This window comes from Anabrus simplex, chromosome 6 (assembly GCF_040414725.1).
Source record: "Anabrus simplex isolate iqAnaSimp1 chromosome 6, ASM4041472v1, whole genome shotgun sequence".
In the NCBI taxonomy this organism is placed as follows: Eukaryota; Metazoa; Arthropoda; class Insecta; order Orthoptera; family Tettigoniidae; genus Anabrus; species Anabrus simplex.
Genome location: NC_090270.1, coordinates 304,847,262 through 304,960,392, shown reverse-complemented (window position 1 = coordinate 304,960,392; position 113,131 = coordinate 304,847,262). Strand labels below are relative to the sequence as shown.

The window sequence follows — 113,131 nt, the reverse complement described above, 5'->3', positions numbered from 1 at the left end:
CCGGAATTTAGTCCCGCAGGAGTTCTTTTACGTGCCAGTAAATCTACCGACACGGGGCTGTCGTATTTGAGCACCTTCAAATACCACCGGACTGAGCCAGGATCGAACCTGCCAAGTTGGGGTTAGAAGGCCAGCGCCTTAACCGTCTGAGCCACTCAGCCCGGCAAAACCTACATTTGGCGAGCAGAACTTGACCTCCGACACTTCCGGCACTAAAAGCCATACGCCATTTTATTTCATTTCATTTCATTACTTGCAATCATTATCGATTTACGAATTTTACCAACACTCTAAAAAAACACTCAGTAACCTGCTTCCTGGACGAATACAACAGTTCCTGGTAAGTAACTGAGTATTCTAACGGTGCTTTTTACTTTATAGTATCAATCAATGAATATTTTTTTAATATGCCGCTTTCGCTGCAACATCGAGTGGTCTCTAACCAGCAATTAGAAAAAGTACTTATTTTTCTTGAAAAGATAATCTATAATATCTGGGGAGTTGTTCAGAAAATCAAACTACCACCTCCTCATCCACCATATTATTATTATTATTATTATTATTATTATTATTATTTGAAGCACCTGCTGTTAGTTGAATTAGCCATCCTGAAACCACTCTAAGACGGTTTCAAGGACGGCTTGTTTCTTGGCAGCAGGTGTAGGGACAGCAATTATACGAGACAGGGTCTTCTTGATTAGAATAAAGTTTTATTATGAATCCACCTGTTCAATACATTATAATGTTGTTACATTTAAAATAACTTCATTAGTTAAAAAGTTATATATGGGACATGTTTCGCTCCCTTACAGAGCATCAGCCAAATCTGAATCTCAAATAATTGTTATTTACGTAAATAAAGACTTAAGAACTATTAGAACATTTTTGACAAACTTAAAACTTATTCTATTAGAAAAATCATAAAATATAAAATCTTTGTATACATGGCTTAATTACATGTGCTTAATAGGAAGATACATTAAAATTATGGAAGAGAGAGTACTAAAATATAAAATAAATAATATATATATCATGTCCAAAATCCTAGAAAGACGTGAAAATCAATCTTAGGAGCTAAATTTGAGGATTTTCTTGGCAATGAGATCTGGTAAAAAAGTTATTTATCCCTTGTGGATAAGAGTCTATAAAGATTCAAATTTATCGTCAATTTGATGATTGAACTTATAACAGGATAAATGTTGGTCTTCAAGAAATTTAAATGCTTGTTGTCATGTGACCTCGGCGAATGCTGTTGAAAAGATATGTTCTTTAGATGTCGAGGACCGTTCGTTGAACTAATGGATTTGATAAGGATGATTGAAAGGGACGTAAATCAACGTTTGTATTGAAATCTGCTGCTTGGTTTATCTTGTTGAATGTCTGTAACAAGAAAAGGAATCTTGTAAGTAATCGGAATTTGTGTTGCTCTCTTAAACTCTTAAAGACGCTTAATCTAGAAAAAGTAATTTTGCCAAAGTTTTCATTCCCAAAACAACTAATAATCATCCAACATTAAAGAACCCAACCCCTCCCTGCGCTCCTACTAGACATTCCCCTTCCAAAACCACACCCACAAACATTTCTCCTCCTACCCCTACTCCTTCCCCTCAACCCCCACCACCTCACTCTTACAACACAAGGAGTAGACACAGAACAGACAGTCACCACATAGCCTCGGACAACACCAAACCGACAAACAGCAATTGGAGGGGTAAGTGAAGTTTCTAGAAGCACACTCTTAACTAGCAACACAAATTCCGATTACTTACAAGATTCCTTTTCTTGTTACAGACATTCAACAAGATAAACCAAGCAGCAGCTTTCAATACAAACGTTGATTTACGTCCCTTTCAATCATCCTTATCAAATCCATTAGTTCAACGAACGGTCCTCGACATCTATAAGAACATATCTTTTCAACAGCATTCGTCGAGGTCACATGACAACAAACATTTAAATTTCTTGAAGACCAACATTTATCCTGTTATAAGTTCAATCATCAAATTGACGATAAATTTGAATCTTTATAGACTCTTATCCACAAGGGATAAATAACTTTTTTACCAGATCTCATTGCCAAGAAAATCCTCAAATTTAGCTCCTAAGATTGATTTTCACGTCTTTCTAGGATTTTGGACATGATATATATATTATTTATTTTATATTTTAGTACTCTCTCTTCCATAATTTTAATGTATCTTCCTATTAAGCACATGTAATTAAGCCATGTATACAAAGATTTTATATGTTATGATTTTTCTAATAGAATAAGTTTTAAGTTTGTCAAAAATGTTCTAATAGTTCTTAAGTCTTTATTTACGTAAATAACAATTATTTGAGATTCAGATTTGGCTGATGATGCTCTGTAAGGGAGCGAAACATGTCCCATATATAACTTTTTAACTAATGAAGTTATTTTAAATGTAACAACATTATAATGTATTGAACAGGTGGATTCATAATAAAACTTTATTATTGTATATCAACAGATTTCAATACGGATTAAAACATGAGATTAGTCACTTGCAATGAAATAGCCAACCAGGCTAATACAAACAAAACGAATAGATATCTGAATCTCAAAATCAAAATTAGTAAGATATCCAAACATATTTGGTTCTTGAAAGAATGTTTGAAATGTAAATTAGTACCTAGGTTTTTAAAATCTATACAAAGAAAAAACGTATCTAATTCAAAGGTAGCAGATACTCAAAACAAAATAAATGAGATCTGGCTGAAAAGTGTAATTAAAGCTCTATATAGGAAGAAATCATTTTTGAACTTGCAATTATATCGTACACACTTGGAAATTGCACAAGAATTATCTCCTTTAGAATGGAACTCTATCCAAAATCATATAACAGAGAAACTTGCAGACGTTTTAGACAAGAAACAAAAAGCCCTAGATAACAAACTTACACTCTTAAAAGAAAACAAACCAAATCATAACAAATCTAACAATAGAGCAAATAATCCTAATTCTAACCTTAAAAACATTCCCACCACTATCAATCTCTCAAACACAAACTTCACTGATAATGAAATGAACCTATTAGATAAAGGTTCAAAATTTGATTGGCCTACCTCTCAAAAAGTAGAAGACGTAATCAATGTAGTAGCAGAAGTTGAATCAAATTTGAATAAATTAACACCAGATATACAAAACGACATCAGATTTGAAGTTAAAAAGAAGCTCACGGCTTTCGTAAGGGAAATAAACAAAAGTGCTAATCCCACTCTCATAACAGAAATAATGACACTAAAAACAAAACTAAACAAAAATAATGTAGTTGTTACCAAAGCAGACAAAGGTGAAACCACAGTCCTCTTAAATAAAAATGACTATATTGAAAAAACAGAAGAATTCTTTTCAGACAAAACCTACACTGTCGTAAACCAGGATCCCATAAATAAGATTCAACGGAATCTAAAAATTATCATCAAGAATTCTACTTTTTTATTTAATGAACAAGAACACCAAAAAATGATAAATATGAATCCAAAGTTACCAACAGCTAGGGCATTGCCCAAATTACATAAACCCAACATACCCATACGTCATATAATAAACAGGTCCCACGTATAAAACATCCAAATTTATACACTATTTCCTCAAAAGACATTACAAATTTAACAACGAATCGACAATCAAAAATTCAATAGAATTTTGTAATAAACTAGGAAAATTCAATTTACAACCACAACATAAAATGGTTTCATTCGACGTAACCAGCATGTATCCAAATATACCGGTTAAAGAAACCATCAATATCATCAAACACAATCTCCTTACATACAGTAAATTAAGTAGATGTGAAATAGATGAATTCGTAAACTTACTGAAATTTGTATTAAACAATAATTACTTCACATTTAATAAAAAGATTTACCATCAAACATGCCTAGCAATGGGAGACCCCACGTCGGGCATACTGGCAGACATATATATGGATCATTTGGAGCAAAACAAAATAAACACAAAAATAAATGGACTTTGCCTTTGGATCAGGTATGTAGACGACACCTTTGTCATAATAGATAGCCAAAAAAATGATAGTGAAAAAATCCTAAGTTTCTTAAATAATATCGACCCAAATATAAAATTCACGAAAGAAAATGAGACTAACAACTCAATAAACTTCCTGGATATTAATGTAACACGAATAAGAGATATATTTGAATTTCAAATATTTAGAAAACCATCATACGCTCCTCTAACGATAAAAATTATTCTCTTCACCCAAAATCACATAAACAGGCGGCTTTTTACAGTTTAGTTTATAGAGCTTTCTAAATCCCCCTTTCAGAGAGTAACTTAAAAAAGGAACTCAATTTTATAAAAGATCTGGTCTCAATTAATGGATATAAAATAAATATAGTCAATCGGATCATCAATAAAGTAAAACAAAAGTTAGTAACTAATCTTACTCCCGAAAAAACTAAGCAGTCCAAATCTGCAACATTTACATTCACCAATCCAGCCATTTTTCAAATAACTAATCCTATCAAAAAACGAGATGTGAATGTAGCACTCAAAACACAAAATACTAACAGAAACATTTTTTTCAACCACAATAGTATAAATTTCAACAAGAACCCTTATCTAAGTTCTGGCATCTATAGATTAACATGTGTAGAATGTAAATGTTCATATGTTGGCCAAACTGGCCGTAACTTTCTCACAAGATACTTAGAACACGTTAATGCTACAAAGCACAACAAACATTCTGCGATGAGTGCTCACATGAGAGAGCCAGGCCACCAATTTACAACCATAGAGAAAGACCTAAAAATTATAAAGAAGATAGAAAAAGGTAACTAATGACAGAATTAGAAAATATTTATATCCACTTGGACCAGTATTTCAATAAGGGAAAAAATTTAAATGACGAAATTGAAATAAGAAATCCATTACACGAACAATTACCGAAACTCTTAAAGACGCTTAATCTAGAAAAAAGTACTTTTGCCAAAGTTTTCATTCCCAAAACAACTAATAATCATCCAACATTAAAGAACCCAACCCCTCCCTGCGCTCCTACTAGACATTCCCCTTCCAAAACCACACCCACAAACATTTCTCCTCCTACCCCTACTCCCTCCCCTCAACCCCCACCACCTCACTCTTACAACACAAGGAGTAGACACAGAACAGACAGTCACCACATAACCTCGGACAACACCAAACCGACAAACAGCAATTGGAGGGGTAAGTGTAGTTTCTAGAAGCACACTCTTAACTAGCAACACAAATTCCGATTACTTACAAGATTCCTTTTCTTGTTACAGACATTCAACAAGATAAACCAAGCAGCAGCTTTCAATACAAACGTTGATTTACGTCCCTTTCAATCATCCTTATCAAATCCATTAGTTCAACGAACGGTCCTCGACATCTATAAGAACATATCTTTTCAACAGCATTCGCCGAGGTCACATGACAACAAGCATTTAAATTTCTTGAAGACCAACATTTATCCTGTTATAAGTTCAATCATCAAATTGACGATAAATTTGAATCTTTATAGACTCTTATCCACAAGGGATAAATAACTTTTTTACCAGATCTCATTGCCAAGAAAATCCTCAAATTTAGCTCCTAAGATTGATTTTCACGTCTTTCTAGGATTTTGGACATGATATATATATTATTTATTTTATATTTTAGTACTCTCTCTTCCATAATTTTAATGTATCTTCCTATTAAGCACATGTAATTAAGCCATGTATACAAAGATTTTATATTTTATGATTTTTCTAATAGAATAAGTTTTAAGTTTGTCAAAAATGTTCTAATAGTTCTTAAGTCTTTATTTACGTAAATAACAATTATTTGAGATTCAGATTTGGCTGATGATGCTCTGTAAGGGAGCGAAACATGTCCCATATATAACTTTTTAACTAATGAAGTTATTTTAAATGTAACAACATTATAATGTATTGAACAGGTGGATTCATAATAAAACTTTATTATTGTATATCAAAAGATTTCAATACAGATTAAAACATGAGATTAGTCACTTGCAACTTCTTGATTAGGTTTATGATGAACATACAGGCAGAAGAGCAGATGGAAGAACGAAGCCACAAGGAATGTCAAAATTCCGGCACTCAAACACCTACCCGGAGGGAACGAGAGGAAGAAAATCCGAAACCCAGAGGAGATACGAACTGGCGACCTCGAAGATGGAGCACATGGCAGGAGGAACCGGACCGATGGAAAGGGCAAGAACACCGAAGAAATTCATTCGAACAACGGCGGAATGACCGGCCGTACTGGAGACGAGACGGTGAACGTTACAACTCTAGAAGCAACCGCCAGCGATGGAATGGGAACCGAGCGAGATACGACAGGCCGAGGGAGAGTTCACTGCGCCCGAGAAATGGTGAGAGACAGGACGGCGCCTACCACTCAAGAGGGAGAGAGTCGAGGGAGATGTCAACACGCGACACATGGCAAGAAGCGATCCGAAATCACAGTGCTGCTAACTCTCCTGGAGCTGCGAGCTTGGCATACCAAGAATTTCATAATGGCGCCAGGCCGAAGGATCTCAACCCAAATGCACCTAGCTTTGCCGAGATCGAGAGAGAGGATAAAAAAACGAGAAATTTAGTGCCAGGAGATAGAATATTTCGCGAGGATGCCGGTTGGATGACTATAGCTGTTCATAATTGGGTTATCACTCCTGATGATCTATTAGAGGATCCTAATAAAAGTAATTTGCCCCGACCGAAAGAATTACCTGTAATTTATACCAGAATTCACGGTTTAAACGTACGCTGTCTGGCTGACACTGGAGCCACGGTCAGTGTAGTATCACAGGCCTTAGTTTCGGACATTCTAAGTAGAGTTCGTATCCCGTCTATACCAATTTCAAAGGTCAAAATTAAAGGGATTATACCTGACAAAGTAACGTCCTGTAAGGAGCAGGTATTACTTGGCATCCAGATTGGAGATTTACTGGTGTCCCATCCATGTATTGTGCTGCCTAAAATGGAATACAATCTTATCTTAGGAGCCGATTTCTTAAGAGAATACGAAGCTGTAATTGACATGGGGACGAACTCTATCCTGTTAAAATTAAATGGTAACCAGGAACGAGTAGAATTAAACCAGAACCAGGATTACCAACCCGGGGACCGTATTTGGACAATGGACATGCAGACGGAAGAACTTGATTCAGAAAGGTGGCTACAGGATCACGAGGAAATTATTCCTGAGTTCGAAATTATGGTATCCGAATTGGAAGAACAGCGAGAGAAAGAAAAATTTCTAGAACTATTGCCGAGTAAAATCGAAGAAGCAAAGATTAGTCCGGAAGACAAGGGACGGCTGCAGGAGTTATTGATGAGGCATGAGACGGTCTTTGGTTCGAAGCCTGGAAAGATCCCGAATTACCAATACAAATTATGTGTAAATAACTGGGAGCCTTTCAAACAGCGACCATATCCGATTCCAGAGAAGATGTTACCCCAGGTCCGGGAGGTAATCGAAGACATGGAGAGGAACGGAATAATCGCCAAGTCCCCGAGTCCGTTTTTAAATCCGTTATGTGCAGTGCCCAAGGCGAATGGAACGGTGCGCGTGTGCCTTGACGCACGATCTTTGAACCAACGCCTAGTCCCCGAGTATGAGAGACCTCCAAACCTTAAGGATATTCTCAAGAAGTTCGGAGATATGGAATTTTTCAGTACGGTAGACATGACTTCAAGCTTTCACCATATCGTCTTGGATCCAAGTACAAATATGCTAACTGGATTTTTATTTGATAACCAGACGTATATTTTCCTACGTCTTCCATTTGGCCTAGTCTCAAGTTGTGCTGCTTTGATACGGGCACTGGAATCGAACCTCAGTCCCGAGGTAAAAGAGTTTACGATTCGGTATATCGACGATATTTTAATCTGCACGAAAACCCTAGAAGAACACATGGAAAAATTGAATTTACTATTTCAGGACCTCGAGAGATGCAATTTCAAGGTTAATTTTGAAAAGTCACACTTCTGTCAGCGCAGGGTATTGTTCCTGGGGCATGTAGTCGATGGTCAAGGCGTTCGGCCCAACCCAGCTAAAATTGCGGCGATACAAAATTTTCCTAGGCCGATCAAGATTAAACATGTTAGGCAGTTCTTGGGCCTAACGAACTTTTTCTCCAATCATTGTCCCGGTTACACGGATACAGTGGCGCCTCTTCAAGATATGTTGAAGACCAATAATAGATGGAAATGGGGAGAAGAGCAAGAAAAAGCTTTTGTAAACACTAAGGTACTTTTAGAAAATTCTGTAAAATTGGGGTACCCTAGCTTCGATAGGAAGTTCATCATACAGACGGACGCTTCTGCAGTGGGAGTCGGAGCAGTGCTGTACCAGGAAACACCCGAGAGGGAGCATAAAATATCATATTTGGCTTTCATGAGTAGAAAATTACGAGGACACGAGTTAAAATACACGACCACTGAGTTGGAGATGTTAGCCATAGTTACGGCCTTAGCTCACTGGAGAAAGTATGTGTACGGATTTCCAGTAGTGATTAGAACAGATCACAAGGCACTTACCTTCATTCTGAAGACGGACATGGCTAATGCACGGGTCAGTAGATGGGCACTTTACGTCCAGCAGTTCGACCTCACGGTAGAACATTGCCCAGGGAAAATGAACATACTAGCTGACGCGTTGAGCAGAAATCCTAATCCGGAGGAACTTACAATACACTTAACTCTGTTAGACCAAGAGGATCAAAATATACTGGAGAGACTGCGGAATATTCATGAGGAACAGGAAAATTACCCAGAGACCGGACGGCTAATCCAGTACTTTCGGAAAGAACTCCAACCCGGGACTCCACAGTACGCTGAAGCGGAGCGCAAAGCGGTAAATTACCACTATTTTAACAACATTTTGCATAAATTTGTGGATGAGAATCATACGAAATTTAGAATTGTGGTACCTCCGCGATTACAGATTGACTTGATATGGATAGCTCATCACTCTACAGGACATTCAGGAATTGATAAAGTGGTAGCAACACTGCAGGAAACTTTCGTGTGGCCTAAAATGAGGTCGATGGTACAGAAAATCCTGCGTACCTGTGACATTTGTCAGAGGGTGAAACCAAATCCGTACCTTCTGAAGCAACCGCCACGACCACTGATACCTACGGGACCACGTAAATTATTCGCAATAGACTTCTTCGGTCCCTTACCCTCTGCTACTAGGGGCTTAAGGTACATCCTTGTCTGTATGGACGTCTTCAGTAAATTTGTTACATTATGCCCTATTCAAAAGGCGAATACTCGGTCAACGCTATCGCAGATCAAAAGAAAGATAATACCCATTATGGGTAAGCCTGAGAGCATCTTAAGTGATCATGGGAGCCAATTCACTGCTGCAGGGTTTAAGCGTGAACTAGAAAGACTAGGGATCAAGCATGTCTTATCCAGCATCAGACATCCGCAAGCTAACCCGAGTGAACGTATCATGAGGGAGATATCCAAGTATTGCAGGATATACTGCCCTAGAGAACATTATAAGTGGAACACTGTAGTGCCCATTATTACAGAGTGTATTAACACAACTAGACACGAATCGACCGGTATGATTCCAGCATGGATTCACAATAATGAGCTGCCTAAACGTCCTTGGGAAAATGTAATTCCGTGCCCTAGGGATCCGCAACTAGCTCAAGAGATATGTGTTAATAACGTTGCAGAACACTTAAAAGCACAGGCTGAGAAGCGGCTGCGAAGATCTAGGAATAAAAGATTTCATAGACCTCTACAAGTGGGCGAGTTAGTGTTAGTCAAGACACCCACTGTCTCTAACCCTACGGAGAGATACTACCATAAGTTCGCTGAGCTATACACTGGACCGTATAGAATAATTCATAGTTACGAAAATAACTCATACAAGGTACAAAGCTTGGACGCTACAGTGACTAAGGTCTTTAACTCATCAAACCTTAAGCCCTTTTTCCAACCCGGCCAATATCAATTAGACAATCAGGAAGAAGAAGAAGAAGAAGGAGGCGAAGAAGAGGAAGAAGAACCTGAGGACGAAGAGACCGAAAATATTGCCAGAGAGGAGGTTATCATTCCGGAAGAAGATGAAAATGACAGCGAAGAAGAACAACCAGAGGTACCCAATGGTGAAGAAGAAGATGAAGAAGAAGCAGAAGAAGAAGTGAATATGATTTCTCCAGGCGACCAGCAGCAGCTATCTGAGCAGCGCAACGAAACGGAGTGTCAAGACTGCGAGAGTAACCACCGGAGATTTCTAGCTCTGCTGGATGCCTATTACCAAGTTAGGAAGGATAGGGAGGCTATCATGTCTGTAGCTGAAGATAGTCCCATGCCCTGAAGTTTTGAATATTGACAGCAGATATAATTGCAATGAGAAAATGATCTTGGAATTTGGGAAAATAAAATTCTTGACAAAATTTTATTTTGTCGTTCACGGGGGGCTATGAACCATTCTGTTCATTAGAGCAATTGTATTAATTTGAGGATTGGATATTGGAATAATACTAGGCCACCCACGAAGCCGATGTCTTACAGTATATGTCATAAAGGGGTCCAGAAGAAGCGTTCTTATGTGAAGTGAGCGCGAGCGTCATTATGAGAAATCTCCAGAACTCATTAAAAGGAGTTATGTCCCAAGCGAAGCCTCTTGATGAAGCTTGGGGACGCTTTCCAGTTCCCGGCTAAACTTATTCTAGGAGGGAAGAATGAAATAAATTAATATCTTTGGTTACAGAAGAGTTGCATTGGATTTGAGACAAGAATTGCAACCTGTATTATATCTGCTTTATTTTGATAGGCATTAGGGCTGCATTCATTAATGCATTCGCTAATTTGAGCTCATGATATAATTAATGCGGGAAATTTTCCCGGGCACGCTAAGATTGCACGCAGCCAAGTGGCTTGATGACGCTACCCGGAATTATAAATTAAGGCCGCCAGGGCAGATCAGAGTCATTCGTGGAACGAGAGGCTGCGGGAACGAATCGTCATACTGCGTGTTGGTCCTGAGAACAACGCTTTGTCTTCAAGCGACACCGACTACCTGTACTGCTATTTCTGCAAAGATGTAAGTAATAAACTTGAATATTCAGATGAATTGAAGATTTTACCTGTGAGATTATGCGATGGGGAGATGAGGTACTGCTTATAAGAGACTAATGAACTAATAGCTTCATATTTCTGTGAGGTCAAGGTATGACGGGCGAAATGCTAGAATTAATATTGGCTCAGGTTAGGAATTCTAAAACTATATGTTGTCCGTGTGATAGGGTGATCGAACAGTGACTGAGAGTAGTGAAGAAACTCTTGTGTACCAGGTTAAAACTCTGAACGAGACTTGGTCAGTGTAACGTGTGAGACACGCTAGTAGTGGGAACAGGCATCGAGTTTGGACAGTCTGTAATATATGAATTTATTTTCAGTTACCCCAGCATCAAGTCAGAACGAGTGTTTGACAGCATCATTCCAAAGAAGCCACAACCAGGAGCTGAAGCCAACACAACAACGGGCATCGATCCAGGAACGTTGGGAGCACCTGACCAGCACAACATCGAAGAGGACACCTTCCGACTACAGAGGGAGCTGTACGAAGACGCCACACCAGCAAGAATGTCTCCAAGTGGTCAACAGTATCTGATGCAAGCTCTGCAGTCTATCAGAATGTGGTAGATCCAGTGGTCCACAGGGATGGCCGCTCCGCTATGTCCTCTTCAGAACGCTAAATTAAGGTCAGAGCTTTCCAATTCTGTTTCAAGCATGTCATTTAAATTTAGATAGGAATATGGGGGCCGTCAGTCAGCAGAGTGGTGGTAATAGGAGAATTTCCCTTGTAATATAGAGCTAGGCCTCAAACTCGAACCCCGTACTTTAAGGTAGAGGTTATTTGTAGAGTCCTTGTTAGCGAAGTTATAGTTCATTTTGATTGCGTTATTTTAACGTACGTGTTTTTGTAAGGGTCTGATTGAACTCATTTGGTCATATGAGGTTAGTTTACAGATAGGTACTTTTTGTAGATCGCATTTAGGCATTTGTTTCTGCAGACGTAGAAGTGTATAGTTATGACCAAGTCGTGACCAAGCCGTGATCAGTAATTCACCCAGATTCACTGATAGAGCGAACGAGTCCAAATATTTAAGAGTTTTGAGCCCATGAGAGGCAGAAATAAGATTTGCAGTTGGCATGAGAGAGCCCAACCATTGAGAGTTTATTGAATATATTTTGGAAATGCCTAGTATGGCAATGTGATGATCGCTTAATGATTAGTGTTTTGTAGCACCAGGATTTAGCCCATGAGAGGCAGTAGTAAGATGAGCGAGATTGCGGAAGGTATTGAGACGAGGGCAGATAGCCCAGGTATATTTAAATGAGGGCTTTAGCAGCTGACTACGTGAAGTGTTCTTTTGAAAGGCAAGACTTTTGCCTGTCTTCCCGTTTGAGCTCGTAAATTAGGGGCTGCCGCAAGTGGAGGGGTGAGAATGGAGGTCATTGAGCTTGACGTCACAGGCTGGTGTGTTGGTCGTCTGCAGTATTTCAAGTATGCTATGAGGGGAAGAAACGACCTTCTTGTTTGAACGCAGTGAGAGATTTGTTTTATGTCCTATTTGTTTTACGTAAGATTTTAACTCTGGCCCGTTTTTATACTGATACCCATGTATGTGTAGATTGGATCCTTTTATATTGTTTGCATAAGTATCTTGGACACCTTAACTGTCATAGGACTAGGGTTCGTGACCGAGTCCGGTCATTGTAAATTTTGTGGTGATTTTGTTTGCACCGGGGTTCGACGGCGCGAGGCATTGTAAATGTTTATGGGAATCATTGTTTTTGTGTCATTAAGCAGATATCCATCTTTCTAAACTTCGTTACTTACACCATTGTTACATGCTTGTTGCAGCTCACGAGTTTCGTGAAGGCAGTGAACTGATAGTCATCGGCTCAGCGTCATTTTCCCATCTCATATTGAAATGATCTTTTATTTGTAAATAATTCAATTTTATGTAATAAATCCCTATTTGTTAAACTTTGAATGCAGCGGTGTTTTCTGTTAGATATTTTATTTTATTTTTTAGTTTCGTCGAATTCTTACCTGAGTAGGCACGTGTCCTAGTGTTTTATCTTTATGTTGCCCCATTATACCCATGTTATCCCTGAGAAGAGCGCTCTCCCGGCTGATTGAAGAGGACAGTGTTCAGGTAAGACTATGTGCACCAGCTCACGTCTGTGAGAGTTCGTTCACTACTGTACTCTGGGTTCGAGACCGGCCTTTGCCTGGACGGAACTTTATAGTGCAGTAGGGCACATAGTTTAATTGGCGCCCAATACTCGTGGAGCTCGATAACTTAGTAAAAAGGGGCTCATTAGGCCATAGCGCCATAGTTTAATTGACGACGAGTAACGAATGGCCCGATATTTCAGTAAAAGAGACCAGAGCGCCTTTGTCTACATTGTGAACTTGGTGTGGCTAACTGAGGACCCGATATTGCAGTAAGGAGGGTCATACAGCTTATTTGATTATGCCGTCAGGTGATGCTTGATATTTGTGTAAACGAGCTCACACAACCAAGTGGTATTTTGTTGATTTTCCCCATAAAATAGGGCTATAGGTCATAATGTGTGTCTATAAAGGCAGGACCTGATATTTTGGTAGATAAAGGTCGTGCAAGGCTTGATTTCAGGCATATGTTATGACAGCTGCATTCTATTACGTGTTGTGCAGGTATACCAAGTTTGGTCTGTGATCTGTACTGTTAGCTTGGTGATATATTTGGAGTATGTTGTTAAACTTGTGAGGTTGAATGACTGCCAGTTCAGAGAGATATTTTGTGATGTTCTGTCTTTGATCTTACCATTAGTTTATGGATATTGCTGTTGGTGGTGTTTAACGAGGATGTGCTGATTTTGTGGTTTCCTTGAAGTGATGGATGATATTCGTGCGGGGATTTTACCTGCAAGGTGTTGTGTTTTACAGGTGTATAATCGGATAGCTTGGAGTTGTGCATGTGGTAGTTTTTGCTGGTTTATGACATTTTGTGGGAGAATTTTTTTTGTTTGTGTTGTGTATATATTTTTATATCATAGTGTTGTACTGACGGTTACCCTATGTTTGAATGACATGATATTAGATTGAGGTAGCCAATTTAGGATTTGAAAGTTCGAGAGTTTAGCAGTAGGAACATTTTGATAAATTAGAAAGTGTAGGAAAGTTATAGTATTTGAAATTTAATCGAGGACATACGGAGCGGCTTTTCCCGCCGGACTTTATTACAAGTGAGTAGAATGTCGGTAGACATAGGAGAGATGCTGAGGCACCTGAGCGAACAGTTTGTGGCGCTTAGAGAGGATGTAGGAATTATTAAAGGACAACAGACTACGCTTAGAGAGGATGTAGGAGCTATTAAAGGACAAACGGATAGGAATAGTGAGCTGTTCACGGAACAGTGTGCCAAAAGCGAGGTACAGTTTGTGGCGCTGGGTGAACGTTTGAACGACCAAGTCAGTGCTCAATTTAAAGAACAAGAAATTAGGAACTTAAAGTACACGTAACCGAGCAACTTACGGAGAAAATCGCGGAGTGCGAAGAAAGGGTGACCGAACAAGTAGTACGCACCGAAACACGGGTAGCTAACCAAATAACCGAGCTACGGGAACACACTAGCATTCGTTTGGAGCAATTGGCCTCTGAAAATGAAGCAACTAGGGAAACCATAGTAGAATTAGATACCAAAATAGAGAATGTACGGCTGTGCTGCGTTACCACAACCGAGAAGTTGAGTCAACAGATGGAAGAATCACACAGAACGGTAGAGAAGCAAATTCAGGAAGTAAAGAATAGTATCGAGGGAATAGAACAGCGTATGGAAGAAAAAGATAAGGAGACTCAGTCCGAATTAGGAACATTTAGAGAAAACCTGGTGGCCGTAGTAGTCCGCATGGATCATACTCAAGAAGAACTAGTCAGAATAGAAGAAAAACTAGAGGCTAGGACTCAAGAAGTGGTAGACAAATATGAAAGAACGACTGAGAAAAATAAGGCTAAAATTGTTGGACTAGAATTGGATTTACAACGAACTAGGAAGGAAATCAGCGCGGAGGTCCAGGGTTTGAAGAAGTGCCGTGAGCAGGAACAACGGTCAACTGAGAAACGTATACTAGGGTTAGAAAATGAAATGGAGAATATACGGGATAAGTTGGACCAATTAAAAATTGAGGAAGACAACGGAGTAAAGAAGCGAAAACTGAGTAGGACTCACAGCCCGATGGAACGCCAGTATGGAGAGGACAGCTTGAATGAAAGTCAGGAAGAGGGACATGAGATACTAGGAGAATCATTTAGGGCTAAACCAAGAATAGGAAATTCAACCCTATTCAGTCAAGACAGTGTATTCCCAGGTTACTATTGGATTAGGGCACCCGAGGAGAAACCGAAGAAATTTGAGGGGAATGGAGAGGTCACACCCCGTTCATTCTTGAAAGAGTTAGAGACCTACATGGACGAAGGACAGATACCACCGGAGCGCAGACTACGCACGGCAGAAAAGTATCTTGGAGGGATTGCTGGAGCTTGGTTTAAAGCGTTTGGGCAATCGTTTAGGAATTATGATGAGTTTAAACGGGCATTCCTGAATAAATTCTGGAATCAGGGACATCAGCTGGCGCTCAGAATGGAGCTCTACGCACGAAGATATGCGAATAGTACACCCACTAGACTAAGCGAGTTCTTCATTTCCCAATATTTACGTTTGCAAGAGCTGGATCATCAGTCCGAAAGGTGGAAATCGTCACAACCATTATCAGACAGCTGCCTGTAGAGGTACAGAGGGCTCTTATCGCGGCTAATGTTACGAAGGCGGTGGCCGCGGAAGAAATGCTTAGGCTCTGGGACCAAACGTCTGCACTACATCAGCCACGTATACGGGCCATACAGACTGTCCATAATGTGAACATACAGGCAGAAGAGCAGATGGAAGAACGAAGCCACAAGGAATGTCAAAATTCCGGCACTCAAACACCTACCCGGAGGGAACGAGAGGAAGAAAATCCGAAACCCAGAGGAGATACGAACTGGCGACCTCGAAGATGGAGCACATGGCAGGAGGAACCGGACCGATGGAAAGGGCAAGAACACCGAAGAAATTCATTCGAACAACGGCGGAATGACCGGCCGTACTGGAGACGAGACGGTGAACGTTACAACTCTAGAAGCAACCGCCAGCGATGGAATGGGAACCGAGCGAGATACGACAGGCCGAGGGAGAGTTCACTGCGCCCGAGAAATGGTGAGAGACAGGACGGCGCCTACCACTCAAGAGGGAGAGAGTCGAGGGAGATGTCAACACGCGACACATGGCAAGAAGCGATCCGAAATCACAGTGCTGCTAACTCTCCTGGAGCTGCGAGCTTGGCATACCAAGAATTTCATAATGGCGCCAGGCCGAAGGATCTCAACCCAAATGCACCTAGCTTTGCCGAGATCGAGAGAGAGGATAAAAAAACGAGAAATTTAGTGCCAGGAGATAGAATATTTCGCGAGGATGCCGGTTGGATGACTATAGCTATTCATAATTGGGTTATCACTCCTGATGATCTATTAGAGGATCCTAATAAAAGTAATTTGCCCCGACCGAAAGAATTACCTGTAATTTATACCAGAATTCACGGTTTAAACGTACGCTGTCTGGCTGACACTGGAGCCACGGTCAGTGTAGTATCACAGGCCTTAGTTTCGGACATTCTAAGTAGAGTTCGTATCCCGTCTATACCAATTTCAAAGGTCAAAATTAAAGGGATTATACCTGACAAAGTAACGTCCTGTAAGGAGCAGGTATTACTTGACATCCAGATTGGAGATTTACTGGTGTCCCATCCGTGTATTGTGCTGCCTAAAATGGAATACAATCTTATCTTAGGAGCCGATTTCTTAAGAGAATACGAAGCTGTAATTGACATGGGGACGAACTCTATCCTGTTAAAATTAAATGGTAACCAGGAACGAGTAGAATTAAACCAGAACCAGGATTACCAACCCGGGGACCGTATTTGGACAATGGACATGCAGACGGAAGAACTTGATTCAGAAAGGTGGCTACAGGATCACGAGGAAATTATTCCTGAGTTCGAAATTATGGTATCCGAATTGGAAGAACAGCGAGAGAAAGAAAAATTTCTAGAACTATTGCCGAGTAAAATCGAAGAAGCAAAGATTAGTCCGGAAGACAAGGGACGGCTGCAGGAGTTATTGATGAGGCATGAGACGGTCTTTGGTTCGAAGCCTGGAAAGATCCCGAATTACCAATACAAATTATGTGTAAATAACTGGGAGCCTTTCAAACAGCGACCATATCCGATTCCAGAGAAGATGTTACCCCAGGTCCGGGAGGTAATCGAAGACATGGAGAGAAACGGAATAATCGCCAAGTCCCCGAGTCCGTTTTTAAATCCGTTATGTGCAGTGCCCAAGGCGAATGGAACGGTGCGCGTGTGCCTTGACGCACGATCTTTGAACCAACGCCTAGTCCCCGAGTATGAGAGACCTCCAAACCTTAAGGATATTCTCAAGAAGTTCGGAGATATGGAATTTTTCAGTACGGTAGACATGACTTCAAGCTTTCACCATATCGTCTTGGATCCAAGTACAAATATGCTAACTGGATTTTTATTTGATAACCAGACGTATATTTTCCTACGTCTTCCATTTGGCCTAGTCTCAAGTTGTGCTGCTTTGATACGGGCACTGGAATCGAACCTCAGTCCCGAGGTAAAAGAGTTTACGATTCGGTATATCGACGATATTTTAATCTGCACGAAAACCCTAGAAGAACACATGGAAAAATTGAATTTACTATTTCAGGACCTCGAGAGATGCAATTTCAAGGTTAATTTTGAAAAGTCACACTTCTGTCAGCGCAGGGTATTGTTCCTGGGGCATGTAGTCGATGGTCAAGGCGTTCGGCCCAACCCAGCTAAAATTGCGGCGATACAAAATTTTCCTAGGCCGATCAAGATTAAACATGTTAGGCAGTTCTTGGGCCTAACGAACTTTTTCTCCAATCATTGTCCCGGTTACACGGATACAGTGGCGCCTCTTCAAGATATGTTGAAGACCAATAATAGATGGAAATGGGGAGAAGAGCAAGAAAAAGCTTTTGTAAACACTAAGGTACTTTTAGAAAATTCTGTAAAATTGGGGTACCCTAGCTTCGATAGGAAGTTCATCATACAGACGGACGCTTCTGCAGTGGGAGTCGGAGCAGTGCTGTACCAGGAAACACCCGAGAGGGAGCATAAAATATCATATTTGGCTTTCATGAGTAGAAAATTACGAGGACACGAGTTAAAATACACGACCACTGAGTTGGAGATGTTAGCCATAGTTACGGCCTTAGCTCACTGGAGAAAGTATGTGTACGGATTTCCAGTAGTGATTAGAACAGATCACAAGGCACTTACCTTCATTCTGAAGACGGACATGGCTAATGCACGGGTCAGTAGATGGGCACTTTACGTCCAGCAGTTCGACCTCACGGTAGAACATTGCCCAGGGAAAATGAACATACTAGCTGACGCGTTGAGCAGAAATCCTAATCCGGAGGAACTTACAATACACTTAACTCTGTTAGACCAAGAGGATCAAAATATACTGGAGAGACTGCGGAATATTCATGAGGAACAGGAAAATTACCCAGAGACCGGACGGCTAATCCAGTACTTTCGGAAAGAACTCCAACCCGGGACTCCACAGCACGCTGAAGCGGAGCGCAAAGCGGTAAATTACCACTATTTTAACAACATTTTGCATAAATTTGTGGATGAGAATCATACGAAATTTAGAATTGTGGTACCTCCGCGATTACAGATTGACTTGATATGGATAGCTCATCACTCTACAGGACATTCAGGAATTGATAAAGTGGTAGCAACACTGCAGGAAACTTTCGTGTGGCCTAAAATGAGGTCGATGGTACAGAAAATCCTGCGTACCTGTGACATTTGTCAGAGGGTGAAACCAAATCCGTACCTTCTGAAGCAACCGCCACGACCACTGATACCTACGGGACCACGTAAATTATTCGCAATAGACTTCTTCGGTCCCTTACCCTCTGCTACTAGGGGCTTAAGGTACATCCTTGTCTGTATGGACGTCTTCAGTAAATTTGTTACATTATGCCCTATTCAAAAGGCGAATACTCGGTCAACGCTATCGCAGATCAAAAGAAAGATAATACCCATTATGGGTAAGCCTGAGAGCATCTTAAGTGATCATGGGAGCCAATTCACTGCTGCAGGGTTTAAGCGTGAACTAGAAAGACTAGGGATCAAGCATGTCTTATCCAGCATCAGACATCCGCAAGCTAACCCGAGTGAACGTATCATGAGGGAGATATCCAAGTATTGCAGGATATACTGCCCTAGAGAACATTATAAGTGGAACACTGTAGTGCCCATTATTACAGAGTGTATTAACACAACTAGACACGAATCGACCGGTATGATTCCAGCATGGATTCACAATAATGAGCTGCCTAAACGTCCTTGGGAAAATGTAATTCCGTGCCCTAGGGATCCGCAACTAGCTCAAGAGATATGTGTTAATAACGTTGCAGAACACTTAAAAGCACAGGCTGAGAAGCGGCTGCGAAGATCTAGGAATAAAAGATTTCATAGACCTCTACAAGTGGGCGAGTTAGTGTTAGTCAAGACACCCACTGTCTCTAACCCTACGGAGAGATACTACCATAAGTTCGCTGAGCTATACACTGGACCGTATAGAATAATTCATAGTTACGAAAATAACTCATACAAGGTACAAAGCTTGGACGCTACAGTGACTAAGGTCTTTAACTCATCAAACCTTAAGCCCTTTTTCCAACCCGGCCAATATCAATTAGACAATCAGGAAGAAGAAGAAGAAGAAGGAGGCGAAGAAGAGGAAGAAGAACCTGAGGACGAAGAGACCGAAAATATTGCCAGAGAGGAGGTTATCATTCCGGAAGAAGATGAAAATGACAGCGAAGAAGAACAACCAGAGGTACCCAATGGTGAAGAAGAAGATGAAGAAGAAGCAGAAGAAGAAGTGAATATGATTTCTCCAGGCGACCAGCAGCAGCTATCTGAGCAGCGCAACGAAACGGAGTGTCAAGACTGCGAGAGTAACCACCGGAGATTTCTAGCTCTGCTGGATGCCTATTACCAAGTTAGGAAGGATAGGGAGGCTATCATGTCTGTAGCTGAAGATAGTCCCATGCCCTGAAGTTTTGAATATTGACAGCAGATATAATTGCAATGAGAAAATGATCTTGGAATTTGGGAAAATAAAATTCTTGACAAAATTTTATTTTGTCGTTCACGGGGGGCTATGAACCATTCTGTTCATTAGAGCAATTGTATTAATTTGAGGATTGGATATTGGAATAATACTAGGCCACCCACGAAGCCGATGTCTTACAGTATATGTCATAAAGGGGTCCAGAAGAAGCGTTCTTATGTGAAGTGAGCGCGAGCGTCATTATGAGAAATCTCCAGAACTCATTAAAAGGAGTTATGTCCCAAGCGAAGCCTCTTGATGAAGCTTGGGGACGCTTTCCAGTTCCCGGCTAAACTTATTCTAGGAGGGAAGAATGAAATAAATTAATATCTTTGGTTACAGAAGAGTTGCATTGGATTTGAGACAAGAATTGCAACCTGTATTATATCTGCTTTATTTTGATAGGCATTAGGGCTGCATTCATTAATGCATTCGCTAATTTGAGCTCATGATATAATTAATGCGGGAAATTTTCCCGGGCACGCTAAGATTGCACGCAGCCAAGTGGCTTGATGACGCTACCCGGAATTATAAATTAAGGCCGCCAGGGCAGATCAGAGTCATTCGTGGAACGAGAGGCTGCGGGAACGAATCGTCATACTGCGTGTTGGTCCTGAGAACAACGCTTTGTCTTCAAGCGACACCGACTACCTGTACTGCTATTTCTGCAAAGATGTAAGTAATAAACTTGAATATTCAGATGAATTGAAGATTTTACCTGTGAGATTATGCGATGGGGAGATGAGGTACTGCTTATAAGAGACTAATGAACTAATAGCTTCATATTTCTGTGAGGTCAAGGTATGACGGGCGAAATGCTAGAATTAATATTGGCTCAGGTTAGGAATTCTAAAACTATATGTTGTCCGTGTGATAGGGTGATCGAACAGTGACTGAGAGTAGTGAAGAAACTCTTGTGTACCAGGTTAAAACTCTGAACGAGACTTGGTCAGTGTAACGTGTGAGACACGCTAGTAGTGGGAACAGGCATCGAGTTTGGACAGTCTGTAATATATGAATTTATTTTCAGTTACCCCAGCATCAAGTCAGAACGAGTGTTTGACAGCATCATTCCAAAGAAGCCACAACCAGGAGCTGAAGCCAACACAACAACGGGCATCGATCCAGGAACGTTGGGAGCACCTGACCAGCACAACATCGAAGAGGACACCTTCCGACTACAGAGGGAGCTGTACGAAGACGCCACACCAGCAAGAATGTCTCCAAGTGGTCAACAGTATCTGATGCAAGCTCTGCAGTCTATCAGAATGTGGTAGATCCAGTGGTCCACAGGGATGGCCGCTCCGCTATGTCCTCTTCAGAACGCTAAATTAAGGTCAGAGCTTTCCAATTCTGTTTCAAGCATGTCATTTAAATTTAGATAGGAATATGGGGGCCGTCAGTCAGCAGAGTGGTGGTAATAGGAGAATTTCCCTTGTAATATAGAGCTAGGCCTCAAACTCGAACCCCGTACTTTAAGGTAGAGGTTATTTGTAGAGTCCTTGTTAGCGAAGTTATAGTTCATTTTGATTGCGTTATTTTAACGTACGTGTTTTTGTAAGGGTCTGATTGAACTCATTTGGTCATATGAGGTTAGTTTACAGATAGGTACTTTTTGTAGATCGCATTTAGGCATTTGTTTCTGCAGACGTAGAAGTGTATAGTTATGACCAAGTCGTGACCAAGCCGTGATCAGTAATTCACCCAGATTCACTGATAGAGCGAACGAGTCCAAATATTTAAGAGTTTTGAGCCCATGAGAGGCAGAAATAAGATTTGCAGTTGGCATGAGAGAGCCCAACCATTGAGAGTTTATTGAATATATTTTGGAAATGCCTAGTATGGCAATGTGATGATCGCTTAATGATTAGTGTTTTGTAGCACCAGGATTTAGCCCATGAGAGGCAGTAGTAAGATGAGCGAGATTGCGGAAGGTATTGAGACGAGGGCAGATAGCCCAGGTATATTTAAATGAGGGCTTTAGCAGCTGACTACGTGAAGTGTTCTTTTGAAAGGCAAGACTTTTGCCTGTCTTCCCGTTTGAGCTCGTAAATTAGGGGCTGCCGCAAGTGGAGGGGTGAGAATGGAGGTCATTGAGCTTGACGTCACAGGCTGGTGTGTTGGTCGTCTGCAGTATTTCAAGTATGCTATGAGGGGAAGAAACGACCTTCTTGTTTGAACGCAGTGAGAGATTTGTTTTATGTCCTATTTGTTTTACGTAAGATTTTAACTCTGGCCCGTTTTTATACTGATACCCATGTATGTGTAGATTGGATCCTTTTATATTGTTTGCATAAGTATCTTGGACACCTTAACTGTCATAGGACTAGGGTTCGTGACCGAGTCCGGTCATTGTAAATTTTGTGGTGATTTTGTTTGCACCGGGGTTCGACGGCGCGAGGCATTGTAAATGTTTATGGGAATCATTGTTTTTGTGTCATTAAGCAGATATCCATCTTTCTAAACTTCGTTACTTACACCATTGTTACATGCTTGTTGCAGCTCACGAGTTTCGTGAAGGCAGTGAACTGATAGTCATCGGCTCAGCGTCATTTTCCCATCTCATATTGAAATGATCTTTTATTTGTAAATAATTCAATTTTATGTAATAAATCCCTATTTGTTAAACTTTGAATGCAGCGGTGTTTTCTGTTAGATATTTTATTTTATTTTTTAGTTTCGTCGAATTCTTACCTGAGTAGGCACGTGTCCTAGTGTTTTATCTTTATGTTGCCCCATTATACCCATGTTATCCCTGAGAAGAGCGCTCTCCCGGCTGATTGAAGAGGACAGTGTTCAGGTAAGACTATGTGCACCAGCTCACGTCTGTGAGAGTTCGTTCACTACTGTACTCTGGGTTCGAGACCGGCCTTTGCCTGGACGGAACTTTATAGTGCAGTAGGGCACAATAGGTGAAGACAGAGTCGTGTAGAGAGGTGCGCAGACAATTTGCAATTAAATATCCGTGTGCTCCAATTCCGGGTAGAGAAACGGTTAGACGACTTGTTAACAAATGAAGGACAAAAGGATCGCTAAATGCTTCGATTCCTAAGCCAAAACGAAAAGTATTGGCGGAGGACAAAATTGGATTAAACGCTGTCAGAACTGTGTGGCAACAGACTTCCAATATGACCTATAGACCAATTAATTACTTAATGTGTCTTGGTAGCACTGTAATATAAACAGTGGAAACGTGCAGATAGCTGATTCCCGCCCGACAGCGTAGCTGTGGCTCATTCCACGTTAAGAAAACAGTATTGCCACAGTCTAATATATACAGTCCCGAAGCTCTGATGATATTTTTCATCCGATGCGACTACAGCGCTCCAAGCGGCGAGGTAGAGGCAACTTGCTAGCAGACAACAGGGAACGAATTACCACTACAGTCTAAAATGGTCATAACTTCTGAACCATTCCTGCAAATAATGTCCTGACAAAGTTATTGTAATCCTTATGAAATAGTGGAGGAGGTCAACAAGTTATTTCGATGAGGAGTTCGAGGATAATATCGAAATATTTATTTAATCTTAAAGAGTTATTTTTCTTTACCGCGGACTATAACATAAAATCAGCCATAGATGCCCAAGAGAGGTTCAGTTTGCCATCGAGTAAGCAGCCAGATAGTGTCAAATTAAAATGCTTGCATACGGCACCTGAGGCCATATTATTATTATTATTATTATTATTATTATTATTATTATTATTATTATTGCTGCTGTTGTAACATAAAGCCACCACTGGTATTCACTAGTAAAAGTTTCTCATATTCAGAATAATTCCTGTGCGAAATGACCATCACCACTGTCAATTTGTTTATCGCTGTACGGAAATTCATGTTCTACCTTTCCTTTCAAAAGTTTTATTACAGGAATGGATTTCACGTATACGTCGTACGAGCTTGTGCACTGCATTACACCAGTAACCAAATATGTGTGCCATCACGAAATGCCACTTTGAATACACCACAGAACGCAAAGCACATACTACGACCGGGTTCTATAGGGCTTCTAAAATATTTGGCTCCTCCGAGACAGATTTCGCGAAATCACTCTCTTTACGCCTGCTCAGTTCAATACCTCTTTGCTTGTGATTCAATAGACTCATCTCGCCTTAAACATTCTTCTACAACTGCATTTCGTGGGCCTTTATTCTCTTTCTTTCTGCAGGAATCATTATCCGTGCTTCACTCCCAAATAGTGCCACATATTTTCAACTTTTCAAGTTCAAATTGTACAGTGAACATGAATATCACCATTTAAAGCCGGGTAATTGAAAATTAAATTAACTTCGTGCTGGATATCCAGACAGTTGACAAGAAGCAGGACATGTCCGATAAATGCTGGATGGACGTCAACTCACATCTGTCGATTTCCTAAATCAACACAGTAAAATACAAGAGGAATCTCATTATAAAACAGTATTATCAATCAATAACTACTGATCTGCATTTAGGGCAGTCGCCCAGGTGGCAGATTCATTATCTGTTGTTTTCCTAGCCTTTTCTTAAATGATTGCAAAGAAATTGGAAACTCATTGAACATCTCCCTTGGTAAGTTATTCCAATCCCTCACTCCCCTTCGCATAAACAAATATTTGCCCCAATTTGTCCTCTTGAATTCCAACTTTATCTTCATATTGTGATCCTTCCTACCTAAAGACACCACTCAAACTTATTTGACTACTGATGTCCTCCCACGCCATCTCTCCACTGATAGCTCGGAACATACCACTTAGTCGAGCAGCTCGTCCCCTTTCTCCTAAGTCTTCCCAGCCCAAACTTTGCAACATTTTTGTAACGCTACTCCTTTGTAGGAAATCGCCCAAAACAAATCAAGCTGCTTTTCTTTGCATTTTTTCCAGTTCTTGAATCAAGTAATCCTGGTGAGGGTTCCATACACTGGAACCATACTCTAGATGGGGTCTTACCAGAGACTTATATACCCTCTCCTTTACATCCTTACTACAACCACTAAATACCCTCATAACAATGCGCAGAGATCTGCATCCTTTATTTACAATCATATTTATGTGATTACCCCAATGAAGGAAGATGTGGCGGTGGTGATTATTGTTTTAAGAGGAAATACAATTGGGCAACCATGCTCTATATAACATTAATCAGAATCCGACACTTCGAAAAATGAAGGTATCGGCCAAAGAAAGACAAGGGCCACGAAGGGCGTGAAAATGAAAGACTCCCTAAGCCTCAAATGCTCTAATACCGTCGGAGTAGGAAAAGAAGACCAAGGGAGGTCGGATAAGTTAGATGAAACTGAGGAGCCTGGAACAAGTAAGAGGACGCAATGGCAGGACTCAGCTAAGGGCCCCGTGGTCGCCAACCCATGCTCCATTTCAGAGCCCCTGTGGCTCTTTTTAGTCACCTCTTACGACAGGCAGGGGATACCGTGGGTGTTATTCTACCGCCATCACCCACGAGGGGAATACAAGAGGAAGCACAAGGAATCCTTGTATTTTAATTCTCAGAAGTTAAAACCGCCCTGAGAGAGCGCGCCTAGCCTGCACATAGCAAGAAATAATACGTTGGTTTTAAATTTCCCGCATGATACGTATCAGCCGTACACAGCACAAGAGGGCATGGCATGTACTGACTTTGCTGACGCATACCTAAGAGAAGGTGTCCGTAACAGGGGAGCATTTCTGCAGCGTTCTGCAGTGAGTGTGCTTGTGTGTTGGTACGAGACGCGCTACCATGGCTACAGTGAAACACAAGGACTCTTCTCCGTACACCAAGCCTCTACCGCCGCCTCCTGAAGACGACTTTCTGTATACCAGGTGAATGCAATTAACAATAATACTGAAATAAGTTTTCAGTTTCTTTTTTTTAAATCAGTGGTTGATGAAGCATTCAAGTACGAGGAGTGTGTTAAGGCCCGTAACAAGAAATACACTATAGGTGATCAAGAAAGGCGCGAGTGAATTATATCTTATATCCCTTCTAATAAACCTACCACGCCTTAATCGTCTCTGTTCCGCAGTTTTCAGCGATTGAACGGTCTAAATGTAACAAATAAATAAAAATTGAATGTCTTTTTTTTTTTTTTTTTTTTTTTTTTCAAACATTGTCTGAAAGGACGACATACAGTATTAGTAACAATGATATGAGATGAGTAAAATGGGCAAGAACAGATTTACAAAATTATCCAAACTATCTTTCCGAAATCAACCGAAAGAAACACCGTAGTGGACTAACATTACGGCAGTTAATTAACAAACTACCAAGCTACCAGTCGTATGAGTTATCAGATCATACGAGGCTATGATGGATTTACAAAGCGATCTTTGTTTATCAGGTGACTGGCTGGACAGCATGGTTGCCTCTATGGTAAATATTGTCCCCTGCCGAGTGAGTTAGCTATGGGGTTCGGATCACGTAGTTGTAAACTTGCATTCCAACCCAATTGTCTGCAGCCCTAAACATGGTTTTCCGTGATTTCCCCTTTTCACACCAGATGCTGGTACCTTAATTAAGACCACGGTCGCTTCCTTCCTAGTCCCAGTCCTAGCTCTGGTCCGATCCCATCGTCGCCATAAGACCAGTCTGTGTCGGTGCAACGAAAAGAGATAAGAGTTAAATCCCGCTTCAGTCTGTTGGTTTGCAACTTACGACAGACTATGTCAGTAGATTTACTGGCGCGTTATACACTCCTCTTTTTAGGGCCAATTCCTGCATTTTGCTGTTAAGTAGTAGTAGTAGTAGTAGTAGTAGCAGCAGCAGCCTGTCAGCATTGCATACAAACTATTACGTGTCTGCTTTGTAGTAATGTGCCAAATTGTAATTTATTGGAATCATGATTAGAATAGGTGCCACAGGACTTACAATAACCGACCGGAGGAGCCGTGAAAAATGAACCTCAAATTTCCGATTGATGGAACCCTCCTCTGGCATAACGCCTAACTCTAACGTTCTCGGTTAGAGAGATAAAGGTTTCTTCTTATTATTCTTATTCTTCTTCTTCTTCTTCTTCTTCTTCTTATTATTATTATTATTATTATTATTATTATTATTATTATTATTATTATTATTATTATTTATCTGTTTACCCTCCAGGGTCAGTTTTTCCCTCGGACTCAGCGAGGGATCCCACCTCTACCGCCTCAAGGGCAGAGTCCTGGAGCTTCAGACTCTGGGTCGGGGGATACAACTGGGGAGGATGATCAGGACCTCGCCCAGGCGGCCTCACCTGCTATGCTGAACAGGGGCCTTGCGGGGGATGGGAAGATTGGAAGGGAGAGAGAAGGAAGCCGTCATGGCCTTAAGTTAGGTACCATCCCGGCATTTGCCTGGAGGAGAAGTGGGAAACCACGGAAAACCACTTCCAGGAATCGAACCCACCTCTACTCAGTTGACCTCCCGAGGCTGAGTGGACCCCGTTCCAGCCCTCGTACCACTTTTCAAATTTCGTGGCAGAGCCGGGAATCGAACCCGGGCCTCCGGGGGTGGCAGCTAATCACACTAACCACTACACCACAGAGACGGACGAGATAAAGGCTACAGTTGGAATTCTTGAAAAATGATTCCATGATAATCTATTCTGTGCACAATCGAAGGGGATGGTTATGTATACTTGAATATTCATGACAACGAAGTTTCAGAACGTAAGACATATTTCTGACCTCGTTTTTATTCAAGTATTGAATGACAGTGTCGGCCCCGTGGTGTAGGGGTAGCGTGCCTGCCTCTTACCCGGAGGCCCCGGGTTCGATTCCCGGCCAGGTCAGGAATTTTTCTCTTGACCTGAGGGGTGGTTCGAGGTCTACTCAGCCTACGTGATTAGAATTGAGGAGCTATCCGACGGTGAGATGGCGGCCCCGGTCTCGAAAGCCCAGATAACGGCCGAGAGGATGTGTCGTGCTGACCACTCGAACCCTCGTAATCTGCAGGCCTTCGGGCTGAATAGCGGTCGCTGGGCAGGCTAAGCCCCTTTCAAGGGCGTTAAGTGCCGTGGGGTTTGGTTTTGGGGTTATTCCTTTGAATTTATATTTCAACAGAAATGTTTTTTTTTTTTTTTACATTTGTTTTACGTCGCACCAACACATATGTCTTATGGCGACGATGGGACAGGAAAGGCCTAGGAATGGGAAGGAAGAGGCCGTGGTCTTAATAATTGCCTGGTGTGAAAATGGGAAACCACGGAAAACCATCTTCAGGGCTGCCGACAGTGGGGTTCGAACCCCCTGTCTCCCGGATGCGAGCTCACAGCTGCGCGCTCCTAACCGCACAGCCAACTCGCCCTGTACAAATGTTTCTTGCATATGAATAAGATAATGGAATAGTAGTGTTTCTCTCTCTCTCTCTCTCTCTCCTACAGTTTACGACATTGGGGTATCTCCCGTAACAATCGAATGAGCCCGTTGCAAAATATCTCATTGCTTCATTGGAGACAGCGGTGAACTTCGTCCTGCAGAGGGTATTCGACCCTCTCTTCTATCTCTTGGAGTATTTTCCTCACGACAGATTTAGATAACCCTTATACCGCTTCATAAACTGCATTTCTCCGTGAAACTTCCTGTCTCTCAGTATTTTTAAGGTAAATTAAATAGAGCAGCTGAGCACCAAACACAAAATCTCTACCAGCCATTTTTATTTTAACACGGCGTTAAGCAGTGCTATGTTAAACGAACGGAGAGTTTAACGGTGCGTTAGCCTTAACGAAGGTCGATGAAACAGCCATTCTGTTAACAATTTCGTTAAAGCACCTTTTTCTCTTTCACTATCTGTTTTACGTCGCACCGACACAGATAGGTCCTATGCCGACGATGGGATAGGAAAGGGCTAGCAGTGCGAAGGAAGCGACCGTGCCCTTAAAGGTACAACCCCTAGCATTTGCCTGGTGTGAAAGCTGAAAATGCCATCAGTGGGTTCAAAACCACTATCTCTTGACAGTCTTTTCTTAAATGATTTCAAAGAATTTGGAAATTTATTGAATATCTGCCTTGGTAAGTTATTCCAATTCCTAACCCCTCTTCCTATAAACGAATATTTGCTCCAATTTGTCCTCTTGAATTCCGACTTTATCTTCATATTGTGATCTTTCCTACTCTTAAAGATGCCACTCAAACTTATCCATCTACTAATGTCATTCCACGCCATCTCCGCTGACAGCTCGGAACATTCCACTTAGTCGACCAGCTCGTCTTCTTTCTACCAATTCTTCCCAGCCCAAGACAAGACAAGGAACTGGAGGTGCATGAAACAATGTAGCTTCTATTGAAGTCTCGTTCTTATTTATGACTGTGAGAGTACAGAAGTTTCTGAGGTATGGGTGGTGCTGAGTTATGACATTCAGAGCACGATTAGCGTTTCTAGATGTTATAAAAGGTGCTACTCGTAGGGTCAGTATTCGTTTATAGAAAGGGGAGTTAGGGATTGGAATAACTTACCAAGGCAGGTGTTCAATAAATTTCCAAATTCTTTGAAATCATTTAAGAAAAGGCTAGGAAAACAACTGGTAGGGTATCTGCCACCTGGGCGACTGCCCTAAATGCAGATCATGATTGATTGATTGATTGATTGATTGATTGATTGATTGATTGAACAGACAACCAAGTAAGGTACCTCCGTGGTTACTACGACGACCTGAATTAATCCTGGATCTGCACACCGGCTCAAAAGCTAACACGGGCCTTTCCACTTACCGGAGTCTCTTCCTGTCCGTTGTTGGCCAGTATCCAGATTCAGTAGTTATTTACACGGATGGTTCGAGGGCAGAAGCGAAAGTAGGCTGAGCGTTCGTTGTCAATAACAGGTTTCTTTTTCCTCCACCGGAAACCTGTAGTAGAGCTCTGTGCTATGTTTGAAGCTGTGCGGTATGCGCTGACCGATGAATGCCGGCACTTACCGCTGTGTACCGACTCCTTGAGCTCGTTACAATCTATTGAGGCATGTTTCCCTCGGCACCCTCTGGTACAGCGGATCCAATACCTGCTGGCCGGGTGTTGAGAATGCTAGCACCAGAATCACGTTCTTGTGGCTCCCAAGCCACACGAGTCTAGCGGGAAACGACTAAACGAGTTAGCTGATAGAGCTGCCTAGGAGGCGGTCACAAGGTCCCCGTAGCCTTACAAGGTTCCAGCCAGCGATATTCGTTCTCAACTGAGACATTTGATTGTGTCCCATTGGGAGATGGAGTGGCAGGCCACGTCTCTTCCAAATAAGCTGAGAACGATAAAAGGAAATACGAAGGTATGGAAGAACTTCTCTTCGGGTTTCACGAAGAGAAACGATGGTATTATCATCTGCGGATCGACCACGGTATAGCAACGCACTTCCAAGTGAGAAGTAATTATGGCGATCATCTTGCCGTTGTCCGACTCGTTGGTTGAATGGTCATCGTACTGGTCTTCGGTTCAGAGGGTCCCGGATTCGATTCCCGGCCGGGTGCGGGATTTTAACCTTAATTGGTTAATCCCAATGGCTCGGGGGCTAGGTAGGGCCCCCATCTTCAGAGACATGCAGGTCGCCTAATAGGCCGTCTACGAGAAAAAGACCCGCACCAGGTCTTTCCGGAGACCATACGCCATTATCATCATCTTACCCTTGTACTCCTTACGGAGTGCGTGGAACTGGCCGTAGTCTGAAACTTCCGAGTACGATCTCCCTCATCCTATGAGATGACGAGCAGTCAGCAAACCCGTCGTTCAGTTTATGAGGGATAGTGGCCTGTAAAAGTGTGTTTTCTATCTGTTTTTAATTGTTATTTTATTGTTGTACGTATTACTCTATTGTTTTTATTTTATTTTTATACTTTTAATTGGAATGATATGTAGCCTATGACTTCACTTCAAGGGAATGTCTTATTCTGTTTTCACCTATTTTTTCTGTCATTTTATAAGAAAATAAGGCATTGCGAATTAGATCTACTGATTATTTTAAATTCATAATCATTGTTTTCATCGTCAGGTATTTTACATTCTAGTCAGTGGAAACATTTTAAAATGTTAATAATTATTATTACATTTCGTTTTGCCTCGTAACATTAGTGACCGATGACGATGATAGGCCACTTTAAACAACAAGCATCATCATCGTCATAGAAGCTACATTTTACTCTAGCCTGTACCAGAAGAAAAATGAAAAAATACTGCATTCATCAAGAAATAACAAGAAGCAGATATTATTACCGTATTCTTTATTCTTCTACCGCTTTTCTCCCATATGTGGGGTCGCGGGTGCGAACTGTGTCGCACATGTGGATTTGTCCCTGTTTTACGGCCGGATGCCCTTATGTGGTGGTTGTTAGTGCGATGTGGTGTCTGAATATGAAGAGGAAAGTGTTGGGACAAACACAAATACCCAGTCCCCGAGCCAGAATAATTATTCAGACGCGATTAAAATACCGGTCGGGAATCAAACCCGGGACCCTCTGAACTGAAGGCCTCAGCGCTGACCATTCAGCCAATGAGTCGGACTACCGTATTCTTTATTGTTTGCCGGGCTGAATGACTCAGACGGTTGAGGCGCTGGCCTTCTGACCCCAGCTTGGTGGTAGGTTTGATCCTTGCTCAGTCCGGTGGTATTTGAAGGTGCTGAAATATATCAATCGCGTGTCGGTAGATTTACTAACACCTAAAAGAACTCCTGCGGGATTAACTTCCGGCACCTCGGCGTCTCCAAAATCCGTAACAATGTACAGTAGTTAGTGGGACGTAAAGCCAATAACATTATTATTTTTTGACCCTAAAATTCACCCTAACTGATGTAGGAATACCGTACATCGTATGAGTGTGTAGATCATTCGTTAACAGCCTTGAGGGACCTTGGCCTATCAGGCGACCGCTGCTCAACCTGAGGACCTGCAAATTACGAGCTGACGTGACGTATCTTTTCGGCCGTTATTCTTGGCCACTCTCTCATCATCAGATAGCTCCTCAATTGTTCTCATGTAGGTTGAGTGGAGCTCGAATCAGTTCTCAGAGGAATCGAACCTGAGGCCTCCAGATTTGAAACAGGCTCGCTACCCCTAGACCACGGGCCCAACCATGGGAATTAATGGTAGGAGTTCAATAAACTTTAACGTAGAACTGTGAAGTTGATATGGCCTCATCACTAATAAATCTGCCCAGATAGTAATGGGCGTTTGTTATGAAAGTGTCAAATACACCTGCAAGAAAGCTAAGTGATTAACATAGAGAGAGCTTTGTTCGCTTTGTTCATGTTCTATTTCCTCTTTATTTTGATAAAAACTAAAGTGATACATTCTGTAGACGTGAAAAAGTACGTCAGTGTATTCAATAGAATGGAGGTCTGAGGTATTCGCCAAAGAAACCTAAATAATTTAGAGAGAAAACCTCTTCATTGTTGACATCCTAGTGACGATGATGATAATCAACAAAAAATTAGGCCTACCGTCTTTACTACCGGTATTACAATTTCTGATCCATCGAAGAATTTTCATTTTAATTAGAACGAGAAGTTCTGCTGTATCGAACTTTTGGATTCCTGAGACTAATACTAGAACACGTTCGGCCCCGTTCTCTAGGGGGCAACGCGTCCGCCTGTCACCCGGCGGCCCCGGGTTCGATTCCCGGCCGGGTCAGGGTTTTTAAATTGTAAATGATTAATATCCCTGACCTGGGGACTGGGTGTTTGTGTCGTCCTTAACGTTCCTTTCCTCACATTCAACACTTTACACTTCCACCATTTACAAAATACACGCAGGTTCCTCACATATGGCGCAAGTAGGGGCAAAATATTTTTCTAGTTCGACGCACCGAACAAATAGCATTTAAAAAAAAATAGAACACACTCATTCCAAATGCCAAATGTCCATTTTCAATCTTATGCCTGTTTGTCATTGAAGAACTTCAGCTTCTTGTTGAAGAAATAGAACGTCATGTCGGTGCACATATAAATTAATATAAATATTGTCAAAATATATTATTATTATTATTATTATTATTATAAGAAATCGTCGTCATAAGATCTATCTGTGTCGATGCGACGTAAAGCAAGTAGGAAAATATTATAAGAAATAAAAATCTGCACATTAACGCACATGAATTAATGGCACCAATATCGGACGTGTTATTAAGTTAAAATGTTGAGCAGTTGGCTTAATGAAGAGTGGGACTCTACTAAATAAATTAAATATAGAATTTAAATGGCTAGAAATTCTTTCTGCAAATATAAAAAACGGTTTTAAATTCCCATGAATGGTTTGAAATTAAAGAATTACAGTATGTGCGATGCCATGTTTAGCCTGTGTGAGTGTATGGCATGGAGATCTAGACGCGGAAATCTTCAATAATAATCAAATAATTAACTTAGAAGCATTTGAGATATGGACATATCGTCGCCTATTAAAAATTCCCTGGACTGATAGAGTTCAGGATGATAGCATTTTGAAACGAATGGGGAAACTGAGAATTAAGCCAGACAATTAAACAATTTAAGGCCAAAAATATTGAAGTTTTTAACTAATTCTTCAAGACAAGGTAATTGGTAAAAACATACCTACAAGATTGGAAAGCTGGAGAACTCCTCCGTGCGGCTGATGATGATGATGCTTGTTGTTTAAAGGGGCCTAACATCAAGGCCATCAGTCCCTCGTTTACATTTAAAAGTTTGATTAAGATTTTCGGACTCAGCCAGCGGTTTGATGTCGAATCAAATATGTTAGGTAAATTTATTGGAACCCAAGCACTGCACTGATTTTAAATGAACCCTCTGGCATTTCACATACTGTACACTGCTTCAACTGAAATTGTGCAACTACAAAAAGCTATGATACAGTATTTGGCAAATTAAGAATATGTTAGGGATTTTCTCATTAGCGACATCGTTTGTCTCTGCTTCTGCGGAAAGAATGTCTGCTCTTCTGAAACCAGTTTGTTAAAAAAGACCAAATATAAAGTATTTTGTCCTACTCATTAGGTAGAAATACATGATAGCCAATTAAAAAAGACCTATCTGTGTCGGTGCGACGTGAAGCAAGTTCTTAAAAAATTAAGGTAAGCCCCAGCATTTACCTGGTGTGAAAATGGGAAAACACGGAAAACCATCTTCAGGGCTGCCGACCCACTATCTCCCAGGTGCAATGTTACGTATTAACCGCGGAGGCTGTGATGTGAAGTATACATGGATGGCCATGTCTTTTTAGAGACATATAGAAAGCTCTTTTATAAAACAATCCTATTCTCATCTTACTCTAGAGAACTGATCACTTCATTGGGTGGTAGTTTCATAGGACCTGAGTCGGCTTTCCCCTTTCGATGCACTGAATCCTGCACTTGTCGACTCCATATTCCATTCATAAGTGTCTCGAAAACTATTCATTAGTTGCAAATAAATTAATCGTTACCTATTTGAATTTCATTAGTGAAAGACATATTTATGATAATTTGAATTTCTCTTCCTTTCTTAATCTGTTTTCCCTCCAGGGTTGGCTTTTCCCTCGGACTCAGCGAGGGATCCCACCTCTACCGCACCAAGGGCAGTGTCCTGGAGCTTCAGACTCTGGGTCGGGGGATACAACTTGGGAGGATGACCAGTGCTTCGCCCAGGCGGCCTCACCTGCTATGCTGAACAGGGGCCTTGCGGGGGGGGGGGGGAGGGAGGAAGACTGGAAGGGATAGACAAGGAAGAGGGAAGGAAGCGACCGTGGCATTAAGTTAGGTACCATCCCGGCATTTGTCTGGAGGAGAAGTGGGAAACCAGGGAAAACCACTTCCAGGATGGCCGAGGTGGGAATCGAACCCACCTCTACTCAGTTGACCCCCCGAGGCTGATTGGACCCCGTTCCAGCCCTCGTACCACTTTTCAAATTTCGTGGCAGAGCCGGGAATCGAACCCGGGCCTCCGGGGGTGGCAGCTAATCACACTAACCACTACACCACAGAGGCGGACATCATTTGAATTTACAAAGGGAAATTTGACACTTCTTCTTTTACTACCGCTTTTTCCCACTCTTGTGGGGTCGCGGGTGCGAACTGTGTCACACATGTGGACTTAGTCCTGTTTTACGGCCGGTGCCCTTCCCGGCGCCAACCCTATATGGAGGGATGTAATCACTACTGCGTGTTTCTGTGGTGGTTGGTAGTGTAGTGTGTTGTCTGAATATGAAGAGGAAAGTGTTGGTACAAACACAAACACCCAGTCCCTGGGCCAGAAGAATTAATCAGAGGCGATTAAAATTCCCGACCCGGCCGGGAATCGAACCAGAGATCCTCTGAACCGAACGCCTCAACGCTGACCATTCAGCCAATGAGTCGGGCAAAGGGAAATTCGACAGTATTTTTCCTTAATGTGTGTCTGTCTGGAAACTCAGAATGTTGGCGAATTAAGTAACTAAACTCGTCATATCCACGACAAATATTGTTTAATTACATAAGTACCTTTGGAGGGAGAATTATAAAAAATTACATTTATGTCATTCTTAACTCGAAGCAGACAGTATACTGAACTCTAGAAGACATTGCTGTCAGCCACATTTCCCCTGTGAGTGGGGACAGTAGAACAACACCTACGGTATCCTCTGCCTGTCGTAAAATGTGACTAGAAGGGACCCCAGGGGCTCTGAACTTGGGAACGTGGTTTGACGACCACAGGGACCTTAGCTGAGTCCTGGCATTGCTTCCACTTAACTTGTGCCAGCCTCCGCACTTTCATCCATCCTATCCGACCTCCCTTGGTCAGCTCTTGTTCTTTTCCGACCCCGACACTATTAGGTTTCCGAGACTTAGAGAGTCTTTCATTTCCACACCCTTCGTTGCCCTTGTCTTTCTTTGGCCGATACCTTCATTTTTCGAAGTATCGGATCCCTTCCATTTTTCTCTCCGATTAGTGTTATATAGAGGATAGTTGCCCAGTTGTACTTCATCTTTAAACAGTAATCACCACCACCTCCCAGATGCTCTCAGTGGGTTGATGACCACGGGGCTCTTAGTTGAGTCCTGGCATTGCTTCCACTTACTTATGCTAGGCTCCTCACTTTCATATCTCCTATCCGAGTTCACTTGGTCAACTCTTGTTCTTTTCGACCCCGACGGTATTAGGTTTGCGAATCCTAGGAGTCTTTCATTTTCACGCCCTCCATGGCCCTTGTCATCCTTTGGCCGATATATTCATTTTTCGAAGTTTCGGATCTCTTCCATTTTTTCTCTCTCTCTCCGATTAATGTTAAAATAGGATGGTTGCCTAGTTGTACTTCCTCTTAAAACAATAATCACCACCACCACCACCACCACCACCACCACCATGATAGCTTCATTGTATTTCAGGAACTAATGTTGTAATTTTTTTTTTTTTTTTGCTTTACGTCGCACCGACACAGATAGTTCTTATGGTGACGATGGGATAGGAAAGGCCTACGAGTGGGAAGGAAGCGGCCGTGGCCTTAATTAAGGTACAGCCCCAGCATTTGCCTGGTGTGAAAATGGGAAACCACGGAAAACCATCTTCAGGGCTGCCGACAGTGAGGTTCGAACGCACTATCTCCCGGATACAAGCTCACAGCTGCGCGACTCTAACCGCACGGCCAACTCGCCTACTAATGTTGTAAGGATACTTGATCAAATAGAAGAAGATCCAGATAGTGAGACATTAAGTAAAACTGTTGCCTTGGGTGCGCTTTTGAGGAGACTTGAATTTATCATTGGTTTGGAATCTGGGGAATCTGCCACCTGGGCGACTGCCCTAAATACAGATCAGTAGTGATTGATTGATTGATTGATTGATTGATTGATTGATTGATTGATTGAAACAGCTGTTCACTCTTTGGCCCATACCGTGAAACTAAAAAGTTCTTGCAATATTTATCATCTGCATTGTCTTACATTGGCACTGTAATAGGAAGTTTGAATATAATGGGAAAATACCCAATGAAAAGCGTAAAGGTATTTTTATTGCAGCAAATAACATGGCTGTTTCAGTGGGTGAATAAATCCGTCTCCCACGTATTTGTGGCATGCAAACTCGAAGAACGAATGTGTCAACTAAGGATCCTGAGGAATACTTCAAGAAGGTGTAGGCTATTCTTGCCTTTTGTCGAACTCTTAAGTAAGACTTTGTAATAACGTTCACAAAGTGGCCCCTTTAGAAGGGGTTATTCCCCGTATTTTTTTTTAAGTTATCAGTAAAAGAAATTATTAAAGCAGCAGAGATGTATGAAGAAGATTGCAGGGCAAAAAGTGCTGAATTAAGAGCAGAAATATCACCATGGAGAGATAAATGGACAACGTCTCATCTAGAAGGAAGTACAAAAATGAGCATGATTAGCTCTAATGAATACTTCTTTCCCGATATTAGACTATTGCTACAAATATTTGCCACCCTGTCAGTCACGGCAGCCTCCACAGAGAGAAGTGTAGGCCTATCGGCCCTTCGTAAGCTAAAACACTACAAGTAAAATCGAAAAGAAACATCTTAATTCCATTAGCAAACATCCATTAAAAAAAAAGTGCAATAAATGGTGAAGATCTCTTTTAGCTGGTCAAACATATTGATTGATGTGAACTGCTAATACGAAACTGTATGTAGTAAAGTTGATGAACCTTAAGCATTATTTAATGGAATTTTGTGGTGAAATAAATATCAATAAATTATCTTAACTATTTACTATATTGTAACAATTTCCTTAAAATAAACCCGAGAAATTTCATCACTAGGGAAGTAAAGTGTCCAAATTACTCGTTTTTGCTTTGTGAAATGAAATTTTGTAAAGTTAGCCCCTCCCTTTATGGATTCCTGGATCCGCCTATGCTCAGTTGTCTACACTATTCTTCTCTGTGCAGATAAAGCAAATAAAAGGCCTTATCTGGAGATAAATGTTCCTCTGTACCTCGCATGACTCATGAGGGAGCTATTTCTTTCAATTGTTCTTATGAGTCAGAAGTTATCTTCATTCAGATGCTAGGAATATCACCAGTGGCGTAACGTTAGGGCCTGCAATATAGGCGGGCCCGCAGACTTCCACAGAAAACTAAATACATGAATGAATAAATTTCCCCGGATGCCACTGCGCGAGAAAGGTGACATCGGGATATGTTTGTTTTGAAAAAATGAAATGCAATGGCGTATGGCTTTTAGTGCCGGGATGTGTCCGAGGACTTCGGCTCACCAGGTGCAGGTCTTTTGGTTTGACTCCCGTAGGCGACCTGCGCGTCGTGATGAGGATGAAATGATGATGAAGACGACACACACCCAGTCCCCGTGCCAGGGGAATCAACCAGTTATGGAGCCGGACAAGTTTGTTTTTACAGCGCTTATGTAGAGTAAATGTCGGAAGTTTGCAAATTAAGTCTAAGACAGCTGTCCCTCATAACACGAGCGCAACGCTCTTTCACAAATATCTGCGCCAAGTTATCAATAAAGAAATAATGAGAACTGGTACCAAATTATCAAATTTTACACCTAATTAATTACTCTCGTTATAAACCATCGTTTTCGAAACTAAAATTAATAAAGTACTACCTATGAAATGGTATTACCCAAGACAGGCTGTAAATCCATCCTCCTCAGCATCGAATGTGTCATCCATGGCTATTAATCAATCAATACAATCAATCAATACTGATCTGCATTTAGGGCAGTCGCCCAGGTGGCAGATTCCCTATCTGTTGCTTTCCTAGCCTTTTCCGAAATGATTTCAAAGAAATTGGAAATTTATTGAACATCTCCCTTGGTAAGTTATTCCAATCCCTAACTCCCCTTCCTATAAATGAATATTTGCCCCAGTTTGTCTTCTTGAATTCCAACTTTATCTTCATATTGTGATCTTTCCTACTTTTATAGACGCCATTCAAACCTATTCGTCTACTAATGTCATTCCACGCCATCTCTCCGCTGACAGCTCGGAACATACCACTTAGTCGAGCAGCTCTTCTTCTTTCTCTCAATTCTTCCCAACCCAAACATTGCAACATTTTTGTAACGCTACTCTTTTGTCGGAAATCACCCAGAACAAATCGAGCTGCTTTTCTTTGGATTTTTTCCAGTTCTTGAATCAGGTAATCCTGGTGAGGGTCCCATACACTGGAACCATACTCTAGTTGGGGTCTTACCAGAGACTTATATGCACTCTCCTTTACATCCTTACTACAACCCCTAAACACCCTCATAACCATGTGCAGAGATCGGTACCCTTTATTTACAATCCCATTTATGTGATTACCCCAGTGAAGATCTTTCCTTATATTAACACCTAGATACTTACAATGATCCCCAAAAGGAACTTTCACCCCATCAACGCAGTAATTAAAACTGAGAGGAGTTTTCCTATTTGTAAAACTCACAACCTGACTTTTAGCCCCGTTTATCAACATACCATTGCCTGCTGTCCATCTCACAATATTTTCGAGGTCACGTTGCAGTTGCTCACAATCTTGTAACTTATTTATCACTCTATAGAGAATAACATCATCCGAAAAAAGCCTTACCTCCGATTCCACTCCTTTACTCATATCATTTATATATATAAGAAAACATAAAGGTCCGATAACACTGCCCTGAGGAACTCCCCTCTCAACTATTACAGGGTCAGACAAAGCTTCACCTACTCTAATTCTCTGAGATCTATTTTCTAGAAATATAACAACCCATTCAGTCACTCTTTTGTCTAGTCCAATTACACTCATTTTTTCCAGTAGTCTCCAATGATCCACCCTATCAAATGCTTTAGACATGTCAATCGCGATACAGTCCATTTGACCTCCAGAATCCAAGATATCTGCTATATCTTGCTGGAATCCTACAAGTTGAGCTTCAGTGGAATAACCTTTCCTAAAACCGAATTGCCTTCTATCGAACCAGTTATTAATTTCACAAACATGTCTAATATAATCAGAAAGAATGCCTTCCCAAAGCTTACATACAATGCATGTCAAACTTACTGGCCTGTAATTTTCAGCTTTATGTCTATCACCCTTTCCTTTATACACAGGGGCTACTATAGCAACTCTCCATTCATCTGGTATAGCTCCTTCGGCCAAACAATAATCAAATAAGTACTTCAGATATGGTACTACATTCCAACCCATTGTCTTTAGTATATCCCCAGAAATCTGATCAATTCCAGCCACTTTTCTAGTTTTCAACTTTTGTATCTTATTGTAAATGTCATTGTTATCATACGAAAATTTTATTACTTCTTTGGCCTTAGTCTCTTCCTCTATCTCGATATTATCCTTGTAACCAACAATCTTTACATACTGCTGACTGAATACTTCTGCCTTTTGAAGATCCTCACATACACACTCCCCTTGTTCATTAATTATTCCTGGAATGTCCTTCTTGGAACCTAATTCTGCCTTAAAATACCTGTACATACCCTTCCATTTTTCACTAAAATTTGTATGACTGCCAATTATGCTTGCCATCATGTTATCCTTAGCTGCCTTCTTTGCTAGATTCAATTTTCTAGTAAGTTCCTTCAATTTCTCCTTACTTCCACAGCCATTTCTAACTCTATTTCTTTCCAGTCTGCACCTCCTTCTTAGTCTCTTTATTTCTCTATTATAATAAGGTGGGTCTTTACCATTCCTTACCACCCTTACAGGTACAAACCTGTTTTCGCATTCCTCAACAATTTCTTTAAACCCATCCCAGAGTCTGTTTACATTTTTATTTACCGTTTTCCACCGATCATAGTTACTTTTTAGAAACTGCCTCATACCTGCTTTATCAGCCATATGGTACTGCCTAACAGTCCTACTTTTAAGACCTTCCTTTCTATCACATTTATTTTTAACTACCACAAAAACAGCTTCATGATCACTAATACCATCTATTACTTCAGTTTCCCTATAGAGCTCATCTGGTTTTATCAGCACCACATCCAAAATATTTTTCCCTCTGGTTGGTTCCATCACTTTCTGAATCAGCTGTCCTTCTCATATTAACTTATTTGCCATTTGTTGGTCATGCTTCCTGTCGTTCGCATTTCCTTCCCAATTGACATCTGGCAAATTCAGATCTCCCGCTACAATCACATTTCTTTCCATGTCGTTTCCCACATAGCTGACTATCCTATCAAATAATTCAGAATCCGCATCAGTGCTACCCTTTCCCGATCTGTACACTCCAAATATATCAAGTTGCCTATTATCTTTAGAAATGAGCCTTACACCTAGAATTTCATGTGTCTCATCTTTAACTTTTTCGTAGCTTACAAATTCTTCTTTCACCAGAATGAAAACTCCCCCTCCCACCTTTCCTATCCTATCTCTACGATACACACTCCAGTGCCGTGAGAAAATTTCTGCATCCATTATATCATTTCTCAGCCATGATTCAACTCCTATTACAATATCTGGTAAATATATATCTATTAAATTACTTAATTCTATTCCTTTCTTTACAATACTTCTACAGTTCAACACTAACAATTTTATGTCATCCCTACTTGATTTCCAGTTCCCTGTTCCCTTATCACCGCTCCCTAGGCCATCCCGTTTCCCTGAATGTACCTCCCTATTACCCTTCCAAACAAATTTCCTAACTTATACGTACCACTGCGGTTTAAATGAAGGCCATCCGAGCGCAGATCCCTTTCTCCTACCCACCCATTAGGATCTAGAAATTTCACTCCCAGTTTCCCACATACCCACTCCATAGTCTCATTTAAATCCCCAATCACCCTCCAGTCAGTATCCCTCCTACACAGTATTCCACTAATAACAATCTCCGCTTTCTTAAACTTCACCCATGCTGCATTTACCAGATCCCACACATCTCCAACTATGTTGGTACTTATATCAGCTTGCCTTACGTTGTTGGTACCAACGTGAAACACTACCACCTTCTCCTTCCCCTCCTCCCTCTCTTCTACTTTCCTCAACATCTGCCTCAACCTAATTCCTGGATAACATTCTACCCTGGTTCCCTTTCCTCCACACACTTTCCCCACGTGTCTAACGATGGAATCCCCCATGACCAGAGCCTCAACCCTACCCACCTCATTTGATCCCCTCCCCTCCTGGTCAGCCCTATCTTTCCTGATAGCTGCAGAAGCTACTTCCTCCTCCCTTTTCTCCTTCCCATGACCCCGTTCCACCTGTCTTTTCCTATCCTCTACTCTACATTTCCCTTTCCTACCTTTTCCCTTCCTCCTACTTCCACGCATCTCAGCAACAGTTCCCTGTCCCTCATCTTCCCTCTGTTGTTCTACCTGGAGTGACTCGTACCGATTTCGCACAGACACCTGTCCTGAATTCTGATCCTGAATAGAGCCCTTGGCCTGCAATCTCCTTCCCCTTAGAACATTAGACCACCTGTCTTCTACAACTCCTCCCTTTCCTTCCCCTCCGTCTTGTACACCTACTGTAACCTGTACATTGTTTGAGGGAGTCCTATCTTCCTTCCCGTCTTCTGTGAGAATCCTAATTATCTCCCTCAAACTTTCCAACTCCTCCCTCATACCCCTCAATGCCTCACCACACCGACAATAAGTACACTCGCGCTCCTTAGCCATTCTTTACGGGGGGAAAATTTTAAATTAGAAAAAAATAATAACTTATTTGCAAAAAAAATAAATGAACGGAGGGATATATTGTCTGGGATAGTACACAACAATAAGGTAATTAATATACGACTACACTACAATACTACTTAGTCGTGCTCTATTATTATTATTTTTAATTTTTTTTATCCTACAACCCCTAACAGGATAAAAGCTGCTGTTAATTACTGAATATCGAAAGTAATACACAAGAACTACACAATTCCAAACTGCAATTAAGCCTATCCTAATTTCAACAATATTTTAGTAAGAGTTTCTACGGATACCTCTACCACACCAGTACTACACAAATATTTTATAATAATAAAATAAGCACACTAAATTCTAATAGGATATTACTCGTATACTACTGTACAGTACACTACAGTAATTTTTAAACTACTTTCAGACGTATCCTAATTACGATACCGGTACCGTACCGTATGTCACTACTAAGCACAACAGAAATGAAATTTGCAAGAACTACTGTACTCAAAGATTACCAACGAAGCTAAATGCTTAGACAAATTATTATTAGTATTACGGTCTAATAGATATACACGAAAGATAACACACGAATATAGCACGCAAGATACGGCACTATCTAAATGTACTGAATCTATACTACAATGTATCTACACTACACTACACTGCGTTTGGTTAAATGCTTAAGTATCAAAAGGATTGCCGTACACGAAGAAAAACACGAATATAACTGGCAAGATACTATCTAATACCTTATCTTCACTACAATTCTACTGAAATGTGGTTATGTGATTATTACAGCTGGTGGATTACTATTATTTTCCCTACTCCACGGGACGGAGAAAAAAAAGTGTCCTTAATTAGGCCTACTGAAAAATACGAGGTTGTCTACAATAATTTCTCAAATATTTCTATCAAAACTACTACTACTACTACTCCAGGGACTTGAACTGCAATTACTGGGATATATGAACTTTATTATTATTAGCTAACCGCTCATAAATACTGAAAGATCGAGGGAGCGAAATATAAATTACGGATACTAACTACCTACTCAGAAGTACAAATGAATGGAATACAAGGTCAGCTGATTTTTATTTATATTTACTTGACTACACTACACCCTTTGTTCACGACTGTAGCCAACAATGCAATATTTGAATATGAGGAGCGACAATAATCAATAACAATACGACTGTTAACTATTACCGTGTAATCTCTTTAACTTCTTTTTAAATGGAAGTTTACAGGCGTATCGTGTTTTTTAATGTAGTAAATTATTACCTTCGCGATAGTTTGAACGTATATCTATACGAAATACCGGAGAAGTTGCTGCAGAAGTTACGGTACTATTCCTTATGATAATCTGCCTTTGTAAGTACAACCAACGAATCTACAGATATTTACAAATATTTTTAAAGTTAATATTGTTACCTAAAGTATTACCTAAACATAAATTCGAAACAAGGTGCACCTAGCTAGCCTACTTAACCTAGAAAACGTAATTTACTGAAGACCAACTGAATTACTTGTTACAAAATTTAAATAATTATTACTACTCCCAATTTCTACCAACAAGCACTAAACACCACTATATAAACAGCACTAAATGAATCAGATATACATTTTTTTTTGCTATGGGCTTTACGTCGCACCGACACAGGTAGGTCTTGAATCAGATATACACAAAATTAAGCTATTTCAATAGGTTTTCACTACTTTTATCACTACAATAATGCAAGAGCTCTCTCAACAGCCAACCGTTCTCAAGCGCATCCAACAATACTTCTATTATTGAAATCGTCCATACCTTTGTACCCCAAAAAATATGCTGCATGATCTTATGCGAAAACAGTAAAGTTTTAAAAATCTAAATAAAAAATATAGAAACGTATATTTATTTACGTTGCATTTCAATCCCCACAAAATATTTAACTTCCATAAGAAAATCTATTAATAAATTAATTCTCTTGTACTCTTATAGTAAGGATCTTTAAATGGCTATAGATTGCACTAAAGTATCTGCAGTAGTTAAATTTACGGTGGTGATGGGGATTATTGTTTTAAGAGGAAGTACAACTAGGCAACCATTCTCTATACAACACTAATCAGAGAGAAAAAAAAGAAAGGGATCAGACACTTCGAAAAATGAAGGTATCAGGCAAAGAAAGACAAGGACCACGAAGGGCGTGAAAATGGAAGACTCCCTAGGCCTCGAGTGCTCTAGTCGGAAAGTAACAACAGCTGACCAAGAGAGGTCCGATAGGACAGATGAAAGTGAGGAGCCAGACACAAGTAATAAGTGGAAGCAATGCCAGGACTCAGCTACGGGTCTCGTGGTCTCCAACCCACGCTTCCAAGTTGAAAGCCCCTTTTAGTCGCCTCCTACGACAGGCAGGGGATACCGTGTGTGTTAATTCTACCACCCCCACCCACAGGGGAAGTTACATTTTTAGGTTTTATGCAATTTCTTTGAGGGGGTCCAATTTTTTTCCTGCAGGGGGGTCCGTATCATATAATAATAATAATAATAATAATAATAATAATAATAATAATAATAATAATAATAATAATAATAATAATAATAATAATAACAATAATAATAATAACAATAATTGTACCGGGCGGTACACCTCCACGCCGCTAGTTCAAATATTGCGCCAGTTGAAACTCCTCTACAGGAGAAAGCCTGAACTTTAAAAAACTGTATTAACTCAACAGTTTCTCCGAAGATGGCTCTGTGTGAATTTTGATGTGTTTTTGTTTGTAATGGATCAAGAAGTGTGGACATTCTCTACCAGATGTCTCTACTAAAAACTATGATTACGCACTCTGGTGCGAAGGAATGAACTTTCTTGAAGAAATTTAGTATTCATAAGTTTTGTTTTTACTATATTTTGTTCTGTTATCTTTGGGTTGGCAACATTAATCCTTTCTAGCCGCCTGTTTTGAATTTAGCCAATCCCAAATTTCTTTAATTTATTTCCAACCAATCATGTATGTCTTCTTCGACATAGATATGTTGCTCTAAGCTATCCAATAAAAGCGAAAGGGTGTGTCTACTCATTCCTGAAAGGTCTCGAATTTTCCACGAGGGTATAAAAACTGCTGATTTTCTTGTCTCGCTGCCACTAGTATAACATCTAATTCAGTGTGTGAATATGTAGCAGGGGGCGGGACGCGCCTCTTTCTTCAAGCAGCAGCTCTTCTACAAGGTAATGGCCTTTTAACATCTTTATTTCTTGCTAGCTCAGCAGTCTAACTCTCGGGGAGGGTTCGAATCCTTAATATGTAACCCATCTCTTAAAATGTAAATTCCTTTTCTGTCTATGTAAATCTACAAATATCTTTTACTGTAAAGCGGGGATAGAGAGTGCTTCACCCTCTCGAGCTCCCCTTCATTTTGAAATTAAGCTGACCCCGTTTTCGTAACCGTTTCTTCTCTTCTATAATGTATTAAAGTTGCCTCATACGGGTCACCTCCATAGATTGGGATTAGCCCCTGTATTATCGGCCTAGAGCCACTTAGGTTAAAGTGTAGATTTAGGAGCGCAAATTCACGCCTCCATCCTTTTGTTTTGGGCCAGTTAAATTAACCTTGTTTTTGCACACTAAGGCCCGGTAGATTGGGTACGAGATACCCCTGTTTCTTGATTATGCCTTGATGGCAGTTTGGGTAAAAGTCCATTATTGCCTTTATAGGCTTGAAAGATAGAGAGCGGGACAGCTCTTTATAGTGTTGTGGTAAAAGTGCCTTAGAGAGGCTTGAGATGTAAGGTTGGGAGCTAATGCTCCATGTAATTAAGGGTGTTCTGTCCTTTGGTATTTTTGTTGTTGCGAGCTGAGAGCTCAGAAATTATACTTGGGGCTTGAAGCCCAGATCTTGTAATAACCCCCAAAATCTTGTGATTCCTTTGTACCTGATTTTGGCTTTTGTTGACTTGTTCAAATTCTGTCACCACTATTAAGTTTTGAAAATATAACCTTTGTTGAAATTTTAATTCATTTTTCGAACTTGTAGTTAGACCCATTCCAGCCCGCACCTTCTTTCACCTCTGCTGATCCACCAAAATGCGGTAATAATAATAATAATAATAATAATAATAATAATAATAATAATAATAATGTTATTGGCTTTACATCCCAATAACGGTTTTCGGAGACGCCGAGGTGCCGGACTTTAGTCCCGCAGAAGTTCTTTTACGTGCCAGTAAATCTACCGCACGAGGGGTTTTTTGCTTTATGTCGCACCGACACAGATAGGTCTTATGGAGACGATGGGGTAGGAAAGGCCTAAGAAGTGGAAGGAAGCGGCCATGGCCTTAATTAAGGTACAGCCCCGGCACATGCCTGGTGTGAAAATGGGAAACCACGGAAAACCATCTTCAGGGCTGCCAACAGTGGGGCTCGAACCCACTATCTCCTGATTACTGGATACTGGCTGCACTTAAGCGACTGCAGCTATCGAGCTTGGTACCGCACGAGGCTGGTGCATTTGAGCACGTTCAAATACCAACGGACTGAGCCAGGAGTTGGGGGCAGAAGGCCAGCGCCTTAACTGTGTATCATATTCATTAAGCCTCTGTAAATCACGATCTTCGGACCATGGGCTTAACGTGAGGAAACGGGTGTGATCACGTGTGCTGTTGGTGCGGAGGTCGTAAATTAAGCTTATCTGGAATATAGACGGGAATTTGTGCCATTCTTGTTAGTGGACACAGAAGCACTGCAACAACATACTGTACGTACCCTACTCCGCTTCACTCAATGATGCAGCAGACGCGGGCCATTTAAACGCGCCGTGGGGTTTTGCATGTAGCAGGGAAACAGTACATTTCTGGACATGGTTTCCTATTCAGAATATTATCTTCTCGGCCCCTCAGTCTTCACAGTGTGTAATAGGAATTTAGATACACTCAGCAGATTATTATTATTACTATTATTTTAGGGCCCGGATGTTTCTGGCATGTCATATTTTATTTCTTTACATTATTTCCGTGAAAAATACAAGTAAAGCACGATTTTATCTACGGTCACTAAAATTATGCAATTTCCTCGGGTCATATAAAGTCATATTTTGGCTCTTTTAACGTTTTTCATAATTTTCTGGTAATTTTTCATATTATGGTCATATTTCTCCGTGAATTTTCGTGTTTTTGTCATATTTTTATCTTTTCATTCCATTTTGCATACCTGCTTTCCATTGTCTCAAAGATGAATTTTTAACATCTCCCAATTGTTGTTTGTAATTTCTTACAATTATCTTTCTTAGAAAAACATATTTATGTGAATTAGGAGGGTAAGCTGTATAGACAGAGACAGACTTTACAAAGGAAATTTAATTTGTCCTCCTATTCAGTACATACATATCTCCATCGTTAGATGGAGTAATAATAATCGTACATGTTTCAACTCATTTGAGCCACCTTCAGTGAGAAAAAAAAGTTTTTTTTTTTTTACATAATTGATGCTAAAAGAATATGTTAAAACACACTGAAGAAGAGAGTGAAAACAAATGAGACATGATGGAATGAAAACAATAAGTGATTATGGCGAGGTGGTGGACCTCTTTGTCTAGACATGCAGTGTGTTACAATTTAAAAATGAGGAAGAATTCACTGTGCTAAAATTTAAAATGACAACCTGTCTTCAACTGAGTCACAATCAATAGTCAAGAAGGCAGTGAAAAATTGAGAAACTATATGTGAGAAGAAAACAAATGCCAGCTAAAACGTATGTGACTCATAGTGGAAACTGCCAATGAAGTTCAAATCTGTAATGGAAAAAAATCAGTGTGTATGAGAAACTTGGGCAACTTTTCTTCTCTCTCAAAATCATATCTCATTTGTTTTCACTCTTCTTCACTGTGTTTTAACATATTCTTTTAGCATCAATTATGTAAAAAAATTAACCGTTTTGCTCACTGAAGATAGCTCAAACAAGCTGAAACATGTATGATTATTATTGGAGATATATATGTATTGAACAGCAGGACAAATTAAATTTCTTTTTCAAAGTGAAAACCATCAATATGGAATGATTTTAATATCTTGTAATGAAAGAGACAGATGCGTATAAAGCGACAGAATAGTGAGCCTCAACTGAACTCTAATGATGTGACGTATTTCAATCAGGGTTTCCAGCGACCAGGAGAGTCAAGGGAAGTCAGGGATTGTCAGGGAATTATAAAATGGTCAGGGAAATCTTTTAAAAATTAGCATGTCAGGGAAAGTCAGGGAAGTTGACTCAAATTTGTGTCAGGTAATTCATAATGATGACAAACTGCAACCTGTGAATCCTTTGAAGCAAGGAAAAGTGATCAATTAATGAGGTAAGTTGAATTTTATTTTAAATAATTAAAATTGTAGATGTTTGGGCTATGGCAGCATTAAAACAAGATGAGTTTGTTGAAATGCTGACTAGTGTGTGGCAGCTCTGGCCCTACAAAGCTGTACAAGTATATTTTTATCCCAACAAAGTGTCTTTACATTGTTGAGATAAATGTATTTGAGCTTTGATATAGTTTTTGTGTACAATTAACATGCTTTTCTTTTGTTTCAGATTAGGCCTATGCATTAGACAAGATCAGTGGCTGGATTCAACCCTTAATCCAGAGTTTGTAGATTGGCTCAGTGATGTACAGGACAATAAATTTGAAGCCTACTGTAATGTGTGCAGAAATAATTTAAACTCAGCAACAGCACCAGGCAATTCATTTACATAGAACTGGACCAAAACACACTCAGCTTCAGAATATTAAATCAAGACAACCATCATTGTCATAATTTTTTGTCAAACCTAGCGCTAGTTTAACAGAATTAAGAAGTGTAGCTATTAGTTCAACAGAAACAAGAAGTGTTGACATTGGACATGGATCTCTTGATAATGCTGCTGTCAAACTGTGTGTTACTTCAACAGAAACAGTAAACACTGAGGCAGGGATAGAAAGTGGAAAGTCAGTACACTGTGCTACTTCCTATTTTAATAAAGTTGAAGTAGCCAAAGCAGAAATTTTATGGGCATTAAAAGTTGTTGCTAGTAAATACAAGAGGAGTTCATGTGCAGATATGTGATACATTTAAACTTATGTTCCCAGATAGTGCAATTGCATTGAAATTCACCTTTGCTCAAAGTAAGTGTTTTTACATGACCATATTTCAGTGAGTTATTAATAAACAATTTGAAAACTTGTGAGGACTATGCAGTTTCTTTTGATGAGTCACTCAATAAAGTAACACAACAAGGACAAATGGATCTCATTGTTAGATTTTTTGATATCATCACTCATAAAGTGGTTTCTAGATATTGGAATAGTGTTTTTCTGGGTCATGCTACTGCCCAAGATCTGCTGCAGAAATTTAATCATTTACTGCAACCTCTTCAAGGCAAAAACTTGTTGCAGGTCTCAATGGATGGGCCTAATGTAAACTTGAGCTTTCTCAGGAAGCTTGAAGTGGAAATGGAGACAGAAAATCCTGATGGGAAAAAGTTATGGAACCTGAGAGTGTGTGGTTTACATGTCATCAATGGAGCTGTTAAAACAGGTTTAATGATTGTAAATTGGGAGCTTAACTCATTCCTGTGTAACATGTATTATTTATTCAGACTCACCAGCTAACCGGGCCCAGTTCACTGCAGTGACTGGTAGTACAGTGTTCCCACTGAAGTATTGTACAGTACGATGGCTTGAAAATGTTCATTGTCTGGAAAGAGCCTTAGAAGTATTTCACCATATCAAGGCATATGTTGCCAGAAAGTAGGTGCTGTAAAAATATTAAAGAACAAATCCAGACCCTTTAATAAAATGCAAACTAACATTTTCCAAAACCATTTCTTTGGAATGTGAGCCTTTTCTCAGGCGATTTAAAAGTAACAAACCACTTGCTCCATTTTTATACTCCCATCTGAATGAATACGGACTAGAAACGCTGGTAACTAATAAGAGACAAGATAGTAAGATCCAAGCAGTAGAAATGAAATTTTTAAGAACATCGGTTAAAAAGACAAGAAGAGATAGAATTCAAAATATTAAAATCAGAGAAGAGCTAAATATAGAACCGTTAGTACAGAAGATACAGAAGGCAAGACAGATGGTTCGGACATGTAAAAAAAAAAATGGGAAAGGAACGGGTAGCAAGAAGGGAATTGGAAAGAGAAATCACAGGAAAGAGACCAGGTGGAACACCAAGAAGAAGGTGGATGGATCAGATTTGGAAGGACATTAGAGAAGCTGGATTGGATGTGGTGGAAGTAATGGAGCAGGAAAAGTGGAAGGACAGAAAGGAGTGGAGGAGGCTTGTTAACGACACCCGGGCGACTGGAGTGGGATGATGATGATGATGATGATGATGGTGATGATGATGATGATGATGATGATGATCTGAATGAATTATTAAGAAGTTTGATGAATCACTTTCTCAAGCATGGTAAAATGGCGAATGTCATTGATATTAGGAGTGTGATTTTGCTTGATCTACAGGACCCAACAAACTTAATTGAGGTAGGTAAAGTTGATGTTGGATTTAGTACGAAAAAGGTACCGTACTTAAAGAACTAAAATTGTCAGACACAGAAATTCTTGGTTTTAAACAGGAATGTCAGAAAATATTAGTGGCAGTTATGACAAAACTGTTGGGTAAGAATCCTTTAAAGCATAGATTAGTGGAAGGTCTTATGAGTTTGAACCCACATATAATATATCAGCAACCAAGTCTTGGTCAGACCCGAATGGAATATGTCTTGGAAGTGTTGCATGAAGCTAACAGAATAACTGAAAATGTGGTCAATAGGGCTAAAGCACAATACATTTCTCTGTGTTGTGAATCAAAGGAAGCATTGGAAACTAAATTCAAAAAATATATCTCAATATCTGATGATAGTATGAGTTTGGAATTTTTTTTCTTTTTTTTTTTCCTGATATTTTAGCAGAAAAAAAAAACAGTATAGTGAACTTTGGCAAGTAATAAAGGCTTTTCTTATACTGACTCATGGAAATGCTGCAGTGGAGAGTGGCTTTTCTATAAGTAAATCAATGTTGGTAGAGAACATACACGAGAAGTCAATTATTGCACAAAGACAAGTGTATGATTTCATTTTGTACTATGGAGGTGTCAGATGCATACCAATGAATCATAGAATGTTGTTATCAGTGAGATGTGCTCATAAGAAATATCAGGATTACTTGGAGAAGACACACCTGAAGGTCAAAGAAGAGGGCAGAAAAAAGCTGAGAAATGAAGAATAAGTGATGAAATAAGAAAATTGGAAGATGACAAAAAAAAAAGGTTAAAAGAATACAGTCGCAAGAATGCGGAGCTAGAATTGAAGATAAAATACGCCTATTTGAAACCAGAAAAAATTGTGTGTAATTTTTGTTGCGCTGCATTTTTTTTTACATTATTACCAACATTGTGTATTCATTAGTAATTTTAATAGTAATACGTTCATTCTTGATGTATAAATAAAATGTATTAACATTTATTATTATCTGGCAGATCATTATTAAATTGCATGTACTGGTACTTTACTTTTCAAAATGTTGTATTTCCTATTTGAGTAATAAATATTGTGTACAGGTGTGTGTTGAACAGGTAATGGGGGTGGAGGAGGCTGTTAAAAATTGTGCAAATGCCAAATTTTTGTCAGAGAAATACAACATTTTGGTCAGGGAAATTAGTTTGACTTTCTGGCTGGGAACCCTGTTCAAATATGGCCCAATAACATCCTGAGATATTCAACGGTCTTTTTCCCATTACAAGTCAATGTTGCGTGATAACAGAAGATCGTTCCTATTTGAAAAACTTTAAAATATGTGTAATTTGCTATAGTAATTCTTCCTAATCGACCATCAAATGTGACATCTATTTCATTCTGTTCAGAGTCGAGAGTTACCTCCGGATTGAATAATTAAAGAAATTCAAAATACACTCACTCGCTCACTCACTCACGCATTCACTCACTCACTCACTCACTCACTCACTCACTCACTCCGTAGGCTTCTGAGGGACGTGAAGTTCCCATGCCGATCTCACAATCCTCTTTCATCCTTTTCGATCTTGAGCCTGCTCTTCCCAGTGATCAATTTGGAGGGTCTGGCATACCTTGTTGATCTCCTTCTTCCAGGTGCTTCAAGGTCTTCCTGAAGTTCTTTTCCCATTAAGTGATCCCTTGTATAGATCTACTGGTCCTCTGTTATCCTGCATCCTCAGCACATGTCCAACCCAGCACAGTCTGTTGGATTCTATCACACCCATTATAGTGTGTTGTTGAGAGAGGGTGTAAATCACATAATTAGATCTTTTCTGCTAGCTTTGTGAGATGGGATCGAACCATAGGCCAAATATTTTTCTATAAACTTTATTCTCAAGGACTTGCAACTGCTGCTGCTCTTTCTTGGTTATACTCCATGTCTCAGAACCATACAGAAGTACTGGTCGAATGATTGTATTGTAGATAATCATTTTTGCATTCCTTGTTAAAAACTTGGAGCATAATATAGGGCTCACCGAGTAAATGCCTTATTTGCATTCTTAATTCTAGCTTGGTATTCCTGTTGCCTTCAGTTTCGCTCATCAATAAGGAATTGAAACTCCTCTACTCTTTTAAATATATATTTTCCAATCTTCAAATGCAATCTGTCAACCTCCTTATGATTCGGTCTCTGTACAACCATGTAATGTGTCTTTTAATCATTTACCCGTAAGCCAATTTTTGCTGCCATTTCCTCTAGTTCCACAAATAACTGCCCAATTTCTAATTCATTGCGGCCAATAAGAACAATATCATCCATTATGCAAATCTAACTTACTTAAGGAAGACCGTTATCTTATCATAACGCATTCGACTTTCACTCCTTCAGCCAGTTAAATAGACTATAGGCAGCTGAACAGCCACTTAAGAGGGCTGTTGTCTTATCACAACATACAAAATTGGCATATGTAACAGTCATCAGCTTTGCTTTTCATATCCTCTAACAGGAGTATTCAAGGAGGCACATTTCTGTTTCATTATAAAGACTGAGCTGTTTATTGCTCTACCCCCAACAAGTTTTTCAACGTTCCGGAAAGTATAATCATGTGAACTTTTGACATGCAGCTTGATACTGCAATTTAAGTCAAGGACATTCTAATAATTTGTATGTTTGGACAGACACCTACAATGATATCCTCTTTTTATGACTTGTAAGAGCAATCAGGATCCTGATTTTTCACCATACAGGTTTGAATTTGAGGCTGATGATGCCCTTAATATGGGCGAAACATGTCCCTTAACATTTTGTAATAATATTTAATTTCTAAAAAGATCTCTTTGTATTCAATAGGTGGTTATAAAAAATAACACTTGTAACATACTTTGTATTTACATACCACTTAGTCGAGCAGCTCATCTTCTTTCTCTCAGTTCTTCCCAACTCAAACTTTGCAACATTTTTGTAATGCTACTCTTTTGTCGGAAATCACCCAGAACAAATCAAGCTGATTTTCTTTGGATTTTTTCCAGTTCTTGAATCAAGTAATCCTGGTGAGGATCCCATACTCTAGTTGGGGTCTTACCAGAGACTTATATACCCTCTCCTTTACATCCTTACTACAACCCTTAAACTCCCTCATAACCCTGTGCAGAGATCTGTACCCTTTATTTACAATCCCATTTATGTGATTATCCCAATGAAGATCTTTCCTTATATTAACACCTAGATACTTACAATGATCCCCAAAAGGAACTTTCACCCCATCAACGCACTAATTAAAACTGAGAGGACTTTTCCTATTTGTGAAACTCACAACCTGACTTTTAACCCCGTTTATCAACATACCATTGACTGCTGTTCATCTCACAACATTGAGGTCACGTTGCAGTTGCTCACAATCTTGTAACTTATTTATTACTCTATACAGAATAACATCATTTGCAAAAAGCGTTACCTCTGATTCCACTTCTTTACTCATATCATTTATATATATAAGTAAACATAAAGGTCTAATAATACTGCCTTGAGGAATTCCCCTCTTAATTATTACTGGGTCAGATAAAGCTTCGCCTACTCTAATTCTCTGAGATCTATTTTCTAGAAATATAGCAACCCATTCAGTCACTTTTTTGTCTCGTCCAATTGCATTCATTTTTGCCAGTAGTCTCCCATGATCCACCCTATCAAATGCTTTAGACAGGTAAATCGCGATACAGTCCATTTGACCTCCTGAATCAAAAATATCTGCTATATCTTGCTGGAATCCTACAAGTTGAGCATCAGTGGAATAACCTTTCCTAAAACCGAATTGCCTTCTATCAAACCAGTTATTAATTTCGCAAACATGTCTAATACAATGAGAAAGAATGCTTTCCCGAAGCTTACATGCAATGCATGTCAAACTTACTGGCCTGTAATTTTCAGCTTTATGTCTATCACCCTTTCCTTTATACACAGGGCCCACTACAGCAACTCTCCATTCATTTGGTATAGCTCCTTCAACCAAAAAATAATCTAATGAGTACTTCAGATAAATGGTACTACTGTATATCCCAACCCATTGTCTTTAGTATATCCCCAAAAATCTTATCAATTCCAGCCGCTTTTCTAGTTTTCAACTTTTATATCTTATTGTAAATGTCATTGTTATCATATGTAAATTTTAATACTTCTTTAGCATTAGTCTCCTCCTCTATCTGGACATTATCCTTGTAACCAACAATCTTTACATACTGCTAACTGAATACTTCTGCCTTTTGAAGATCCTCACATACACATTCCCCTTGTTCATTAATTATTATTCCTGGAATGTCCTTCTTGGAATCTGTTTCTATCTTAAAATACCTATACATATCCTTCCATTTTTCACTAATATTTGTATGACTGCCGATTATGTTTGCCATCATGTTATCCTTAGCTGCCTTCTTCGCTAGATTCAATTTCCTAGTAAGTTCCTTCAATTTCTCCTTACTTCCACAGCCACTTCTAACTCTATTTCTTTCCAATCTGCACCTCCTTCTTATTATTCACAGAAGGGGCCGATAACTTAGATGTTAGAACCCTTTAAACAACATTATTTTTATTATTATTATTATTATTATTATTATTATTATTATTATTATTATTATTTCTTCGTTATGCCCGTTTACAGAGCGCGTTGGAACTTGTTAGCTTGATGATGGTTTTCCTTTCTTCTTCTCCTCCCAAAATCTCTTCATGAACTCGCTATGCTGTTTCTTGCGTTCTTCCGTCCATTGTTTCCCTGTGGTTCTTTTAGCAAAAGCTAGGCACTTCACATTAATTCTTTGTCCCCGAGTACCAATGTTTATACCTTCAATTTCTTTACCCCATTCCCTGATGACTTTGTCTAACATTAAGTTAAAAAGGATTGGGGAGAGGCCATCTCCTTGTCGAACTCCTGTATGCACTTCAAAAGGCTCTGATAGTTCACCTAGAAACTTCACTTGAGATGTTGTGTCTGTGAGAGTCTGGCGGATTAATTCTGTGGTATTCTTGTCCACACTGAGGTCTCCTAGGATGTCCACGACAGTTTGTCTGTCGATAGTCATACGCCTTCTTAAAGTCCACAAAGGTGACAAATGTGGTGGTACTGTGGCGTATCCTTAATATTGTCTTCAGACTCCAAATTTGCTCAGAACATGATCTACCTTTTCTGAAGCCTGCTTGGTATTCACCAATCAAATGATCTGTTTGTTGTTCTACTCTGTTTAATAGCGCTTTAGATAGAACCTTGTATATAACTGGTAAAAGGGATATGCCTCTGTAGTTGTTGGGGTCCGCTCGATCGCCTTTCTTATGTAACAGATGGATAATGGCATTCTTCCAGTCCTTCGGAATCATCATGGTCTACCATATTTCTGTTAAGAGCGTATGAATTCTTCTGATGAGGTCATCTCCTCCTATTTTCAACATTTCTGCAGTTATGCCATCGTTCCCAGGGGCTTTATTATTTTTGAGTGATTGGATTATCTCTTTTATTTCTTGAGTTGTTGGGGGCTGTGAGTCTGGGTTTGGTGGAGGTTTTTCAAACTGTAGTTTTTCAATTGGTGGATCGCAGTTCAGTAGATTTTGGAAATAGTCAGCCAGTATCTTGCTGTTCTCTTTACTGTTTGTCTCTAGTGATCCGTTAGGTCAACGAAAACTTAGTGTTGGTGGTTTGTACCCTGATAAGTCCTCACGAAATGTCTTGTAGAAACTCCGAGTGTTGTTTTTCTGGAAATCCTGTTCTATCTCTGCGAGTCTGTTTTTCTCGTATGTACGTTTTTCGCGGCGGATTGTTTTTGAGGTCAGTTTTTGAGTCTTAAGTAAATTCTGCCATCTGTCGACTGTTCTATGTCCATTCCATTGATTCCATGCTTTGATTCTGTCATTGATAGCTTCATCACAGGTTGTGTTCCATCTGTGTTTACGTTTCCTGGGTGGCTGTCTGAATTTCATTGCTGATGACTGTAATGTGTTGCGAATATAAGGCCATACCTTAGGATCTTGATCATGTATGTCACGTACGAAAACGTCAGCGTTCTTCCTCAGGCAGTCCGGATCCACTCTTGGAAATCGGCTGCCTTTAGGTCTGGATCTGTTTGGTTGGAACCTAACCTTGATTTGCGTAAGGTAGTGATCTGAATCGACAACTCCCTTCCGTACTTTAACATTCTGAATCTCAAGCATATTCTTTACGGAAATAGCAACATGATCAATCTGGAATTCCCCTAGCAATGGGTTAGGTGATCTCCAAGTTTTCTTTTTATGTAAAAGTCTCATAAAGTGCGTGGACATGAGTCTCAGCATGAATGATGTACAAAAGCTTATTAGATGTTCTCCATTCTTATTAGTCTGCCGATGTGCAGGATGAAGTCCTACGATTGATCTGTATTTCTTCTCTCTGCCAACCTGTGCATTGAAATCCCCTAATAAGATTTTAACGTGATGTTTAGGGATCTTGCTAGTAGTTTCTTCAAGCAGTTCCCAAAAGTCTTCTACTTTCTGAGGATTTTTCTTAATGTCTATGTTAGTGGGGGCATGGGCATTTATCAAGGCATATGCTTTGTTGCTTGATTTCACTGTAAGCACTGAGATTCTTTCACTTGGTGATGTAAAGTCGATGACTGAATCTAAGATGGTTTTCCTTACTGCAAAGGCCGTCCCAAGTATTGATAAATTCCCTTTGATATTTATGGCCGGTTTACCCTTAAGTATCCTGAAGTTTTCAGAGTCAAAGTGGTTCTCATCTTGAAATCTGGTTTTCTGGATCGCTAGGATTTGAATATCAAATTTGTCCAGGGCGTCAGTCAGTTGTTTAAGCTTTCCCGTTTTCAGCAGGGTGTTGATGTTTATGGTACCAAGGAAGTTCCTCTTTTTGGGGCGAAGAGATTTTGAGAAGCTCCGATCCTTCTCTGAAGCATGATGTTCCCGATCCCCCAGAATCCGACGATCGGGAGAAACCGGACCAGCGTCCGGGGCCTGGGGTAGTTGCATTGGTAGCGTGTGTTCCATTATGCTAGGGTTACAAGTAGAAAATACAACTAGTGGTGATCTTTTGGGAAAGATCACGAAAATACAACTCGATTGTTGAGATCGAGAGGTGCCTCGAGATGTTTGTGGCTGTGGTCAGGCATTTCCTCCTAACCCAAAAGGTTATGGTTTTCCCGCCAATACTTGGGTGGCTGATTGCAGTGGTTTCCCACTGGGCGATGGGGTCGCCACAACCCTACACCATATTATTATTATTATTATTATTAGTTTTCATAATATTTCATATATCTGTGAAGAAGAATGATGAGGAATGCAGGCAGGACAGCTTTTTTGATGAATCTGTATGAGTCACTCCAGGTAGAACAGCAAAGGTAAAATGAGGAACAGGGAGGTATTACAGAGAAGGGGGATGGTATTAGAAGAAGGAAAGGCAGGAAAGGGTAACACAGAGTAGAGGATGAGAAAAGGGAGGTGGAACAGGGTCAGAGAAAAGGGAAGAGGAAGTGAGTACTGCAGCCACCAGGGAAGGATACGAGAGACCAGTAGGTGAGGGGATCTAATGAGTTGGGTTGGGTTGAAGCTCTAGTCATGGGGGACTCCATTGTTAGGCACATGAGGAAAGTGTATGGAGGAAAGGGAACCAGGACAGAATGTTATCCAAGAATTGAAGGCAGATGTTGAGCAAAGTAACAGGAAACAAGGTGGTAGTTTTCCATATTGGTACCAGCAATGTAAGGTATGCAGGAATGCAATTACATTAGCTCACGGTCAAGAAATTAGTCACCCCCTGGGGACAACTGTGCAACACCACTTCCAGATTTTTCCAGCTTTGATAACTGCCTTACCGAGCTCGATAGCTGCAGTCGCTTAAGTGCGGTCAATATCCAGTAATCGGGAGATAGTGGGTTCGAGCCCCACTGTCGGCAGCCCTGAAGATGGTTTTCCGTGGTTTCCCATTTTCACACCAGGCAAATGCCGGGGCTGTGCCTTAATTAAGGCCATGGCCGCTTCCTTCCAATTCCCATGCCTGTTCTATCCCATCGTCGCCATAAGACGTATCTGTGTCGGTGCGACGTAAAACAAATAGGAAAAAAAAAAGATAACTGCCTTGATTTGGTGAGGAAGGGAATCTGTCACTCACTGATGATGATATCCTGTAGAACCACCAAACTGCGGGCATGCTGATGTCTGCGTATTACCCACTGTTTCAAATAGTCACGCATATTTTCTGTGGGTTTAAGATCCGAGTATTCAGTGGGCTATTCTTGGTGTAACAGGGTATCGGGTGTTCATTAAAGTAGTCGTGTATACAAGCAGCCCTGTGAATACAGCTGTATCATCTTGGAAAATGGGGAATGTCCGCAGCATACTCAACATGAAGATGTTGAATGAAGGGCAACACTTGGTCAACGAGAATTTTGAACTATCTTGGTTCATGTTCACGGTGTCCTGAATGAGTGGCCCAAAGTCACAGTATGAAAAACACCCTCAAGACATCACACAACCACCTCTGGCTAGAACTACACCCTCCACATACAGCAGATTAAATGTCCTCATGACCATTGGTGCACTTGATGCCTTGTCTTATTTGAAAACAGGCAAAATCTCAACTGTTCAGACCACACTGCATGCCTTCAGTTGGCTATCATCCATGTTCGGTGTTTTTTGACCCATCAAAAATGTTCATCTTTATTTGCCACTATGAACAATGGTATGATGTTTTTAATTCATTATATATGTCTTACTGAGGATGACCCAATGCCGGGTCAAAACACGTCTATGTTTGTCTTAATTGGACGTAAAATAAAAATTGACTAGGAGGATATCAACATAATTTTGTACAATTTTGTAAGAAGTTCAACCGTCAATACGGATCTAACATGAGATTCATAGTCTGTAATGGATCTTGTAAGTATCGTACAGGCCATTCTTGGTGGTTATTTTCGGAGTACTGGCATTTGTTAATTTGAGAAGGAATTTAATAGATACCTACTATATACATTTAATAGTTATATTAATAGGAGTTCAGTAATGGCTAAGAAGTGTTATTTTAGATCCAGAAGTGTTTTCTCTGATACTGGAGTGTTTATCACAGACAGGATAGATTCGATAGGAGGGGTAGTATTCATATTGGTGAAAGAAGAATTTGTAAGCTATGAAAAAGTTAAGAATGAGAAACATGAAATTCCAGGTGTAAGGCTAAACTCTGTAATAGGTAACTTGATATGTTTTGGGTGTAGAGACCTGGAAGGGGTACCAATGAAGGTGGTGAAAGTATGACTATTAGACAGTAGAGTATGGCATCTAATAATTATACTCATATCTTATCAATATTTTTAAATTGATTAGAATTTATCATTAAAAAGGATTTTTGTGTTTCAGATATGAAGCCACAGTGAACCTTGACCCATCAACTGTTCCGAGCATTAAGACTATTGTTGTTGCTCTTTTTGGAGCTGGCAGGGCAGGTAAGTAACTTTCCTAAACTTATCATTTGGTAGACCACAATTATTGCGTTCAGAATGAACTCTCTTTCTTTCTTTTATATTTTATTTTATATTATATTTTATATTCTTTGATTTGTTTATTCTCAGTAACTCAGTTTATGTGTATCTATTCTGTGAAAAATGTTATGAACAATGGTATCTAAGAACAGCTATTAAATGTATTAATGTTTGATCATTTCTTATTAATGTAATGAAATAATAATAATAATAATAATAATAATAATAATAATAATAATAATAATAATAATAATAATAATAATAATAATGGTGTATGGCCTCCGGAGAGGCCTGGTGCGGGTCTTTTTCTCATAGATGGCCTATTAGGCGACCTGCATATCTGAGGGCCCTACCTAGGATGATTTCTAATGCTGAATACGCCACACAAACCCAGCCCCCGAGTCATTGGAATTAACCAATTAAGGTTAAAATTCCCTACCCGGCCAGGAATCGAACCCGGGACCCTCTGGACCAAAGACCAAGTATGCTAACCATTTAGCCATTGAGCTGGGCATGTAATGAAATAATTGGTTACACCTGAATCAGGTAGATTCTGGTCCCTAACGACAGTACCTCAATGAAATCACATATGCCAGGTGGGAAATACCAGGATATTATACACTAGGTATATCTTCTCTCCTGCTTAAGAGCTCCATTTGCCATTGACATAATGTTTGCTGCTATTTCACTTGTCATTGGATTGGCAACACTGACCAAGGAGGATGAGATAAAATAAAATTTTTGTTCATTGCTTAAAGAATACTCCTGAGAGCTGAAGGCTCTGTAAGAAAACTTTACAGTAACATTGTAGCAGACAGAAAATTACATACAAAAAAGATGAGTGAACACAGATTATTACAAGGAAATAATAATTATGTGAAAACTTAATACAACTTAAGACTTCTTCCTGGCCCTTCCCATTTATGTAAGGTCAGCACTACAAGAGGATAATGGCCTAGTTTTGTTGTCAGGTGCCCTTCTGACACCAAACCTAGGTGGATGTCCCTATTGGATCTTGCTGGTGGTTGTTAGTGTGAAGTGTTTTGTGTGTATATGAAGTGAAGTAAAACAAAGCCAAGCTTAGCTTAGCCTTCTCTGTACAGACCCTGTTGGCCCTTGGAAGAGTGGTAGGTAATGGCTCCATAACTACTCAACAAAGTAACTTCAGTCAATAAGATGTACCAGTAATTAATTGGCTAACTATTGTAATGTTCAATGGTTTTATTTTTAAAAGATTTACAGTACCAGTAATAGTTACAGTATTTAGAAATGATTGACTGTTGTGAAGGTTGTCCAAGTGATTTTAAATGAGAATTTTTCAATGAAACTCTTATTTTACCAGTCAATCTTTGAATGAACTATCCCAGTGCTTACAATTTCTTCAGTCAAGTGCAATAAAATGTCTATGCTTTGAGTACTGATATGAAGACTCTCTATTTCATCATATTTTAGGTCATTTTTTAATGAAATGAATTGATAAGTCCAAGGTTTTATTACTTATATTGTATAGATGCTGTACTTGCTATTTATTAAGGTCTTACTTTTTTCAGGCCATATTCATTTGAGCAATCTTAAGAACAACCCCCAGGTGAAGATTGCTTATATAGTGGATGATGTACAAAGTAAATGGAGCACTCTGAAGGTATATTGGAATCTTACAGATACAACATTTCTCTCCAGCACACAGTCGGATAAAGTATTCTCAGATGAGAGGTAATATAGCTACAGCACAGCTTTATACTTCATGGGTTGGGGCAGCTATGCCCACTTTGCTTCCCGAGTGGAATTTTGGAATGTAACAATAAACATGCATTCCCATTTGAAAAAAAATGTTTGTTGTAACATCTTGTACATGAAATTTTTTTCAAAATTATGTGCATAATATAAAGAAATATATCATTAATAACCTCTATATTTTAAATAAAACAAAGATTTTAAAAGTTATAAGTAATATTCTGTAATTATTGTTCACTATTTTGCTACCTTGTTTGTATTTCACTTACTACAATCCATATTTATTTGATCTTCATTTGTTGAGTTTATACAGAGCATGGATAACTATATACTATGAGGGCAAGTCAATAAGTATCTGCAATTTTGCTCTAATTGTCTTTAGGTTGGCTCTCTGGCATTGTATGCTCACTAGCCATTAGATGACACAATACAGAGACAATGTTTTGCCACAACAAAGTGTTTGCCAGTGGATTGAACAGTTCAAAAGAGGTCGCACGAGCGTGAAGGATAAGGAAAGATATGGCCGTCCATCTGCAGCCATAACTGATGCCAATATTGAACAAGTGTGTGATATGATCCTGAACAACAGAAGAATGACTATTGACGATGTGGAAAACCATATGCACATTAGCCATGGTTGTGCATGTGAAATCATGTGAAACAGGCTTAACTTTCACAAAGTCTGTTCGAGATGGGTTCCAAAACAACTCAGTAAAAAGCAGAAGCACAATCTTGTGAAAATCTCTCGGCATCTATTGATTGTCATGCTAATGAAGGTGAAACGTCTCTGACACGGACCATCACTGGAGAAGAAACATGGGTTCACCACTTCAAACCAGAGAGTAAATGTTAGAGCATGGAATGGAAGCATCCTGGATCCCCAGTCAAAAAGAAATTCAAGAGTCAACCTTCTGTGGGAAACGTAATGCTCATAGTGTTTTCGGACTCTCAAGGGCCAATCCTGGAACATTACCAGGAAAAGCGGCAAAACAGTCAACAGTGAACGTTACAGTGATATGCTGGTAAACAAGCTGAAAGCTGCAATTTACAACAAACTCCGAGGTCAATTGTCAGAAGGAGTTCTTTTGTTGCATGACAATATGCGTCCACATACCGCCGCCACCCACACCCCTCAAACTCTTCAGATGCTGTGTTTCGAGGTGTTGGAGCCTCCTGCGTACAGTCCTGATCTCACCCCATTGGATTACCATCTGTTTGGTCTACTTAAAAGTGCTCCAAGAGGCCGTCGTTTCAGCTCCGATCAACAGGTGAAGGAAGCGGTGCATACATGGCTTGCTGCACAACCAAAAAACTTTTTGCATAGGGTATCAGAAAGCTTGTAAAACGGTGAAAAATGTTCAAGAATGATATCAATAAAAAGTGTGTACTCTGTTTGTAATAAATTGTAAAAATTGATTGCAGATACTTACTGACTTGCCCTCGTATTCGCTTAATGGGATGTTGTTGTGTTGGCTGAGTCATGGCAGAGAGGGCTCATATACCTCCTTTTCCTCCTAGTCATTTGTTTTTGCTTGCTCTATACTTGTCTCAAACCAGATCATGTAGAATGATACTGACTGCAAAATTAGCAACTCTCCTGTTTGAGAGAGTTTCTAAAACCCAACGATCTTCCTCAAACACTTGCCATTTCTTCAAATGCAGGAATGAGGCCAGTGCAGTCTGCACTGAAGACAAGCAGCTAAGCTGATAGAGGGAAAAATAGATAGGAGGTGTAAGAACAGTTATAAACACATAAATGGAACATAAAGTCCATTTCATTACCGTCATCACAAACAATAATATATAAGTAATAATAATAACAACGTAAACATTTCCACCTTTTCAATACTACAATATATTCACAAAATTACAAATTACACGGTACTAGTTTCGACCCATCTAGGGGTCATCATCAGCCGTATTGGAGCAAAGATCATTTGTGGCGAAATCCTAAGAAAATGTTATTTTAAAGAATAACAAGTGAAATGAGATGTTATGGTAATAGTTAATAATACAAGGAATATACATACTAAGAGGTTTTTAACAAAGAATAAAGTATAAATGGGGTGTTGTAAAAATTATAATCATGGAAATCAGTAAGTTCTTGTATTGAAATGAAATATGGCTTAGGAAGAGGGCTTAAGGTGGGGCTGAAGGGTGCGGGAGAAAGTGTAACTGTCTTGGAAAAGTACCTTTGATTAAATTTAGGATTGAGTTTAGGTTGGCTGCATTATTGTTTCTGAGGAAAGTGATAAATAGATCGAAGAGTATGTTGGGTTTCTCTGAGATTTCATTGAGATTGTGACTGGCATTAAAGTATTGGTCTAGGTGTATGTAGTAATTTTCCATTATGTTGAGTAAAAGGCCCTTGTTTGCTAATACGAGGATGTCCATGTCTTGTTCAATATTGGTGAAATTATGGTTATAATCTTGCATGTGTTGGCCGATGGCTGAAAACCTGTTGTATTTTATTGCGTTAGTGTGCTCGTGGTATCTGATAATGAAGTTTCTCCCGGTTTGCCCGATGTAGGTTTTTTACAGGTGGTACATTTGATCCTATAAACTCCTGATTTTAAAAAACTGCTGGTCTTGTTGATGTGTGAAGTATTGTATAAAATGTACCGTGTAATTTGTAATTTTGTGAATATATTGTAGTATTGAAAAGGTGGAAACGTTTACGTTGTTATTATTATTACTTATATATTATTCTCAGTTCAATACGGACCAAAAACATGAAATTCATAACCATCAATCACAAACAATGTCATGCAGCAACTGAGACCACAAAGCAAAATTAAACCTTTTAGGGGCTGAAAAGAAATAGGAAAAGATCACATAATGAAGGCAGCATGTGTAAAAAAGAAAAGAAGAATCTGTTTATTCTTGATCTGTTGAGTATTTATCATTGTACTTCTCCCTCTTTTATATTGTTTGTTTTACACACGTTTGTTTGTCCAACCCTTGTCCTATTTCTCTACGGCATCAGGTATGAGGTGAGATGAATCTGTCGTGGCAAGTTTTTATGACCGGATGCCCTTCCTGGCATCAACCTCATCAGAGGAGTTAGTGAAATGAATGATATGATATATATAATAGTGGGAAGGCAGATGGTGAAACCCGGTGCTGGCACATAGCTTACTCCTGTCGAATAGCACCAATGGTTCTGCTCAGGGCTTAACGTCCTTATCCGATGGACGAATCGCCATCAAGAGTCATATGCCCTCACTCCATATGGGCATTGTGGAGAGGTTTGGAATTTAATCCAGGCTTTTGGCACGCAATCTAGTGATTAGAAATTGTATACCACCACCTCCCCAACCCTGCCAGCCAACAATCTGATGGTGACATTTTTTTCGACCAACAGGATTCGAACTGGCTAACCGTGGTGTCAGACCATTTAGACTTCAACGCCTTAATGATCATGGCCACCAGGACGGCTTGTTTTACACACAACTACCTGTTATTTAATTCTCTCTTGTTTGTGTACACATCGCCCTTCCTAGTTTCCAGTTTTTACATGTATTTAATCAATATTGTTTCCAAAATATTTTGATTTTAGTTCTCCTTTATGCAAATGTGAAATTTATGTCTCCAAGTTACTATTAAGGATGAGTTCCCACTCTTTTTTTCTTTTCTTTTTTTTTTTCCTGAATTAAAGTACTTTGTATAATGAAAGTATTGCTTCGTCATCTATTCCCACTCTTATCTGAACCTATTTTTGGAGCACGTAAAAATGAACTTCTGCTGGTGATTCTTCTATGACAACTAATTCCTACTGACCTTTGTTTAACAGGGTAGATGCAGTCATTGTCGCTTCACCCACGTATACTCATGAAGAGATTGTCAGGAAGGCACTTGAGAGTCGCAAGGCAGTGTTTTGTGAGAAGCCAATTGCAGGAGACATCGCAACCACTACAAAAATGTATGAACTGGCTGATAAAGTAGGAAAGCCTCTCTTCTGTGCTTTCAACAGGTAAGGAGGATAGTACTTCCTAAAATACATCTTTACAATGAACGCATAAAGATTTTCTTTCTTCCCCTTCATTTTGCGCATAATAATATCTAAGTGCCTTATCTAAACTTCAATGTTAATGACCAACTCGGAGTCCCCAGCTAGGCCAGGAGCCACTAATCAGACATCCTGAGCTAGTTGCAGTAGAGTGGCCAGCACCCTTCCTCTATCCTAAGCATCATGGGCTACCCAACCAAGCAGGCACCACACCCAAATGTTGCTTAATTTTTAGAGATCTCGCAGCACCCATTATTTTGACATGGCTACACCAATGGCCTCTTTGTGCACAGGAACAAAAAAGTGTATCTGTTTTTCCTTTTGAAAGGAACAGTCACTTAATGGCCCCACCACAAATTTTAGGCCTTGATGATGACTGTCATGGATTTATGAATATGAACAGAGCTGGTACACAACAAATGAGTAATTCACTTTTGATGTACAGTACATCAAACCAAATTCCTTTATTTGGAATTAGGCCCTGGTGACAAATGAATGGACAGCAGATAGGGAATTACACTCAGAAAGCCTTCACTTGAATCACAAGTATAAGTTAGGGGATTTGTTTACAAGAGATGAGGGGGGGGGGGGGTACATTCAGAGAAACAGGATGAACTAGGGAATGGTGATAATAGTATAGGGAGCTGGGTGTCAAGTAATGATGACATAAAATTATTAGTGTTAAACTGTACAGGTATTGTAAAGAAACAAATTAAATAATTTCATACATATACCAGATATTAAAATCGTGGATGAAAAGTGATATTATGGAAGCAGAAATGTATTCACTTAACTAGAGTGTTTATTGTAAACACAATAGGAACACAGGAGGGTAATTCATACTGGTGAAAGAAGAGTTTGTAAGTTACGAAAAAGTTAAGGATGAGAAACATGAAATTCTAGGTGCAAGGCTCATCTCTAAACAACGTGATGTTTATGGGATTTTTTTTTCACGTTGCCTTACGCCACACCAACACAGATAGGTCTTATTGCGACAATGGGATAGGAAAGGGCTAGGAGTGGGAAGGAAATGGCTGTCCTTAATTAAGGTACAGCCCCAACATTTGCCTGGTGTGAAAACAGGAAACCATGGAAAACCATCTTCAGGGCTGCAGATAGTGGGGTTTGAACCCACTATTTCCTGAAAGTAAGCTCATAGCTACGGGCCCCTAACTGCATGGCTAACTCGCTCTGTCCATTTTTTTTTTCTTTTTTTGTGGATGTACAGACACCTGGAATGGGTGATGATGATGATGATGATGATGATGATGAGGAATTATTTGATAATATCAGCTATGTGGGAAATTATACATAAAGGAGAGTTACCTGGGAAGCAAATGCAATTGACAGCAAGCATGACCAACAAATGGTAAAAAAGTTAACCTGAGAAGGACAGCTGAACAAGAAAGTGATAGAACCAACTAGAGGAAAAAATATTCTAAACATAGTGCTGATGAAACCTCTATAGAGAAATTGAAGCAATAGGTGGTATACATCAGGGATGGCAAACCTTTACTGACTAGCATGTTCATTACGGTACTTTTTACTGTCTAGTGTGCCATCAGTTATTTCCTTTAAAATCATCATGAAACCCTCATTTGACTTAGTTTAGGTATTAGATTGCATTACATATAAATCTATTTGATTGAATGATTCATGATTTTATTTTGTAAATATCACTAGAAATTACATTTTAAAAACAGGTCAATTTTAATAAGTAACATTTATGCTTTAAATAAAATTTGTAATAAATATGGCCATAGAATTAATTGAGATATATTTCTTTATTAAAGCATAATGTTAAAATATGCTATGTTGCTAGATTTTTGACCAATATATTATTGTTAAAACATTATAATATGTTGGTATGTATGTTGTCTCACGTGCCGCAGAAGTCTTCTTTGTGTGTCACCTAATAGGTAAGTAAGTAAGTAAGTAAGTAATTCGTCTTTATTCATGGCGAAGTTATGGCTCAAGGCCCTCTCTTACACTTAACCACAATATTTAAAATAATTAACATACATACAGTATAATATTTAAATACAACAAATTTTAAAAAAATAATATAGTGCTAATAGAAAATGTGGAGATTGTAATAAAAACTATTATAGAATGTACAACACGACAATGTAAATGATAATAAATATAAAACTAACACTAGTGATAATAAGGGACGTAAACCCAGTAAAAACCTATAACTAGCGAATATAATTCTACTTTTTATGAAAATATGCTCATTCACGCACTCATTCACACTACACACATCGGAAAGTCAGCTAGAAGTATTCAGAAAGTGATTCCGGCAATCCATCTTAAATCTCCTACTAGAACGCAAATCCCTAATGGCAGCAGGTAGGGTATTCCATAGCCTCGCGGCAGTGACTACAAAGGAGCGGTTGTAGGTCCTGGAGTAACTGAGAGATATTGTTAAACAGGAGCCAGATCGTGTATCGTGGTTATGATAGGAGGAGAGGTAATTAAATTTTGAAGAGAGATAATTCGGTACACCTGTGTTTGTCATAGTTAAAATTAAATGCAACATAATAGAAGGTAATAAAAGTATGACAAATAGGCAATACTATAATTATGGTTAATAAGAGAGGCATGGGTGAGATTTTAAAAAGTAATTATGATCAGTGGAAAATCATAATTAAAAATGAGAACAATCTATGGTATGGGTTTAAAGCAATTGCTGCAGAGAGTGAAAACAGGTATGTATCCTTAAAGGTTGTAAAGACCCACTATAGTATAACAGAGTAGTAATAATAATAATAATAATAATAATAATAATAATAATAATAATAATAATAATGTCCGTCTCTATGTACTGGTTAGTGAAATTAGCTGCCACCCCCGGAAGCCCGAGTTCAATTCCCAGTTGATATCTTTTATTTTACACCTTTCTCCAGAATTGCAAGTTCTTGGTCTTCTTGGGAAGAAACAGGCGGTGGTGCCTCCAGAAGAATGGACACCCTCAAGGCAGTGTTCTAGCCCCTTTGCTATACAATATTTTTACAAATGATCAGCACTTGCATGAAACAACCAGGCAGTTTATCTGTACACACAATGCAGCTGTTGCTGGACACAGGAAGTGTTTTGAAGAAGTAGAACAGAGGTTGACATCGGCTCTGGACAAACTGTCAAGCTACTATGACAACAACTTCTTGGCACCAAATCCCTCAAAGACCCAAGTCTGCTCATTCTGTCTATGAAACTGGGAATCAAGGAGGAAACTGAACATCTCTTGGCATGGTCAGCAATTAAAACATTTCTATAATACAAAATACCTAGGAGTTGCTTAGGATAGAGCCTTTACATTCAGGTAACATTGCTTCAACACAAGAAGTAAGGTTAATGTCAGAAAAAATCTCCTGCAAAAACTTACTGGGAAAATATGGGAAGCACAACCAACAATACTCAGAACATTAGCCCTGGCACTGTGTTTTATTACTGCAGCTGAATACGGCGCTCCTGCATGGAGTGCATCAGATCATGCAGACTGGCTTAGCCCTCAACCAAACCGTTTGCCTCGTTACAGCCTGCCTCAAAACTGTCGACCATCTGTACCCTCTTGCTGGCATTGTGCCATCCAAGATAAGAAGAGAAGTTGCCGCAGAGGCAGAAAGGAAGAGATGGCCCCACAGGCACTCACTGTATGTCCATCAACCAGTCAGACCTAAACTTCCAGTGGTGACGATTAGGGTGGAGAAAACATTACATTTTATTCCTTTTCAGTTGCCTGAAACTAGGAATTCATAATAGAAGCAATTTGTACAAACCTTATCAGCTAATTCTTTCCTTTAATTTCTTTAATTATTGACGACAAAATTCTTACCAGAATTATGCATAAAATGTCGTTCGTTGCAACTAACCGATTCGTACAGCACCACATCAAGTAGTAGAGGCTTGCACAGTAGCGAGTAGCATGAGCTGTGAGGAAGGGTAGCAGGGATATCATTTTACCAATGTTATGGACACTGAAGTATGATTCAGCCGCTTGGCACACACAGTTCGTCAGTCTGGCAGTTTCTTTAGTGTCTGTTAGTTTGTTAGTGTGCAGTCAGGAAAGCATGACATGGCCTACAGGCACTCACTGTATGTCCATCAACCAGTTAGACCTAGACCTTGATTCCGTCATAACTCTCTGGCAAGAACGCCTTTTAAACGGAAGCAGGGAGGCTTCAGAAACGGAGAGTTGAGAACCAGTTTTCCATCACCTGGACATACCATAATTTGCCTTTACCTGTGTGGAATACTTTGAACCAGCTCTGCACAGAGGTTTCAAAATGCAAAATCAACTTAGAGTGATGGGAGATGTCCCCAGAAGGAGAAAACACCCTATGCTCCTATAATGCAGGACTCCCAGCATTTGCTAACTTGTATACATATAGGTCTACCTTGCACAAATTAAAACTCAGTCGACGTAGCTAAGTTTTGGATGGACGTCATGTAATCTGGAGACGAACAGTAAAGTAAGATGAATTTTTGTGCATGGAAAGATATAAAAGTTGCCAAGGGCAAAGGTGGGAGAACGTGTGTGATTTTGAAACACAGAAATTGCATACATGGTGAGAAACTCGGACACCAGTAGAGACCAATTTTCAGGACTTCCTATCATTTTGGAGATGGGTATAGTGATGTCTAATGCCATTAGGCCTGCATTCCTCCCTTTTTAATGATCTGGTTGAACATCTATGTTAACGAGCCTGCTCTATTCTATTTTTGAGACCAGTGTCTTAACAAATAACCTAGGCTATTTTTGGGGACGTAAAGAGTCTTGTTCAGTAGGAGTTTCTTTGCATGCCAGTAATGAGATAGGGGCACAATTGAGCCCCTTAAAATAGCATCAGTCTGAGTTGGGATTGGCAGTGATTTTTGTTTTAAGAGGAAATGTAACTAGGCAACAATCCTCAACACCAATCAGAGAAAAAAATTGAAAGGGTCAGACACTTCAAAAAATGGAGGTATCAACAAAAGAAAGAAAAAGACAGCAAGAAAGAAAGAAAAAGAAAGAGCCACAAAGGGCATGAAAATGAAAGACTCTAGCCTTACGAACCTATTGGGATCGAATTCATCAAATTGGGCCGAGTCATATGGGCTTACGCAGTCATTTGCTGGCGAGTATGGTTGGTTCACTTGGGAGCTCACAGTGAAAAACCAGCCCACAAGAGGCAGTGGGTGTGCGAGCTCAGTAAGACAAGAGCCACTCAGCCCAGCAAAAGAATGTCTTTTTTTTCTAATCATTTGATAATTCTACAGGGTGGACTGAGAAAATATAGCCCACCTAAGAAGATAGTATGATAAGATTGTTTTATTCACTTACCTACAAGTTACAACAAAAACTGAAAGGGGTCTCCCGGTTCACATCTATGCACCTTTGGACTTGTTGGAGCATGTGGCTGATACTGCTTGCAGTTCTTTATCAGTGATATGCAGACAGTGTTCGTGTCTGGGGTATTGTTGGCATACACTTTCTGCTTTAAATTTCGTTATACATAAATATTGCACGTGAACAAGCCTGGGAAACAACGTGGCAATAACTTGCTAACAGTTTCCTCCTATGTAAAAAGTTCATTATCCAGTGCCAGAGAATTGTGTGGTGTGGCACGTTGCCCCTTCTTGTTGAAGATATCAGTATTTTTTTTTTCTTCTGGTGTTAGTTGGTCGGAAAGATTTTCCAAGATGTCCAGTAGATTCAAAGAAAATTGGGCCCATTTTTAGTGTTCACGACACTGTGCACCAAATGCCAATTTTCTGGCATTTAAAGTGTTTTTCATTCATGAGTCATGTGGGGATTTTCAGCAGACCAGTACCTAGTTTTCTAGGAATTTGCTTGATCTAATAATCGAAACCAAGCTTCGTCTGTCATGAATAACAGCAATGGATGCAAATGTTCGTCAGCAATCATGTACATTAATTTACACATTTATCTTTGTTGGGCTCTTTCAGTTTCTGCATATGCTATTTGGTACAGTTTGAGGTTTGAGATTTTAGTACTTGCAAACACGTCATTCATAATAAACCAACTTAATGAGACGCAGTTAATTTTCAGGGCCTACTCTCGATCACACATCCAGATTGATTGAGGTCTTGTTTTCTTCATGTATGTAACAGAATAAGTTTGATGCTAGTTCTGAACCAGACTGAATACAACATTTAGCTGGAGGTTTTATTCCAGGTACTTGTCAACAAAGGGGTCTTCCATTTCCTTAATTGATCAACTTCGCACATAGCCTTCCACAATCACTATTCTAGTAAGAACACCATATTTCTGATGTGATGTGCACAAAAGGACTGATTAGAAAGGCAAAATGAAGTTGGAACACTGGATGCAAGGCAACACCACATCACCAGACTGAGAGCAAGGGGCTACAGCCTCCTCCAAAGAGCAAAGCACCGAGCTCAATAGCTGCAGTCGCTTAATTGCGGCCAGTATCCAGCATTTGGGAGATAGTGGGGAATCCCACTGTTGGCAGCCCTGAAAATGGTTTTCCATTTTCACACCAGACAAATGCCAATTTAATTAAGGCCACGGCCGCTTCCTTCCCACTCCTAGTTCTTTCCTGTCCATCGTGCCGTAAGACCTATCTGTGGCAATGCAACATAAAGCAACTTACAAAACAAAAAAACAAAAAAAAAAAAAAGCACAAGTGCTGGAGGCAGGCTACTTTTTCATGGTGCTATTTCCATTCCCAAAAAATAAATCAGTATTCCATTCACATGCACTGCCATCAGCAATCCAGACTAGGAAGATTTTATTCGTTAAAATTTATGCCAAACCCGATCATGGGTACATTTAATGTGCCTGTTATTTTATGTTTCTTGTGCTTTCCCCACAACTTGCTTAAGGTGGAAATAGCAGACACTACTCTAATATAATCAGTTTAAGAACTATATCAAGGACTCTTCTGGTCTCTCATTTTGGATATGAGGGCATGATAGCCGTGAGACACCATAGCTTGCTTCTCACCAAGGCGGCTGCAATTCAAATCACAGCCAATGCAAGTAGGAGCTCATCATCATCACCATCTAGGGATCCTTCCAGCAGGCTGGATGGGATTTGAGTGGACAATATGCCTCATATCATTATACGAGGGCTATGTCGAAAGTTTTAGCAGAGCGTGAGAAAAAATTATTACAACAATTACAACTTTCAAAATACTCTCTACTAATACATATATATTTTTCCATTCTCTGAAAGCACTTAGAAAACGTCTCAGTCCAAGCTTCTTTCAGGATGTCATTTAGTGCACTCTCATATGCTGCAATGGCCTTTTAACCTGACAAAAACTGCTGCCCACAAATTTTTTCCTTGGTCTTAGGGAAAAGAAAGAAGCCACATGGGGCCAGGTCAGATGAATAGGGGGGGGGGGGGATGAGGTAACATTTGCACTTTTTCCTTTTCCAAAAAGTCCATTGTTCTGGCAGCCCTGAGCGCAGATGCATTGTCATGATACAGCAGAAGGTGCCCACTCTTTGGACTTTGGGTGCTGTGACCTCCATGTGGTGAGAACTTTGGGAAGAGTCATTCATGTACCATTCAGCATTGACTGTACGTCATGTGTCCAAGGTCACAGAGGTGAGATGTCCCATTTTCGTTTTAAAAAAAAAAATTGCCACCATCATCTTTCCAGAGCTCCGATTTCATCAAACTTTTTGTGGGTGGTTCCTCCCCTGGAAAGCACCACACAGAAAACTCTCTTTGTTTCAGGATCATAATGGTACACACATGTTTCATCAGCTGTGACGATATTGTAGGTATCTTGGGACTGCCCTCCACTGAATTTTTCTAGCACGAAACAACACCAGTCCACTCTCACCTCCTTTTGGCTTTCTGTCAGGGAATGTGGCACCCAACGGGCACATCTCTTGGGAAGGCCTAAATAATTGTGAACAATGGTCTGTGCTGCTGTTGACCCAATATTTAGGGTCACTTCAATTTCACAAAATGTAAGATGTGGATCTTCTTTGATCATTTTCCTCACAGTATCAATGTTTTCCGGGGTCACAGCTGTTGCTGGGCGACTGGGATGAGATTCATCTCCAATTCACTGCCAACCCCGTGAAAAATCGCGAAACCAATTTCCAACTGTCGTCCTAGAAGGGGAAGTCTCACCAAAAACACGCAGCAAATAAGAATGACATTCTTTGACACTTAGATTCTTTTTATAATCATAAAAAATCATTGCGCAAAAATCACGGAGTGACAGATTCATCTTGCACCCTGTCTCACTCAACACTGCCTGTGCTTTCTTCCCACACTGTGAAGGAACCACAGCTGGGAGGGGTTGAGCGCGCATGTTACAAAGTCAAGAATCATCGCTCTTTCAAATGAAAAGAATCCCATTGTCCTCAGAATTACAGTTTATGGGCTGCTAAAAACTTTCGGCATACCCTTTGTAGATTTCCTCTCCTTTTAATATTTTGTAACTTTGTTTCTCTTGTTAGATCTTCTTCAATTTGGTCTAGCCACTTTCGACTCAGATGTCAAACAGGTCTCTTTCCATGTACCTTCCTTTCCAAGCTGGGGATATGTGTTGGTGGCATCATTTGCACACGGCCAAACAATTTCAGTCTTGCAATCTCCAGTCTCAAGTAGGAGTTATGAAACGTACTGTCACATCGTAGTTTGGATTCCATGTAAAACTAGAAGTTACAATGGTTACAATATCTGTGGTCTCATAAACTTAAAAGATCACCTGCTTGCCTTTTAATTTTGGATTGTTGTACTGGCCATGTAATGCAAATGGTGTTGAAGTATCTACTGAATCCTCCCATTTTTATTTTAGAATAATTATGTTAAAGTTTAAACACTTCTACCTCTTACCTCATCCAAGTTGTATAAGATATAAAAAAGTATTTATTGAATGACTGAAAGTAAATATTTCTTAATACATCATGCATTGGAAGAATGTTGATGAGTAACAATGTTGGTTCAGGGAAGTAACAGACATTAATATATTTTGCAGGAGATTTGACCCCAGCTACAGCAATCTACGAAAGGAAGTCCATGCTGGAAAAGTGGGTCATGTACACACCATTAAGATCTGTGCAAGGGATTCACCCCTGCCGCCTATTAGTTACCTTCAGACCTCAGGTAATTATTATTTCTTCTTCTGTATAATCAGTTATTTCCAGCACCTCCTTGATCTTCTGATCCAATGAGAATTTTGTTTACAGGTGGGATTTTCCATGACTGTGCTATTCATGACATCGATATGATGTGCTGGATTCTGGGAGAACTGCCAAACAAGGTGTTTGCAATGGCGCATGCAAATATCCCCGAGATTGCTGAGATAAAAGATTTTGATACTGTAGCCATGGTTCTAAGTTTTCCAAGTGGGACAATTGGCATGATTGATCTCAGCAGGAATTCTTGTTATGGTTATGATCAAAGAATAGAGGTGAGTGAAACAAAATACTATATTAAAGAGGACTGGCATTTCACCATCTATAGGAAAAATTTATTACACTAGCATTTAGCATTGTTTTTTGTTCTTATTGTCAGCTGGCAAAATACTTCACAAGTTCCAGAGAATATATTACAGTTTCTTACATATCTAGTCACAAGCATCTGGAGCCATGTTGCCTGCACTGAATCTGCAGTTACTAGAGAGTCCCTGAGAGAACAGCCTTTGAGTGTACGATTAGGTGGTCCCACAGATGTTCAACTGAGTTTAATTTTAGGGAATTAGGAGACCAGGAAAGTACTCTACTTGAAGGTCCTGGTCATGCTCTGCAAACCACTTTGGACATTTCTAGCCATGTAACATGTCAGGCAATCATCCCAATGAAGACAATATTTATGGGTGTACTGTGATTTGTACGCAGGAATTCATAATCAAATGGATGAGTGGTGCCAGTGACGCAATGAAAACATTCGTCAGACCATAACGCTGCCACCACCAGCTTGAGTGCAAATTGAAGACCTTTTCCACAATGCGCCTTCATTAGCATGTGTGCAGCTATTGTCTGTCTGCTTTGGAGCCCCATATGCAGTAGGGTTCAATGAATTGTTTCAGACACAATCCGATAATCCCTTGCTTCATTTTTACATCGAGCTTCTTCACTGTAGCATGTACAGAAACAAATTTCATGCTATTACAGGTCCAACTGACACTGGACTACCAAGCAACAGAAGGTCTGTAAATTATGAGGTGATGTGCGGTCGGTGTAACAAATCCTCTCAACTGTTCTCACATAGGCTGCATGGACCTCAAACCAGCCCCCAGACCCAGTTAAAAATCCCTTACCAGGCTGGGAATCAAACCTGGGACCTCACGGAAAAAGGCTTTTACTTTCACCACATAAACTGTGCTTTTTCAGAAATACTGCGATCCTTGGTCCGAAAGCCAATATTCATCCCTTTTTGAAACTAGGGATAAATCACTCCTTTTAATGACTGTAATCTTATATATATAAAATAACATGTCCTGATTGACTGACTGATTCATCAATGCCGAGCCAAAACTACTGGACATAGAGAAATGAAATTTTGTGGATACACTTATATTACAATGTAGGTGCTCACTAAGGGAGGATTTTTGGATGTTCCATTGCTAAGGGGGATGAATTTTTAAAATGGGTGTATCTATATCTCAAAAACTTAGTTTAAAGATGTGAAAAATGGTATTTGAAATCTCCTTTAAAAATGAGGAAACATGTAGTTTTTTGTTTTGGAAAATCCTCTCAAGGGGATGAATAAAGGGTTGAATACCTTTTATTTGGATACTTAACACATTCACGCCCATCATCTGAGCGGGCTATTTAAAGGGCTGGCCCAGCTATTCCACCTGTTAGTGGCAAAGCAAACAACAACGAATTCTTTTCACAATAAGTTCTAAACTAAACAAGATATGGAAACAAAATTGTCCACATACTTTAATGAAGTCCTCTAGTGTCTCTGTAGGGTGTGGTAGGTAATGTCACACTGACCTGGGTGAATGGAACATCACACTTTCCACTAAAATAGCGTGTTTCACTAATAATTTTATTTTTGAAGCACACTTGGCACATTTTTGAGGAGAACTTGACTTTATTTAATGGTGGAAACTGAAAGAGAATATGCTCTTTTCTCTTCCCATCTAACCTAAATGGTGATCTTTGGCCGGAGCCCTTTTTGGCGGCAAAATCGCGAGACGTTGACTTGGAGCTGATGAAGTAGATGAAGCTGAAATGTCGGAGAGAGGTGACTGTACTTGTATGTCAGGTTCACTTTTCCCCCCATTTGAGATTTCTCTGATGTTCCTTCAGATCTTTTGGTACACCCCTATTTGACCCTATTGTTCCACATACGGCAGTGTTCTGTTCCTGTAATTGTTTCGAGAGTCCAATGCTATTGTAATAATTGTCCATATAGACTGTATGCCCCTGGCCAAGATAATTTTCAAACAGCTGAAAAACTGTGCTTTGTAAATTCGCACCACTTGCAACATTTATATTGTCCCTACACGCCATGGTTACACTTCAGAACGCAATTATACACACGCTTGTGCAATCACAAACCAACTACGCAGCTAGTTGGGCCAGCGCAAGGCTACCTTCAGAAACAAAACAAAAGTGCACTGGGAGGGAAAATCACTGTGGCCATGTGGTTTCTGGTGAGTAGAAGCATTCATAAGGGTATTTACCTTCATCTCTCTTGCACATATTTGTGACCAAAATAGATCCCAGCTGCGTAGGAACGACTCCAGTTTAAGGTCAACAAATTAATCTAAAAAGCCACCTAATCGATACTTTATTTCTTTTGCCTTTGGTAAACTTAAAAATACATTAACAAACACAGTACATGTTTCGACCACTTAGTGGTCATCTTCAGCTGTATATAAAAAAATCTTAGATGATAACATTTAAAAGCAAGCACATTGGATCTTAAAACTATATCCCATGGGAATCCAAAAACTATTGTTCTAGATGCTTTAAATGAATTGGAAGATGGGGGGGGGGTTGGGGGTAAGGAGATTTATGTGAATGATACTTAAATTACAGTATCGTTTACAATTGTGTTTAAAAAACTTAAATGCTGAAAAACATATTTAAAATATTTAAAAGCGTCTATGGTAAAATTCTTTTTGATAAAATTAGGTGGCGTGAATAAAATGTTCGTGTTTGTAATAATCTTCAGGCATTTGTGAGAAAATAATAACTTAACTAAAATTCGCGTCTGTGGTGCTGTTAAACACTTTGTTTTTAATAAACATACTTTAAAATATTCTAAAGTGTCTATGGTAAGGCACTTATTCAAAAACACTTGTGCTCGAATGAAAGTTTATGTCAGATGCACCAGTCTTCAGGTATTTATTGTTTATATTTAATAACTTCCTTCAGTGATATTCTTGTGGTTAAAAGGCCGTGTTGACTGTTTAACTTCCGAGAATTGCTCTTCGGAATGTGATAAAAGAAATTGTGTTAGTCGTTTAACTTGTTAAAAACCCTGTGGTGGCTTCTGTTATACAAAATGGCGATCTGATTCGGGCAGCTTGCCTCGCGATCTGTAACCAGCAGGAGATCGTAATATATTAAAATATAACATATGATAAAAGTAAAAAGCTCCGAATTCTAAATAGATAGCGGGAAGATATTTGTATTCGAGATTGCGTGGCCTTGACTTACCTTATCTGGCAAATGTTTAATCCGCGTTGCCTTGGAGAACTGCCTTCGTGCACGACCTAGTGTGATAGCAGTGTGACATGTCTTGTCTTGTCTTGCGGATATTTATTTGGGATTCAAAATGTCTTGTCTTGTCTTGTCTTGTCTACATTATTTAATGGGCTTCGCTTGAGAGCGGTATACCCAGCCACGTAACCGAACAAAGAAACCAAAGTATGGAGGAGGTGGACAAAGAAAGTCAAAAGTGTAAAAAAAAAAAAAAAAAAAGGGTGGGAAATTAAGGAATAAAACAACACGACTACACAGGAAAAACACAAGGACACAAGGGGACTAATCTTCACGCCAAAGCGACCGATACTTGGCGACTTTCTACTAATCACAAACAGACCGGGTCAACACCGAGGGGAGAAAGAAAGGTATCGAAACTACTAGACCGGGTGGGAGAGAGAAAAGAAATGGATAAGGTAACTACGGTTAGATATCGAGAATCGAACACGTCTATATTGCGGTACCGCGAAAATGGGAATGAATATTATATGAGGTAGATAGACAAACCATTATCAGAGGGAATACGTGTTATTTGGTTACATTACTACCGGCATTCCTGGTAGACCTATGCTGTGAAGCAATAGAAGATTCGAGGTTGCGTAAAAGAGCCACAACTTCCTCCTGTAGAGTAAGAAGCCTTTTTGACCATGTGGCATGGTGCTCAGCTGCCTTAGCATACGCCCCAAGTTTATCGGAAATAGCGGGAATTAATTTCGAAACCGGGTTCAAAGCCCGGGATGTTTCTGGCTTTACGGTCGCAGGCGACACAGCCTGCTGGGAAGGAACGGGAGTGCTCGTCCCGGATACAGAGGCAGTGGAAGATATGGCAGTCGTAGCCGAGGGAGGTATTTTGAGGAGTTCCCGATATCCCTGGGCATCATACCCTGGTGACCTATCCGGACTCGGAGTGGGGGATGAGACAACCGCCATAAATTTACGTTTTCTGGGCTGCTGATTCTGTAGAACCTGCGCAGATTTTTGGAGTGGAGGAAATTGTTGTAGGGTCAAAAGGGGGCTGAATCTATTGGACACTGGGGTAAAAAAGGACTCGGGGGATAAAGGAGAAACTTCCAAAGCCTGCTGTTTTTTCATAGCCTGTTGTCGTTTATGTTCTGGGCATTGTAGAGATCCCACGGAATGCTCCCCGGAACAATTGAGACAAAGTCTGTAGGATTCTTACATACTGTAGTTTCATGATCTTGTGCGCAATTGGCACATCGAGGGAGTTGAGCCCTACAGTTTTTTCTGGTATGGCCATATCGTTGGCATCGCCGACAGATAGTCGGTTGAAAGACAAACGGGTCGACCTGGGTTCGAACCCGATAAATGGAGACGAAGGCAGGTAAAGTCTGGCTACGAAATGTGAGTTTAATGGTGCCAGTTGGAATATAACTGACCCGGCCATCCTGAACGGAGCGGCGGTTCATTCTCTGAGCTCCAACGATAGGGGCGGTCGATTCAGCAACCTGACAAATTTCCTCTACGGACAAATCTTTATCAACCCCTCGAATAACTCCGATCTTATAGAGTGACGCGGAAGGAATAAATGCTTTAAGCTTTTTTTTTTTCCTTTAAGATAGGATTGGTGAGAAAGTTATTAGCTTTTGTGCTTGTCTGAAACTCTATTTGAATCCTATGGCGACCTCGCCGAGCAATTTGAGTAACACCGGAAAATTTACGGTCATAAAAAAGTTTTCCCAAAGCCATGGGATGTATACTACCCAATTTCTTACTTACATCAATGGCCTCCACAAATACTAGATATGGGCCTTTATGGGTATCATCGTATGTCTGCGTTTCAGGTTTAAGAGCATACACATCAACCTTAATAGAGGAAACACGGTTACTATCCGATGGGGTTGGGTCATTTAACACAAGTGTATTGTCCATAGAGTACTCACGAGTATCAACTTCTACAGACTCCTCCTCCATACTCTGACCCCCACTCGACTCCGCCATGATGTGGGGAGTGAGTTAGAATTTAAGACATGCAATACAAAACCTCGTACCGCTCCCAAGGAAGCTAAGTAAGACGAAACACTGAACACCCGAACCTACTCGCACCACACGGAGTAATATACTAGCACCGATAGTCACACGTCCACTCTCCAACGTGCACCACAGGCAACTGGTGTGACATGGTCTGATTGTTCGTGGAATATTCCGGAGAAAGGGGAAGTAGAGTTGTGTCGTCATCTAGTACGTCTTGTGAGGGGGGAGGGATTACTGGTTGTGTTTCAGTGACGTCGTGTTCGAGTATTTCATTTGTTTGTCTTGTTTGTTTACTGTTTACCATTTCCACGTATTTACTGAATTGTTCGTATAGGAGGTTTTTTTCGTTCGTTTCGTTTAGATTCCGTTCCCTGTTCTCTAGTTTATCGAGAGTAATGTGGATGTTTTCTAGGTTATTCATTAAACTTCCTTTATTAATCCTACTGATAATTTGGAGATCTTGTCTGATGTTAGTGAAATTGTGATTTGCTTCCTTCATATGAGCTCCCATAGCAGAGTATCTTTTGTATTTCTCTGCATTCACATGTTCCTGATATCTAATTAAAAAGCTCCTCCCAGATTGCTCCACGTATGTTTTTTTGCACTGGGTACATGTCAATCTGTAAATGCCAGATTCCTGGCATTCGTCATCTTTAAGTTTATTGACTTTATTGTGATTAAAAAATCTGTGTTTTGTATTGTTGTTGGTTGAGAAAGCTATTTTGGTATTGTGCTTCTTAAACAAATTCGTGATTTCATAAATCCCCGGGTTATTAAAGGTAAATTTGACGTATTTCTTTGCATTCTCCGATTGTTGCTTTAGTTTAATTTGTTGTTGATATTTGCACTTAGTAATGATTTTGTTAATGAATTTCAAACTGAAACCGTTATGTAAGGCTTGTTGACGAATGAAAGATAGTTCCTTCTTTCTGTCTGTATCTGTTAACGGGATTTCAAAGGCCCTGTTGACGAAACTGTAGTAGGCGGATTTCTTTTGTGAAGTGGGATGTAAAGAATCGCTTTTAATTGTAGTCGGTGTAAAAGTGGGTTTTCTGTGTATTTTAAACTGGAAATGGTTGTTTATCCGAATTGTTTGAATATCTAGAAAATTAAGTGTACCTTCTTCTTCTTCTTCTTCTTCTTCCGCTGTAAATCTAATGTTTGGGTCTAAAGTATTCAAGGTATTTAGAATACTTTGACTGTCATTAAGTTCTTTGTTTATAATGACAAAAGTATCGTCAACAAAGCGTACCCAGAAATCTAGTCCTTTAATGTGGCCTACTATCTGAGTGTATTCCAAGTGATCGAGGTATATGTTAGCTAAAATTCCGGAGGCCGGTGCTCCCATACGTAGTCCGTCTTGCTGATAATTTCTTTTCTTTTAATAATAAAATTTATGGTTCAATACGAATTCCAGGATAGTTATGAAGTTTTCTATTTCAGGTTTACTGATGCGTTTATGGTCTAATAAATTAGTTTTTATAATCTTGATAGTGTCTTTTATAGGAATGTTCGTATACATGTCTTTAATGTCGAAAGAACTTGTTACGTGAGAACAAGTTAATTTGAAATCTTTAGCGGCCTTACAAAACTCTTTAGAGTTTTTTTTATCAAAGTTTTGGTATAAAAAACATAGTTTTGGGACAAAAACTTATGAATAAATTGAGAGGCTTTGTACGTAGGACTTTTCCGAAAATTAATTACTGGTCTAATAGGTACGTCCTTTTTATGTAATTTAGGCATAGCTCTTGCCTTAGGAAGTCCAGGGTTCATATTTATGAGTTTATGGACTTCTTGGTCATTTAAAAGGAAGGTGCATTGCTTCAGTATTCCTTTCAAATTCCTTTGGATTTTTAGGGTGGGGTCTTTCTCAATTACCTTAAACTTGTTACTATTGAAAAAAGTTTCTGTTTTCTTAATGTATTCGGTTTCATTTAATATTACCACTGTTCCTCCTTTGTCGACTTTTGTTATAACTACGTCATTTTGCCTAATTTTACGCTGAAGATCCTTCTCAACTTTTGAAATGGCGGAATTAGTTAATAATCCTTTAATTACGGAGGGAATCTTTTTCTTTGCTTCGTACCGTACATCATTTTGAATGTCGACTGGAAGAGTTTGTATGGCCGTTTCTGTTTCTGCTAACGTTTGTATTAATTCTAGTTTGTTGTTGATACTTTGCCAATTATGATTTGGACCTTTGCCTAATATTTGTAGTTCTTGTTCTGTAAAAGTCGTGTTAGACAAATTTTTTACAGGGGGTGGGAGTTTTTCACAATTGAAAGGTGTTTTAGGTTGAGGCTTATATTGTTTAGTTAGGGCATTGCTTTTTAGGTTTTCTAACTTCTTATTCAATGTCGCCTGTTTCTTGTTCATTAGACTCTCTACTTTATCTCTACAGTATTTTTGTACAGAATCCCATTCTAACGGTACCAAATTTATTGACGCTGAAAGGTGCGCTAGGTAAAGTTCCCGATTAAGGAAAGATTTCTTCCTATACATAAATTTGATTTCTCTTTTAAGCCATAGACGGTTAACTGTTTTCTGGGTTGAAATTTGGAATACTGAGCGTATACTGTTTCTTTGTGTCCCTTTTAAGAAATTAGGAACCAGGTTGTTAATCAAACATTCTTTCAGGAATGTTATATCTGTGCTTACTTTTGCAAGTTTCATCTTTAGTTTAAGATAGATGTTCGTACTATTTCCTGCTTGGTTAGCATTCGTATTGCAAGCTGTCTACTTCATGGCCGTATCGATGAGTTTAATCAACAAATTAATCTAAAAAGCCACCTAATCGATACTTTATTTCTTTTGCCTTTGGCAAACTTAAAAATACATTAACAAACACAGTACATGTTTCGACCACTTAGTGGTCATCTTCAGCTGTATATAAAAAAATCTTAGATGATAACATTTAAAAGCAAGCACATTGGATCTTAAAACTATATCCCATGGGAATCCAAAAACTATTGTTCTAGATGCTTTAAATGAATTGGAAGATGGGGGGGGGTTGGGGGTAAGGAGATTTATGTGAATGATACTTAAATTACAGTATCGTTTACAATTGTGTTTAAAAAACTTAAATGCTGAAAAACATATTTAAAATATTTAAAAGCGTCTATGGTAAAATTCTTTTTGATAAAATTAGGTGGCGTGAATAAAATGTTCGTGTTTGTAATAATCTTCAGGCATTTGTGAGAAAATAATAACTTAACTAAAATTCGCGTCTGTGGTGCTGTTAAACACTTTGTTTTTAATAAACACACTTTAAAATATTCTAAAGTGTCTATGGTAAGGCACTTATTCAAAAACACTTGTGCTTGAATGAAAGTTTATGTCAGATGCACCAGTCTTCAGGTATTTATTGTTTATATTTAATAACTTCCTTCAGTGATATTCTTGTGGTTAAAAGGCCGTGTTGACTGTTTAACTTCCGAGAATTGCTCTTCGGAATGTGATAAAAGAAATTGTGTTAGTCGTTTAACTTGTTAAAAACCCTGTGGTGGCTTCTGTTATACAAAATGGCGATCTGATTCGGGCAGCTTGCCTCGCGATCTTATCTGGCAAATGTTTAATCCGCGTTGCCTTGGAGAACTGCCTTCGTGCACGACCTAGTGTGATAGCGGTGTGACATGGTCTGATTAAGATTTTTTATATACAGCTGAAGATGACCACTAAGTGGTCGAAACATGTACTGTGTTTGTTAATGTATTTTTAAGTTTGCCAAAGGCAAAAGAAATAAAGTATCGATTAGGTGGCTTTTTAGATTAATTTGTTGATTAAACTCATTGATACGGCCATGAAGTGGACAGATCCAGTTTAAGGTTGCGCTTATCCGGGCTAACTCGGATATGGTCCACAGCATGGTCACGCGCTATAGGCAATAACTCGGATACGGGCGTGAATGTGTTAAATCTCAAACATTGAAGATGTTACAGTTATGAAAATTGGTATTTGAAATCTCCTTTAATAATAAACACATATTTTTTTTGTTTTTGGACAATCTACTTAAGAGACAGAAGTGACAAAGGGGATGAATTTTTAAAATGAGTATATCTACAATATACTGCGACGTACCCACTCTTGCCAACAGATGAGTGACATGTGACGTGCCGGGTCACCTTAATTTTAATATAAATACATACTTGCTCATATACTTCTCCATAAGCAATATCCCATGGGCGCCAGCCTTCAAACTGATGGCTTGAAGACGATAGTTGATAATTAATAATATGTAATGAGACTCTAAATACTCCCAGAGGTGGGATGGCAGAACACTAACCATCAAGTACACTCTAACTTGGAAATTCAGGACCGTTAATATGAATTTCTGCAATTACTAATTAACATAACTATTTATTAGGATGAAAAACATGATGGCATATTTAAGAAATCTGAACTTATGGAAGCAAAAGAAAAATTGAAGGAAATAAAATTTAATAAACTGAACTGTTGCGCGGAGACTTGCAGTAATTTATGCCATTAGCTCACCATTTGTAGACTCTGTTATCTGGACATGATCTATGTAGCAGCTGATGTTTGATGGACCTCTCGTGCTGGCATCGTCATGTAGGTACCAGTCCTATTTCTGATTCGTGCATAACTCACTAATTGAACAATGACTTTCCTGACTTTAACACTTCCTGTAGTACTCCTTACATAAAGTTGTAATGAATCCTAACTTTAATAGCAAAACCACCTTGGGTTACGTTCATGGAGAGAATACACTTGTATTCTTCTGTATTGCAGAAATGTAGCGTAACTAAATACATAACAAGATTTTTCCTGTCCTATACCAGTCAAAACCGGTCTCTCGTTAACTTTAACTCTTGTCATTGAGATAATCAGGTCTCAATGAAAGTAATTTTGAGCAGTGCTGTACTCAGATGTGAAGTGAACTAAGTTAAGACCTTCAACAGCTAAGACCTTCTCCAAAGTCAAGACGTACAGCCCTCCTTCGATGTAATGATAGAATAGATTAGAACTGACCGATAGCATTGCTCTCTCCAGCTCTTGTCACAGATGTATATAGGCTCCAAAATCTCCTTCCATGTACCATATCACATGGTCCAGTAAGTTCTGATGTACTATCCCTTCTCCTATCCATCATCTTGTTCCATAACGTCCATTCACATAGGTTGAACTTTCGCGTGCTCTCAACATGTCATGTAGCGAACTTCGAAAAGTAGGCGTTAACAAAGCTTTAACTGTCTCTTCAGAGTATGAAAGGGGTAAGAATTGTTGCAAGCTTGCTGACGTCTTTTTCCTGGTAATTGGCTAAAATTAGCATGGCGAGTCCGGTCACCTGACCTCAGCTACTGGAAATTTACTCCAAGCTATTAATACGAGTGATGTTGTAATACCTTACTCAAGAAGTCGTTTGTCCAGAATACGTTATAGCCGTGATATAAAGAAATGATATAATGATGTGAAATGGATGACTAAAAACCCTATATCATGTGGCGAAGTTAGGGCACCCGGCCCTCTCTTACACTCAACCACAATACATCAAATAATATTGAGGCTGCCTGTTACTAATTATACTACTTATAATATCTCCTAATTAAGCTTAAGTTACACACCCACACAATATGCAGCTTATTAGCTCATTAGCTCGTTAATTCAGTCCTCTTTTCTCTCTCCCACAGACACTTGCACACACACACTTACAATTTACACACTTATCAACTATCCTTACGTTTACATTATATAAAATTAACAGAACCATTTGTAATTTTTCAATTACCAATCATACGCACATATGCACACTTCAATCGGTAACTCTCAACAGGAAGTCTCAGCAAGTTATTTTAAATTTGAGAAAAGAGTCAATGCCCCTGACACTTACTGGCAGGGAATTCTAAAGCCTGGAACCAGTTACAATAAAAGAATTATTATACACAGAAGAGTGGTGAAGAGGAATAGCTAGAGTGGAGCCTGAGCGAGTGTTACGGTTATGGAAGGAAGAGAGGAAGTGAAGTTTAGATGAGATATACTGGGGGGGAGTTACAATGCAAAAGTTTGTGTATTAAGACAAGTATATGATATTCACGTCTCTTATCAGGCTTTAACCAGTTCAGCGCTTGATAGTAAGGAGTAATATGCACATTATACCTTAGGTTAAAAATGAATCTAAGGCAACAATTCATAATACGCTGCAGTATCCTAGTTTGTTCCTTAGTAGTGTCTATCAAGATTACATCACAGTAGTCAAGGATAGGAAGAATTAGGGTCTGTGTTAGTCTTTGTCGCATATTTAGTGGTACAATGTCTTTATTTAATTTCAGTGGGTGTAGAGTAGCAAACACCTTCTGTCCTACGTTTTTGATATGTTCTGTCCAATTTAGAGTTTCAGTCATAGTCACCCCAAGATTTCTCACTGTTTTACTGTACGAGATTGTGCTATTATTTATTTGTAGATGAGGAATGATCGAATCGTTGATCTTGTGTAGGAGCTTCTGGGAACCAACAATGATAGCTTGTGATTTTGATGGATTTATGAGAAGTCTGTTTGCGAGAGCATATTCACTGAGTTGTTTCATGTCATTATTTATGTATTTTACAGCATTTGGTAACTCACTTAAACTGCAATGATAATATATTTGGAGATTATCGGCATATAGGTGATAATTACACGTTTTTAAAGATGAATGTAAACAGTAACGGTCCTAAAATACTACCTTGTGGCGTGCCCACTTTCCTTGTACGCCATTCTGAATTTCTTTCGCGAGTTATCACCCGCTGCCTCCGATCTTTCAAATATGACGTAAAAAAACTTCAGTACTAAAGGGTCAAACAAGTAAGATCCCACTTTCTTAATTAGTAGCTGTAAGTCTATTGTATCAAACGCACCACTGAAATCCAGTAGCGTTAGTACTGTAACTTGTCGTTGTTCCATAGCTAGTCTGATGTCTTCTGTCACTTTAAGGAGAGCCGCGGCAGTGCTGTACCCTTTCTTAAAGCCCAATTGTAATGGGTCAAGGAGAGAATAGTTATTTAAATATTTCAGTACTTGATCATACACCAGTCTTTCCAAAGCCTTAGAAAGCGCTGGAAGAATAGAAACTGGGCGATAGTCAGAGATCAGTTTCGGAGCGTTTATCTTGGGCATTGGGATGACATTAGCTTGTTTCCAGAGTGCAGGGAAAGTTCCATTTCTGAGACAGTAATTGAATATAATTATGTGTGATAATCGGGAAGATAGCGCTTATTATATTATGTATGAAATGCATAGGGATGTCATCTACTCCTACTGCTTAAGATTTAATAGAGTATAGTACTTTTTCAATTTGGTTGTTAGTGACTTCTTGGAAAGAAAATTGAGGACGGTTAAGTGGAAGGATGGCTGATTGATTCGTATTTAATTCTGCCTGATTGATTGGTTTAAACGCGATTCGTTCTTCAGAGAAATATGTAATAAGCTCATCTAGGGGAACAGTTGGTTCTCGTTGCTGTTGTTGGCCTTTTACAATACCAAGTGAGCATAGATCTTTCCAGGAATTCCTTGCATTCAGTTTACCTGAAAGACAGTTTATCAAAATATTTACGGGCAAAGTAGAGCGAGTGCCTAGTTATCAGAAGGAGAAAGAAAACTGCATGTCAAAAGCTTTTGTGCTATATGTAGCACGTCTTTTGGCTGACTACAGTAGTTCATGATTCAATCGAACGCGACAGCCTAGGGCTGGCAAATGAAGCATGTTTGAAGACATTCTACCTTCTCTAAGTACTTGACCAATTTTCAAGAGAATCACAGCACTGAATTTGTAATTAAAAAAACGAAGTCATTACAGTTATCTCGGTAGATACTGACAACATGGTAAAGTACTGCAGGTTCAACTATGAGCCCTTAATACCATAAATGAAAGTGAAAACAGAATGTCAATATCTTAAATGGTTCACAAGTTATTTAAGGTGGTCACCTTAGCTGAATAATCCTGTGCAATTTGTTAATAACTGTACATAAGATGTATAGCTACCTTGATACCTTGCAACTGTTGTCCACAGCGTAGCTTCTGGTGATGCATTTTGGGCCAGAGGTGTACTTGGTGATGATTTCCCTTCCATGATAGTATGTTTTGTTTTAAGTGCTCGATCATCCTAGAAGTATTTCTGCTGGCATATTTTAGTTCTTTTGAACAAATAACACAGGTGGCGCTGTCAAGGGAAAGAAGGAAAACAGAGGCCATTTGCGGGGAATTAGTAACTATAAAGCTAGGCGACTCAGAAACCAATCTCCTATTTGCCACCATGACCATTCTCAACCCACAGTTCAAAACGTTTGCCATTCATGGATGCATGTCATGCGAAAAATGCAGTGGAGTATTTGACGACAGTGTACAGCTATATTAACCGATACATCAGAGTTGTGTATCACATATTTCAGCCAGTGAGCAATGCCCACCACCATTATCATCAGATGTATTTTCAGTATGGGCATCGTATGATGCCATAGTAGCAGAAAAAAGAAGCCATAAACGCTGTAGCTGATGCTGCTATGGAGATACAGTGTAACCTTGGAGAAGCCAATGTTCAGCATAGTCAATCTTCTAGAATACTGGCGCTACAATGAGAGCCGATATCTGATATTGTACATTTTAGCCAGGAAATACCTCTCCATAATGTCTACATCAGTTCTGAGTGAAGAGATATTTTTCAAGATTGGTTTCCTTATCAATAAACATAGAAAAGGTTGCAGGGGAAAGCGGTAGGCAAACGTACATATATTTTTTAATAAGAATTATCCAACTGAGAAGGTATAGTTAATTTGCGTTGTGATGGAGGCCCACACTGTTTTTGCTATTATTATTTACTAATTCCAGAGAGCAGTTTACTCGCACAAAGATATTGTCAATATGTGGAGCATATATCGTATAGTTTCATAAGATGTTATATGTTCAATTAATGAGATATTTATTTCTATTAGAAGGAATATTGCAGTCAGTGTGTTATTGTTGCATTCTAACATAAAGAATACAGATATGTGGTCTCATATGCAAGACATTTACCTGCTAACATCTTTTTTCACATCATTATTAATTTAATTGATTCCTTCATTGTCTGGCTTTCACCGTGCAATTCATAACATATTTTTACATCTTGTTTGCAGTCAAATCTACTGTTTGTGATATGATCCAAGAACCCAGCCGAGTAAACTAATAGATAATGCTTTCGTACACAGTATTAGCCAAGATAGACTTAAGTTGGTCGTAATAATCTTATTCAACTTTACCCAGTAAAACTGTGATTTACGTCATAAAACTCTCGAATTATAGATGTCGCACTAATAACAAATTACCGGTACATCATGACGAGACTGGATATTAACAATGTTCATGATTTGTTTGTGTTTTATACCGAGCATAGTATGGTACAGCACTTAGTTTATATACGGTATACGATTTTTGGGTTCGTTCATGCCGCAAATTAACATAATCATAGCCTAACAGGGCATAAACAACAGCGTTATAACAGTGAAAAGAAAGCTGATCTCAAATGTTACTTTGTTTCTTTTAATGAAACATTTAACGATTACAGGATATAGAATTTGCTTGGTTGTGATGCATTGTTTTAGGTAATACATCAAGGTACTGCTACTGTATATTTCACATTTTGTAATATTTTGTCATCAGTTCTAAACATTGTACATGGTTATATAAGATGAATAATGATTTAGAACTCCAGCAGCAGGCTTTTGACAAAATTTAACTGCGAACAGGTTTCCACATGAGAATGTTATTTCACACAAAAACCGCTGACGATACACTATCAAGCTTAAGCTCATAGTTATTTAGAAATCACACAGATCGTAGCACAGGAGAATCAGTCTCAAGATCTGTGAGTTCAGTCTCCAGAGTCTCGAGCGAGACCATTGTCCATCACTACTGTCGCCCAGGTGGTAGATTACCTAGTCCTTTCTTAAATTATTTCAAAGAACTTGGAAATTTATCAAACATTTCCCTTCAGAAATTGCTCTTCCTATAAGCTAATATTTGTCCCAATTTGTTCTCTTGATTTCCGTTATCTTTCCTACAATTGAATGCTCCACACAAGCTAATTCATCTACTAATGTCATTCCATACGATTTCTCCGCCAACAATTCAGAACATTCTGCTTAGGCGAGGAGCCCAAAGTTTGCAACATTTTTGTAACACCGCTCATTTGTCAGAAATCGTCAGAACAAATTGTGCTGCTTTCCTTTGGATCTATTTCCGTTTTTGTATTGAGTAATCTTGAAGCGAGTTCCATGCAATGAAACCATACTCTAAATGGGGTCTTTTTCAACAACCACTTTGTTAATAAAACTTGCATAGTTCTATTATAATACCAATGTAGTTGGTCCGTTATTGGACATTATAAATTTTCCAGCTAACTCATTCCTGGTTGCCAGCGCTTTGCCCCAGTGTGCCAAATTGGGCTCATCGGTTGGTAAATAGCACACCCACTAAGACGCATGGCTAGTTCATACTGTGGAGGCCACTGCATAGGCTATTTGGAGCCACCAGCAGTGCCAACGCACTATGAGACTTCGTCTTATTTTAAAAAATTGATGCCTGCCTGGCCATCAGATGACATTCCCTATGGGAATGAACATCTATGTCATAGTTCTATTATGTTAAGAAAGTGACAAGCAGTGTTTAGGACATTTGTAGCAAATGCCATCAAGTAAACTCATTCTAAAAGTATAGAAGTGCAGCCTTCTTTTGACCAAGTGTAGATAAACTTATTAACCTCTGTGTTTTAAAAAAGATGAGAAATTTCTTAAGATAAGGTGTTCATTCTTTATGGTTGTGCTTGTACCTGGGAACTTAAACAAGGTTCAACCTTTGAACGTTTTATGTCGGGAACTGTACATATTTGCTGAGACATTAATATTAGACTGGATAGTCTCTTCAGTTTTTTAATGTTGCACTAACTCTTGACAGGCTTTCGGTGATTAAGGTGCCCAGGGTGAAAGTGGGAAACTTTGGAAAACCATCTTTACAGATGCCGACTATCATCAAAATGCAAGCTTACAGCTATACGGCTCATACCATGCAGCCAACTTTATGTATCCACAAAGACTCACACGAGATGTTGTCAGCTGGTACAATTATTTTATTCACATCCATTTACAAATTAAACACACATATAACCAGAATCACTGTTGTCACAACAAAACTGTCACATCACAAGCCGCCATTTTAAAACAACTGCCAATCGCTGCACATGGAGATTACAACCTTAACACACAGTTGAAACAGATGACTGCGTAAAAGCATGACACAAGTATAATCTTGCTACACTGTAACTCTACTGAACAATAACTCTCTAACCACTAACTAACTGGCACCGTCAAAATCGTCTTTTTATATATATCCTGGCCAGGCTTTCAGAAAGATATATCACAAAAAACTACCTTCTTGAAAATTCTAGAGTGCCCAATACATAGATATAGTGTACAGAATATTCTCAATCGTTCTAGTGCCTGTTACCATTCTGGAAGTTACAGTGTGTTTCACAATTATGGATTACAAATTATCTATACAGGAAAGAATAAATTATAATACAGGTTTTAAATTAATTGAACTGATATAAATGTTTATGTACAGCACATATTTCATGACATAATCTCACACACAATATGATCATTCGACTACGTAAATAATAATACTAATACTTTCATAACTTCACACACAATACGATCATTCACTATGTAAATAATAATACTAATACTAAATGGATGAACATCACTTCATAGCCATGATGATAATAATAATAATAATAATAATAATAATAATAATAATAATAATAATAATAATAATAATAATAATTCAAGCACTACAATAAGTGATTAAAACGGAATGTCTGTACGCTAGTGAATGCCTCCAAATGACAGGGAAAGCGGGACTGAGAGAAGCTGAGAAATTCGAAAGAAAGATCCTTCACATAATAATGGGTCCAAAGATTGTGGATGGACAGTATAGGTTGCGAGGAAGGGAAGAACTACCATGACAATGAAAGGCTAACTGAGTCCATCAGAAAACGGAGACTTAAATTCTATGGGCATTTATTTAGAACGGATGAGAAAGAGACTTACGAAGAGGATTTTCACAATGCTAGACAGCAGACCTAAAGTGCCGGACAAATAGTTCAGGGAGTTGAGAAAGGTTCTCAAACAGGTGGAGAAGACATCTCAAACCAAACAAAGTTTAGGTCAGTGATCAACAAATTCCAGGGATTCCACGACGAACCAAAACTTAACCGTGGGTGGACGGAAGAAAGAAGACAGGCTGCCAGAGAAAGGATGCTAAAGTTTTGGGCCATGAAGAAGGCTTCCAGAAACATGTAACTATTACCTAACATGGTCTCTAATGGCCGTAAACGAAAATGTAATAACAATTCAAGCTCGATGTTTGCAATAGTTACCCATGAGTGAGAGAATATTATTTTCAAGTTATATCTGTTTATCGCACCTGCGTCAATATCCCCCCTTATAACTTGAAACAATTTCCACACTTTGTCACACTCTCTTGGTCCTCACCATTTAACTACACACAGACTACCTCAGTCACATAACCCTCCTGTTGGCACTGTCGAAGTCCACAGTTCGCAGCCCGGCGGTTCCATTGGGGACCCCCCTTCCCATGGTGGGTCCGCTGGGTCCGGTGGATGGTGTGTTTATTCCTGGTGATGGTGATCCACAGGTCCTCACTCCGCTGTCTTTCCCCTCATTCGTACCTTTGTGTTCTGTCAGGTGGCTCCCTCGTTTGGTGGTTGTCGGTTCGGACCCCATTAGTTCTCCGTCTCCTAGAGGGGGGGGGGTCCCACTGGCTGTGTCATTGCCATCGCTGTCTCCATCTTCTGGGACATCGTCTGAGCCTCCGCATAGTTCTGCTCCACGCTGAACATCCTCCCTGGACAGTACACAGTGCCGTGGAGCTTACTGTGGCTGTCGAGTGCCTCGCTCTCGGTGTCATAGTGGTGCGGCGCATTCACCGTTACGTCGTCTGGTTGTTCGGTCTCGGCGTCAAATACCCGTGGCGTTCTATCGGTGCGCTGAGTCCTCTCCTGCAGCTGGACTTGGTAGTCAGCTCTCAGTTGGTGGACACTGCTGCGCCCGCTGAATTCTCCCACAACTCCCTCGCAGGTCGAACATGGCTGCGGGCTGTGTCTTACTTCCATCTCCTGCCCACGAAGTTCAGCGATCGGGTATTCGGCTGCCTTTTCTGACGTCAATCCAGTCTTGAACTGGGCCCAGCTTTTCTCAAGTTTTCCAAACTGGGCCTCGATGTTTTCCTTGAGTTTCCCAAACTGGATCTCGACGTTCTTCTCGAGTTTTCCTAACTGGGCCTCGATGTTTTTAGCCAAGGAAATAAACTGTTTAAACATCACCATGGTGCTCTGGTCCTTCATTTTCGAGTCCAATAGATTCTATGAATCCTGTCATGGTCACCAGTTAACGTATCCACAAAGACGCACACGAGATGCTGTCAGCTGGCACAATTATTTTATTCACATCTATTTACAAATTAAACACAAATATAACCTTAATCACTGCTGTCACAACAAAACACACACATCACAAGCTGCCATTTTAAAACAACTGCCAATGGCTGCACATGGAGATTACAACCTTAACACACAGTTGAAACAGATGACTGCATAAAAGCATGTCACAAGTATAATCTTGCTACACCATAACTCTACTGAACAATAACTCTCTAACCACTAACGAACTGTCACCATCAAGATTGTCTTCTTATATATATCCTGACCAGGCTTCCAGAAAGTTATCTTATATATATATATAAAAAAACTACTACCTTTGTGAAAATTCTAGAGTGCAAATACATAGGCATAATGTACAGAATATTCTCGCGTTCTAGTGCCGGTTACCATTCTGGAAGTTACAGTGTGTTTCACAATTATGGATTACAAATTATATATACAGGTAAGAATAAATAATAATACAGGATTTTACGTTAATTGAACTGATATAAATGTTTATGTACAGCACGTTTCATGACATAACCTCACACACAATACAATCATTCAACTACTAAATAATAATACTAAATGGCTGTACATCACTTTATAGCCCTGATAATAATAATAATAATAATAATATTTCGAGCTCGATATTTGCATTAGTTACCCATGGGTGAGAGAATAGTGTTTTCAATTATATCCGTTTATCGCAGTTGCGTCAAACTCACTCTGTGGTTCCCCTGAATGAATCACGACTGTTACAATAAATACCCGATAGACTATCAGATTTAGGATCGTTAGCTGTTAAAGCATAAACTAAAATAATATAAGTGTTGTAAATGCAATGAATACAAATATCTCACAGGTTTGAACATTGTAATTACAGGTGTTTGGACCACGAGGGATGTTGCAGTGTAATGATGAACAGCCCATGTGCGGATTTGACTCCTACCTAGGACTTGGAGGTCACAGAAAGTCTCCGATATACTACAGTTTTCCATCACGATACAAAATTGCATATGGTCTGGAAATGGAACATTTCCTCCAAGTTGTCGAAGGTAAAAGCACTAACTTCACTGACATAGCAATAAATGATAGATAATAATAAATACTGAGGTTACTTACTGTATAACTACAGGTGTTGAAATTATAGCTTCAATTTTTCTATTTATACTAAAAATGTTATTAAAAATAGCATTAATTAGCAATAAACTGTTTCGCTATCTGCAAAACTTAACTATAACCCCCCCAGCATAAAACGCATTATTGGCAAAGGTAAATGATATAAATGTCACCTTATAAAACTTCTAGGAGAGTGATTTGTTCCTTACCTAGGCCAGAGACCCACCAGTTATTGCCCAGAAATATATTTACTTTTATAACCTAAAACCGTAAATGGTAGAAAATTTTCCGTACCGCTGGCATCCTTGTTGACAAAATTTCAATGTGATATCACTCCCAGAATTGTACACAAGATAGATGTTAAGACCTACTGTAGCAAAATAAAATCCCCTAAACTAAACTTGATATATTTTTCACACCCTTCACTCAAGCATATATGCTGTAACTAAGCCAGTGGTGATAATGAATTATCACTCACATTTTTTGTCCCACACAAGCCACACATGACAGTGTTTTTGACAGACTACAAAGCTTTAAAGTTACATTATATTCTTTTAATTGCATCTCCGAATCATTGTGCCACCTCTTCTGCTTAGATTTTTTTTTTGTTTGTTTTTCTTCACAAGTTGATTTTCGTCACACCGACACAGATAAGTCTTGTGGCGACGGTGGGATAGGAAAGGCCTAAGAGTGGGAAGGAAGCGGCCGTGGCCTTAAGATACAGCCCCAGCATTTGCCTGGTGGGGAAACCACGGCAAACGATCTTCAGGGCTGCCGACAGTGGGGTTTGAACCCACTATCTCCCGAATACTGGATACTGTTACAAGTTATAAATCTCATTATAAACAGTATTATCAATCAATAACTACTGATCTGCATTTAGGGCAGTCGCCCATGTGGCAGATTCATTATCTGTTGTTTTCCTAGCCTTTTCTTAAATGATTGCAAAGAAATTGGAAACTCATTGAACATCTCCCTTGGTAAGTTATTCCAATCCCTCACTCCCCTTTGCATAAACAAATATTTGCCCCAATTTGTCCTCTTAAAATTCCAACTTTATCTTCATATTGTGATCCTTCCTACCTAAAGACACCACTCAAACTTATTCGACTACTGATGTCCTCCCATGCCTCCACTGATAGCTCGGAACATACCACTTAGTCGAGCAGCTCGTCCCCTTTCTCCTAAGTCTTCCCAGCCCAAACTTTGCAACATTTTTGTAACGCTACTCTTTTGTAGGAAATCGCACAAAACAATTCAAGCTGCTTTTCTTTGCATTTTTTCCAGTTCTTGAATCAAGTAATCCTGGTGAGGGTTCCATACACTGGAACCATACTCTAGATGGGGTCTTACCAGAGACTTATATACCCTCTCCTTTACATCCTTACTACAACCACTAAATACCCTCATAACCATGCGCAGAGATCTGCATCCTTTATTTACAATCATATTTATGTGATTACCCCAATGAAGATCTTTCCGTATATTAATACCTAGGTATTTACAATGATCCCCAAAGGGAACTTTCACCCCCATCAATGCAGTAATTAAAACTGAGAGGACTTTTCCTATTTGTGAAACTCACAATCTGACTTATAATCCCGTTTATCATCATACCAATGCCTACTGTCCATCTCACAACATTATCAAGGTCATTTTGCAGTTGCTCACAATCTTGTAACTTATTTATTACTCTGTACAGAATAACATCATCTGCAAAAAGCCTTATCTCTGATTCCACTTCTTTACACATATCATTGATATATATATAAGAAAACATAAAGGTCCAATAATACTGCTCTGGTGAATTCCCCTCTTAATTATTACAGGGACAGGTAAAGCATCACCTACTCTAATTCTCTGAGTTCTATTTTCTAGAAACATAGCCACCCATTCAATCACTCTTTTGTCAAGTCCAGTTGCACTCATTTTTGCCAGTAGTCTCCCATGATCTACCCTATTAAATGCCTTAGGCAGGTCAATCGTGATACAATCCAACTGACCTCCTGAATCCAGGATATCTGCTATAACTTGCTGGAATCCTACAAGTTGAGCTTCAGTGGAATAACCTTTCCTAAACCCAAACTGCCTTCTATCATACCAGTTATAAATTTTGCAAACATGTCTTATATAATCTGAAAGAATGCTTTCTCAAAGCTTACATGCAATGCTTGTCAAGCTTTATGTCTATCACCCTTTATACACAGGGTCTACTATAGCAACTCTCCATTCATTTGGTATAGTTCCTTCATGCAAACAATAATCAAATAAGTACTTCAGATATGGTACTATATCCCAACCCATTGTCTTTAGTATATCTCCCAAAACCTTATCAATTCCAGCTGCTTTTCTAGTTTTCAATTTTTGTATCTTACAGTAAATGTCATTGCTGTCATAGGTAAATTTTAATACTTCTTTAGTATTAGTCACCTCCTCTATCTGGACATTATCCTTGGAGATCAGAATATCAAAGTTTACAAACAAATGAAGTATACCACCATTCCAATACTTCACAATCCTTCTATTTAGGATACAAACATTATACAGATGTTAAAATTGGGACATGTTTCGCTTAAACATAGTAAGCATTATTAGCCAGAAAAACATAACCCCAAAGTTATGTCAGGGCCCTTAATCTGGTTTCGTAAAGTAGAATTGTTCACTAAGGTCCAATTGTCCACATTAGTAAAATTTGAATCAACCATAAAAGCTAGTCTAATTATTATAAGTGAATGTTTAGTATTGCTATGCCATATAAAAGGAGAAAACTATGAAATATTACATCAAAATTATAATTTGGCCATGTGTGAAGGAATCAGTCATTACAATCTTAATAATATAACTAGTTCATAGCTGTGTTCTTCAATCTTTGTAGAAACATCAGATTAAATGAAGTACCGGTATAGATAAATAAAATCACTGGTTAAAATCTCATTCCAATTTGTCAAAAAACGAGAGTCAGGTAAAAGGAATTCACAGAATAGTTAGTTGAAAAATGAAAGTTTGTAAAGTTTAGTTGAATTCCACCTGAAAGGGCATGAATGTGTGGAAATTTGTCCAACTTTCTTCCAGGTGGTGAGCTAAAGCCATAAACTGTTGTACTTGAATTCCATATTCGCGCCCTTTCAGTCGGAATTCAAGACTGGTGTAGTATAATATTAATAAAATATAATTAAAGATTTTTCTCGAAAACTGGTAATGCAATTCTTCCTGTTCTGGGTTACTGTAGTCACGTCCTAGTTCGTGAACCATGGGCAATGGCTGAATGGCCTAGTAAGTGGTCCTAAGAGTCGGGATACAGTTGCTACGGAATGGGAGGGGGCATCTCGGATATATTCTGAACCATGGCCCTCCTTGTGGTCAGGCGGGTAGGGTTATACAATTCACCGTGGTCTCTAACCCGTTAGAGGAGAGATCCTCACTTGGACCATGTATAAGTAGGGTAGCATCCTGCTTTATGAATTTACCAAGCTCAGAACATTTTAAGCAAATCTCGGACCTTCGGGAATAACGGAGTCCCACTCCCATTTGACAGGCGAGAGACTCCTTGGAAACAACTTGGCGAACGAAATGGAATTCGATGGGGAGCTATCAATATTAACGGGGCTTATGGAAGAAAGAAAGAAAGTAGAACTGGCTGAGTCAGCTAGGATGTGCTAGGAGTAAGTGATATTCGGGTAACGGGAGATAACGAGGAAGGGATAGGAGATAATAAAGTGGACTTGACGGGTGTTAAAAAGGGAAAGGTAGAGTCTGGGGTAGGGATGTTCATCAGGAGTACTATTGCACGCAACAAAGTTTCTGTTAGGCACGTATACGAGCAAATGATGTGAGTAAATTTGGCAGTTGGAGGAATTAAGACATGAATTGTCTCAGTGTATTACCATGTGAGGATGCAAATGAGGATGAAATTGACAAGTTTTATGAAGCATTGAGTGACATCGTAGTTAGTCAACAGAAAGAATAGGATAGTGCTAATGTGCGATTTCAATGCAAGAGTTTGAAATAGAAATTGAAGGGTATGAAAGGGTGATTGGTAAATGTGGGGAAGATATGGAAGCTAATAGGAATGGGAAGAGTCTGCTGGATTTCTGTGCTAGTACGGGTTTAGCAGCTATGAATACATTCTTCAATTTAAAGTTAAAAATGTCATCTTCAACAATTATTTATTCGATACTAGTCGCGACGCTGTTTGGTGTCGTCTTCAGTTGAGCATACATCATAGAAACGGGCAATCATATGAAAATTACACGTACACAATATAAAATACATTATAACATATAATGTATAACTGTTGTACTTTAATCTAAACAACAAATTGTTTTGTATTGAAAAAGGTGGACCAATAAGTTCCTTTCAAAACTTTGTACATTCTTCAAGCATAAGGCTATTCACTGCTACACATGGGAGGCTAAGGTTACCAGATCCATAATAGACTATATCATAACCAACTTCAAGTCCGATTCGCTGGCTGCATGGTTAGCGTACTGGCCTTTGGTTCAGAGGGTCCTGGGTTCGATTCCTGGCCGGGTCGGGGATTTTAACCTTCATTGGTTAATTCCAATGGCTCGGGGGCTGAGTGTTTGTGCTGTCCCCAACATCCCTGCAACTCACACTTAACACTAACATTCACCGCAATAACATGCAGTTACCTACACATGGCAGATGCCACCCACCCTCGTTGGAGGGTCTGCCTTACAAGGGCTGCACCCGGCTAGAAATAGCCACACAAAATTATATTATACCAACTTCAAAATCAGGAAATCTGTTAGGAATGTACAGGTTTTTTGGGGATTTTTCGATGAAACAGACCAGTATCTGATCTGTAGTGAACTAAGTATTTTTAGGCCTAGGATATAGAAAGTGAAATCTGTCTGCAAATGAATAAGGGTAGAAAATCTCCAGGATGAGGAAATTAGACAGAAGTACATGGATATAATTAGTGAGAATTACTGAACAGTGGACAGTAAACAGGTTCAGGATATAGAAAGAGAATGGATGGCATACAGGGATGATGTAGTAGCAATAGCAAGGGAATGCCTAGAAGCAACTGTGTGTAAAGATGGGGAAAAGCGAACATCTTGGTGGAATGATGAAGTGAGAGCAACTTGTAAACGTAAAAAAGAAGGCTTAGCAGAAATGGCTCCAAACAAGGTCTGATGCAGACAGGGAATTGTACATAGGTGAAAGAAACAGAGCGAAACGAACAGTTGTTGAATCCAAAAAGAAGTCGTGGGAAGATCTTGGTAATAACCTGGAAAGGCTAGGTCAAGCAGCAGGGAAACCTTACTGGACAGTAATAAAGAATCTTAGGAAGGGAGGGAAAATGGAAATGAACAGTGTTTTGGGTAATTCGGGTGAACTCGTAATAGATCCCAGGGAATCAATGGACAGGTGGAATAAATATTTTGAAAATCTTCTCAATGTAAAAAGAAATCTTCATGGTGGTGTCAAAAACAATGGAGCTCATGGGGAGGAAGAAAATGATGTTGGTGAAATTACGCTTGAGGAAGTGGAAAGGATGGTAAATAAACTCCACTGTCATAAAGCAGCAGGAACAGATGAAATTAGACCTGAAAAGGTGAAGTATAGTGGGAAGGCAGGGATGAAATGGCTTCATAGAATAATAAGACTAGCATGGAGTGTTGACGAGATACCTTCAGACTGGACAAAATCAGTAACTGCACGTATCTATAAGCAAGGGTAGAGGATGGATTGCAACAACTATCGAGGTATCTCACTGATTAGTATACCAGGCAAAGTATTCACTGGCATTTTGGAAAGGAGAGTGCGATCAGTGGTCGAGAGGAAGTTGGATGAAAACCAGTGTGGTTTGACCAAAGAGGGGCTGTCAGGATTAGATTTTCAGTATGCGCCAGGTAAATGAAAAATGCAACGAGAGGAACAGACAGTTGTTTGTTTCATGGATCTAGAGAAAGCATATGACAGGGTACCGAGGGGAAAAGATGTTCGCCATACTGGGGGAATATGGGATCAAGGGTAATTATTAAAATCAATCAAAGGCTTTTATGTTGACAATTGGGCTGCAGTGAGAATTGATGGTAGAATGAGTTCTTGGTTCAGGGTACTTACAGGGGTTAGACAAGGCTGTAATCTTTCACCTTTGTTGTTCATAGTTTACATGGATCATCTACTGAAAGGTATAAAGTGGCAGGGAGGGATTCAGTTAGGTGGAATTGTAGAAAGCAGTCTGGCCTATGCTGACGACTTGGTCTTAATGGCAGATTGTGCCAAAAGCCTGCAGTCCTCTGTTATGGAGGGTAAGAGAAGTAGAGGGAGACCAAGACGGTGATGGTTAGACTTAGTTTCTAATGATTTAAAGATAAGAGGTACCATATAGAACAAAATGAGGCCACAGCTCTAGTTGCAAACAGAGGATTGTGGCGACATTTAGTAAATTCACAGAGGCTTGCAGACTGCAGGCTAAAAGGCATAATGGTCTATAGTGTTGATGTATGTAGCATTAATTCAGCAAAATTGGAAAATGCCTTGAAAAATTAATATTTGAATTGAAGTATAACATTTGTTACCGGCAGCCTTTAAAATTATGATAATGTTTATTATTTTTGGTTTCTTCTTCTTTTTTTGCTTCCTTCTCATTAAGGTGTACGGGCTTCAATTTTTGAAATTCTGGACAAAGCCTGTGAGATTTTAGAAATTAAGAAACACACCCTGTGGTTAGAATACCTAAGGTTTTGTTTTTGCTTCAGATTTCAATAAAAAAAAGGTCCCATACGTAATGATTGCAAGTTTAAGGGCATTCGAACCGACAAGGTGAAAGATGGACCTCTATCACAACTCACGTTTAGATTATAGCCGGTATCTTACATTGCGCTGACACCTATAGCAGGGACCTTATGATTTCCCTTTTTTATGTGTACAAAAATCTCTTAGATATTTTTCCCATCCTCACCTGGATTTGAACCCAGAATGTTGAGCAGGCCAGTCAAAATGCCATTCTGCTGCTGAAATGTACCTAAAAAATGAAACCAATCGTCCAGAGATAGACTGTGAGGGAGGGAAATTACGAGTATGTCTTATGATATTATTGAGCTGATAAAATTACTGCTGAGCTACCTTGGAATAATAGCAACGATATTTAATGTTATTCTAACGCTCTCATGATCCCCGTACATGGATATTATTTTCCGCAGCACCTAGCATAGAGTGAGAGGCTATGATTGTAGCTGTAGTAACTCCAACTGGATCATGTGGCAACACAGCGCTCCTGCTCCTTTGCTCAGCGCCACGTACTGTGAGCTGTCAGAACACGCATGTTGTTTTAATAGGACTATGCTGCCACCTACGATTTCATTCTGTCTCTGATGGGGACGGCAGACCTCCTAGACGGTAACACCGTATCTCAGACCAGGAAGATTTTATCCGGTGAAGATGTTTGGTGAAAGTGTTGGTGACCGTTGCCTATATTAGGACGTGTTCCGGCATTCGTCTTAGTGCAGGAGAATGGAAAATCACAGAAAACCATTCTCAGGACTGCCGACTGTGGGTACCAGCACAGGAGAATATAATTCTGTCCAACAGCAATGAGGACATGAGCTAAACAGTTTATGGAATCGGTTCCACCAGACGTACACTCACCCAGAAAAAGACCGTGCGATTTAGGTTACGTAGCTATCAGTTTGGTGTCTGTAATACCACCAAATAATTCAAGTAGTAACTTAATGGAGGGATGTAGTTTCACACAATAATAGGGATAAATTATAAATTTCCTGTAAAAAATGCACGTTCTTTTTTCTTTTACCAAGTTCAAACTAAGCACTAGTCATTCAATTTGAGGTTCTCTGGAGGCACCGATTGAAAGCGCCAGAGCCTCCTCTCCATAAACAATTGCTCCGTTAACAGCACTGTGCAGCATCTTGGGGTTTCAATTTGTGAGCAGTTTGAAGTTTGTAGGGATACCAGTGTAAAATGTGCCGCAAGATCTTGTGAATTATTGAGCAGGGTAGCGACAATTCACATGACACAGCTCGAGCACTGGTTACAGAACTGGGAGAATTTCTTAATCATTTTCTTCAGCCCATTACTTGTCATGGGACCTCTTCTCTGCTGTTTCTGTCGGCGATATTCCCGCAATGCAGCGTTCATATTGCTACCATTCTGATAAAACAACTTCACTAGTAGTACACGGTCTCTCTTCTCAATAAGCATTACATTACACGCAGAAAAGTTCAACTTTCTTGCATTGCAACGAAGATTCACTTCACAAAAGGAATCAACAGGGATCACCAAGCAACAACCATGGGACCGACAAAATGCAATTCTATATGAAGACCCTTTTAATGTGAGTTATGGAATATTGCACATTCTGCCTGGTAGCAAAACTTGGAACTAATGATTTTTGTGGCAAAATTTGCGAGCGCATTGCTTAGTTACCATATCTACGAAATTTTAGACTCCTGCGATCATTACAGCCTGTGCCGTACTGCGCTGAATACCATAACTTCAATTGTGGACACCTGATACTTACTAGTGTCAGGCTCCTCAGTTTCCTCTTTCCTATCTGACGCTGAGGCCTAGGGAGTCTTTAATTTTGACATCCTTCATGGCCCTTTCCTTTCTTTTGTCGATACCTTCATTTATTGAAGTATCTGAGCTTTCCCTTCTGATTAGTATAAAGGATGGTTGCCCAGATGTACTTCCTCTTAAAACCACCACCACCACCACCACCACCACCACCACCACCTTGTACCATAAAAGTGATACCACAGTTTTCTCAAAACAACAACTTGTTACATATACAATTCTTATTTAAAAACAAATGAGATGAGTATTGCACACGTAGAAATGATTACTCATTAACTTATCATGTGTATTACTCAAAGTAATGCAAGAATCACGGAAAATATATTGAAAAGCAAACATATGAGGCAAATACCTTGGTATAATGCTACGTTCCTGATCTGCTATCCCATAGCTGTTCTAGCTCAACATCCACTTGAATAGTTTTTTTTTTTTTTTTTCTATTTCCTCTGTCCTAGGTCATCTTCTTTATGACACCTGTTGATGTTCATTTTGATAATAAAAATAATTATTCACTTGCCAAAGACAGAATAACACAGGCTACATACTGTAGAATGGATGGTCACTGTGATTGTTGTAATTTGGCGCGAGGGAAGCGGGCACATTTGACATAGACCATTGTTCTACGACTATCAAAGCATGTTTCACTTCAGAATTTTCTGCATAGTGATGTGCTCTGTTATCGTAAGCTAAAAGTAAGTGTACAGCTAGACTTTTATTCCGCAAATAACTATATATTTTATAAAAATGTAACATAGACCCTTGTTCGTGGTTATAATTCAATCATTTAAATCGCAAATCTAGCACCAAACTGCACTGATTTTTTCATACTAAACAGCAAGCAGGGCCAATAGAACATCGTATTTACTGCATAACAGCCAATCAACAATGGCATTCTGGCATAATTAGTTACACAGATATGTCTTGTGTGCTCACAAATTTTATCTTCATCTTTTGAAGACAGTTCTAATTGTGACTGTGATTGTCCTTTCTAAGCTTCTCTGCATAGATTCTGCTTTAAAATCATTTCTCTTTATTTCTACCAAACACTTACACTCCAAAATCCCTTATCTTAACCCTTAACACTCTTGCACTATGTTGCAGCCATCCTCGTTCACAGCGTTCTCCTTGTACTATCTTTTCTGACTGAGATCGACATGGTTGCCTAATGGAAGTATGTAGTGCTGTACTGGGAGTGAGGGGAGTTATGATGCATGTGGGCCAAATATACTAGAGTGCTATATGAAAAGGACTACTGTCTGGCAGGTTGGAAACTTTCGGGTGCTGGCGAAGCGAACGAAAATGTTATAAGAATCTGAAAACCAAGATAAATAAAATAAATGTATCATAAATATACAGAAATAATGCAGGGTTCACCTATAAAAAGTGAAGAATATCTGATTCCCTAGAGTATATGACTGCTAATTTTACATTCTAAATCTTGATTAATTTTAAATACAAGAAATATAACTTCCCAGGAATTAAAACAGTTCATTTGTACTATTAGAGTGCTATGTATAATTATTCTTGCTGGTCAATATTTCCCATTGCCTTGTTTTCTTGTAGTAGAAATATACATATTAAAAATGTGCAAATAGTGTAAATTCCTTTAATTTTTCCAGTACCTGTAAGCTTGGGGTTGGTTAATTTGCATTCCTCTATAGCTTTATCTACAACAGAATTGGTGGGAAAGATCACAGCCTGTTGAAGACTTTAGCTGAATATAAGGGATTTATCAATATTGAATGACTTGGTTGCATTCAACAAGTTTGTACGAATATCAAAATAATCACCTATATTGCATATATTTTTCCTCTTAAATGTATGTAGTTTTAATCTAAAGATAATATGTACAGTAGGAAGGTTAACATTCTTTTTTTTTTTTTTTTTTTTTCTCATCAGTTGGTCTATTGTAAATCTTGAATCTTCTTATTGCACTGGCCTTTGGTAATGGATTGAATTCCCAGCTGAGCTGTTAAAACTGCTATGTTTCAGGAACAAGGTGTTTGTGCTGTCTCTAACTTCTTTGTTACACACACGCACAGTGTTCCTTGACTACACCTACCTTCTGTGAAGATCTGTCTAAACAGTGCTCTGCCAAGGATATGACACCAATGTGAATACTCTCTGTTCCCATAAATCGTCCCGTGAGTGAGAGCGTAGAACACAACCATGGTATCTCCTGTCTGTCGCTTGAAGAGACTAAAAGGAGATCGTCAGGGGCATGGGGGCATGGATTGATGGCTGCTAGGCTCTCCTACAGAAGCAGAGTCTAGTATTGCTTCCACTTATTCGGACCATCTTTTCTATCTGATAGGCAATACTACAGTACCTTGGGCTCTTGCTAGTTCACCCCAGAAGATGTCGAGTGGTTATTGTTGGGAGGATGAAAGCTTCCCTTGTTTAATTATATTTAATCATTGTCTGCCTGCACGCCGGCCTCTCACCGCTGGATACCGTGACTCAAATCCCAGTCACTCTATGTGAGATTTGTGCTGAACAAAGCGGAGGTTTTTCTCCGGGTACTCCGGTTTTCCCTGTCATCTTTCATTCCAGCAACACTCTCCATTAACATTTCATTTCATCTGTCAGTCACTTATCATTGCCCCAGAGGAGTGAGACAGGCTTCGGCAGCCGGCACAATTCCTATCCTCGCCGCTAGACGGGGGCTTCATTCATTCCATTCCTGACCCGGTCTTGACAGGGTGCAGATTTTCATTTTCATAGTCTGCCTGGGAGCCACTACTGTTACGGTAAGTCTTTATAGTCTGACACTATGGCTGGCTTGTTTGAGTCTCATTGGAGGGAAAAAATTATTTCATCATCAGGGATGTTAACCAGGAGAGGTGGTGGTATACAATACCTAATCACATTTTTTTACAATTTGTTTTACGTCACACCGACTGTGATAGGTTTTATGGCGACGATGGGATAGGAAAGGCCTAGGAGTGGGAAGGAAGTGACCGTGGTCTTAATTAAGGTACAGCCCCAGCTTTGCCTGATGTAAAAATGGAAAACCACGGAAAACCATCTTCAGGGCTGCTGACAGTGGGGCTCGAACCTATTATCTCCCAGATGCAAGCTCACAGCTGCATACCCCTAACCGCACGGCCAACTCACTCGGTCCTAATCACTAGACTGCATACCACAACCTGGGTTTTATTTTAAACCTCTATGCAGTGCAGGCAAATGATGATGTTGGTTGTGATTCGCCCACTGGAACGGCGACGTTAAGTCTTGAGCAGACCCTAGGTGTTATTTGACAGGAGTAGCTCTATACCGACACTGAGTTTCACCCTCCCCCTACCTCATTATCACTACACACTGGACACAGAAATATGTATAATAGCATAATCTTCGCTGAGGCAAGGAGTTGCTAACTCGTTTGCCAAAGATTGTGATCCTCATTCATCTGTGTGCACTATCTGTCCATTATTACAACTAATGGACTTGTACCAAAGAGCCTGGGGATTACAATACAACCTTTAGTGTGTCCCTTAAAAGGGGATTTTTTTTTTTTTTTTTTTTTTCATTTATTGAAATGCATACCCTGTTATTGTGTTTATTAGTCTATTAGTTACTCAAGTACAGAATTTCAACTTCCTACATTAATTTTAATCCGTGCCGATGGGGCCTAAAATTTTAGAAAATAGCTGCTTAAAGGGTTTCTTAAATGTAGTTGTAGATGATCACTCAAAACAATTATTTTAGAGAAATATAAATGAAAACAGAAATTTATATAATGCTCTTCTTGTACGTAACAAAAAAGATACAATTTTTATAATTATTCATTTAGATATTTCCTCTTCAAAGTCTCTTTCTTACAGTCTGGGTAAATTTTTCTATGTTCTTGCATACAATGTAATAAGAAATGCTTCTGTTCTTCATCTGTGGTAATCAAACCATGAAAGTCTGTCATTAGTTCAACAGCTCTTTCAGCTGTGTCATTAACTGCATTTACGGTAGAAACCTTCTTTTTAGCTTCCACAAACGCCACATTGTCTTTCCATGAAGATACAATTTCTTGAAGGAAACCACTGTCAAGTTTCAGTCGTGAAAATAAATCTTTACTCTTGGGAGAAACAAAATCACTCAAAGATTTCCCTGAAACAAGAAAAAAAATACTTGTAGTGCCTATAAATAAAACAAATAAGTTCTAAATTAAATACCAGATTAAACACTACTAGTCTACTACATACCATAAAGAGAGCCAGACATCTCTTCTTTCGATGGAACATATCTCTTTCCGGAATCACCAAAGCGTTCTTTTTGTAAGTTTTCTACAATGTTTCCTTTAGTCTGCTCATCAACTTCATTATCAAAAATTGAAAGGATGGCTATTTCCTCTGACAAGTACCACAAGCGTTGACTGAACCTGTTTAAAGCCTCATTGGAAATCAACTTGTCAACTTTCTCGTAATCTTTTAAGGTCTTTAAAAAACAAAAATCTTGATTCGGCGCTTTTATCACCAAACTACATCCAAGCCAGGGCTTCACGTAAACTGCCACAATGAATAAACAAACATCTTGTAAAGCTTGTTTGTCCTTAGCGCTCATTTTAAACTGGGACTTCAGTAAACACATTTTCAAGGAGTAAATAGCTCTTGCCATTCATCGTGCTTGATGCATTGGACCAGGAGGTCTGATTTTTATTTTATTTTTAATGTCTCCACCCAGAAAAACAATAGCGAGCTCAATGAGCTCGCAATAATCATCTCGTACAGTCAATTTTGCCAGCTCATTGTTAAAAAACATCACCAATTCAACAATATTTGCCTCACAGAGATGTTATTGGACAAAATCAGTGCACGGTTCGATGGCACTAGGATTAATATTCTTCCAGTTGTCTCTAAACTTTTTGAACAGCGGAATATCAGGACTCCTAGTGATTTGTTGGATCTTTGATTCAAACACACTTTTGAGCACCAGTTCGTAAATATGATGGCGGCAAGGAAAGAGTAACAACTCTCTTTCTAGTTTTTGCTCTAAAAGCACACAAGCTCCGTTCGAGCATCCTGTATTAAATGCTGTTGTGTCACAGCACATTATTTGTACCTTATCATCCAGGTTCCAGTCATGAAGGGCATTTGACACTGCTTTCGCTTGCTCTTTGCCGGAAGAGTTGTCTAACTTAGGCACAGCAAGAAGTTGTTCTTCCTCGTCATATGAAATAATAATTGGTAGGTGGTGTTCTTTAGAACTTCTTACGTCCAGAGCAGGTAACAATTTTCCATCCCAATGAGCAGTAACTACTTCAAGCACGTTATTCTGAAAATCGGATTTAATAGATCTTGCTCTATCTTTTCTCATTTGTGTTTGAAAGCGTTGAATAGAAGATTTGTTGATCGGGTAATTGTCAGAACTAAGACCAAGTGCTTCTACTACAGACTGAATTATATAAACAGAATCTCTGATGCTTAGTTCACATCTGTCTAAAGTTGCAACTAATTTAGATGTGATAAAATATTTTCTTCCTCTTCTTGTCGACGTAGCTAAAGAACTTACAGATTGAGATGTGGATGGCAGAGATTCTTCCAGGCTTTCTTCAGAGCTTGTGGATTGTTCTTCTACATCTTCATATGTATCAAAAGTCTGTAAAGTTGCAGATTACAATGAGCTCGCAGAAGGCATTTGCTTTAGTCTCTTTTTATCTTCTGCGAGTTTTCTCAGCCTGGCCCTTTCTTCAATATCAGGCAACTTTTTGTCAACACCCGCTAGGCACCCCGGACACCCTGGCTCTCTTTGCTTTTGAAAAAATATTTTATTTTCTTCAATTTTTATTCTTTCAAGAGCATCAGCATGTGCGATATCGAATGAATTATCTAATTCAAGTTTAAAGTTCTCTTCGCAGCGCCTATGTAAATCCTGAATCTTCTTGCTATTTTTTTGCAGTTCTCGCCAGACCTGATAAAGATCCACTAACTTCTTAACACAATTAGGCATAGCTCTGGTAGGTATTCTAGCCTTTTCCCAGAATATATTGCACTCCCGAATGACAAGATTTGCGCTTTCACTAACAGTCAACTTAACCTCACGTATGTTAAAAAATAGAACTGCGAGAACTTGACGATTAGATGGTAATTTTGCGCCTGTTATCTGGTGATTTACTTCACCAATCAAGGAAATGCTTTTTTTATTGCTCCTTAGTTCCACTGACATCTTCGAAATATAAAAATCCGTGATAGCTATCCGATAAGCAAAAACTAAGCAACAATAACAATGAGAACGCGCCACTCTTGTGGCGCAACTTGTATCGACATGTTTGCGCGCAAGTCGGCACGGGTTGCACTGTTCCAAATAAGGAAAAAAATTGTTTTTGGGTGTTTTAGGCCGAAATGAATAAAACAATAACCTATGCATTGCAAAATTAAAACTCTGAAAAATAAGGGACACCCTACAATACATGTTCATTTTAATAATAATTTTATAGATTGTTTAGCTTATATTAATTCTTGCTTGTTTAAACAGGAAAAGAGAAGTTGTCAATCCTTGGACGCGAGACACTTACTGCCAGCAAGATTGCATCAGCACTGGAACGATCGGCAAAAACAGGAAAATATGTTGACCTCCAGTGGGAGCCTCATGAATTGCCAGCAAATGCATAGAAAACAATTATACTCAGACTCATAAAATTTAAAATATTTAGATCATAAATAAATGTAAGAATTTTCAAGTAATTTCTATACTTATCAGAGGGTGGATGTAAACTTACATTCTGATGACAATAACAGATATGATCTAATATGGTATAATTAATTAAAACTTACTATGTAATTAATAAGAACTACCTTTAAAAATGAGGGATTGGACATTACATCCATTCACCTACCACTTACTTATATTACGACAATAAAGAACGTTTGGTATTACAGCATAAAATTGGAAGTTACTGTGTACAGAATGTAAGCCCATTCTTTTCAAGAATTTATAAAATGATATAGGCCTAATACAGTATCCCAACAGTACTTCTTGTTGTTCATAAAATTACTATTGCTATTACTATTCATCTGGCACATGCAAACATTTAATGATCGAAGTATTTGTCAAAGAAATATATCAGAAAGATACCACATTGGACAACAATGTGTGAATGCAGATGTTAGAAGCTTGTTCAGTTATTACTGTTTTGCACACTGTATCTTTACAGGATTGTGGGAAGAGCAAACTTTAAATCTCTAGACTTTCATCACACCTGCATCCTGTGAGGAATTAGTTGTATCCAATTAAATCAATGAGTATTTACATTGTAACAGAACCTACTTTGAGAAAAATATGCCACGTTATTTATTGTATATGTCTCACGATCTTGAGTAAGCAGTGATGAATTCTCTGTGCTTTTGTATTGCAATACCCATACATAAAATATGAAATTAATACTAATTGTATTAGCTATTTCTTGATTATTATCAACCACATATTCCCACACTGGTGAACATCGACATTATTGCAAAATTCTTAAATATGTTTATGCCCTAAATATTTTGAATTTGATTTAAAGAGCCAGAAAACATGGCTGAAAATAATGAACAGTTATATAGAGTGCATTCAGATGTCTATATGTATTGGAAAATGAAACTAAATTTATTAAAACTCTGGAAGTCTGTATACAACCTTAGAATTATACTCTTCAAAAATAGTTTAGAAGTATAAACAATGAAAACATAATATAAAATCATACCAAAATTCTTACACTGAGAATATCAACACAGCATGGTCCTATAAGCACATGTGTACATATGCCTTATATTTATAACAAAGAAAATACCTCTTGAAAGAAATTCAAACCAGAAACATCAACAAACATACAGACATGTATAACTTAACTGGTGTTTCCAAACTCGTGCAGTATATACCAAAACTTCTACACTTTACAAACCATATCAGAGTACTCAAATAAAACATAGGATTTGCATTTGTCAATCATTTACCATACACAGGGCACAAATATGCAGAGATCAACACAAGTATGAAAATTCTATGCTTCACCCATATTGGTAGGGATGGGAAACAAGAGCGTATGTCTTGCAGAGGAGGCACGTCTCAAACCTCTCAAGAAGAGTAAGCACGTTTGTTACATCATCTTGTACATTGAGAATGATACCACGCTACAATGTCTCGGCCAGCTGGAGAAGGCAGGAGGCAGTCTTGTTTCCATTCATAGCAAATTAAGTGTACATGCAAGTGGGAAGAAAGTTGGTAGGTGGTCTGATTTATCACAGTCAAATCATGAGGTAGATAGTAAAATCTATTATTTTGCAAAATGTATTTTGAGCACTCGTTTATGGATATTAAGAGAAAGTAATCTGCTGGGAACAATATTTGATCCTCAGCTGGGGGACATCATAAATACTTTGGTGGATCACGTGTACTCAGGTGATATTTGTTGTTATTTGTCAATAAGGATTAACCATGTTGTTTTTAACTTATTTCAACCAAGCACACATAACGGATAAACACTGCACGTCATATTATTCTTGATGCTACCTCTCTAATGGAAGATTCATCAAATGCAAACCACAAGCATAGACTGTGAAACAAACTTTTATCTTGCATGTTTTTATAATAGTGAATATTGGTTTTTATGCAAACCACAACACAAGACTACAAAGACTTTATCCTGCATGTTCTCACTATTTTTATAGACTTCGTTTTTAACACTCAAACTTATGTATATATTTTTGTGTTTATGTCTTGTCAACTTTGTTTCACTGTGGCTAAAGATGACCAACAAGTAGGTTGAAACTAGTTCCAGTTGATGTTTCCATAACTGGTATCATTTAATAAATGAGTAGGCCTACTAAATAGGCAGATCCTTTATCAATTTGAATTGTGTATGGTAATCTGAAGGCAATTAATCTTAAA

General features: G+C 39.3%; 1 protein-coding gene across 1 annotated transcript; it reads left to right on the top strand.

The window, feature by feature from the left end:
• Window positions 1–25,981: 25,981 nt before the first annotated feature.
• Window positions 25,982–111,901, top strand: LOC136876509 (uncharacterized oxidoreductase YrbE). Its single transcript, XM_067150523.2, has 8 exons — window positions 25,982–26,113; window positions 60,605–60,690; window positions 62,277–62,439; window positions 66,254–66,433; window positions 75,439–75,566; window positions 75,650–75,873; window positions 95,472–95,643; window positions 110,738–111,901. The coding sequence occupies exons 1-8, from the start codon at window positions 26,031–26,033 to the stop codon at window positions 110,872–110,874; spliced, it is 1,173 nt and encodes a 390-aa protein (XP_067006624.2). The 5' UTR covers window positions 25,982–26,030; the 3' UTR covers window positions 110,875–111,901.
• The last annotated feature ends 1,230 nt before the right edge of the window (window positions 111,902–113,131 follow it).

Excerpts from the sequence above, each read along its gene's own strand:
- LOC136876509 (XM_067150523.2), top strand. The coding sequence starts at position 26,031 with ATGGCTACAGTGAAACACAAGGACTCTTCTCCGTACACCAAGCCTCTA. Across the intron at positions 75,567-75,649 it reads TAGTTACCTTCAGACCTCAG|GTGGGATTTTCCATGACTGT; the intron begins GTAATTATTATT and ends TTTTGTTTACAG. Across the intron at positions 95,644-110,737 it reads TTTCCTCCAAGTTGTCGAAG|GAAAAGAGAAGTTGTCAATC; the intron begins GTAAAAGCACTA and ends TTGTTTAAACAG.